The 130,019-nt window shown below is 42.6% G+C and overlaps 7 protein-coding genes across 19 annotated transcripts; 6 read left to right on the top strand and 1 right to left on the bottom strand.

The window, feature by feature from the left end:
- Positions 1 to 2,064: 2,064 nt before the first annotated feature.
- Positions 2,065 to 30,078, top strand: LOC148124922 (sodium/potassium-transporting ATPase subunit gamma-like). 3 transcript variants are annotated; one of them, XR_015744815.1, is made up of 7 exons: positions 2,065 to 2,451; positions 23,282 to 23,314; positions 23,919 to 23,993; positions 24,449 to 24,482; positions 25,303 to 25,337; positions 28,556 to 28,665; positions 28,885 to 30,078. XR_015744815.1 is itself a non-coding variant. In XM_087939921.1 (6 exons), exons 1-6 carry the CDS (start codon positions 2,427 to 2,429, stop codon positions 28,573 to 28,575), a joined length of 222 nt encoding a protein of 73 aa, XP_087796047.1. In that variant the 5' UTR covers positions 2,067 to 2,426; the 3' UTR covers positions 28,576 to 30,078. The 3 variants fall into 3 exon arrangements, 2 of the variants coding, with proteins under 2 accessions (XP_087796047.1, XP_087796048.1); XM_087939921.1 differs by having other exon boundaries at positions 2,067 to 2,451; positions 28,556 to 30,078; XM_087939922.1 differs by lacking the exon at positions 2,065 to 2,451 and adding an exon at positions 4,113 to 4,331 and having other exon boundaries at positions 28,556 to 30,078.
- An 8,255-nt stretch (positions 30,079 to 38,333) lies between these two features.
- Positions 38,334 to 46,893, top strand: LOC113448175 (uncharacterized). Of its 2 annotated transcripts, none has more exons than XM_026718769.2 (10): positions 38,334 to 38,604; positions 40,598 to 40,655; positions 42,839 to 42,925; positions 43,634 to 43,702; positions 44,026 to 44,094; positions 44,267 to 44,314; positions 44,546 to 44,584; positions 45,677 to 45,751; positions 46,454 to 46,502; positions 46,647 to 46,893. In XM_026718769.2, exons 1-10 carry the CDS (start codon positions 38,557 to 38,559, stop codon positions 46,669 to 46,671), a joined length of 567 nt encoding a protein of 188 aa, XP_026574554.1. In that variant the 5' UTR covers positions 38,334 to 38,556; the 3' UTR covers positions 46,672 to 46,893. The 2 variants fall into 2 exon arrangements, with proteins under 2 accessions (XP_026574554.1, XP_026574555.1); XM_026718770.2 differs by having other exon boundaries at positions 38,464 to 38,604; positions 44,270 to 44,314.
- Positions 46,894 to 48,924: 2,031 nt separating this feature from the next.
- On the top strand, positions 48,925 to 57,947 carry LOC113448172 (membrane-spanning 4-domains subfamily A member 4A-like). Of its 5 annotated transcripts, none has more exons than XM_026718762.2 (7): positions 48,925 to 49,353; positions 50,149 to 50,307; positions 51,363 to 51,482; positions 53,619 to 53,675; positions 54,619 to 54,777; positions 55,856 to 55,975; positions 57,089 to 57,947. In XM_026718762.2, exons 2-7 carry the CDS (start codon positions 50,200 to 50,202, stop codon positions 57,173 to 57,175), a joined length of 651 nt encoding a protein of 216 aa, XP_026574547.1. In that variant the 5' UTR covers positions 48,925 to 49,353; positions 50,149 to 50,199; the 3' UTR covers positions 57,176 to 57,947. The 5 variants fall into 5 exon arrangements, with proteins under 5 accessions (XP_026574547.1, XP_026574548.1, XP_087796044.1 ...); XM_026718763.2 differs by having other exon boundaries at positions 49,185 to 49,723; XM_087939916.1 differs by lacking the exon at positions 48,925 to 49,353 and adding an exon at positions 49,425 to 49,735.
- Positions 57,948 to 62,020: 4,073 nt separating this feature from the next.
- LOC113448174 (membrane-spanning 4-domains subfamily A member 4A-like) lies at positions 62,021 to 74,144 on the top strand. Its single transcript, XM_026718766.2, has 7 exons — positions 62,021 to 62,322; positions 64,799 to 64,957; positions 66,722 to 66,838; positions 68,284 to 68,340; positions 70,218 to 70,379; positions 71,581 to 71,700; positions 73,191 to 74,144. The coding sequence occupies exons 2-7, from the start codon at positions 64,850 to 64,852 to the stop codon at positions 73,269 to 73,271; spliced, it is 645 nt and encodes a 214-aa protein (XP_026574551.1). The 5' UTR covers positions 62,021 to 62,322; positions 64,799 to 64,849; the 3' UTR covers positions 73,272 to 74,144.
- A 216-nt stretch (positions 74,145 to 74,360) lies between these two features.
- On the top strand, positions 74,361 to 87,779 carry LOC113448173 (membrane-spanning 4-domains subfamily A member 15-like). 3 transcript variants are annotated; one of them, XM_026718764.2, is made up of 7 exons: positions 74,361 to 76,065; positions 78,767 to 78,936; positions 80,634 to 80,750; positions 82,199 to 82,255; positions 83,323 to 83,481; positions 84,429 to 84,548; positions 86,082 to 87,779. In XM_026718764.2, exons 2-7 carry the CDS (start codon positions 78,826 to 78,828, stop codon positions 86,166 to 86,168), a joined length of 651 nt encoding a protein of 216 aa, XP_026574549.2. In that variant the 5' UTR covers positions 74,361 to 76,065; positions 78,767 to 78,825; the 3' UTR covers positions 86,169 to 87,779. The 3 variants fall into 3 exon arrangements, with proteins under 3 accessions (XP_026574549.2, XP_087796041.1, XP_087796040.1); XM_087939915.1 differs by having other exon boundaries at positions 74,361 to 76,109; positions 78,776 to 78,936; XM_087939914.1 differs by having other exon boundaries at positions 74,361 to 76,109.
- Positions 87,780 to 88,782: 1,003 nt separating this feature from the next.
- Positions 88,783 to 97,718, bottom strand: LOC113448171 (sushi, nidogen and EGF-like domain-containing protein 1). The gene is made up of 7 exons (XM_026718761.2): positions 97,605 to 97,718; positions 96,322 to 96,357; positions 93,350 to 93,480; positions 92,150 to 92,431; positions 90,885 to 91,022; positions 89,294 to 89,470; positions 88,783 to 88,948 (listed from the first exon to the last, which is right to left on the bottom strand). The coding sequence occupies exons 1-6, from the start codon at positions 97,639 to 97,641 to the stop codon at positions 89,294 to 89,296; spliced, it is 801 nt and encodes a 266-aa protein (XP_026574546.1). The 5' UTR covers positions 97,642 to 97,718; the 3' UTR covers positions 88,783 to 88,948.
- A 3,720-nt stretch (positions 97,719 to 101,438) lies between these two features.
- Positions 101,439 to 129,791, top strand: LOC113448169 (IgGFc-binding protein-like). Of its 4 annotated transcripts, XR_015744813.1 has the most exons (12): positions 104,075 to 104,161; positions 104,597 to 104,647; positions 105,995 to 107,233; positions 109,363 to 109,988; positions 111,839 to 112,403; positions 114,071 to 114,666; positions 116,011 to 116,575; positions 117,515 to 117,711; positions 119,441 to 119,824; positions 123,262 to 123,545; positions 125,609 to 127,469; positions 129,371 to 129,791. XR_015744813.1 is itself a non-coding variant. In XM_087939912.1 (11 exons), the coding sequence occupies exons 1-10, from the start codon at positions 101,630 to 101,632 to the stop codon at positions 123,538 to 123,540; spliced, it is 4,509 nt and encodes a 1,502-aa protein (XP_087796038.1). In that variant the 5' UTR covers positions 101,439 to 101,629; the 3' UTR covers positions 123,541 to 123,545; positions 124,175 to 124,515. The 4 variants fall into 4 exon arrangements, 3 of the variants coding, with proteins under 3 accessions (XP_087796038.1, XP_087796039.1, XP_087796037.1); XM_087939912.1 differs by lacking the exons at positions 104,075 to 104,161; positions 125,609 to 127,469; positions 129,371 to 129,791 and adding exons at positions 101,439 to 101,636; positions 124,175 to 124,515; XM_087939913.1 differs by lacking the exons at positions 125,609 to 127,469; positions 129,371 to 129,791 and adding an exon at positions 124,175 to 124,515.
- The last annotated feature ends 228 nt before the right edge of the window (positions 129,792 to 130,019 follow it).

Below are 130,019 nucleotides of genomic sequence, written 5' to 3'. Positions count from 1 at the left end.
AAAGCTGCAAGGTGACAAAATGGGCCAAAATTCCCTTTAGCCAATGTTTCGCTTAACAACATACATTTTGGGCTCCGTTGTGGTCATAAGTCGAGGACTACCTGTAAATGTGCTTCATGCAGAACAGTGTTTATTCAACCCTTGGCAACTTTAAAATGTACGGACTTCAACTCCCAGAATTCCAGAGCCAGCCTATAGGATGCTGTATAGGTCAGGGGTCTCCAACGTTGGCAACTTTAAGCCTGGAGGACTTCAACTCCCAGAATTCCACAGCCAGCTTATAGGATATTGCAGATGAGTATCTTTTACTGCTTGTGTTTTCCTGGCAATGATGTTGGCTGACTTGGGTTGGGGAAAATGGCTGTGTGTGTTCGCACTACAGTTTTACCCGGGTCAGCTCAAGACTTAGCAGCTGCAAAGCCCACCAAATTCAGTTTAAGCTTGGCTAGAGGATTGTTTATGTGGTGACAGCCTATCTCTTTAAGGCTCTGTGTATTGTGTGGAGCCAGAAAACCATTAACAGAGATTAACAGAGTTGGAAGGGATCTTGTAGGGTCATCTAGTCCAACCCCCACCCCCATTCTGCCCAAGCAGGAAACCCTAGACCATTTCTGACAAATGGCAGCGCAATCTCTTCAATCATTCAGTTGTCCAGCTTATAACCTGTCTGTTCTGCTCTGCAGCTGCTGAAGTTTTTGCCATTCCTTGAGCACCACGGGTGCTTCTGAATAGCCCTGCCATTGTTTAGTGCAGGAGTCAGCAACCCGCAGCTCTGGAGCCACATGTGGCTCTTTCATCCCTCTGTTGCGGCTCCGTTTGCTCAAAATATGCATTGCAACTGCCAATGTGCGACATCCACCAGCAAGCGATTTATTGAGCTTTTCAACACCCCCTTCTCCCCCCGTAGGCTAACCATGGATAAATCCAAGAAAAGTTTCAGAAGAAAGCAGAATCTTTAATTCAACTATATACGCTAGATTTGTGGCCGCTTAGGAAATAGTCAGTCACGGGAAGGGTTTTGTGGCTTCCGGTGTTTTCTTTTCTGTGGGAAATGGGTCCAAATGGTTCTTTGAGTGTTTAAGGTTGCCGATCCCTGGTCTAACGGAACGTCTGACTAAATGGAGGTTAGGAGCAATTTGGGAGAACAAGACACATTAACGAAAAGACAATCTTGCAGATCACTTTAGTCCATTCATTGCACAAAGCAGCCTTTGCTGTGTGAACCCAATTTAACGTTTGGTAAAAGCATCCCTCATTGTTTCTTGCACAGACCAAGATTTAAAAGCCAGGGTTGGTTGGTAAATAGCAATTCAATCCATACGGCTTCCATCTTCTATTAAGGGTCAAATACATTTTAATTGGGGGGGGGGGAGAGAGAAAATCCTATTTTTATAAAAGAACAAATCTAGGAAGCCTAAAAAAACAGCCATAGTCAGGCATGGGAAGGGTTTTGTGACTCCCAGTGGTTTTTTGGGGGGGTCCAAATGGCTCTTTGACTGTTTTTAAGGTTGCCGACCCCTGGTTTAGTGCTAAACCTGCCCCATTATTGGCAGATACTGCATAGGTGCAAGGAAGCGAAAAATGTACCCCAAAGTGCCAGGCGTTGAAAAGGTTGCGAACAAAAGATGCCCCCCCCCCACCATCTGCTGGATGTCGTAGCCCCAATACATCAAGAGGGCTTTCCTGGTTGGGCAAAGGGGTTTCCAGAATGACGAAAGTCAGCAGCGAGCTTACATCGCCAGAGCCGCTGAGTAGGGGGTAGACTGTTCCTGTGCAGGGAGGCTCGGGCTATCCTCACCCCCACCCCCCCACAGCTTTTCTGGAGCCAGGTGCCCCGCAGCGTTTCCCATCAGAAATGGTGGTGGTGGGGGGTTGGACTAGATGACCTACAAGGTCCCTTCCAACTCTGATGATCCGGATCTATCCCGATTTACTGCGGAGCAAGCGGGGTGTGTGTGTGAGGGGGTGGGGAATAAAACCCAGAGGGGTCCTTGGGAAGCAAGACACCCCCCCCACACACACACCCCGACTTCTCCCACCGGGCGCCTTCTGCGCCAAGGGGGATGCTTTGCATTCTGGAGAAGCGGCGAGATCAGAGGCCAAAAGGTCTGAGATTGGCTGCTGCCCGCACCCCCGTGGGAGACGGCCCACCTCTCTCCGTTTCCACTGGTCCTTCCCTTCCCACGTGAAGCGGTGCGAGAGAGAGAGAGAGAGAGACCGAGAGACGCGGGCGGCGGCGGCGGAGGTGGAGGGGGCGCGCGCTGGGAAAGGAAAGGAAAGCCACCCCCAGCCAATCCCGCAATCTTCGCTCCCGCCTTATTTCCTCGCCCGCCCAGCCTGGCCGCGCCGCAGTCGCTCCTTTGCTCCGGATCAAGCCTCCTCGGGAGTTGCCGCCTCGCCAGCGTCCCACCGCCCGCCCCCCCACCATGATCACCCCGCCGCCGCATCAGGGTGAGCCGCCCCCGCTTCCCCCCTCCGCTCCGTGGGGAGGCAGGCAGGCAAAGGAGGGGACGAGGGGTGAGGACGGGACGGGACACCGGGCTTCCCTGGAGGGGGAGGACATCCCCCACCAAGCTCCGCCCGGCCAGCCATCCCTTGCGGGGGTCTAGTGGGGAGAGGAGAACGGGGGTGGGGGCGGGGGGCTGGAGCTTTCTTTATTTTGCGGGGGGGTGGGGGGTGGGAAGAAGAGAAATTCGGATCACTCAACACCCGCATTATAGGCGTGGAATCCGGGGTGGAGGGGAAGAAGTGAAGTGGCATTTCGACATCTCTGCGGGGTTAATCCGGGGCAAGGCGGGCGCTTTTTTTTTTTTTTCTTCCTTCGAATGGCCCGAATGACGCTTCGCGCCGCTGCTCCGAAGCCACTCCGGAGCGGGGCTGGCCAATAGCGCGATTTTTTTCTCTCTCCAATTTGGGTGGGTGGGTTTTGTTGGTGGGTTTTGTTGGTTTGAAGGCTGCCCTTTGCACGCTAATCCCACCCGCTTGTAGTTTTTTTTTCCTTCCCTCCAATTCTTTAATTTGGCTCCCCCCCCCCCTTCTTTTCCCGCAACTTTGCAGGGTTTGGGGTTTGTTTTTTTTTAGTATAAAATCACTGCAACTTTCCCCTTGGCATGGTGGGAACCATCTCTTTTTGGGACCGAGGGGCGGCTTTGGCAGAACTGGCTGAGGCGTGGTTTGCCTACCGTGGCTCACCCGAATTGCCTCGGGGCGTGGATCCGCGGTGGTGCAGTGGGGTTACCTCACCCCCCCACCCCTCCGCAGGATTGGTTTGCGTGGAGCTCTGTGCTGGACACGGGTCTGCTGGGGTGGAGGAGGGGGGAAGGGAGGTGCCTTCCCCAAGCAAAAATAAGCATCCCCTGGGACAGCTGGGTTTTTTTGCTCACTGGTTTAATTCTTTTGCAGCTTAGCCCCTGGCTTGTCAGATGATGGTTCCATGGTTTTAGGTAGGGAACAGACCATGGGTTTCCTTCAAAAACTGGGTTACGGATGTTGTGGGCATGCAGACAGGTTGTGTGCAGACAAGCAGGGCTTATGCAGTGGGCCACTGGCAGGTGCGGCTAGTGTTTGTGCATATGTTTGTGTGTGTGTCTGCGTGTGCAAATACATATAACTACTTGTTTTTTTTAAAAAAAATCTGAGGATGCTTAGCTGTTTGTTTGCTCACAGGTAGCTGCGGCTGAGGCAGGCGTGCAATGGTAGCTTTCACCTTCCTCTGGCATCTCCAGGGAATCTCTGCAGGCAATTGAGGTTGCTGAATGTGTTTGCAGGCACTTGGCCGGTTCACTGCAGAACTGAGCAGCCGGAAGTCATTTCTTCTGCAGCTGCCATTTGACTGACAAGCCCAGGGAGACTGCCAAGAGAAGAGGCTGGAGGTGGAGGGAGGAGATGGGGAGGTGGACACCTTGATGGCCCTTGGTTTGCCCAAAGAGGAAATGCCCCCACCTGTTTGGGCAAGGATTGGGGCAGAGCCAGGGATGTGGAGATCGGCCTTTGTCTGTGTGGCCTGCTCACAAGCACCAAAGGTGTGGTTACGGCTTTTTGTTGTGTGTGGTGTGTGTGTGTGTGTGTGAGAGAGAGAGAGAGAGAGAGAGAGAATGAGGGTTGAAGAGACCAGAAGCAGTGGTTAGCTGACGTGGTACAGAGATGAGCTAGGCACCGATGTGGAATGTGCATAGGGCAGTATGCACAGAGATGGATTCCCAGCAGATCTCTTAGGAATCTTAGGCACGATGGGCTGAACTGACCGGCTCAAGGATAAGATCAGAAAAAGGCAATGTCATTAAAGCAAACTGCAAACACAGGCTGCTGAGACATGTTTCTACCACAGTTAGGTAAGGAAAGGCTTTGCGATGAGCAATGATTAGAATGCAGTATTGCAGGCTAATTCTGCCAACCGCCAACAGTTCGATCCTGACTGGCTCAAGGTTGACTCAGCCCTCATTCCTTCCGAGGTTGGTAAAATGAGGACCCAGATGGTTGGGGGCAATAGGCTGACTCTATAAACCGCTTAGAGCTAGTGCTGTAAAGTATTATGAAGCGGTATATAAGTCTAAGGCAGGGGTCTTCAGACTTGACAGCTTCAAGACGTGTGGACTTCAACTCCCAGAATTCCTCCTCCAGTCAGGTTAGCTCAGGAATTCTGGGAGTTGAAGTCCACAAGTCTTAAACTTGCCAAGTTTGAAGCCCCTTGGCCTAAGGGCTATGGCTATGGCTGTATTCTGCACCGATCAATACGCTTGTCTGTACCTGCAGAATTTCAGGGCGAGGAGAAAACTAACCGCTGGCTGAGGGAGCTGCAAGCTGCCATGCTGTGACATCCAAATCAAGGAATCCCCTTTTGCAAGCTAGGAGGCCACCCACAAAATGGAAACCCAATCTGTGATGCCTGAGTTGTGGTGCCCACATTAATGAATGGAAGGTTGTTGTTTTTTTTGCTGCTCTTTCTACTGGGAAAGCTGAACAGGGCCAGAAAAACCAAAGCTGGCAAATGGCTCGGAATTGCAGATGAAGGTAGGTGGGTGGGTGAGTAGGTGGGGCCCTAGGCGATGAAAACTGCGATTGGCTGGACCTCCCACGTCTCATCCAACCAAACTCTTACCCGTTCCTCTTCAGATCTGGTGCACTTGTATCTGTGTGCATCGAACGTGCTGTTTGCATGCCGTCTGTGAATGGTGTTATTGCTGGCTTGTGTTTTCATTGAGTGGGTGATTGTGAAAGAATGAAGTCTGTGCTTCTTTCTGTGTATGTGTGTCAGTTTATAGGGCTTGCTGGCGTATTTTGGGGCAGGTCCAGCAGCTTTCCCAGGTTCTCTGGAGAGGTAGAGGGATACCTGCTAAGCATCTGCGTTCATTGTTTTATCTCATAAGGGAGACATTGCAGGAGAACGTAAAGACAATGATCTCCTGTGCTTGTTTCTGTCCTGAAGATACCACACGTCACTTGAATGAGTCTCGGTGAGATGGCTGAATGCTTGATATCGTTGGGAGAAGACTTAATTCTCAGGTAGCCTTTGGTCTGAGATGGAAAGTATCAGTGATTGCATTCTCAAAATAGGCTATCTGATGTGGTTCACCAGCAGCCAGTGCAGACGGAAGAGGTATCAGACAGTGAGGATGAAAGGGAACAGATAACAGATAATCAGAGTTGGAAGGGACCTTGTAGGTCATCTAGTCCAACCCCCCGCCCAAGCAGGAGATCCTACACCATTTCTGACAAATGGCAGTCCAATCTCTTCTTGAAAGTCTCAAGTGATGAAGCTCCCACGACTTCCGAGGGCAAGCTGTTCCATTGGTTGATTGTTTTCACTGTCAGAAAGTTCCTCTTTATTTCCAGATTAAATCTCTCCTTGTTCAGTTTCCATCCATTATTCCTTGTCTGGCTTACAGGTGCTTTAGAAAACAGCTTGACCCCTTCCTCCCTGTGGCAGCCCCTCAAATATTGGAAGACCGCTATTGGAAGGTCCTTCTCTTCACCAGACTAGCCAAGCCCAGTTCCTGCAACCATTTGTTGTATGTTTTAGCCTCCAGTCCCCTAATCATCCTGGTTGCTCTTCTCTGTACTCTTTCTAGAGTCTCAACATCTTTTTTATAATATGGTGATGCAGTACTGGATTGCTAAGGCTTTATAGAGTGGTATTAGTACCTCCCTTGATCTTGATTGTATCCCTCTCTTAATACAACTTAGGATTGCATTAGCTTTTTTGGCTGCTGCTGCACACTGCTGGCTCATATTTAGCTGGTTGTCCACTAAGACTCCAAGATCCCTCTCACAGTTACTGCTATTGGAACCAGTCAGGGAGTCTGGCGAGGACTCGGATGAGGGTCCTGCATCCGATGCAGAGATGGGGCCAGGACCATCTAGGAGTGGGGTGCTGCCTTCTCAGCCTTCGGTGTCTGGCAGCAGTGGGGCAGAGGACCCAGTGGAGCCTGTTCCCAGTAAACATATGCACAGAGCTGCTAGAAGGCGAGAGCAGCTGAAACAAAAGGGGCGACTTGGGAGTAAGGCTGGGAGGTGATCGCCCCTCCCATAAGGGATAAAAGTCAGACCTCAATGATGAAAAACTTTGCAGGAAGCAAAGCAGTTCAGTAATTTTCAAGTCCTTCTTGAAGTTCTGTGTATTCTGGTCATTTGGGGGTTGGTTTGGTTTATGTTAGCCTTAATTGGACTTCTGTTTTGGGTAGCATTCTACAGCACTGAAAAGCGTGCTTTTATCTGGAGGAATTGTGTCTGATGAGTTTTGGCTGGGAATGCAAGTAATTCCCAGCGTTGCATTAAAATAGGTATTATTTTTAAAATAAGTTTGTGTTTTATTAAGTTTGATGAAGCCTGGGTCAGAACACTATCCTATTACAACGACCTGCTTGTTTTTATTTATTTATTTATTAATCAAATTGCCAACTTCCCCCATAGGGTACCCAATAAATAAAGCAGCCTATATACAGTATAACAGATAAAAATCTAAAACCCACAATTCTTTGTTTGCTGCACAAACCTATATCTTCTGCTTTGCAAACTATAGTTAATGGCATAGTTTGTTGTAGGAATCCAGATAGTTGTGGTCTGTTCAAGAATCTGTAGGTTACATTAGGGGCTTAGTATCTGACCCCAGCCAATGTCTTTAATGAATTTCCATTCTTCATTTTTCCTCAATTTTAGCCAAATCATGTACCCCGCCCCCCAAGTCTTTAAAAATAAGTTATGGCTGTATCCATCTAACATGTTTAAGTAGGTCAATTGCAAACTAACAATTGCATTCACAAAGCAAGTAAGGTGGATTAGAGTTGACTTTCATTTGTTTCGTGGTAGCTTAGGGTTGATATAGTGTAAATCATTTGGTTAGTTTGTACTGAACAAACCAGGACAACGGGCTAATTCAATAACCAGGATCTATCAGAAGAGTGAATAGGATTATTTTTTCATCCCCACAATTCATATTTCAGGCATTATCTATGAGTATATATGTGCATATTTTTTCCAAGTGATGCATGCTTTATGGAGGATATTGGGATTGTGTGAACACCTTCTACCCTCACACTCACAAATTCACTAATTACTTGTTTGTAGGGCCATTGAATTTAACAGACTAATAGCAATAGCACTCTTAGACTTATATACAGCTTCATAGTGCTTTACAGCCCCCTCTAAGCACTTTACGGAGTCAGCACATTGCCCCCAACAATCTGGATCCTCATATTACCGACCACGGAAGGATGAAAGATTGAGTCAACCTTGAGCTGGTCAGGATCGAACTCCTGGCAGTGAGTAGTGAGTTAGCCTGCAAAATTGCATTCTAATCACTGCACCACCAAGGCTCTCTATGAAGGGTCTGCTATCTTTGGCCTGTGTGATTCACACTGGAAGGACTTTGGAACTCATCTCTTCTGCTATGGGAGCCATGGCCAGGCCCCAGTTGTATCAGAAGTCTTGATTGATTGATTAATTGATTGATTGAATTTTCATGCTGCCCTCTCGCTAAAAGGTTTAATGACCAACTAGGACACTAGTCCCAGAGTGGATAAGTTGCAAGAAATTGACAGAAATGTGGCTACATTCGCATTCAACTTGACTCCAGTGTTAACCTACTTTCTGGTTCGTATGGTACAATCCATCCATCCATCCATAAACTAGCCAAATTGTTTCGCATCATATAGCAAGCCCAACCATAGAAATGTCTTCCTAGGACAAACTAACCAAGCTTGCTATATATTGTAAGCTGGTATCCACTCGTTTTTAACTAACCTGGCTGAACATCACCAGTTTATATGTCCATGATATGTAATCCATATTTTGTTTTCTAAAATGAAAAGGCAGCCAGTGCTGTTTTGAACTGCTGCCTGATCAGCCAATAAGGCCATGTTTCTCAACCTTGGTATCTTGAAGATATGTGGACTTCAATTCCCAGAATTCTGAGAATCAACAGTCATGTACAAACAGGATGTACGAACTAATACAGAATGTCAGGCCAGGTAATTCTAATCCTCTACCTTGATTTCAGCCATAGAGAACTGCTACTTTCTGGCATCATGGCTATTTCATACATTATGTAAACCTGGTTTAGAATCAAACTGCAGGATTGCAGAACCTGGTTTCTGAAATAACCCATTTTCGAGGCAGGAATGTTCACTAAATCATCTCTTAAGCAAAAGCTGAGGCCTGAAGAAACCTAACCAAGGTCAGCCTTAACCAAACTTCATAGATTGTGTGAGTGCATTTGCAGTCCAGTAACATTTGTAAATGATGAGCCCCGTTTTAGAAAACAAAAAGGAATATTTAGTCTTTCTTTCCTTCAAGTAGCGGTTAAATTGAAATGCCAAATGCTTCTTTTAAAACAAAAATAAATCAATGGAAAAAAGAAGGTTAAGTGTTTTCTTCCAACCTTTCAGTACAGCAAATGGGAGGAAGAAGCTAATTTCTTCCACTTCTTTATTGACAGGTTCTCCAAAGTTTCAGACAAGCTATTCCTTCTAGCAACCAATCTTGTGATGTTCATTCTGCAGTGCTCTAGGCATGGTGGCCTTCAGACAGTTTGAGAGACATATGTCCACGCTGTGCGTGTCTGATGTGATGTGAGCAAAGGCCTGGAGGATACAGTCAAAAATGTCGGAAGTGGCAACCGCAGTGGTGTGATCAAAACCCTGCCTGTGTTTTTGGAGACGCACATAAAAAAAAACACCAGAGTTTTGATGGCACCGTCAATTGACACTTCATTACCATATTCTGGGAACAGCTCTGGATGTGAGAATTACAACTCCACACTCTTTCCACACATCCACGGAACATAGTTTCTTGTGCTATAGGGTGCTTGGCTTTTGTGATTAGGGAGTTACCTTTTCTTTACTCCTTTTATGAGCCGCGGTGGTGCAGTGGTTAGAATGCAGTACTGCAGGCTACTTTTGCTGACTGACTGCTGCTAGCAGTTCGGCAGCTTGATTCTGACTGGCTCAAGGTTGACTCAGCCTTCCATGCTTCCGAAGTTGGTAAAATGAGGAGCCAAATGGTTGCTGGGGGCAAAATGCTGACTCTGTAAATCACTTAAAGAAAGCTGTAAAGCACTGTGAAGTGGCATATAAGTCTAAGTGCTATTGCTATGAGTTGCAATACCTGATGCTGATGTAGCAATAGGACTAGCACTTAGATTTATATAGCGCAGGGCTTTGCAGCCCTCTCTAAGCAATTTACAGAGTCAGCTTATTGCCTTCAACAATCTGGGTCCTCATTTGACCCACCTCGGAAGGATGGAAGGCTGAGTCAACCTTGAGCCTGCTGAGATTCGAACTCCCAAATTGCAGGCAGCCGGCAGTCAGCAGAAGTAGCCTTCAGTACTGCTGTCTAACCACTGCGCCATCATGGCTCATGTACGCACATTGCCAGGCATGTTCTTGGGTCACAAAAATTAAAGTAGCCATGCCAGTGTGAAAGGTGTTATGCCCTGACATCCCTACACATTATCTTTCTCAGATTCTTGTACGCACAATGGACCAATTTCTGTAATTCCTTATTGCTAAAATAAACCCTAAATACTGGTAGTCCTTCACTTACAACAGTTCATTGTTCAAAGTTACAATGGCACTGAGAAAAAGTGACTTATGACCATTTTTCACACTTACAGCCACTGCAGCATCCACATGGTCCCATGATCAACATTCAGATGCTTAGCGTCTGGTTCATATTTATGACAGTTGCAGTGTCCTGGGTCATATGATCATCTTTTGCGACCCTCTGACAAGCACAGTCAATAAGGAAGCCAGATTCTTGCTATTGTGTGGTCTTCCAGGCTTTCACATTGTGGTTTGTGCAACAGGGAAACAATTTACAGTGAATCTCGGGCGGTTGCTGAAACTAAAGGTGCTCCTCAACCTCTGACCACAATTGGGGCCATAATTTCTGTTGCTAAGCATGGTGGTTGTTAAGTGAGCCACACCTGATTTTAAGCCCTTTTGGGTTGTTAAAGGAGCCGTTGCAGTTTTTCAGTGAATCATGTCGTTAAGCGAGTCCAGCTTCTCCTATCGACTTTGTTTGTTGGAAGGCAGCTGGGAAGGTTGCAAATAGTGATCACATGACCCCAGGAGAGTGCAACTGTCAGAAGTACATGCCAGTTGCCAAGTGCCTAGATTTTGATCATGTGACTGAGGACGATGAGGCAGTAGTAAGTGTGAGGATTGATCCTAAGTCACTATTTTTCACTGCCGTTGTAATTTAGAATGATTGGTAAACAAATAGTTGTAAGTACAGATGGGACTATCTGTATCACAACAGAGAAATGTATTGATCAAGGATTCAAGTTGTTGTCTGACCTAGCTCTTCGTCTCTTGTTCATGAGCTCTTCGGATGCTTGCAGTCAAAGTGGAAGTAAGTGTGTCAGGATTCTGGCAGTTACCCCCATTTAAATCATGAATCTCAAGCCAAACTTCCAAAACTTAAAAAGGATTTATTGGGAGTTAACATGCTGGCATTGCCTGGGTGTCGCTGACTCTGAGACACATCATTCATTGTCACCTTTGACCCTGGTTTTCTCCCCACCCCCTGGGTGTATCATAATTCATATTCTCCAATGGGACTCATCCATAGCCAAGAGTCATCAATCATGCTGTCCAGTTAGAATTTTGTGCAGCAGAAACTTCAGTCACCTAGTTACTATCTTTGAAAACATTTATGGAATGCACTTTCGGTTTGCAAGCTGCTGCACTGCTCACCCCTCCTTTTCTGTTGGCAACTCTAAAAAAACCATAGAAATATTTTATGAGTTGACAACGTGTATGTTACCAATACCAAAGTATTGTTTAGTACCTATTTAGTTATATTTGTGTATACCATAATAAAATGGTCCTAGTTTTTTTATTGCCAAATTTATTTTTATGATCATGGACTAGTCACATTACTAATCATTTTCCAGCCTGCTCAAAAGTTTCCTGTAATGCTGTTGTAAGGAATAATATTAATTGCTTACAATATCTACCTTTAATGTAATTGATAATCTTCATGTCATTTCTTTTTTTAAAAATAATTTTTATTAATGTTCTATTAATTACATTTCTTAGTGCTTACTAGACATTGTGTTGTCTGGATATTTAATTTGCTTATCAATACAAATGCCATTCTTACTCTCCACCCATTTTTTCCAATCACTGGTAAAATATGTTCCAAGTTTGATAATATTCTGTGTCTTCTTTCTGTTTGATTTTCAATGTAAGTCTGTCCATTTCTGCACAGTCTCTAGTATCTTCTTAATTATCTCTTCATCTTGCAGTGTTTCCTCACCTTCATGTTATTTCTGAAATCATTTCAGAAACCTAAATATTGCCAGAACTATGGATGAAATCAAATTTCATCTATGTATGACAGTCAGGAATTCAAATGTGTTTGTTGTGAAGTTCAGCTAATCCGTGCTTTTGCGTCATGGCAGGACAACTGTTATTTGTCAGCATTGGGATATTAAACATTCTTATCAAATCAATTTATTATTTGTATATTTTTCTCTTTTTCTTCTGTTCGGTGATGTCCAATTCTTAGAGGCTGCATAAAGAAGTCCCTGTAGGTTTTTTGGGCAAGCTTTTTCAGAAGTGATTTGCCATCGCCTACTTCCTAGGGCGGAGAGGCAGTGAGTGGCCCAAGATCACTTAGCTGCCTTCTTGCCTAAAGTGGAACTCACCGTTCCCACTAGCTCAGAAATTGGCTCTCATTTGTACCTTTAAAAAACTTAAAATCCTCACTTATTGAAAATTAGGAAGGTTTGTGTAAGCAAATTCAGATGAAGAAGAAGTGGGAATAATTCAGCATAAAGTCCCTTCAACACACCAAGTTATTTCATTCTTAATCTGGACCCAGCTCATTCTGAAGTAGGGCAATCCTGCTTCTGAGCAATCCATCACAGGGGCTAAATTTGAATATGAACTAAGAACTAATGGGCTTTCAATAACAAAAAACAAAGGGAATTATTAAGGGAATTAATGGATAACAGACAATCAGAGTTGGAAGGGACCTTGTAGGTCATCCAGTCCAACCCCCCGCCACACAAGCGGGAGAACCTACACCATTTCTGACAAATGGCAGTCCAATCTCTTCTTGAAGGTCTCAAGAGATGGCGCTCCCACAACTTCTGAGGGCAACTTCTGTTCCATTGGCTGATTGTTCTCACTGTCAGAAGTTTCCCCTTATTTCCAGGTTGAATCTCTTCTTGTTCAGTTTCCATCCATTATTCCTTGTCTGGCCTACAGGCACTTTAGAAAATAGCTTGATCCCCCTCCTCTCTGTGGCAGCCCCTCAAATATTGGAAAACTGCTATCATGTCTCCCCTGGTCCTTCTCTTCACTAGACTAGCCAAGCCCAGTTCCTGTAACCATTCTTCATATGTTTTAGCCTCTAGTCCCCTAATCATCCTGGTTGCTCTCCTCTGCACTCTTTCTAGAGTCTCAACATCTTTTTTATAATGTGGTGACCAAAACTGGATGCAGTACTGTAGATGTGGCCTTACTATGGCTTTATAGAGTGGTATTAGTACTTCCCTTGATCTTGATTGTATCCCTCTGTTAATACAATTTAGGATTGCATTAGCTTTTTTGGCTGCTGCTGCACACTGCTGGCTCATATTTAATAGGGAATTAACTTTTGTGAAAGGTAAAGGTTCCCCTCACACATATGTGCTAGACGTTTCCATCTCTAGGGGGCGATACTCATCTCCATTACAAAGCCGAAAAGCCAGCATTGTCTGAAGACGTCTCCGTGGTCATGTGGCCGGCATGACTAAATGCCCGAAGGCGCACGGAACACTATTTTTCTACTTGGTGTCATCATTCCAGCAAACCTCCATTCCAGTCAGTAACTCTGAGATAAGCATATCTCAAAAGTCCCTTTATTAGAATAGCATCTGGCACATCTGTGGAATCACAAATCTAAAAGTTTTTTCGGGCTTCCCACAATTTCCCAAACTATGAATCCATCCCTCCTTGGTCATCATCACATCACATGGCCCAATCACGATCCATCCAAAATTTAAGATCCTTATTTCATCCTGCGCCATACTCAATGACCTTGGACTAACAAAAGAATTTTATTTTGTCTACTTAGAACTACTTAATTGAAATCACCCCCCTCCCACTTTCTCAGGCTATGTGGCAGCGTGGAATATGGCTTCCAAATCTGACACTTGCATTTTTTTTTACATGCTTTTGAACTGCTAGGCTGGCAGAAGCTGGGACAAGTAACAGGAGCTCACTCGGTTACACAGCGCTAGGGATTCGAACTGCCCACCTTTTTCTCATCAACAAGCTCAGCGTCTTAGCCATTGAGTCACCGTGTCCCTCTTCTTAGGTGAAGCCAAATCATTTCAAATGGTATACAGGTAGTCCTTGACTCATAACCATTTATTTAGTGATTGCTCGAAGTTACAACAACACTGAAAAAAGTGATGCATGGCTGTTTTTCACAGTTTTGACAGCCGCAGGGTCACATGATCAAAATCCAGCTGCTTGGCAAACTAGTTCATACTTATGACAGTTGTAGTGACCCGGGGTTATATGATTATCTTTTGTGACTTCCCCACAAGCAAAGTCAATGGGAAAGCCAGATTCATTTAAGGACCATGTCACTAACTTAAAACAAATTCAGGGTTTCATTTAACAGCTGTGGCAAGGAAGTTCGTAAAATGGAGCAAAACTCACTTAACAACTGTCTTGCTTAGCAATGGAAGTTTGGAGCTCAATAGTGGTCAACAGTCAAGGACTACCTGTTCTGTTATAGTTATAAGAGACAGCCACATCTCTCTTGGTACCTATAAGCAGGTGTTACCCTTGAGAGTTGTTTTATCCCCAAGAGAAAACTGTCTGAAGTTGTTGTCAGTTTCAAGACATGCAATTTCTGATTACAAACATCCCCAGCTGCCTTGTAATCGACCAGCCAGCATACCAACCACAGAAAAAAAAGAAAAAACAAACCCATCAACAACTTTTTCGTTTTCATTCCAAGGTCTTCTGAAGGGCTGGCCTGGAGCCACCTCTCCCAAATCCAGAGTTAGAGCCCTTCTTGCGAACCTGGTTCACACCTGGCAAAAGTGTGAAGGGTGTCGCAGCATATATTTTTTTCCCCTTGAGAGGCAGAGAGGATAGAACGGCAGCCGACACGCTGTGGCATCCGGGAGAAATGAAATTCAGGGGCGGATAATGTTGCCAGGCTTCCCTGCCCGGGCTTTTAGCAGCAAATAAATAAATAAATTGAATACTTGTCTCTGGGAAATGCCACTCCCTTTCCTTCTTTTCTCTCTCTCTCTCTTTCTCTCTCTCTCCTGCTGCATCAGTCTGTCTGCAGAGTATCTCTCTGGCTGCCTTCCAGTCCCTCCTTGTTTGGAAAGCTCTGTTAGGGAAAATGTCAGTGGTGGGATTCACATTTTTTTTTTTACTACTGGTTCTGTGGGAGAGGTTTGGTGGTCAGGACATGGCTTGGTAGTCATGGCAGGGGAAGGATACTGCAAAATCCCCTCCCCTCCCCAGCCCACTAACCTGCTTTCCAGCTCCCTTCTCCTGTGCAGGGCAACCAAAGGAGACCCAGCCAATCAGCTGGGACTCAATGGGAGGCGGAGAATAGATGGGGTTGGCGGGGGCCAGTCGGAGGTGGTATTCCAAACGACTCAAAATTTCCGCTACTGGTTCTCTGAGCTACTTAAAATTTCCGCTACTGGTTCTCTGAACTACTCAAAATTTCCGCTACTGGTTCTCTGAGCTACTCAAAATTTCCGCTACTGGTTCTCTGAACTACTTAAAATTTCTGCTACTGGTTCTCTGAACTACTCAAAATTTCGCTACTGGTTCTCTGAACTACTCAAAATTTCCGCTACTGGTTCTCTGAACTACTCAAAATTTCCGCTACTGGTTCTCTGAGCTACTCAAAATTTCGCTACTGGTTCTCTGAACTACTCAAAATTTCCACTACTGGTTCTCTGAACTACTCAAATTTCCACTACCAGTTCTCCAGAACTGGTCAGAACCGGCTGAATATCACCTTTGAAGAACTTGTCCCGTACCAAAGTCCCAGCTGACTCCTGGAGAAGCCAGACCACAGATGACAGGAAGGGAAAAACAGGCAGGTCTCCAGATGTTCCAAACAGAGCACATCTCAAAGACAACAGTTGAGATTTGGGAGGGGCGGGGAGGCTGACCAAAGACCAAGGTGGGATAAAACGGAGAGGGAATTGATGTATGGTGATTAGAAGGAGTAGGATCCTAAACTGGGGTGGAATTTTCTGTAAACCGTTCGTCTTGGGGCCAGCTCTGGGAAGAACTTGAGTCTTCTGCTTTCTCCTGACCTGCGTACTCCTTAACTCTGGCAGCGGATTTAAGGCGCTGAGCCTGCTTATGCAGTATCCCGTCTCCATGGCAACCCCCCCATCCTCTGCATTGGAGTTTGCATTATTCAACTGCAGTCCCAGCAGCTGCAGTTTGCCCTCAATCTTGCCTTTAGCACTTGGAGGTTTCTCCCGACTTCTTACTTATCAATTATTCATTCATCAGAGTCATAGAGCCGGACCCTCTCACGAAAAGTGGGTGGCAGACAATAGTTATGTAGGCTGCAGTTAGGTTTGGAGGCGGATTCTCTCTCTCTCTCTCTCTCTCTCTCTCGTTCTCTCTCTCTCTCTCTCTCGTTCTCTCTCTCTCTCGTTCTCTCACTCTCTCTCATTCTCTCTCTCTCTTGTTCTCTCTCTCTCTCTCTCTCTCGTTCTCTCTCTCTCGCTCTCTCTCTCTCTCTCGTTCTCTTTCTCTCTCTCTCTTCTCTCTCGTTCTCTCTCTCTCTCTCTCTCTCTCATGAAGCAAAGGCAGCAAGACTTGGGTGGGGTTGAAATGAGAGGGGGTTGAGGGCAAGCCAACTTCCTAGTTTTCTTTGCAAGAACAGTAAACCAGCATTGGTAATGTTTCTAAAGCGTGTGATGGAGGATGCAGGTTGACGTGTTTAAGAGATGGGGTGGCTGGAAGGGGTTGGACTCGATGATCTTGGAGATCCCTTCCAACCTGGACATTCCTTGGTTGCCTGATTCTGTGAAAGGAGTCTGAAGAGGGTTGTAAGGTTCCCAGATCAACCCGACCCAAAGAAAGGATGCTGTGTGGGCAAATTGTTGCTTATAATCATGGCTACGGGTGAAGATTTCCCCTAGTTTGAGCAAAAGATGTGGGAAAGCTGCCTCTGCTGTGAGATGCAAGAATTCCAAGAAGGAGAAGAATTTTAGCGGTTCGGCCTGAAATTTGGATTATGTTTGAAATGTTATGAATGGGGCAAGGACAACCCTGGTGGTGAGAAGGCAGACGGAAAGCCCTTGGAGGCAAGGCTAGACATCTTGGCCCCAAATGCCTTTGATAAATCTCAAGAATGTTCTTTTCTGTGCCCTTATAGGGATGGAAGAAAAATGTTGGCAAAATACGTAAAAAGCTATAGGAGTTCCGAGGAAAAGGGTGGTTGATGAAGCTGGTTACAAAAAATAGGTTACAAGGAATAGGATGGAATTGGAGAACAGGAGAATTAGAGAAGGGCTGCTGAATTCATTGATCCCAATGAATTTTGGGATTCCCCCCACCCCACTTCCCCATTGGAAGGACATTCAGCCAAGGAAGAAAATCATCCTGACTTTCCCATTAACAGGCAGGCATGTAGAAAACAAGCTATCCAACCCAGTGAGTTTACAGATGGCTAAAAGATGCTATGGTTATTATGTCTGTGTAACCCATCAAGCGAGGACAATTAAAGGCCTAGCAGCTGCATGGACATACCAAACTATATTTGGATAGTTAGAAGGGTGGGGAATAGGAAGAGGAGGAAGGGGCTAGCATAGGATTCACTTTATGGTGTAATCTCAGAAAATGAGTTAATTCAAAAAATAGGTTAATTGCATGGTGAGGGTGCAAGTCATTATGTTATATGCCCCAATGGATACAGATGTCAAAAGATGATTTTTAGATTAGAAATATTTATAGAACTCTCTGGTTTCCTTTTCTCAGCTTGGCTGCTTTGAAGTGCATTACATAAAGATCGTGGGAAGCAGATTTGGGTGAAAAGGGCACCAAAATAAGATTTTTGTGTTTTGAGATAGAGCAATGGCTCAAATGAGGAAAATGGATGGACGGAGAGAAAGAGAGAAAGAGAGAGAGAGCTATGATAGATAGGTAGGTAGGTAGGTAGGTAGTCATGCCCCTGTCGGAGTCTGAATCCGAGAAGGAAGATGAACAGCTGACAGGGAGTGGGAGTGTGGCTCCGTTGGCTGTGGAGGAAACTGGGGAAGGGCAAAGCCCAGCTAGTTAGAGCAGGGGAGAGATAGAACAAGGGAGAGGGAGTTCAGAGGAAAACCGAAGCCCACCCCCTCTTTATCCTAGGGCATGCAGGGAAGAACGGAGAAGAGAGCAATGTGGGTTGTGTGCCTTACGGGGGAGGAAAGGGCCCTGATTCCCTTCATTAGCCACACCTGGGAAGAGAGTTTAAAAGAGATGCACGCTGAGTGTGGCAGCTGCTGGGAGCAAATGTGTTTATCTTGTGTTGACTTTAGTTATCTGTGTTCCTGGCATCTTCCCAACTGTGTTGAGTTATTACTGTGCCTTCATGTCTGGAATTCTTGCTCCTGTCCTGCTGGACTAATTACCTCATTTTGCCTTGACTGGACTTATAGTTACAGTTTTTGTTGACCATGTTTTGGCTTAATTCTCTGCAGCCAAAGGCTGTTCCTGGGAGAGTTCTTCTCCAGCCCAGAAGGTAACCAGGACATTGGGGGCAAAGTTGGAGCAAATAAAGGAGTCCTACTTATTATTTGACTGTGTTGCCTTTGTGCCACGGCCCGGATCATCACATAGTGATAGATAGATAGATAGATAGATAGATAGATAGATAGATAGATAGATAGATAGATAGATAGATAGATGGATAGATGTAGATAGGCAGACAGACAGATAGACAGGTACAGACAGGCAGACAGATAGACAGGTAGATGATAGAAAGATATTAAATTGGACTCTGTGAGTGACTTTGAGCCACTCGTTTGCTTCCAGCTCAGTATGCTCACAGGATTGCTATGAGTATTAAATTAGGAGAGATTCCCCATGCATAAATTTTCCTAATAAATACTAAATAAATGTGATTTCTTTATTTGGAGTATAGCATGTTTATAATGACCCAGTTGCTGCTTGTTAACCTGGATTTAGGGTTAGGCATGTTATCTGAACCTAGTCAGTGTGATGGGAATCCAGCACATTGTAGATCATTCAGCCAGCTGTGATTTATACAGACTATGGGTTAGCAGATGATGCAGTAACCTGCCACTAGCTATGATTAAAGTCAAAAAACAGAAAGGGATGTTATGATGTTGTGGCACATGCTCAGCACTTTTGAATTTGCATTGTTATACACAAGTGCATAAGGGATGAAATGGGCATCGTGAAGTTGCAATGAGCATTTTGTCACACACACACACACACACACACACACACACACCAATATCCCAGTTTCTGTTTTCTTTCCATTGCTGCTTCTGGGCACAGATTCCAGGCAAGCAAATCCAATGGACATTTCTGGGCACATTCTCCTGTGCAAGATGTCCAGTTTTCTCCTTTCCTTTTCTCTCATGGCGAGGGAGTTGAAACTTTTGGATCTTGTACACTGGAGAGAAAAAACTTATCCTCTTCCTTCTGCTTCAACACTAGGTCAGAACCTCTCTATTATCTGTCCTTTTCTCTGGTTGCTTACAGCAACCCAGTTTAAGTCAGTTTAGGTAAACTGTCCTGTGTGAATGCTGCCACGTTATTATGGCTGCTATCTAGACTGTCTCCCCTTCCTCCCAGATGCTCCTGGCTGGTCCTACATTTAGACAGGAGTGGGATATTAGATGACCAATACCATTAAGGGGGTGTCAAATGGCCAAACCATTAACTTTTTGCTTTCTTACTGTGTAAAAGAGGCAGCATTTGTATGCTCAAATGATAACATGCTTAGAAACAAAAAGGCCTTCTTAACATTGGCACCTCATCTAGAGAGCACCCTTTCCCCAGAGGCCAAACAGGTGCCAACCTAATTTTATTTTGACCCTGGGAGGTTTATTTGTTCAGGATTTGGTTCTCAGTAGCAATAGCTCGAAGCTGGATATTTCATTCAGCGAACGGTTTTAAATCCAGGACTGTCTGTACTGCGTCGATCAAAGCTCACAGACCTTCCAATTTAATTCTGTTCTCATTTTAAGTTCAGTTCCAGGATGTTCTAATTGGGTTTTCAGATGCTAGTTCTTGGAAGCCAGGCTGGCAGTCTGCAAAGCATGCAAAGGTGGCCATGTTGAAGAACCCCGAGGAGGGGGATTTCTATGTAAATGCTGTCCCCTCTCATTCACAACCGCCGGCAATAGAAAAAGATGGTTTTGTTCTTTGGTTGCATAGTGCAAGTAGAGTTAAAACTGCAGAAAATCTCGAATGTAAAGATGACTGAAGTGGGATGTCCCGAGTTAAGCAGAAATATTCTGCAGTGCAAGATTTTCTCAAAAGTCCCATTTCTGTAGGATGTTGGCCAACAGCTTCTAACTTCATTGCAGATATCCAAAAGAGGATTTCATTGGCTGGCCTCAACCAGCAAGTCACTTACAAATGACTTTTTAAGACCATGCTAAGAGGAAAAATACAACCTTCAACGAGATGAAAACTAGAGATGAAAACTGTCTAAGCTTACCCACAGCCACTCAATTTTTAACCGACTTAGTTAAATAGTAATAACACTTAGAGTTATAGGCCTCTCCGTTGTGCTATGCAGCACTCTCTGAGTGGTTTACAGAGTCAGCCTATTGCCCCCAACAATCTGGGTCCTCATTTTACTGACCTCAGAAGGATGGAAGCCTGAGTCATCTTTGAGTGAACTTGTTAGGATCAAACTCCAGGCTGTGGGCAGAGTTAGCCTGTGATACTGCATTCTAACCAGGGGTGGGATTCAAATTTTTAACAACCGGTTCTGTGGGCGTAGCTTAGGTGGTGGGCATGGCTTGGTAGTCATGTTATTGGCTGGGTGGGGCCAACTCAATATCACTCACATCGAGGCACACATCTCCTCGCCTGGCCTCTCATGACTGTGAGGATGTTGCAACAGTCGTAAGTGTGAAAAACATTTATAAGTCACTTGTTTCAGTGCCATTGTAACTTTGAATGGTCACTCCACACAAGCAAAGTACCAGTAAAGGAGGGGAAAAACCTCCAGAGACGTTCCAGAGACAGGAAGTCTAGTCCTGCCAAGAATGTAATAAGGGTTAATGAAGAGGCATTTTCTGTAAGCAACACCAGAATGTTTCCTTCCTGCCTTCCTTACAGGATTAGGCCAGTAATTTCTTCTAACAACCAGTTCTCCCAACTGCTTAGAATGTTAACAACCGGTTCTAGCGAATAGGTGTGAACTGGTAGAATCCCACCCCTGATTCTAACTACTGTGCCACCACAGATCTTTTAAAATCTATTGGGACCCAGTTTGATGTTAATGGTTAAGGCATAAACTAAAATCCAGGAAATCATGAATTCTAGTCAGTGGTGGGATTCAATTTTTTTTTTTTACTACTGGTTCTGTGGCCGTGGCTTGATGGGCATGGTGTGACTTGGTGGGCGTGGTGTGCCTTGGGCCTGGCAGGGGAATGATACTGTAAAATCCCCCTTCCCGCTCTACCCCACTAACCTGATTTCCAGCTCCGTTCTCCTGTGCAGGACAACCAAAGAAGACCCAGCCGATCAGCTGGGACTCAGGAGGCAGAGAATAGATGGGAGCAGGGCCAGTCAGAGGTGGTATTGGCCGGTTCTCTGAACTACTCAACATTTCCACTACTGGTTCTCCAGAACTGATCAGAACCTGCTGAATATCACCTCTGATTGTAGTCCTGTGTAAACATGAAGCTAGCTGGGTAACCTTGGGCCAGTTAGTTTCTCTCTTAACCCTAGGAAGGAGGCAATGGCAGATCAGTTCTGAAATCTTTTCAAGAAAACTGCTGGGATTTGTCTGAACAGTCATCAGGAGTCAAGACTGACTGGCAGGTATACACACACATACACAAAGTTAAATCTACCAGGCCAAGCCATTGTATTTCAGTAGCTGTTGTACATCCACACAAGAAAGCATTGCCAATATCAAGCCAAAAGTAGAGCAGAGAGCTACCAGCAGCTTTAGATCTTTTAAAGATAATCATGTATCTTTTGACTGGAGTGGTGTGGTGGCCTAGAGGTGAAGCTTTTCCCTCACAATCAAGAGGCTGTGAGTTCGATCCTAGGTAGAGGCAGATATTTCTCTCTCTCTCGGCACACTGAGAATATATCTAAACAAAACTCCATATTGGTGACCAGAAGGGCATCTGGCCATTAAAACTGATAACTTCATTCAATTGCCCAGACTTGTGGGATAGTTTAAAGAAGGCAATGATGTCTCTTTTGACTAGATATTGATTGGATCCTTGTATGGATGCAACAACAACTATTAAAACATAGAATAGCAATACTGTGTTTTCTTAATGTAAGTTTAGCGTTTAAAACAATATTTTTCAACCTTAGCCACTTGAAGATGTGTAGACTTAAGTTCCTCAGATTCCTCAGCCAGTTTAATGTATTGTGTTAATCCACTCTGATGAAATTAGAGAACTTAATGTTTAAACATTGTACAGTAGTTTCATATTTGGATGGATAACTAACATACCTGGGCTTCAACAGGTTGTTTGAAAACCTAGGATTGATTGGCATGGTTTGCAAATCTTGATTAATTTGAATCTTGAGAAGATTTTATAGCACTGGCCTGGTGTTCTTAATTAGCTTCTAATTCAATGATCAGCATGAATCTAGCAGAGGGGCCAATTCAGTAAATTAGTCAAAATTGTTATATGAACTTGTTCATTGTACAGCCTTAATATTCTGGGGGAATGGAGAACTGCAGCAAGCAGCCCTGCCTTTATTTATTTGTTAAACAAATTTATATTAGCTGCCTGATTCATGTGACACACACATCTCATACACACAAGAGGTTAAACCTATTTTAGGACTTACAGTTCAGCCTTTTATGTTCCCACTTCGATGTGGTGAGAAAATTGCTGTTGATTTTTGACAATCATAGTCAGACGTTTAGTCCATGAGCCTCCTAAATTCAACAATACTGTTGATCCAGTCAGAGGCTCCACTGTGAAATCTTGTTTAGCTCCTTTGATCAAATGGGACTAACTTAAGGTGCATGGCAGAAGTGTTAAAAGAATTTGTTGCATTGTTTTATGTATTGTTTTCGGAAATTTATTTATTTATCAAATGGCCACCCATCTTATGAGAATATGTAAGACTACTGAATATCTAATGCAGCCTCTTGTGTTGTGTTTGCTCATTCTTTTGTGTAGAGAGTAGCCAGGTTGTCCAGTCGGGAGGGTAATGGAGCATTGCTGATAGATGAATGGATTGAATGATGAGTTTAAATATTGCAATAGTGTTCCCATAAGGGCAGAGCTGCGATTTGGATCTGTTGACAGGTTTGAATTATGTGCTTTGTTTACTTCTGGGAATCAAGAAAATTGATGAGATATGAGAAACTAATGAATCCAACCAGATATGATTAACTCCACTGCCACCTAGCTACTTACCAATGGTATGGCACTATCCACGCAAAGCAAGTGAATGAACCCAGAAAAATGGGGTTTAAAACAAAGTTTTTAACAAAATATAAGGAATGAATGACTTTACCCAATCAACACTCAACCAAAACAAAGCAATTGAAATAAAATATTCAGTGGCTTTGCCTGGTCACTATATTTTGACTCTCTGCTCTCTTTACTCCTCAGAGACCAGCCAACCCGTCGACCCCTTCAGTTATGGTGAGTGGTGTTAATTGAAAGGTTGCAGATATTGGTCTATATGGGTGGAAGGAGATTTGAAGTTTCTTTCTTCAAGAAATGAAGAAATGTGGTATGGCTTGAGGTGATGGGTGGGCAATCCAGGACATTCCTGATATGAATATTCTGGAATAGTCACGAACATCTGACTTTTTTCTATTGTTTACATTTTGTCAGTGCTTAATAAACATCGTGTTGTCTGGGTTATTTTATTTGCAGATTACAGTACAGATTACATTCTTATTCTCCACCCCTTTTTTCTAATCACTGGTAGAATAAGTTCCATGTTTGATAATATTCTGTATCTTCTTTCTGTTCAATCTTCAATATAAGTCTGCCCATTTCTGCACAATCCAGTATTTTCCCGATTATCTCTTCGTTTCGTGGTATTTCTTCATTTTTCCAAGATTGTGCAAATATGATCCTCGCTGCAGTTAATGCATGCAATATCAAATATATATTTTGTTTCTCAATTTTTTCTGGTGTTATACCTAATTTAAAATCAGGTCAGCTTTAAAATCTACACGTTGTCCTATCATCTTTTCACAAACATCTGACTTTTGAATCTCCCTATTTTCCCTTACAGACTATGATACATTGCGCTTGGTGGGGATGATCCTGGCCTCCATCATGTTTGTGGTGGGAATCTTGATAGCACTGAGTGAGTCGCCTCTTTTTGATGCCTGCATTTTTTTATGCATGCTTGGATCTGACTTTGTTTGGCCCCTAGAAATCCCATCCTGGGTTCTTCTCTTATTTCCTAACTTCTGGATTTCTTGGAAAAATACCTTACTTGGTATATATACATATGGGTGTGTTCATGGGTACTGTTTGCACACTTATTACTGAAATACAAAAACATTGCCCAATGCAACTTGGAAGTCCCTTTCTTTTGTGTTTCTTATTAAAAGAATGCAAATGGAAAAACTAATCTTTTGCTCACTTTTTTTGCACTCTAAGCCTTCTGCTGCCCCTTCTTCCTCCCTGAATTCTGAAGATATGAGTGCACATGCCGCTGTCCACACACCCTATTTATATTCCCCATCCTGGATCTCCTAATTGCATTACCTGAGCCTTGTTTCTTCCTGTCTCACTTTACCCCTTTCTCTTTTGCAGGTAAAAAATTCAAATGCAAAAAATCAGATCCTGGGTAGGTTCTTTCTTTCTTTCTTTCTTTCTTTCTTTCTTTCTTTCTTTCTTTCTTTCTTTCTTTCTTTCTTCCTTCCTTCCTTCCTTCCTTCCTTCCTTCCTTCCTTCCTTCCTTCCTTCCTTCCTCCCTCCTTTCCTTTCCTTCCTTCATCTTTTCCTCCCTCCCTCCCTCCCTTCCTTTCCCTTCCTTCCTTTCCTTCCCTTCCTCCTTCCCTTCCCTTTTCTTTCTTTTCCTTCCTTCCTTCCTTCCTTCCTTCCTTCCTTCCTTCCTTCCTTCCTTCCTTCCTTCCTTCCTTCCTTCCTTCCTTCCTTCCTCCTCCCTCCCTCCTTTCCTTTCCTTCCTTCCTCTTTTCCTCCCTCCCTCCCTCCCTCCCTTCCTTTCCTTCCCTTCCTCCTTCCTTTCTTTCTTTTTCCTTCCTTCCTTCCTTCCTTCCTTCCTTCCTTCCTCCCTCCCTCCCTCCCTCCCTCCCTCCCTCCTTTCCTTTCCTTCCTTCCTCTTTTCCTTCCTCCCTCCCTTTCTTTCCCTTCCCTTCCTTTCCTTCCCTTCCTCCTTCCCTTCCTTTTCTTTCTTCCTTCCTTCCTTCCTTTCCTTCCTTCCTTCCCTTCCTTCTTCCTTCCTTCCTTCCTTCCTTCCTTCCTTCCTTCCTTCCTTCCCCTCTTCCTCCTCCCTCCCTCCCTCCCTCCCTCCCTCCTCCCTCCTTCCTTCCTTCCTTCCTTCCTTCCTTCCTTCCTTCCTTCCTCAACACAGTTCTGATATCCCTGAAATACTCTTCGCTTGGCCTATCTTGACTGATTCCCTTTGTGTTTCTTCTCTTCTGCAGACTGTCAGATCCCAGGGCAACAGGCAAGAGTCCCAGTAAGTGTTGCAACGTTGGGGGAGAGGAAGGCCCAGGAAAAGGGCCCCCCTCAGTGTGGCATGCTTGTATATCTCTGCATAATTTTAGCTGGGGTTGTGTTAACATTGCATGTTTAGCAGAACTAACCACGGGGGTAAGCATTCACACAGCACACCAGTTTTAGCATCATACAGAAATGCTGAAGCTGTAACCTAATTAAATGTGTTGAGTGGGCATAAACTAGTACAGGGGTCTGCAACCTGTGGCTCTGGAGCAGCATGCGGCTCTTTTGGCCCTCTGCTGTGGCTCCCTGATGGCTGATCCCACCACTGGCTGGCCTGAGAAGGTAAGGGTGGGGGGTGGAGACTTGCTGCATATTCCAGAGCAGGAGATGACTGGATGGGACTGAGTGACATCAAGTTGGCCACGGCCACCCAGTCACACTGGTTGTTAAATTACTGGCTCCCGGGGTTTTCTTTCCTGTGGGAAACAGGTCCAAATGGCTCTTTGAGTGTTTAAGGTTGCAGACCCTTTGCACTTGTAAATGAGCACATGTTTTATGGTTGCAACCATAGGTCGTAACAATGCAACACGGAATAAATACAGAAGAGTAAAGTAAAGTAATAAAGGGTTTTAGATACAAAGCGGTGAAACCAGGACTAGGTTGAGGAATGGGAAATAAAATTCTGAATTCAGATGGCAACAAATCAAAAGTGGCAAACTTGATTACTAACCGTTGGAAGCACCCCTGCAAGAAGATAATGCAACTGTTTGAAATCAAAACTGTTCGTTTCATTTGTCATCAATAATTTTGTCATAATCTCTTTATAAATGGGGCGGTGGAGGATGTAGTGAATAATGTTCTCCACTCTTGATTGGCACCACAAGGACAAAGATGATCTTCAACATGATGCTCACAAAATTCCTGTTGAAGATTTGCTAAAGCCATAGTCTGCAAGTAATTCTCAACTTATGACCACAATGGTTCCCCCAAATTTCTGTTGCTAAGCAAATTGTGTCCACATTTATTACCTTTTCTTTTTTGCCCTGGTTGTTAAGCAAATTGTTCCAATTAAATGACTCACATAGTCTTTAAGTGATTCAGAATTCCCCCATTGACTGCTTCTTGGAAGCTGGCTTGGAAGCTTGCAAATAGCAATTAGAAGAAGGTGCAACCATTGTAAATATATGCCAGCTGCCCAAATGCTGTGATGGTTGTTAAGTGCGGTCATAAGTCACATTTTCAGAGCTAAATGGTCACTAAATGATTGGTTATAAGTTGAAGACTACCTTTAGGGCACTAGTAATATTAACCAGTTATTGGGAGTGGTTTCCATGTCTTACAGTGATGAAACCAAGGTGAACATTGGTATGTCTGCCTGTACTCGCACCATTATATGATATCCCTTTTTAAAAATAAATTCTGGCAGTTTCTCTATTCCAAAAGCTTGCGTTCCCCAACATAGAACAAATACTCACTTTTTACTTGGGTGGGATTTTTTATTTTTTTTACTCCTTAATAATTTCTGCTTAAAAATCACCCAGGGATCCTACCATTAATCAGCCTTTAATCAGACTAGGTTGGGCATTCATGTTAATGTAAGGTTATCTGTTTATCATTCACTAAACTTTCTTCTTGCGGAGAAAGTCAGCCACTGCCTGGAGCTCCCACACCTGAAGTCACTTCTCCACCCACCTGGGGTTACCATGGAGCTTTTTTGACGTTTTCAGGAGAGCTGAAGACTCTATGGAGATGCCGTGGCAACAGATAGCACTGTTCCTTGGGGAGCGGAGAAGCCCTTGGGGACGAGAGTTGTTTGCCAAGGCTTTTGAAGGGCAGGGCGTCTTTGTTTCTGCTTAAAAGATGAGAGGTTTTGGGGAGCAGGAAAGATGGGATGGGATAAGGTACAGAAAAGAACCAGGGGGATAGAACTTTTACCATGTACCCCAAGTCTAGATCATATGCATGAGATGGGCATCAACATAATATGCAACAATTAAAGTTACGTGCATGAACTTGAGTTACATGTATGAGTCAGCAGTCAGTGCAGTACAGCAGGCTATTTCTGCTGACTGCCAGCTGCCTTCAATTTGGCAGTTCGATTCCCACCAGGCTCAAGGTTGACTCAGCCTTCCTTCCATCCTTCCGAGGTGGGTCAAATGAGGACCCAGATTGTTGGGGGCAATAGGCTGACTCTGTAAATCGCTTAGAGGGGGGGTGCAAAGCCCTGTGAAGCGGTATAAAAGTCTAAATGCTGTTGCTAGGAGATGGACAGCGATGAATAAAAATAATTGAAAGGAAAGGAAAAGGACCCTGATTGGGAGAATTTAAAAAGATTCCATTTTTCTGTGGGTTCCCCTGCCCAGTTGATGTTTAACCAAATTTTATTCTTCTGAACTTCAATTCTCTTTCCCACTTTCTCTGAATTTTTTCTCTTTAGAGGGCCCTCCCCAAACTCCCCCCCCCCCACCAGGTTTTCACATAGAGGTAGTCCTCAACTTATGATCGCAATTGGGCCTAGAATTTCTGTGGTTGAGCAGGGGGGGGGGGCGTTGTTAAGTAAGTTACGCTGAGTTTTAGGAACTGAATTTTGATCTCATGATGACCCTGGGGGATGCTGCCACGGTTGTGAGTGCAAGGACTGCTTGTCAGGCATTTTTTTCAGTGCCGTTGTGACTTTGAAAGGCCAGTAAACAAATGCTTGTACGCAGGGGTGGGCTGCTATCGATTCACACCGGTTCGCGTGAACCGGATGCAAATTTTACATCCGGTTCACCGAACTGGTAGTTGCAACAACTGGCTGCCCCCCCCCACCCTGCCCACCCACCCCCACCCACCCCCAGGAGTCTCCACGTGGCCCGTTTTGGATCCCAGGTAAGTGCAGGGCCCATGCAGAGCTTTGGGAAAGGCAAAAAATAGGCCTCCCGGAGGCTCCGGAAGGCCAGAAATGGGCTTGTTTGTGGCTTCCAGAGAGCCTCTGGAGCCCAGGGAGGCCATTTTCGCCCTCCTGGAGGTCCGAAGAAAGCCCAGGGAGGGCAAAAACGCCCCCCCCCACTATGGTTCAGGAAGCCGGCTAGGACACGCCCACCATGGCCACGCCCAACCAGTAACCAGGCAGGGAACCCGTTGCTACATTTTTTTGAAGCCCACCTCTGCTTGTTACGAACCTCCTATATTTACTATACCTTAAATGCTCATATTCCTCACTTTATCCCTCCCCCTCTTTCTCTTCCCCAGCTCCACCTGGCACCGTGTAGGCACCGTCCTGAAGATGTCCTGCTCCCGAGTGGCTGATGACAAACTGCGCCTGGGACTTTTCCCCGGAGACCTTGGCACTGACTGCCTGGGTGGGGAAGGGTCTCTCCTGTCTAACCTCAAGGAGGGAGGGGCACTTTTATAACCAGTTAGTTCTTGTGCTTCCATTGCATGATGGGAGCAGGCCACCCGGGTGGGGTTGGGGCACGGCGCAGGCCACGGGGTGATGCAGCCCATTTGCCAGGCGGTGTCAGCTGACCTCCGACTACTGGGGGCTGGTTCTTATAATTCCCCCCCCCTCTCTTACACAGGGTCCCATTAAAATGCAATAATGCTGCCTGCTGCTGCTGCTGCTGCTGCTCTCTGGGAAAACAAATCACCAAAATGCTTCCTTGCCGCCGGGCATAATATAACCCTCCATTGCTGTTGCTGCTGCTGCTACCGCTGCTGCTTTGCTGTCTGAGCCTCTTGCTGTGCTGTGAATGCCGTTAGCCACAAAGTGAGGTGGCATAGTCCAAAGAGCCCCACCCCCTTGCCTTGTGGGAAACTAGCCCTTTCTTGGAGTGGGGGCCCACTGTAATGGATTCCATCCCTTCTTATGGATCAGACTCCTAGAACTAAGATATAATGTTACTGCTGACCACTAGAGGGCGGCAAAGTGAAGAGTTTTCCTATAGCTTGTTGCTGCCATCTAGTGGTACAGTAAGGGTTTGCACTATGCAGGCCTGATCTAGTACTGCAATGACGCATGATGAGCAATCGAGCTAGGGAAGAATTGTTAGAAAGGGAAGGGTTGCTTTCTTGTCAAACGGTCCTCTTTTGCCAAGGGACACTGACCCCAGCTTCTCCATGCAGTACCATCCACATCTCCATGTCGCGTTCACACATGGAGAAAAAAATTGATCAATTAATAAAAATCATGATGGTTTTTTTTTTAAAACGAATCTCTTGACTTGGTGATTTATTTATTTTTACTCTGAAGAGTTCACTATTCCTTAAATCCCATTTCCAGACTCTTGGGATGATGGTGAAGAAACCGTGCTTGGTCCTTCTTAGCTTCCCTCATCTTACTTGTGGTGCCTGGGTCTTACTTAAGGTTGTAATTCTGCTATATTTACATTATTTGCAAACCTGATTTTTATGAGAGGGGAGACGTGAAGCAATGTAGCTTATACTACTGTTGTGTGGAGAAATTGGAGCTCTTAAAATGCAGAATCCTTTTTCAGATATTATTCAGAATATTTTTTCTAACATTTAGCTATAAGAAGGCAGAACAAATGTCACATAAATAAAATCAAAATAGAATGCTTCAAAACTCTATAAAACGGTGATTGGATGCTTCAAACCTCACATCACATTATAAACTCGAATCTAATGTGCCGTGAAAAACAACTGTCCTTTCTTCATTCAGCTTGTCTTTTTTTATTTTTCCTTCCTGCATTTGCCTGGTTTTTATTTGTGACCCAATCGCACTACAGGAAATAAAGAACAAAGAGTGGGTAATATACAGTCAATTGTGTGTGTAATTTTCGGTGATGATAAAAGAAAAAAAAAAGATGAAAGTCCCCAATAGTGTGTGTCATTTCTCAACCAGATTGCTTGTTTTTCTGAAAGATAGGTTGCAATGCAATAATAGTATTTTGTCCTAGGGTGGGCCACATTTTTTATACTGCCTTCATGAGGAGGGGAGGGTCATGGTTTATTTATATATTGGAATTTTATCCCAACTTTATTACTGTATAAATAACTAAAGACAGCCAACATACATAATACTTCATCTTATTTTCCTCACAACAACAACTCTGTGAAGTGGTTTGGGCTGAGAGAGTTAGTAGCTGAAAGTCACCTAGCGGCTTTTGCTCCTAAGGCAGAACTAGAACTCACTGTCTCCTGGTGATTGGCTCAAGGTCACCCAATCGGCTTTCCTGTCTGAGGCGGGAACTAGAACTCACAGTCTCCTGGTTTCTGGGCCAGCCACCTTAACTAACACATAAAATTTGCTGTACAGGTTGGTGCCATGCCATCTTGCATGGATGGAGACAAGGTTTGAAATGGGGAATTTAGCTCTGTTTTAACGGATATGGGACTCTTGGGGTACATGGTTGCTTTTGTGTTTGTTTTAAAAGGGAAGGAAACTATCTCCATACTACAGCTGTAGTAAGGAGATTGACCAGACATCCGGTATAATAAGTAATAAGTATAATAATATAATAAGTAAAACAAATACAATAGGCAAACATCAGAAAACTTTTAATTTGAAATTTAAAAGTGAAGTCTTCACACAGATCTACATTTGATCTACTTCTTCATTTGGACATCGATGACATGGATTTCAATGAGTCTAAGGATTTTCATGCCCAGTTTTCTTTCTTTCCTTGCTATGTAACTTTTCTCTTTAAATGGTACCCAATAAATCATTAAAGTACAAAATTATTTAGCTTAAGTTAGTATTCAGGCTTTCTTGTTCCTTCTTTTCTCTCGTCCTTTTTGTTTTCTTTTTGTATTATGCCTTTTCGATTTTAAGCTTTTAAATAAGGATTATCTCACGTCCCGAACTCATTGTGCAATATAAGCCTTGGGGAATAAGATGCTCAGACTAAATTAACTAAACTTCCTCAAGCAGGTGCCCTTCAGGTGTATAGAGCTACAAATCTTATAACACCTGCAGCCAGACCAATGGGAGGAACAGCACAACACACCTGTCAATTTAAAGAAAGCTGCTGAATTTAATAAAATGGCCATTAGAACTGGATACAGTGAAGGGAGGCTGAGGAACCATAAATCCTTGTCACTCTAAATTTAATGCTGCTACATTTGGTGAAGTATTATTCCAAACTATTTCTTACTACAGTACTACAAAGTAAAGTCTACAGTTAAGTTCCAAAAGTAGATCACTTAAGGTGGGAGCTCCTTTGTGAAGCTCAAGTTACAACTGGGAGATTTATTGCTAGTTTTATTTATGTACTTGTATCTCACCTTTATTGTTTTTACAAATAACTCAAGGTGGGCAAACATATCCAGCACACCTTCTTTCTCCTATTTTCCCCACAACAACAATAACCCTGTGAGGTGGGTTGGGCTGAAAGAGAGAGAGTGACTTGCCCAAAGTCTGGCTTTCATGACTAAGGCAGGACTTGAACTCACAGCCTCCAGCTTTTTAGCCTGGTGCCTTAACTACTAGACCAGGGGTGTCAAACTCATTTTCATTGAGGGCCGCGTCAGGGTTGTGTATGACCCTGGGAGGGCCAGGGAGCATTCCCGGGGTGGGCGTGGCCAGCTTGATGTCACTCATGTTGGGTGCGCCAGTGGTGGCCTGAGGACTCTGCCAGTGAAAACGTACTCCTGAGTTCCGTTTCCAGCTGCGACGGCCTCCTGCAACCCTGTGCCGGCGAAAACGGAGCTTGGGAGAGCTGCCTGCGGCCCTCACAAGCTCCATTTTCATTGGCAGAGGCACCGCAGGCCAGTCTGCTGTTTCCAGGGTGGCCCCGCGGGCTAGATCTAAGCACCCCGCAGGCCAAATCCAGGCCCCTGGCCTTGAGCTTGACACCCCTGTGTTAGAGCAAACTGGCCCTTGGGTGACGGAAGGCGAGGGACAGATCGCATTAGGGGCTTGACTTGAAATTAGGATGTGAAATGATCAATCAAAGAATTCCTCCTTGACAATATATAGGTAGTCCTTGACTTAGGACCAATGTTTTCATTTCTAAGCAAGGCAGTTGTTCAATAAGTCATGCCTGATTTTTACAACATTTTTTTTTAACCACAGTTAAGCGAATCATTGCCACTCTTAAATGAATTATGTGGTTGTTTATCAAATCTCCTTCTCAGAAGCCAGCTGGAAAGGTTGCAAATGACCACAGGATGCTGCAATTATCTTAAATACATGCTGATTGGCAAACACCTTAATTTCAATCAGGTGACTAGGAATGCAGTGGCAGTTGTAAGTGCAAGGACCAGTTGTATGTTGTTGTTATTTTCCCAATATGGTTGTAACTTCAGTCTCTAAACAAATGGTTATAAGTCAAGGGTTATCAAGGGATCATCATATTCCTACTTCACAGAAGCCCTTTTCTAGGAGATTGAGTCTATCATCTGCACCTCTGTAACTGTCTGGTTTGGTTCTGCAACCCAACAGGACAGACACAGACTCCAGAGAGTAATTAGGACTGCAGAAAAAAACAATTACTACCAACCTGCCTTCAATTGAGGACCTGTATACTGCATGAATCAAAAAGAGGGCTGTGAAAATATTTACACACCCCTCACATCCCAGACATAAACTGTTTCAACTCCTACCCTCAAAATGACACTATAGAGCACTGCACACCAGAACAACTAGACACAAGAACAGTTTTTTCGCTAATGCCATCACTCTGCTAAACAAATAGTTCCCTCAACACTGTCCAACTATTTACAAAGTCTGCACTACTATTAATCTTCTCATCACTCCTTATCACCCACCCCCTCCCACTTGTGACTGTGTGACTAACTTTGTCACTTGTATCCTTACGATCTATATGGACTGTTTCCTAGTATGATTTGATTGCTTATTGTACCCTATGACTATTATTAAGTGTTGTACCTGATGATTCTTGACTCTTGATGAATGTATCTTTTCTTTTATGTAAACTGAGAGCATTTGCACCAAGATTGTGTGTCCAACCACACTTGGCCAATAAAGAATTCTATCTTCTATCTATCTAAAAGTGTCCAATTCGGACTGCAAACCTCTGGATGGCCTCTAAATGGAAGAAGACAAAAGGAAAAAACCAAATATAGCCTGCAACTTACAGCCACAATTGAGTCCCAAATGTATGTTGCTAAGTGAGACATTTGTTAAGTGAGTTTTGCTCCATTTTACCACTTTTCTTGCCACATTTGTTAAGTGAATAGCTGTCATTGTTACGTTAGTTGTTCAGGGAATCTGACTTCCCCATTGACTGCTTGTCAGAAGGTCACAAAAGGGGATCACAAGACCTGAGACACTGTAACCATCATAAATATGAGACAGTTGTAAAGCATTTGAATCTAAACCACGTGACCATGGGGATACTGCAATGGCCAGAAGTGTGAAAAATGGTCACAAATCACTTTTTTTCAGTGCCATTGTAACTGAACTGAAAAGCTTTGCTGGCTGAGGAATTCTGGGAGTTGAAGTCCACAAGTCTTAAAGTTGCCATGGTTGGAGACCCCTGGTCCAAAGGGTCGCAGCTGGGGCGAAGCCTAGAGAAGGCGGCATTACGCACTCACACTCAAACACAGATGTGCAGACCGACTCCCTGCCTTCAATCGCCCTCACCTGGGCGGTCGCAGACCACCTGCCCATGATGAGCCACTTCCCGCCCAGCGCTCTCGGACCACCTCCTGGTGCTCTTCTCCACACCCATCTCGGCTGTGATTGGCTGCTTTGGAAACTCGTCCCTCGGATTGGCTGAGCGGCCTCTCCCACCCACTCCCTCCGAAGGGCGGGAACACTTTAAAAAGGCAGCGGGCTGCTCAGGCTGAGGTAAAAGTGTGAGTGTGTTGCAGAAGTGGTCGCTTCTCTTGTTTCTCGAAAGAGAAGATGCTGCGGACGTGGGGAGAGCTTAATAAGAAATAATAAATAATCTCTCCCGATTGCGGGTCTGCAGCCAAAGACTTTGTGCCTTTGTGCTCTGAAGTAATTCTAGCTGAGTCTCTTATTCATTGTGGGATATGGAGGAGAGCTAATTAAAGCCTATTCTCAGCGAGTAAAGATAGTACCTGTGGTAATTTTAAACATGGCGTATATTCTTGGGAGTAAAATGCCAGTGGGTGGCTGAGGTAATATCTGAAAGGTGTCTAATTTAAAGGGCTCCAATACCACAGCTTCACCTATGGTGAGTTACCTCAGTCCCACAAAGTGGTTTCCCTCAGGGAATAAGGCAAACTTCTGGCTCCAGAATACCTTTAGCCAAGGGTCAAGTTTTTAGGAGTAAAATATTGGTGGAAGCTGAGGTAATCTCAGCCTTGTCCTGTTAAAAAAAAGGACCAAACCACCACAGGTGATTTAGAAATAGCTTGTAGGAGAAGGAAGCTGAAGCAATTTTAGCCAGGTGGGCTAAACTACAGCAGGTGAATAAGTTAAAATTGGCTTAAATGCAAAATTGTTTCAGTCTCTAGTTGACCTTACTTTTTTGAATAAAGTCAACTCTTTGGGACCAGAAGAAATTTTAGCCAAGGTTCAACTTCTTAAACAAAACATGTAGAGGACCAACTGTTTCAAGTAACTAAAGGCAAAAGTTAACTAAAATTAAATTTAAGTTCTTAGAGGTAATCTCAGCCATGTCCTATTGAAAGGACCAAACCACCACAGGAAAGTCAGAATTAAAAAAAAAAAGATTTAAAGGTAAATTTACCTCAGGAGCTGACCTTGCTTTTAGGAATAAAGTGAATTCTTGGGACCTGAGATAATTTTATTCAAAGCTCAAGTTCTTGAATTCCTTGGTCAAATAAAGTATTAGCCAAATGAAACATTCTATTCTAAAGAAGCAAAGCACGTAGAGGACTAGCAACTTCAAGTAAAGGCAAAAGTTAACTAAAACTAGTTCAGGTCCAGGAGTTTACCTTGTTTTCAGAAATAAAGGCAATTCTTGGGACCTGGGATAATTCTAGCCAAGGCTCAAGTTCTTAAGGTAAAATATTGGCTGATATAATCTCAGCCATGTCCTGTTAAAAGGACCAAACCACCCAAACATATCAGATTTAAAAATAGTTTTAAAGGAAAAATTGCCTCAGAAGCTGACCACGGCCCGAAATAAAATGAATTCTTGGGGCCTGAAGTAATTTTAGGTTCAAATTCTTTGGAAAAAAAAAGTCCTTGTGTCTAAAATCACACTTGCCCAATAAAGCCTATACTCTACTTTCCCCTCCCCTAATCCAGTTCAATCTAATCTACACTAAACTAAAAAAAGCAAAAGATGTAGAACTAGCACTAGCTACTTGAGCCTAAGGCAAAAGTTAACTAAAATTACTTCAAGTCCAGGAGCTGGCTTTGCTCACAGGTATAAAGCCAATTCTTGGGACCTGAGGTAATTCTAGCCAAAGCTCAAGTCCTTAAAAGAAACAAAACATGTAGAGGATTAGCTACTTAAAGGAACTAGTGGCAAAAGTTACCTAAAATTGCATCAGATCCAGGAACTGACCTGACTTTCTTGCAGGAAAGCAAGCTCTCAGGACCTGAGGCAATTTTAGGGATGCTTTTCGGTTCCTGGAGAGTAAGAGAAACTCCTGGGACTGGAGGTCATATCTTTGGGAACATAACCCGCAGTCTGAGGTATTCTCAAGGACAGTGGTCCCCAACCTTTTTTGTACCAGGGACCAGTTTCACGATTATTCATTCTTTGAGGCCAGGTACAAAATGATCCACGGACCGGTACCGGCATCAGCACGCACGACCAAGGCAAGGCGAGCCGAGCGATCGGCCAGCCAGCCGTCCCCCGCTTCTCCCCGCCACCTTCAACTCCTCCTTTGTACCTTCTCGCGGTCGACGGGCTTTTCGGGCTCTTTCTTAATTTCCTCCTGAGTAATGCGAGACTCCACTGCCATCGGGACGGCTCTTCGTTTGAAGCCGCCCCCCCCCCCTCTTCGATGAAACTAAGGTGCGAGGATTCCTTCAGCACCCAAACGCCGCTTTCCAACCGACGACCGACAAGCTCACCCGGAAGCACTTTCTCAAGCGCCGCCGAAACAAGATGGCGGCGCCCAAACTTTCATTCTTTGCGGCCCGGTACAAAATGATCCACGGACCGGTACTGGTTGGGGACCTCTGCTCAAGGATACAACATTCCCATTCATTGTATCTTGTTTCTTTCACTCATAGAAAGAGTGAAAGTAAATGCCTCTTGGTAAAATTGATGAATTTGGTTTTCTAGTTTCTGAACATCAGGTGGTCATTTGGTGCCTTTTTTAAATTTTATTTCAAAGGCACTCTACATGAAATGAATTGCAACTGACAAGCAGACAAAGACATCAAAGGTAAGTCAGTTTCATTAACTTTCCAATGCTTGTATTTAGCCAACAAGCCTGACAGGTACTTTTGGCAACAGTGGTTTACTACTGCAGAAACCTTTGGGCCTCGCTAAAACTTATCCTACACAGAATAAAAACACACACAAAGTAATTATGGTAAAAAAAAGTAGGCATAAATGTAACAAGGGTGTCTGGCCCATCCCTCAGCAAGGATGCTGGCTGGCATTTAGTTGTCCTGCACTATGAATCAGCCTGGATTAAGTCTCCCTGGCTGCATCGGCCATGATCAATCCACCAAGGGAGGATGGGGGAACCAGTGGCAAGGGTGGAGTGCTGGCAGAGGACCAGCTGTGAATGAATAGCCAAGCTAGATTGGCTGCAATTGCGGTGGGGGTTGAAGTGGGTGCGAAAATGTTGCCACCATCAATTGTCCCTTTCCTGGCATTTACTTGCAGGTTGAAAGATCAGCAGAGGGCGCAATGGCACAACAAGACGGGTGAAGTGCCTTGTGCTGGGATATGGATGAGAGCTCCTATTAAAACATCCTTTCGAGGAGAGGGAAGCAGTTAGCCTCATAATCCATTACTGTGCTGCCAATGGATATTGCACTGATAGCTATAAATAGATGTGTTTTGCTATTCACAGATACACCAGGAAATTGGAGAGACTGGAGGCATTTTTGTGTGTGCTGTTTTGTTTTAAAATGATGGATTTAAAAACATTTTGTTTTCCACTCTTGTTTTTTCTACCAAACAATCTGATTAAGAGTTTGGAAGGTGTTGTGACATGCAGGTTGTCTTAGTAAAGATATTGTCCAATTGTTGATTCATTCTAGACTTGCTGCTGTACAAGAATTTTTGATTACCACGAGCAGATCTGGAACAGATTCAAAAACATTGTCATCCATAACACACAAGCAATTAATGACAGGTGCTGCCATGTTTCAGTGGCCACTAACCATGAGATAGTTTCAAAAGACTGTATTAATGGCCAAAGTAATGGTATTTAAATGCAGACAAGGTCTGCAGGAGATAAATAACCTCTTTCATAGCCCAAATAGGATATGCAAAAATACATGCACCATCTGCTTCAGGTTGAAGGCCACACCAGTCAGGACAAGGCCATAGGTGATTTCTAAAACAAAACTAAACTCCATTAAATTTATATTAATAAAATATAGTTCTGATCAATATTCCCCTTGGGTAGCCAGAATTTGGATGCCCTTGATTAAAACATCTTAAAGCGCTCCCTTGGTGAGTCTGGACCCACCTGCTTTGAAGCACTACACCTGTGAATTGGATGCAGCATTATACTTTCCATCTTCTTTCCAACAAAGCTTTTCATGCCCATTTTGGAAAAAGGCAAGAATTGGCATTATAATACGGTCTTGAAAACATAGATTTCTCTGTACTCTTCAGACCTGATCAAGAGCCTTGTCTGATTATTTTGTTGCTGCCATGGGAGTGGGATTTTAAATTACAGATTTTTAATTGTTGCTGCATGTGAGTTGGGAGACTGTATAAATCTCTTAAGTACCACTTGGTTGTTCTGATCATCAGTTTAGTTGGTTTAGGTTGCCCCGCCAACCTGCTCATTGAAAAGAGTTTTCTCAGTGTTCTTTCTCTACAACACAGTGCTCAACATTTTGTAGCCATCAATGTTGGGGAAGAACCAGGCCACTTTTCTTCCACTCGCTCAGCCTTGCAGAGAAAGAGTGAAGAAAAACCAGGTTGCCTTTGTTCTTCTCTGATGAACAGCCTGAGATTGGGTTACTGTGAATTGTCCTGAACAGAGAACGCTTGTATTTCCGGCCAAGGCACTGGTCCCTTCTGAAAGGCACATACTGTACATGTATGCTGCTGGTCTTTGTATATACATACCCCACACACTTAGAAATGTCGGAGCACGTGTCTTGTGACTCACGCACCCACTCTCCGGGGCCAGGAAGTGGCAAGAAGAGGAAATGATTGGTGCGGCCTTTCGTTCCCTTCCAGATGCTCGACATGCCACACTCCAAGGGCTGTGAAGCAGCCGTCATGAAGGTGAGTGACCCCTATTCCCAGTTTCCTTTCTAACAATAACTACCACTCTCCGTCTTTCGGTTTCCTGCCTCTGGAACAATGTGTTAGCTGGGAAATTCCTTGCTGGAAGTTAACTCTTTGAGTTGAAGAACCTGACTCTGGGTAAAAGAGGTGGGGGGTGGTAGTGGCAGTGAATGAAAACCACATGTTCCACCGAGAAAGGCATGGGAAGAGATGGAAAATCAGCGGTAAGCAGAAAAGCAGGGTTGTAAACCAGAAGGCAGACAGAAAAGCACAGAGAGATTCGTTTCTCCCCACTTTTTTTGTTAGCCCTGAAATGCCTTTTTCACCATCTTCGGTTTGTTCGCAGGAAGTTTTTCTCATACAATAGACGAGAACTTTATGTTATAGTTAATGATGGGTGGAGAGAGCATAATGGTTCAGCCGTAACGGCAGATTCCGAAACTTTAGGCTTCAGGGTTAGAGGAATTTCAAACTTTCGAACTTCTGCCGGTGCTCTATGTATGTATTTGTGTGCATGTTTGTGTATACACAATCGAGAAAGCAAGTATGAGCCGAGAAAAGTCATTTGCCTTCTCAATTACAAAGCTAAAAGCCAGGAAGGGGATAGTTAATTTCAGGGATGTGTAGGCTACAGTAGATTGGCAGGAATCCCGTAGAAGAGGGATCCAAATCCACCCAGCCTTATGTTGCAAAAGTGAGAGGCCACACTAGGTTTCTGTCAACCCCAACGGTCTTTTGTGACGAGGACTTTGGCTGGCTGACAACTCCAAACAGCCTTTGCAGATAGCAGCACTATGGCGTGCACGTTTTTAGGAGTTTTTCTCCAACAAACTACAATATCTTCAGCTGTCTCAGTGAAAGAAGGATCTGTTCCGCTGGGTGGAAATATCAGTATTTTTCCAGCTCTGGAGGCTTGGATCTACGTGGAACTATGAACTTCGTCAAAGCTTTGGAACAAACCAGAATATGCCCGTTACGTTGTGAAGCAGTCACTTAAGACAGAACAACGCAACATGTAGGGTAGGAATTTTGTGAGTGTGTGAGTATAAGTGTATAAATGTGTCTCCAAACCTGTTCTATTGCTTTCCAAATGTCAGATTTATGTGATCAGGCATTAAGTTTTGTTTGTGTTAGCACACTGCAATACAGTGCTAAAAAAGGAGGGAGGAAATATTTGAATTATCTATATTCTGATAGGAAAATATTTTCTCTCATCCATGTGAGTCTATTTATGGGTTTTGATGAACTTCTAGATTAAGATGTTTTTGTTAAAGAACTATAATTTTCAAGGGTTTCTTCATTTTTTTCATTGATGAGTGCCACGTTGGTGAGCATTCAGAAACAATTAGAACAGAAATGCCACTTTTAAGTTTTTTTTATTTGTTGGCTTAAAGGATGACTTTGAGTTTTTAAAAGACTGCTATTTAAATAGATGTTGAGAATTAGATTCTGTTGGTTCATTACAGAAATACACGATCCAGTTTTTGATTTCAGTTATTCATATTGGAATTAATAAATGTGGACAGGGAAAATAGGTTGATTGCATATTGTTTAATCCAAGCTAATTTTTAAAATGACCAGCATGTTAATAGAATATGGACCCATTCTGAAAATCTGGAAAACTTTCATAATGAAAAAAAAATGTAACTTGCTTTAAACACATAAATATCTGCAGATGAGGAACAAGACAGTGTTTTTCCACCACTCTAAAACCAATTAACATTCTGCATCTCAGCATCTGCTATTCTGAATTTGGACAAACTAAAATATATGACTCCCATAAATTATCTCTAGTGAATCCTGTACTAAGGCAATTGCCTACTCTGTGGTATAAGTGAGATCTGTACTTGGTTTATAAATTTAACATGTCCCATGTTGGTTTTGATGATAAATCTTTCTGGATTGATTATGTTGTGATTCAGGGGTGGAATCATGGGACAGAGTTAGAAAATACATCACAGTTGTTTCATAATTCTGTTTTTTCCTCTAGTTCATTTTTTTTGCCCTACTTGCCCTCGCGCATTTCACAACTCCTGTGGTTGCCCAAGGTAAGATGCTATTTTTGACATGGGTCTTGATATGCTATCTGATGCCTGGGAATCTTTCAGGGTTACAGGAAAACCTAGCAACTTAAAGCTTAGAATTTGAGAGGAAGATCACCTGGGTGATCCAAAGATCAGTTATTTATACTTTCTAAAGCCATTTTATCTGCACCCTGGCAGGACTGACAAAATATCAAGCAGAGTATGGTTCTCCTATCCCCCACAATGTAAGAAAAAGATCCCATAGTATATTTTTCAAGAGTTTCCCACCATCCAGTCAGAGCTGAAGAAGCTTCTTGGATGAGAAGCAAAACATCTTCAAAGAAAAACCAGAAAGTCCAGTTTCCGCTTGAAAAAGCACCTTTGGGACAACCATGACCTGGATGACTGAGAATCTCCATAGACATCCCATTGTATAATTTTGCATCTCTTATCTGGAGTGTTTGCTTACTAGCACTATGACGACAATTCCGTCCATATCTGTTCAGCTGTCTTATATTTATCAGAGATTCTAAAATATATTTTTATTTAATTGTAGTACAGGGCTTTTTTGTTGTGCTTTTCTTAAATTTATAGAGGAACACTTACCTGGAAGTTACCCACTGATTTATCCTTGTTCTTAGTCAATGTAATTTGCAACCAGCATGGGAAATTTTTGATAAACGTTTATGTAATTTATAAAGATGCACCCAAATAAATCAAGACAGGGAGAGGAACAAGGAAGAAAACTATGCAGGGACCCCCTTTTATCATTTCCTGTTTTCCTTTTTCCTTCAGTGCCCACAAGAGGTGGGAAAGAAGACATTTGGAGATTTCAAATAAAAAATATTGTGATTAATTTTTCTGTTAAGATGAAAATTAATTCTCTTTAAATAAGCCGAAACATATGCTAGCATTTTCCACATTTCTTTTTTAAAAGAATCTATAGTGACAATTTCACACTTTTTCTGCATGCGTTGCAAAGCCGAGAACCAGGTTGTCTTTCTAAAAATTATTTTTAAATATTTGCAAACTGCTGGCAGAAAGAAAGGTGAGGAAATGTAGCCAATTGGCATCCTAAACGTACTACAAAGGAGAAGAAGGGAGTTTGGGACATGTTATGGAGGAAGAATGACTATCCTGGCATCAAATAATTGACCAACATTACAACCAACCTTGAGCCCAAAATTTCTGTTACTAAACAAGATAGTTGTTAAGTAAGTTTGCCCCATTTTATAACCTTTCTTGCCACAGTTGTTAAGTGAATCATGGCAGTTGTTAAGTTAATAACATGGTTGTTAAGTGAATCTGGCTTCCCTGTTGACTTTGCTTGTCGGAAAGTCGTGAAAGGGGACCACGTGACTCTGGGACACTGTGACCGTCATAAATATGAGTCAGGGGCCTGAATTTTGATCACGTGACCATGGGGGTGCTGCAATGGTTGGGTGAAAAATGGTCATAAGTCAGTTTGTTCAGTTCTTTTGTAACTTTGAACAGCACCAAATGAATAGTTGTAAGTTGAGGACTGCCCATACTTCCTTCTACTTCTGGAGTTCAGACCTGATTGCAATTATCTCTGTAGTGAAGTAGCTCACTCACATACAAACAGGAGGCAACAGCAGCGTTGTAGAAAAATCCAACATCTGCAAAATCCCAGCTTCTGAAACCATTTTGGGAGAGGGGACAGAGCTTTGTGGGGGACCTTCCGAAAAGGACTGGACATGACCCCTGACAGCAGAATGTTCACGTGATATCTGGGTGGAAAACAGGGAACAACTAGTGGAATGTTACGTAGAATTCTAATTCCTGCACTCTATACTTCAATCTCACTTGTTACTCCTCCCTTTCCAGATGTGGTCCAAATTTGAGACCTGTTACTCCACGTTGACCTCCAGCTTTGTTTATACATACTGAATTTCTGTTTGTAGTTTCCACTCCTTGGCTTTTGGACTACAGCAGGAATGTCCAACCTTGGCAACTTTAAGACTTGTGGGTTTCAACTCCCAGAATTTCTGGGAGCTGAAGTCCACATGTCTGGAGTTGAAGTCTATATGTCTTAAAAGTTGACAAGGTTGAAAACATTGCTCAAGGGTGTGGTAAGAATAAAATGGGAAGTTGCACTGTCCTGAGCAATTGGGAATAAAGATTGAAGATACAGACAAAAGAGTCAGACAGAAAAGGGATATTAAGCTGTCTCCATCTTGATTCAGTTTCAGAAAGTCCAACTTTGATAGTTCAGAAGGAAGAAGATGCCAAAGGATTTCAAACCACAACAGAATTTTTTCTGAGTACTGTTGGTGAGTCTTTTGCCAAAATAGCTGGCAATAGCCAATCTTATTCAACTAAGCTAGCATTTGTGTACTAATTAAGTATATATTTCCCATCCCTAGATAATTTTGCTTCTCTGAAGTTGTATTTTGAGAAGAGAACTAATTGGTGGGACAAAAGGGCTGATTTCCCTAGGATGCTGCTTCAAAATCTTGCTGAAGTTAAATGAGTTAAACAACAACATGATAGAGAGCCAGTTTAGTATAGTGGTTAAGGCAGCAGCCTAGAAACTGGGAGACTGTGAGTTCTAGGCCTCCTTTAGGCATGCAGCTAATTGGGTGACATGGGCCAATACCTCCCTCTCATCCCTAAGAAGCAAGCAATGGCAAACCAATTTCAGCAAACTCAGTTTCCCCATTGCACTGTTGATGTTATCTAGCCTGGTAATAAAATGCAGGTGAGAAAAAAACGTTTTAGGGAACACTGGGAACCAAACATTGCAACCCAGAGCTATAGTCTTTACTATTCAGTCTTTAAAATGATCACTGGGTCACTTGTATTCATTAAAAAAAAACCCTCCTTATTTATGAACTTGTAATCTCTTAACTCGGGGTAGAGTTGGGGCAACTGGATGGAACTGACGTTTAACCATCAGTTGAAATGTAACCTTAGGGTTTGAGAGAAATTCGTCTGTTTAATATATTTTTCCTTCTCCATGCTTTGTTTTTCTATGACAGGGATGTTAACAAATGAAAGTCACAATCCAGAAAATTTAACCTTTCTGCAAGAGAATGTATCAACAAGTGGTATGTAATTGTGGACATTGTTATATGTTTAGTGTACGTAGTTCATTTGTTCCTATTGGCAGTTGTTGTCATTCAATCAAACCAGTCAAAGAGAACAGTTTTGATTGATGTCCAAACCGAGCATAAGACTTAAGCCACAATTTGTGAGCTGACATAAAACCATATTTGAACGTTGGAATTAAGGTTAAGGATTTCCTTTCTCTGCTTAATGCTTAGTTGAAGAATCTGTAGAGACTGATTATAAAAAAAACATCAAGTGGATAGGGAAAATCCACAAAGTAACAATTCTTTTCTAATGGCACTCTTTTCTTGACTTGTTATAGAAGTGACAACACCAGCTGAAGTGACAGTGGCTCTCAGCACAAGCATTGTGCAATCCAAGAACACTCCAGGTGAGGTCACAACTGTGAGTCCAAAGAACACAAAGAATTTTGAAATAAATTCTAAAATGCCCTGAAAATCAGACCAAAAAAAGTCTGTGAAACCTCTTTCGCAGAGGAACAGAACTTTCAAGGATGATTTTCTTGGCATAGTAAAATTTTCCTCCGGCATTATCTTTTCCAGAAGATTCCACACCTCAGCTACCATCTGTTGACCAAGAAAAGAGAAGAGGTATTTCTTTAATTATTTATGAAAGATTTAAAGATTTCTAAATTGTTTGCCATGCTGGGCAAACTGTTCCAAGATGACAGACTCTTATCAACATTAATGAAGATCTACAGTAACACATTAACATCTACTGAACAATAAAATCTACAATCTTAACTCAAGTAAGTGCTGAAAAATATGTTTTTCAATTCTGAAAAATTTCCACATCAATGTGCTTTCCTCTTCTTTCCATAGATGCTGAGATGAAAGAATATCGTGATATTTTCACTTATGGTGAGTTTCAAACTGGGTTAAACAAAGGAAAAACGTTGAAAGGAGATTTCCAAACTCCTGTGATCCTGTAAAAAAATGGTTTGAGGGAGAAAATACTAAAATAAAATGTATAAGTTACTATCAATGTGTGAAATTAAGCATTTTATAGAATATCTGGGAAATCTATCGAATTCCAAAAATGGGACATCAAAGTATGAAACACTTTATATTTCCCACATATCCTAGGCACTCTTTTCAATGCCAGGAGGCAAACTGGCAAAGTATAAAATACTCCCACTAAAATGCCATGCTAACCTTTCTTGTTGCAACGAGTAAGCCAATACTGGTCTTTTTCTCTTGTTTCTTTCAGTAAGAAAGTCCTGTACTTTATTCTGCATTTCTTCGTTCATTTTCATATTTTTTTTCAATAAAGAGTTTAGATTAGGGTTAGGATTTTCATAAGTCTCTTTTCATACTTTATTTAAATACTGTAGTTCTTGTCATTCCTCATAATGCCTAGGTACTATATACAGTACGTCTAGGGAAAGTATATAGCATATTAAAAATAACACAGACATTTCATACTTTGCCTAAAGATGTTACACATTTTATAGATTTTCTAGGCATTCTATATACTGTGCCACCTTTTCATAGATTACTGGTAACATATACATATGTTGGGATGAGGCACCTGAGGTTTCTCCAAATATTGATGGCCAACAGAGAGAGATCCTGGCACTCGTTTGACAACAGTGGAAGGCTCACCAGTTCTCTGATGCCCATTTATCCAATGGTTATATTTATACCACTTGCTAAAACCTGATATGCTGGAAACTTAGTGGCTACATCCACACAATTTGTTAAGCTTGGTCAGTGGGTTTTTAAAAAAAAATCATTTGAGGGTATTTTGGTAGCTTTGCATGTTGTGCAAACCCATCTTATATGGTTTGTTCATGATTCAAAATACTAGCTAAAGTCAGGAAAAATGAATGATTTGAGAAGCAGGTTAGATGCAGTGCCTTCCCGTCAAACTTCAATAGATGCTCTTGAAATGTTGTCTCTTTTCAGTTCCAGATATTCCAGACTATTGACTTTTCTCTGTTTGCCTTGCAGATTATTATTCCTTGCGCAAATGGGGTTTAGTAGCTGCTGCCATCCTATTCATCTTGGGCATTCTCATTCTCACTTGTAAGCCTGAGAGACTGGAATGAATGAATGAATTGTATCTTATTAACTGAGGGTGGAAAGAGAATGATGGAACAAAAGAACAGAACCATGTTTCCTGTCATTGCCTTACAACACTAGTTTAGTTTTAACGATTATAGTTAACGTTAATCAGTTCATTACACTGGTTTTGTATTAGCTTTCTCAGCAATATTATCTGCATAACTGAAAATGCTAGAATACAGCATCACACCATTAATATCACCATTTGAAATCAGAAGTACTTCAGAAAAAAAAAAGGCAACGCTTAGGTGGGAACATTTAGCTTTGCTATCGATTTGTACGGCTGCCTGTCCATTCCATTCCAAAGAAAATCCGGATGGTGAATTTCAAATCGAAAGAGTTACATATTATTTAATGTTCAGGAAAGGCCTCTGGGAAGCACGTGGTTTAGGGCACTGTTTTCCACCATGATTCCAATGCCTTGATGGGTTCAAAGGTGCTACGTAGGCTGCCGTTTGTTTTTACCATAAGGCAAACTCTAGGGCAAAATAGTGATAGTGGGGAGGTTCTGGCATTTCAGGTACGCTCAGCCACAATGCAAGCACCTCAGTGTATCCAAGCATTAGTGTAAGAAGCAGCTGACATGCCATCTCTTCCCATTTGGTTCTGAACTTTAGGAAAGAGCATTCCTCAAATACTTCGTTTGCTTCCTTTTCTCTTCAGGTGGTAAACTTGGGAAATTTCCACGATGCCGAGGGAATAAGCGGGCAAGGTAAACCTACAACTGTGTTGCCTACTCTATCCCCTTATCTTTGTGCACTTGATCGCATGAAAAACGGAACGGAGGAATAAAACTGTGCTTGAGAAACATGTCTGATTCTCACGCGTGACCAACTCTGATTTCTTATGTTTACAGAACATACGCTGTGTCTCTTGCTTGAAACGTCTTTGCCTGAAGCCTCTGAAGACTGCACTGAGAATGCTTTGGCGCCACCAGGGGGCATCGTTTCTTATGATGAAAAAAATGTTTGGTCTCCCAAAACGATTTTCCTGCTATCCATCCTTTCCATTTGTGCTTATTATGATCCTACAACATAAGTCCATTTTTAGTGCCCTCTCCCTAAATTATCTTTTTGTTACATTAAACTAGTTCCTTGGCACAACCACAAGGCCTGGAAATTCATTGTTCCTTTCTCCGCCTGCCTGAGGCCAGGGCAATGTGAATAATGACTATTGTTCTTGGTTGCTTAGCAAAACTTGTCCATCCAAATTCTCTGCCAAGAAATCTCAAGTTCTGTTCTCTCAATAGATTTTTGGTGTGGTTTGTTTCCTGACATTGACTCTGTGCTGTCTTTGGCTTGATGTGGGTGTGGGTTATATTTACATACCCTCATTCTGAAAGAAGCTATGTTAGCAAAGCTGTTATCACTGGGATCTGGAAGTTGTCAAATTGGATTCAGAAAAGAAGGGAGGAGGTGGTTTTATAAAAAAAAAGTTCTCTGGGTTAACATACATTAAACCATAATCTGGTCTATTTGACTTTGGTTCCTCATAATGGGTGGATTCCGCCTTCGTAGTTTGTAATTCATCGTGAACAACCCCAGCTAATATCTCTTCCCATAATGCCAAGGGACATTCAGCTTATCGCATTACAGTCTTCAGGGGCAAAGTTGGCCATGAATAACATAACTCGTATAATCAATGACAAAAGTGTTGCTCAATGATGTTGAAGGACCAAATAATTTATATTGCATAAAATGGGAAAGCAGCAGCAACAAATAAAACAAATGATATATTTATGGTTGATGCAGTTTGTATTTAATGATATTTGCCGTTGACAGAATCCAGACCTTATCTAGTATGGCTAGTCCCATCTTAGGCACAAAGCCATATGGATGGCCTGGGGCCAGTGTTTGTCTCTCTCTCTCTCTGTCTGTCTCTCTCCTCCTCCTCCTTCTTCTCTCTCTCTCTCACACACACACAGAGAAGGTCCCAGTACTAATACTTCGTTAAAACTAATTTTTATTGTTAGATGCATATATTTTATTTCATGTTGCTTTGAGGGTTAGTCTATCGAGTGGTAAGCACCATGACTGTGATGCAAAACCTTTTCAAGATTATGGCTAGAGTTTGTACCCAGCTTCACTTCAAAACAATTTAAAAGAAACAAAATTCCAAAACTCAAGCAGAGTATCACCCTACAGATTGATCATACGTTGTAGGCCAGTGTTTTTCAAACTTGGAAACTTTAAGACCTGTAGACTTCAACTTCTAGAATTCCCCAGTCATCCATATTGAAGTCCACACATCTTAAAATTGCCAAGGCTGAAAAACGTTAACGTTAAGTCATACAACTATCCTTAAAAATAACAAGCATTTTCTTGAAATGTTGCTTCTGAACTGTTGAGATAAACTGAAGTTTGCTTTTTTTTTTTTTTGAGGTGGAAATTACAGAAGTGATCCTGGGGAATCTTCTTAGGGGAGTTAACCAAAGCCATAGGAAATGAAAATTCTAGATGATTTTATTTCTAATACAGCTGTATGATTGTGCCTGTATTTTCTTGAATATTTTAAAAATACTTGTGCAAGGGTGGAACTACAAATATCCATCCATCTCAAACATAAAACAAAACCAGCCCAAGCCTGCCTCACATATGTCTGGAAAGAAATGTTTAGGAAAGTATAAACAGAACTTAATATGACTTTTCAAAATGAAAAGTTCCCTGCTAAAAGCATGGGAACAACAACAATAAAAAAAGCGAAAACATAAAAGAAAAGACCTTGGAAGATTTTAAACAGAAGGTGGCAGCAGAAATGTTCTTGTAGCTTTTTGAGTTTCTAAATTAAAAAGATGTCCAACCAGGCTGCTTTTAGAATTTGGGCTTTTTAAGTTAGAGTTCCATCATTTCCTGAACTTTGAAAAAAACCAACCAAAAAAAAGGGGTTGACCTCCACAAAGAAAGCACGGCACAGGGAGAATAGAGGCAAAGTGCGTTTTTACATAATTATATGTTTCCCCCATTTCTTCCCCCCCATCCATGCATCAAAAAAATTCCAGAGGGAAATTGTTTCTCATGCCAAAAAGGTACAATGTTTGGACAAGCCTGCTGAATAGTTCTTTATTAACAGACATCATTTTGCAACCACAAAGGAAAGTGTTAAGGAAAAAGTGAATAATTTTACATTCCAGTTTTATTCTAGTAAAATAACTGGTGTAGGTTGAACTTCTGGTCTCTTACAGAGATGATGACTGTAAGGTAGGTAGGTAGGTAGGTAGGTAGATGGCACAAGTGGGCTTGACTCTTGATGCATAGGCATAACAGGCAACAATCCGCAGGTCTTCCCAGGATATTCTTAGGGTCCCCTTGATGCCATCCATCCATCCACCTTATCCCTTGTCTTCCTGTTTCCATCCACCTTGCGAAGTTTTTTCTAGTTCGTTATCCGTTTGCATTACAACACAAAGTGAGGTAATCACCAGGAAGCAGAAAAGCTTCGGAGGCCCCGAAGAGCTCTGGGTTTGTAAACACCTCCTTTCCGACGGGCCTCGAGGAAAGGCTGAGCCCCGCGGTCGAGCAGCGGCCGGGCCGGACGAGAAGACGGAACGTCGCCGAGCCCAGCGGGTCAGCCTCAGTCCCGAGGGCGGGGGCGGGTGCGGGAGGCAGGGCGGCCAACTCGCTCCTCTCCGTCCTTCCGGAGTCGCGGAGGCGGCAGTCGGTGGGCAGGGAAAGGGGCAGCCACGCGGGGGACGGCAGCGCGAAGAGGCGCGCCAGTTCTGGATGCCGCTTCTGCGCTTCCTTCTGCGGCGGCTCTTTGGATTGGGGCCGCTTCTCTCCCGCTCCCCGTAAAGAATCTCGTCTCCCGGTTTCCCACGACCCGCGCTGGCAGCTGAGCGATGGCTCGACGCGTGCTCGGGGCGGTACATTGTGGGTTTCCGGGGTGGCTCTTGAGGTTTGAACCCACAACCTTCCTTCGGACGATGGACTTAATCCCGTACGTTTTAAGGTGGCTTCGGGTTTGTTGGTTTGGTTTTGCTTTTTTTGCCGGGGAGGCGGCTTTGGCACCTGCGTGTTTCCAGCCCCGTTGGTGGCACGGATGTGCACCAACAGCATGTGAATTAAGTAACTTTCGTTAAGCGTGTTGCATGCAAGAAAGGTCCCGTAAAGGGTGGATTGGGGAGGTTCCGCTTCTTCGAAATGCTGATGTCAGAGGTGAAAGAAACTCTTGGGAAGTTGCTAAAGGTCACCTAGCAGCTTTGGAAGCCTCTTGCATGGTGATACAGTACTGCAAACTGCATTCTTCGTGCAGCACTTAAATATTGAGGAATGGGGAATTAAAAGTAGGGGATGGTTTCTTTTATACGTTCTCTGTTTCTCCCCCCCCCACCACCTTCCTTCCTTCCTTTCTATGGTCTCCAGTATTGCTGACTTGGCCAGCTTCAAGGAGCCTCCATTCTTGAAAAGCCCAGCATGGATTCTCCTGTGGTCCTAGATAAAGACTCCCAGTTTTCCTCCCTTGAGCCTGATGATCCGGTCCCAGTAAAGAAGTTTTATCAGGGTGAACCTGTGGCCCTGGGGGTGAGTACGAAGATGAGTGATGGGAATGATGGTTTGCCTCCTTTCAAATGACCCTGGGAAATCTAAGTGTGGTCACAGCTGTCCCCATCCTTGCAGGGCAGTTAAATCAGAGGAACAGACATTCCTGTTTAGTTTAGTCTGTGAATGTCTTGCCGTTCTGCAAGGTTGGGAAACATGGATGGTCTTCCAGAGGCGAATAAGTGACTCGCAACAGCTGCAGTGAGTGGGACCAGTCCTGGAGGATGCTGGGAGTTGTATTTCTGGAGTGCCACCCATGCTCATTCCTGCCAAGGGCAAGAAAGCAATTAGGCAAAAGATTAGAGAGAGACAGAATGAGCTGATTTGTATGATGCAGGACTCCAACCACTAGAGATAACAGTTGCATTCCTCCGACTTGCTGAAGTTACAAATTGGCTTTTTCCAGAACTAGCTTTGTGCCTTTCCTTCAGGCACAAAGTATATGTTAAAATTCAGTATATGCAGACCGTGATTGAATCATCACTGAGCATGACTGAGTTTGAAATAGAATTGGATACAATGATGAACATGTAATTGCTAAAGTGTAAAAAGATTGAAATTTGAAACAGAAAAGAATGAGTGAAAGAATATTATAAACTGTGCTATGTATGGATTGAACATAAAAATATCTATGCCTGATGAGTCCCAACAAGGAGGAAAGTGACTGCATAGTCATAGTGACTCCTTCTGGCCAGTAGCTAAGATAAAATGAGGAAAGAAATAGGTTTGGCAGAGATTGGTGAACATTAGTGATCCAAGCCAATGGCCAATACCAACAGATGCTGGGAGTTATAGTTCAGGGACATCTTGAGTATTGTTGGGTTTCCACACTGTGGGAAGGTCATATCTGCAGGTGAATGGCCTTTATAGTTAGATATCCCATTTTAAAATCTTGTATCGTTTTATTAAAGTTTTGGGAAGTGATGGGATAAAATGTAATCAGGCTTTGGCCTGTCTCTCTGTCCTCCTGCTCTACTTGTGGTATGTGACTTGAAAGCGATGACTAAAATCAAAATTATTACTTTCTCTATTTGCAGATTACACAGATATTAATAGGAATCATAGGAATAGTTTTTGGGATCCTGTTCAACTTTATTGATAATGGTGATTCTACTTACTTCCTGCTTATAAAGATACCCTATTGGGGTGGAATCTTGGTAATTTTCCCTGCTTATAAAAATACTCTATTGGGGTGGAATCTTGGTAATTTTACATGATCATGTATTGAAACAATTCAACACAATAACTCAGGATCCAGATGTTGAACTGCACATCATAGCAACCTGGTCTTTGCTGAAGGATGCGTGGAGCTATAGTTTAGCCACTTCTGGTTTCTCCAAATCTTTTTACAAACTTTACTTCAGAAAAAGGATTGCTCGGCTAGTTCCATTTTTGTCTTATGTCCGGTCTCCAAATTTCTAAAAACCTCCGAATTAAGAGATTATACAAATAGAAGTAATCTCCTTGGCTCCTATTGTATAGCTAGTTCTTACTTACCAACCAACCACCACATTCAGTGACTTTGTTGTCACTGCACCTCGTACAGTGAAATTAAATACCATCTTCAGTGTACATTATAACTATAAACAACAAAGCACAAACTCACCTCCTTCGCATTCTATACCTTGAATTGAAAACCCCTGGATATTGCATTAATACTGCACTATAGAGTAGAATTCAATAGAATGCCCTGGGATAGAAGCTGTTTTTCAGCCTATTTGTCCTTGTTTTTATTGTCCTGTACCACCTGCCAGATGGTAATAGTTTTAAAAAAAGGGTGCCCAGGATGAGATGGATCTTTAAGGATGTTTTGAACTTTCTTAAGGCAGCGGGAGCTATAAAACTTTTCCAAGAGGGGAGAGGGCAACCCATGATCTTCTGGGCAATGATGTTAATCCTCTGGAGCACTGTCCTACCTGCCACTGTGCAATTGGCAAACCAGACACAGGTGCAGTAAGTTGAAATACTCTCTTTAGTGCACGGTAGACTGTTTGAAGTTGTGCCACTGAACAAAGGGGACTGATGACCAGTCCTCAATCTTGTGGCCATTGCAGAGCCCCCTCCCCAATTGTCATAGAATCATGTCTCAAACACTCAACAACTGGTCTGCATTATCCCGTGACACATGATTGCCATTTGTTACTTTCACAGTCTGCTTCTGATGAGCAAAGTCAATGGGAAAGCCAGCAGGAAATTGAAAGTCATGGGAACCATGAGCTTGAGTGTAGCTGTTTGCAGCATCTGGAGACCTTTGGGTTTTTTTATCATAGAGACAGGGGAAAAATATTGCTGAACATTAGTGCTATGCTGTGTTGTACAAAAGTTCTATGAATGTAGCTCCTGCCTGCAGTGCCTTAAAGCAGCTGCATCTTCAACTGGAGTAGGGAAAATTGATTGAGGTTCAGCACAAAAAATGTCAGTGCTTAATGACCAGTGGACAGTAGCAATAGCTTCTAGGCTTACATACCGCTTTACAGTGCTTTTACAGCTTTTCTCTAAGCGGTTTACAGAGTCAGCCTATTGCCCCCAACCATCTGGGTCCTCATTTTACTGACCTCAGAAGGATGGAAGGAAGTCAAGCTTTTACAGCTTTTCTCTAAGCGGTTTACAGAGTCAGCCTATTGCCCCCAACCATCTGGGTCCTCATTTTACTGACCTCAGAAGGATGGAAGGAAGTCAACCTTCAGCCTGGTGAGATTTGAACTGCCAAATTGCAGGCAGTCGGCAGAAGGAGCTTGCAGTACTGCACTCGAATCCCTACACCACCGTGGCTCATTGTAAGGAGCAAATTAAGGAGGGAGAGAGATTATAGGAGTCAAACCTAAAGCTGCCCTAACCAAGGCCATTTTCTGGGCTTCAGTGTTGCCACACTGGAGCTGAGGCATAGGGAGGAGGGAATAGAGATAGATGGGGTTTGTAGCCAAAACAAAATACTTTCCCCTGGGAACCAAGGACATTCACACAAGTGGTCGGTGAGGGGTGGAATGATGTAACCAAGCAACGGGAAGACACGCTGATTGGACCATGTGACTGACTGACTGGGGAAGAGAGAAAACTTTTACTTTTAACTTGGTGAAAACCGCCGGAACCTTTAGGGTCAGTTTTTACTAGCCCGTGCTAATATGATATATCCAATAAAACAGTTCTTTGAGGAATTTACCTGCCTTGAGTTCTATCTGTTATGGGTGTATTACTTAGAACCCTGACAATCAGCTTGTGATGGAACAGAGAAGTTTGCAAATCTGATCCTCTGGGGATGGAGCCATGTTGATTTGCTTTTTCTTGTCTTTCAGCACATTATTTCTGGATCCTTAACTGTGGCAGCTGCTCGGAATCCCAAGATCCCTCTGGTAATTAACCTATGGGAGACAAATGAAGGCCATGGCTTTAAAAGCCTCTTATCTGAAGAGTTGCAACCCACTGGTGGATTTCTGATGTTCCTGTATCATTAACATCCAAGCAAGCATCATGATAGTTGTGGCTTCTTGTTCAAGAGTCTCTCTCCCGAATTCCTTTTTAGGAAGCTTCAGGTCTTTTGCAAATCTCTTTTTTTGCCACTTTATGGCAAATATGTTCTGTGTCTCCGTCTCTGATTGAATATTCCATGGAAGTAAATATCTAGAAGCTGTCTCTCTCTTCCTCCACAGTGGTCAGGTGGAGGGTCTGGTATGCAAATGTGTGTCCAAATAGCACCACTGGAAAGATATACAAAGGAGTTGAGCCATTCTTACATGGGTGTAGAGCAGGGGTCAGCAACCTGTGGCTCTGGAGCCGCACGTGGCTCTTTCATCCCTCTGCTGCGGCTCCCTGTCTCTCAAAATATGCATCATGATTGTCAATGTTTGATACCCGCCGGCATGCGATTTATTGAGCTTTTTGACCCCCAGTAGGCTAACCATGGATAAATCCAAGAAAAGAAAAGTTTCAGAAGAAAACAGAATCTTTAATTCAACTATACGTGTTAATTTTGTGGCCACTCAGGAAATAGTCACGGGAAGGGTTTTGTGGCTCCCAGTGCTTTCTTTTCTGTGGGAAACGGGTCCAAATGGCTGAGTGTTTAAGGTTGCCGACCCCTGGTATAGAAGTTATCAGCCTCACCTTTTCTGGCTAAAGCAAATCCAAAACTGAAAGTCATCTGAACTCTTCCGCTCTTTGAGCCATTGGAGAAATTTGGATTGCAATATAGTCACTTTGTGTGTTTGTGCTTGTGTTTATTATTATTATTATTATTATTATTATTATTATTATTATTATTATTATTATTATTATTATTATTATATTGGTCCCTCCTAGGTGAAAGGTATGCTGGCAATGAATGCAATAAGTGCCATTACAGCTGGCCTTGGGATCGTATTCCTGTTTTTCTCAGTCAGCCCCTTGCTTCCATTTGATTTTGGCAACAACTGCAACTATCATCGTTACGACACTAAGGAAAAATGTGATGAAATCCAGGTGTGCCTTTTTATATGTTTGTTGTGACCTTCCACAGAATCCCATCAGTTTCAACAGGACCAGAGAAGAAGGAGGAGGGAGCTCATGGTGTTCTCTAGGTGGAGGCATAACATTTTGGAGTTTGTGGTGTCAAAAATCAATCCCAAAGAGATTTAGCCATAGAAAGGAATGGCAGGAATATTGCCTTTTAGAGGTTGTCTCTTCTGGGAGGTTTTCCCTCCCAATCCTTTCAAAGCAACTGCAACCAGCACATCTGCAGGGCATAACCAAGAATTCAAGGTGGCAACAGTAAGAGAGCAATTCATGTTTTGCCAGCATTTTATATGCGCATTAAAAAAAAAACTAGCTGGAGCTTTGACTCCATTGTTGAGGCTGGCCTTTGACTGTTTTTGACCATTTTTTTTTAAACTAGGTTGCATTTTTTGCTTGTTGTGCTCAAATTAGATATCCCACCTTGACTATGTACCCAGAAGATATTTCTGAGTCTCACAAGCTAGACCAGACTAGGAATCAATTCTGCAGGAAGGGTATAACTATTTGTATAGAAACTGGCTGTAACAAAAGAACAGCAATAGCACTTAGACTTATATGCTGCTTCACAGTGCTTTCCATCCCTTTCTAAGCAGTTTACAGATTCAGCCTATGGCCCCCAACAATTTTGGGTCCTCATTTTACCCACCTCGGAAGGATGGAAGGCTGAGTCAACCTTAAGCCTGGTGGGATTTGAATTGCCAAATTGAAGTCAGCCGGCAGTCAGCAGAAGTAGCCTGCAGTACTGCACTCTAAGCACTGCACCACCGAGGCTCAATCAGAATCTTACAAGTCTGATTGGCCTGCCCCTCTTCCCTCTGTATACTGCAGTGAATTAGGGAGGTGCCTGCAGAGGCACTTTTAAACAGCATTTCATTGCTCTCAATTTTTTTTTTTAAAAAAGCTTCATCCCCCTTTTTGCCCAGACAAGACAGAACTCTGCATACAGTATCTCATCCAGGTCATCTTCCTTACTCTACAATTGGAGATATTTGTGCCTATCTGCATGTACAAAAACGGATACATTACTTTTCTCTTTCATTGGTAGAATATCGGTAAGGGAATATTGATTTTTCTTATTGTGTTGGCTATCCTGGAGTTTTGCATCTCCATCACGCTTGCGTCTTTTGGCTGTAAGATTCTTTGCCGAGACCCCTTCACTGAAACGGTAAGATTCCAAAGGAAGATAATTAGTTAATTAAAGGGATTCAGAAATATGGCTTTTTGATACTTTGTTGAATAACATGGAATAGTAGGGTTTGGGCAGTTAATGGTAGAATATAATAATCATAGTAGTAGTGAAAGAGTAGCCAATCAACATACAATTCTAGTTTACATGATATACAAAGTGTGCTATAGAACGAAGTAATCACTGGGCTTCACATATCCATTCATTCATTCAATCATTCATTCATTCATTCATCCCCATCTATTATTATTTACAAATAACTCAAGGAAGCAAGTATATCCAACACACCTTTCTTCTCCTGTTACCCAATAACAAGTGTTGACTACCCCAAAGTCAGCCAGCTAGCTTTCATGGCTAAGATGAGACTTGAACTCACGGCCTTCCATTTTCTAGCCAAGTGCTTGACCATTGGACCAAACTGGCACCGTACTATGTTGCAAATCAAGGATTCTGAATCCTAGGGGATAGATTCTCATATTGTAATAAACCTAAAGAAAATAAACCAACCTAGAAACCTCAGTGAGCCTAGCTTTCATCTCTACTTAGCAGGGGAGGAGGAGGTAAGGTTCCCCCTGCCCAATTAAGTGCCACCACCTCATCTACAAATGATACAGATAGCACTTCAAGGTGAATTTCAAAAATTGCTTTGGAATGTATAGGAACTTGAACCTAGTGGCTGTGTTGAAGTCCTTAAGGCATCTGGATCTTTTTCTGGGACTTGGGAGGTAGTTCCAGACATGCAAAACAGAAAAGGACGCAGCTGCTTTAAAGAGAGACAGAGCTATCTTTATGCTCCAGTGAAAACCCAAATTCCCCTTCATAATGGAATCCAACTGCTTTTGTTCAAATAACGGCAGCTAGAAGTAGTCAGTAGACTGTTGCAAAGCTGTTGGAAAGCTGAGGACCTCTAATCTGTGAGCTATGGAATGAGAAATATATGGATAAAAACTTAATTGTATTTATTTGTTTTATTTATTAAATATACATGCCATCCTCTCACTATCCAGAGTGACTCTGCATGCCTTGACGGTGCAATAAAAATAGAAGTACAAAAACAAATGGCCTTAAAAACCCCATTTCTCATTTCTTTAGGTTGTGGTTGTTTATCAGAATGTGACACCTTCCAGTGCTGAACAACATCCACCCTTCAACTGCAAACAGACAGCAATTCACCCCTGAATTCATTTTCTTTCATCGCAGCTCTTCCAGAATGCATTGGCCACCCACAGATGGAAGCCTTAAATGTTTTAAAGGAATTGCACAGAACTTTTTAATCAGTGGAACATAAAGGATTGAATAGACTAAGCCAGAAGTGTCAAACTCGATTTCATTGAGGGCTGCACCAGGGTTGTATTTGAACTCAGGGCATGGCCAGGGGCCATGGCAACTCAACATATATTTCACGAGAAGAGTTCTCCACTCCTCTACTCGTTGCAGAATATCTTATGCCACCAGACTTGAAATACTAGACCTAGAAAACCTAAAACTACGCTGCCCTCGGTCCGATCTAAATATAGGATATAAAAGCATACATTGCAATGTCCTACCTGTCAATGAATACTTCAGCTTCAACCATAACAATACAAGAGCAAACAATAGATACAAACTCAAGGTTAACCGTACCAAACTTGATTGCAGGAAATACGACTTCAGCAACAGAGTGGTCAATGTCTGGAATACTCTCTACCTGACTCTGTGGTTTCTTTCCCAAACCCCAAAAACTTTAACCTTAGACTGTCTACTATTGACCTCACCCCTTTCCTAAGAGGCCTGTAGGGAGCATGCATAAGCACACCAACGTGCCTACCGTCCCTGTCCTATTGTTTCTTTTTTAAATTTTTCTTATACGTATCCATTTCATGTATTCATAACTATGTTTATACTTATACCTGTTATCTTGTAAGCCATTGACAAACCAAATAATTAATAAACAAACAAACAAACAAACAAACATCACTCATTGAGGCTCTGTTTTCGGCCATGATGGCTTTTTGCAGCCATGCTCCGTTTTTGCTGGCAGAGGCACCACGGCCAGTCCTTCGCTATTTCCAGGGTGGGCCTGCTGGCCAGATCTAAGCACCCCGAGGGCTAGAGGTGGACTGCAGGCCTTGAGTTTGACACCCATCCATAAGAGAACTTGAGTACATGAATGTTCTTCATTACTGGCTGAAATATCACTTGTGAACTTGCTGGCATTTTGTACCAAATTATGATTGCTGTTGGAAAATAGGCAGCTGGCTGGGTTTACACAACATGTTGTCTGTAAATTCTAATTTCTAGATCACACCAGCTGTGTCCCAGAGCAGGCTAAATCAAACGCCACCTCAACAGGGCTTAGCAAAAGGTTGTGTGTGCTCACAAAAGAACCTTACCAGGTCCAAATCCAGCTGTGTCCATACAGCAACTGGTTAATTTTAACCTGGGTTCATTTGTTTTTACTGTATCTACTTCATAGTTCAATGCATTCCACTTAGGGATTAGGTACACTTTTGAATTCAGTAGGGCTCCAGAACCATAAAACTTTTTTGCCAAGGATGCAGAAATCCTTTCCCATCACCTTCATCTTTTTTTAAAAAAAGCAGTATTTTCTAGTGTAGCCTGTAGTTGAGAAAGGAAATGAAGCTTATTGTGAGAAATCATCCAATGTAACACATTCCAGAAGTGGATCTCTGGAATGGAAAGGTGTCCAGGGGAACTGCTCAAATAGAAAACCAGGCAGCCATATGACAGGTAATTCTTGACTTATAACTATAACTTATAACTATAAAAGCCCAACATTTCTGTTGCTAAGTGAGACATTTGTTAAATGAGTTTTGCTCCATTGTATGACCTTTCTTGCCACATTTGTTAAGTGAATCATTGCAGTTGCTAAATTAGTAACATAGAATAGAATAGAATAGAATATTGGCCATGTGTGATTGGACACATAAGCAATTTGTCTTGGTGAAAATACTCTCAGTGTACATAAAAGAAAAGATACATTCGTCAAGAGTCGAGAATCATAAGGTACTTAATGATAGTCATAGGGTACAAAAGCAATCAAATCATACTAGGAAACAGTCAATATAAATCCTATATATAAACTTGCCCCATGCACCTCGCCTGGCCACCAAGCTGCTTCTTTCCACCTCTTTCTTCTGCTTTTGCCTGCACGCAAAGGAAAGCAGCAAAGGTCTTTCTTTCTCTCTCCCCAAACCACCAGAAATGAGTCTTTGGAACCCTGCAAAGCATCCTGCTCCAAGAGGCTGCGCCGGCAAAGACTGATTTCTGGTGGAGTTTGGGGGAGAGAAAGAAAGACTTCTGCTGCTTCTGCTGCTTTCCTTGCATGAAGCTAAAAGTCTTTCTCTTTTTCTCCCTATGAGAATGGAGCTGGAGACAATATCCTGCAATCCCAAATAAAGAACGTTTGATTGGTAGAAAAATGGGATGGGGAATTTTCCTGCAGACTTTTTGGGGGATTTTCCCAGGGTCTTTGGTCCACGGGGTTTAAAATTATGAATTTGGTGGTTCCTGGGGTCCAAAAGGTTGGCGACCCCTGGATTATTAGGTAGGAATCAGCTTTACTGTACTTCTCTGCCATAATTCCCAATAAGAACATCTCAGGTTTATAGTTTATTTTTAGCCCTGTCATTTCCTCTAGCCACAGCCAAATTTTATACCAGAACTCCTGAGCCTTTTTACAGGACCACCATACATGGTAATATGTGCCCCGTTCTTTCAGACATTTCTAACAATTAGGTGATTGGTTTCTGTACATTTTGGCCAATCTTGCTGGTGGGAGATGCCACCTATAAAATATCTTATACAAGTTTTCCTTGTATGATGTGGCTAATGTTATTAATCCAGGTAAGTGCTGCTGCCTGATAGCATAATTCCCATTCTGGAAGTCCGAATCCCGCTCTTTTTTCAAAAGCATCCTCAAAACAATGCTATAGAGCACTGCACACCAGAACAACTAGATACAAGGACAGTTTTTTCTCCGAAAGCCATCACTCTGCTAAACAAATAATTCCCTCAACACTATCCAACTATTTACAAAGTCTGCATTACTATTACTATTAATCTCTCATAACTCCTTATCACCCATCCCCTCCCACTTGTGACTGTATGACTGGAACTTTGTCGCTTGTACCCTCACGATTTGTATTGACTGTTTCCTAGTATGATTTGATTGTTTATTTGTACCCTGTGACTATTATTAAGTCTTGTACCTGATGATTCTTGATAAATGTATCTTTTCTTTTTATGCATACTGAGAGCACATGCATCAAGACAAATTCCTTGTGTGTCTAATTACACTTAGCCAATAAAGAATTCATTCATTCATTCATTCATTCATTCATTCATTCATAAAGTCTTGGAATGTCAAAAGTAGTCCAAAAGATTCTAAGTGGGACAATGGAGAGGCAGATGTGTGGCAGGAACATGAAAAGGCATTTCCCCCAGGGCAGGGATGTCAAACCTGAACAAGACACTGCCATTTGTATCACTGTTGTTCTTAGAAGCATTTCTTCTTTAAAAATCTCTCTTTTTAAATTCTTCAACTCACCCAGTCAATTCTCCCTTCTGCTTTTTTAAAGGGGAAGTGGGAATAACATAACTGGTTTCTGCCTAAATTTTTTTCTTTAAGCAGGAAATCCTGTATTCTTTGTCACGCAAAGTTACCAAATAACAGTATACACACACAGAAAAATCAGAATTTCTTGTTCTCTGAAACGATTGGCAAACTTTTAGATTGAGAGCTGGGAAAGAGGTCAGGCAAGATGGAGATTCTTCTTGAAGTCTCTGAAGCTGGGGGAAAAAACTTGATAAAGTTTCCCTCTGTCTGGACAACAAAATCTGTACTGTTTCTGACCGTTTGAGCAGCCACGTGCACATTTGTGACCCGCTGGAAGTCATTTTGCAGGGCTCTGGCAGTGCTCCTCCTGTCCCTCCTTGCACAAAGGCGGAGGTAGCGGTTCTGATGCTGGGTTGTTGCCCTCCTACGGCCTCCTCCACGTCTCCTGATGTACTGGCCTGTCTCCTGGTAGCGCCTCCATGCTCTGGACACTACGCTGACAGACACAGCAAATCTTCTTGCCACAGCTTGCATTGATGTGCCATCCGGGATGAGCTGCACTACCTGAGCCACGTGTGTGGGTTGTAGAATCCGTCTCATGCTACCACTAGAGTGACAGCACCGCCAGCATTCAAAAGTGACCAAACCATCAGCCAGAAAGCATAGGAACTGAGAAGTGGTCTGTGGTCACTACCTGCAGAACCACTCCTTTACTGGGGATGTCTTGCTAACTGCCTATGCTTTCCACCTGTTGTCTATTCCATTTGTACAACAGTATGTGAAATTGATTGTCAATCAGTGTTGCTACCTAAGTGGACAGTTTGATTTCACAGAAGTGTGATTGACTTGGAGTTACATTGTGTTGTTTAAGTGTTCCCTTTATTTTTTTGAGGCAGTGTATATCTATCTATCTATCTATCTATCTATCTATCTATCTATCTATCTATCTATCTATCATCGATCATCGATCATCATCTTTCTTTCTTTCTTTCTTTCTTTCTTTCTTTCTTTCTTTCTTTCTTTCTTTCTTTCTTTCTTTCTTTCTATCTATCTATCATCTATCTATCTATCTATCTATCTGGTCAGCTCATCCTTTTATTTGCTTAGCTGTACTCAGGAGGAAATGCTCACTTTCTGACAAATTTGTACAAGGACCACTCTGCCCCCAGACATTCAAAGGAGAGGAAGCTGGAAAACAAGTCTCATTAAAAAAAAAATCAGATCAGACGTAATTGCTTGGGATACCTTAGGCCAAGGGTCTTCACACTTGAGAGCTTTAAGACTTGTGGATTTCAACTCCCAGAATTCCTGAGCTAACATGACTGGAGGAGGAATTCTGGGAGTTGAAGTCCACAAGTCTTAAAGCTCTCAAGTGTGAAGACCCTTGACCTAAGGTTTTTCTCTCTTTTAAAGATTTGTTCTGACATTTTTTGATTACACGCTACAAAGTCCGGCTCCCCTACCGCTCCCTTGTTCTTGACAGCAAACCAAAGTTTGGAAGGCTTAAAAAAGATCCCGAGATGCTGGAATGCGTCAGGAGCTGCAAAGATCAGGCTCATGCGAGGCACGCTATTCCCTGAAACGCTCTAAGGGGGAAGCGGAAAAGGGTTTTCGAAGAAGAGAAGAGGAAGAATTAGAGAGACCTCTTTGAACTTGGCGTTGGAGAAAAATCCGCGCTGCTTCCTCGCAACCGATGAGCCGCTCGCCCGACTCTAAGAAAGAAGAAGGGAGCCCGGGACGCTACTCTTAGACGCTACTCTCCGGCTGGGTGAGTTCCCTTGTCCTTTCCCGGGCGGTTGTCGGGCAAAAGCTGGGAGAACTATAGGTTGGAGCGGGCCAAGCCCAGAGGGAACCAATGGGTCAACCTCAACCGGTTCGCTCCCCTTCTCCCTTCTCCTAGACTAGACTGCGCGGGTGGCTTGTTCACGCTTAGCCCACCCGATCCTAAACCTGGCGGCTGAATCCAGGCAAGGGAGTAACTTTCGTTAAGTTTTTCAGACGAACGCTTCCCCCTCCCCTCCAGCTTAGAATCTGCGCGTTTCAAACCAGCCCCCTTGGTTTTTGGTTCAATGGATTCTGCTGCGCCCTGAAAGCAAACGAATTAAGTGACGGGGTTGAATGCGTTGCGCGCATCGAATAAAGCTCTTCAGAGCGCCAACTCTGTCCGCAGGCGGCGGAGGGCTGGTGGGAAGATCCGGATTTTGGGGAGATTCAGCATCTGAAGTATTGGTGTCCAAGGTGGAGAAAGTCTTTGGGGAGTTGCTAAAAAAGGGGAGCAAACTGCGTTTAGGAGGGGGAGCGAAATAAAACTTGGATACCGGCTGGGCTGCGGCATACTTGACCCAATGAATTGTTGGACTCTCTGCTTACTATTAGCATGAATTTGGCACCCATAGTAAGACTGACATCTTAGCCTATTTCTTCTCCATTACCATTGGTCGCACAGTCAGTGGTGTTGTTTAATTCTTTATTGGCCAGGTGTGATTGGACCCATAAGGAATTTGTCTTTGGTGCATATGTTCTCTCAGTGTACATAAAGAAAAAAATAAAATACTTCCATCAAGAGTCATAAGATACAACACTTAGTGATAGTCATAGGTTACTAATAAGCAATCAAATCATACTAGGAAACGAATAAAACAATATGAATTGTAAAGATACAAGCAACACAGTTATAGTCATAAGTGGGAAGAGAGAGGTACTAGGAAGGATGAAAAGAATAGATTTACAGTCTTAGTAAAACATTTGACAGTGTTGTGGGAATTAGTTGTTTAGCAGATTGGTGGCATTCAAATTTAGCATTTTTATGCACCTATCAAATCCTTCCCAAAGATCTGATAAGCAGATGTTGTTGTTATTTGAAGGTATCAAGGCTATATAGAACCTGTTCCAGGTAAAGCTGTTTTTTTCTAGGTTTCCTAGATTTGTTTTTTTGTTTTTTTAATGAAAATAGGGCTCTCTTCCCCCCTATTAAAATGTGTTTGGCCCTTAATAGAAGATGGAAGCCGTATGAATTGAATTGCTATTTACCAACCAACCCTGGCTTTTAAATCTTGGTCTGTGCAAGAAACAGTGAGGGATGCTTTTACCAAACGTTAAATTGGGTTCAAACAGCAAAGGCTGCTTTGTGCAATGAATGGACTAAAGTGATCTGCAAGATTGTCTTTTCGTTAATGTGCCTTGTTCTCCCAAATTGCTCCTAACCTCCATTTAGTTAGGCGTTCCGTTAGACCAGGGATCGGCAACCTAAAACTCTCAAAGAGCCATTTGGACCCGTTTCCCACAGAAAAGAAAACACCAGAAGCCACAAAACCCTTCCCGTGACTGACTAACCCTTCTCCCGAGAGGCCACAAATCAAGTGTATATAGTTGAATTAAAGATTCTGCTTTCTTCTGAAACATTTCTTTCCTTGGATTTATCCATGGTTAGCCTACCAGGGGGTCGAAAAGCTCAATAAATCGCATCCCAGTGGGTGTCGCACATTGGCAGTTGCGGTGTATATTTTGAGAGACAGGGAGCCACAGCAGAGGGATGAAAGAGCCACATGTGGCTCCAGAGCCTTGGGTTGCTGACCCCTGAGTGAGACACAGTCTCTATAGAGCTTCTGAAACGAAAGATGATTTGTCTAATCTTGTTGGAGGTTCAGACATGAACCGTTGTCTTGTCAGATCGAATTTGGGTCAGTCACTGGGACCACAGATTTGCTCTTCCGAGCTTTCAGACCATGCTTGGACCCCATCTTGTCATTGTTCTTGTCGTATAATGGAAGATCTTCTCTTTGCTTTTCTCCCAAAGACATGAGATTATCCCTGCAGGCAAAATTCCCAGAATAATTTTATTTTCACCCTAGGAAAATGTAACTACTAAGCAGTGGTAGGATTCACATTTCTTTACTACTGGTTCTGTAGGCGTGGCTTGGTGGGCGTGGCAGGGGAAGGATACTGTAAAATCTCCAGTCAGAGGTGGTATTTGCCAGTTCTCCGAACTACTCAAAATTTCCGCTACCAGTTCTCCAAAACTGGTCGGAACCTGCTGACTGCCATCTCTGCCGCTAAGCTCCCATCTGCGGCTCTAAGGACCTGCAATTTAAGGGTAAATTTAAGCGTAAAAGGTGCTGTAAAGTGGATTCCTTAGAAGCTTCCTCTGATGCAGAACCTAACTACTGAGGAATGGGAAATGAAAAGATGGGCATCGTGTCTTTTCTACATTCTCTCTCTTTTCCCTTCCTTTCTATGGTCCCCAGCATTGTTGGATTTGCTGGCCTAAAGGAGCCGCCCTTCTTGCAAAGCCCAGCATGGATTCTTCTCAAGTCGTGGGCCCAGGGTCCCTGTCTTCCACCACTCAGACTGATCTTCCAGTCCCACTGAAGAAGTTTTATCAGGGTGAACCTCTGGCCCTGGGGGTGAGTATGGAGGAAAATGGAATGAGGGTTCCTCATGTTTTGGAAATTCCCAGGTCCCCCATTCTGCTGCAATAGGACCATGAAGACTCTTCGTTAAGTATATATGACAATTTTTCATCCATTTGTTTTATTGGCCAAGAGTGGTGTGGGGCCTAGAGGTGGAGCTCTCGCCTCACAATCAGGAGGCTGTGAGTTCGATCCTAGGTACAGGCAAATATTTCTCTCTCTGGGCACACAGAGAATATATCTGCTGAACAAAACTCCACATTGGTGACAATAAGGGCATCCGGCCATTAAAATGCTGTGCTAGCTCCATTCAGTTGTCCAGAATCCACCCCACAAGGGATTATGGGGTCATTAAATGAAGATGATTTGTTTTATTGGCCAGCTAATGTAACATCTAAGAACAATATAATAATAGCAATAGCACTTCGACTTATATACCACTTTACAGTGCTTTTACAGACCTCCCTAAGTGGTTTACAGAGTCACCCTATTGCCTCCAACAATCTGGGTCCTCATTTTACCCACCTTGGAAGGATGGAAGGCTGAGTCAACCTTGAACCCGGTGAGAATTGAACTGCCAAATTGCAGTCAGCTGGCAGTCAGCAGAAGTAGCCTGCAGTACTGCACTCTAACCACTGTGACACAGAGGGTCTTATAACCCACTCCCGCTTAAGGGAAATTGGCATGAGGCCTAGAAAAAAAATCATTTTCTTAGTTTTTAATCATCCTTTTTCAAAATCTTTACTATATATATGGATTGAACATAAAGATGCTTATGCCTGATGAGTGCCAACAAGGATGAAATTGATTGTGTAGTTGAAATTGATTGTGTGCCAGTTGCTAAGATGACTTGAAGAAAGAAATAGATTCTCCAGAGGCTGGTGAACAATAGTGATCTAAACCAGGGGTCTCCAACCTTGGCAACTTTAAGACTTGTGGACTTCAACTCCCAGAATTCCTCAGCCAGCAAAGCAAAACTGAGGAATTCTGGGAATTGAAGTTCACAAGTCTTAAAGTTGTCATGGTTGGAGACCCTTGCTCTAAACCAGTGCCAAGAGATGCTGGGAGTTGTAGTTCAGTGACATTCAGAGTTTGGTTGGTTCCCCACTCCCGACTATCACTGATCTTGTGATTTGTTGTGGCCTGCCGGCGGCTGACAGAGGTGGCAGCAGAATTGGACACTAACGAGGAAGTTGGGGAGGAACCTGGGCTGGGTCTGGAGACAGAGGAAGATCCAGAGGAGGGCGCTGCATCAGAGGCAGAGATGAGGCCAGGGCAGGCTGGCAGTCAGCAGCTGCCTTCAGACTCAGACAGCAGTGATGCGGGGGAGCTTCTGTGCAGAGCTAGCAAAAGACAAGAACAATTGAGAAAGCAGGGTTGATTCAGGCCTAAGGCCACACCTCGGAGATGATTGGCTCCTCCCATAGGACATAAAAGAGGAGCGAATGGGACATGAGCTTTTGCAGGAAGCAATTAGTTCCTCTGGTTGGTTCAAGCTGAAAAGTCCTGTTTGACTTTGTGTCAGGTTTGGCTTTGCTCTGCATCTGGCAATTAGTTCTCTGGCCGTATTCCAAGTGCGATAATGTGGGTGTTTATCAACACTCTCCTGAAAGACTGTTTGTGAATCCTGGCCAGTGGTGAATGAATGTAATTCACAGCTGTAGAAATAAAAGAGGTTTTGCCGAGATTAAGATTGTGTTCTATGCTTTCTAAGGAAGCCTAGGTCAGAACCTGATTTCTTTCTCTTTCTCTTTCCAGATCACACAGATATTCATAGGAATCATAGGAATTATTTTTGGGATCCTGCTCAATGTAATTGAAGGTCATTTATTTGTCTATAGTCAGATAATGATGCCTTATTGGAGTGGAATCTTGGTAAGTTTACATAATGGTGTATTAAAAAAAAGCCAACAGGACAACCAGGGATATCCCGGTGCATATCATAGCAGCCTCAAGACAAACTGGCCTTAGCTGAAGGGTGCTATAGCTTAGCAGCTTGGCTAGCTTCATGTTGGGGCTTATGTTTGTTCTCCAAATTTCAGAAAACTGCTGAACTAAGAGATTACAAACGTTAATGAAAGCAATTTCCTTGGCTCTCTTTCCTCATTCCCAGCTCATTCAGCAATTCTTCCAAATTACAATATGGGGGACAGACCAGTTTTCAAACTTCTGGCCATCATAATCATTCCGAAGGTCCCCATATTATCATTCCAAAGGTCCCCATGATCATGATTTGTTTGTTTGGCACCTGGTGTGCATTTTACAATGGCTGTAGGATCCTGTGGTCAGGAGATCTCAATTTGCACAGTCAGCTTCTGACATATTAAGTCAATGGGGAAGTCAGCAGGAGGTTGAAAGTCACATTCATGTGAATTTGTGCTTCAAATGACGTATTTGATTTGCTTCGTTACTGCAGTTGGACGTCTCTCGGTATCAGTCAGCACTGTCACGTCACATAATACTTAATAACTGCACCAAGTTGCCCATCTCAATTTTGGCGGGTCAGGACTGCCCATATAATCATTCTGAGTATTAGTTGCCATTGATGGCTACACTTCCTAGTGGTTTCATTCAACTCGAATCCTGAGTCTGAGAGTTGTTCACAGCATCTGGAGAGCTGTGTCCTATCTTGCCATAACAAAATGGGGAAATGCTGAATGCTAGCGTAGGGCTACACAAAATGCCTCTGGTTGTAGTAGCTCCTTTCTTTAGTGGCTTTTCATGTTACAGATTAACGGAAAGGACCTTGAAAGTCACCTAGTCCAACCCCCCCCAACCCAAGCAGAAGACCTTACACCATTTTGGACAAATCTCTCTTGAAAGTCCAGTCGCTTCTTGAAAGCCTCCAGTGATGAAGTTCCCACAACTTTCAAAGGCAACTTCTGTTCCATTGGTTGATTGTTCTCACTGTCTGGAAATTTCTCCTTATTTCCAGGTTGAATCTCCCCTTGTTCAGTTGCCATCCATTATTCCTTGTCTGACCTTTGGGTCCTTGGAAAACAGCTTGATCCCTTCCTCCTCTCTGTGGCAGCCCCTCAAACATTGGAAGGTGCTCTCATGTCTCCCCTGGTCCTTCTCTTCATTAGACTAGCCATACCGAGTACTTGCAATCATTCTTCATATGTTTTAGCCTCCATCTTAAAACAGCTACATCTTCAGCTAGAATATGGAGTGTTGATTGAGATTCAGCACAATAGATAATCAAAGAACCATAAGCAGTGACAGTAGGCAACTATTTAAGGTGGGAGAGAGATTCTGGGTTTATATTGTTCTCGGGGGATAGAGCCATAGTGGTTCACTTGCTTTTCCTTCTCTCCCAGTACATCATCTCTGGATCCTTAGCGGTGGCAGCTGCTCGGAATCCCAAGATCCCTCTGGTAACTAACCCATTTGACATATGTGAATGACATGTCTTCCTCAGAAATCCTCCATTTCTGGGATCCTGGCATGATCTCCACCCTCTTCAGAAAAGGTTGAAAAAGCATCTCACCTGAAGCTCTGGACTGCTGCAACCCATCGGGTGGTGGCCAAACAGGAGCTTGGAGGATTTCTGATGTTCCTGGATCACAAACATCAAATGGAACATCACGATGACTCTGTCTTGTTGTTTAAGAGCCTCTCCACTCCAAATTCTTGTCCTGAGTTCCCTTTTTGGAACCCTCCAGGTGTTTTGCAGGGTCATTTTATGCCAGCTTTTGGCAAAGAGGTGGTTTTGCCTCCATCTCTGATTGAATATTCTGATTGGATGAGGCTGTAAGGACTTGGCTTTCCTGTCTCCTCAAAAAAGCAGAACTCTTCAAACAGTCATCATTCAAAAGGAACTTTTATTGTGAGAAAGTGATAGCAAGGAAAGCAAGGCAGGATCTGAACTTCCTGCTCAAAAACCCATTAGATTAAATGTTGCAGAAAACCCCTCCCCTGTGTCCAGTCTGAGGTGAGACATGCGAACTTATTGTGAGAACTCGAGCTGAGAAGGTGATAAGTTGTTCTCAGGTGAGCTGAAACAAAACAGATGGCCCCAGGCTAATCCCTCCCCCTCCTATTCCCAAGCAGGTACATCAAAGTGACAGGAAGACCAGGTACATGAACAAGGTTGTAAAAGAGCATCCAAGACTCCCTGCCCCTCCAGAATAGCAGCCTCCCGATTGGGATCTTAGGGGCCTGGCAGAGGCAGTTGCTTCCATGGAAGGAAACCCCTTGAACCTCTTCCTCCATGCTAGTCGGTCTGGCATGCAAATGAGACTCTCCAAATTACACTACTCAAGAAGAGAAAGAAGGAATTCAGGCATTCCTGAGAGAGTAGAGCATAGGTGTCAAACTCAATTTCATTGAGGGCTGCATCAGAGTTGTGTTTGACCTCAGAGGCTGGGTGGACGTGGCTGGGGTGGGAGTGGCCAGCTTGACATCACTTGTGTCGGAGGCACCCTTCCCAGGCTCCGTTTTCGGCTGTGACAACCACCTGCAGTTCTCTGCCAGCAAAAATGGTGTTCAGGAGGGCCACACTGCAGGAGGCCATTGCAGTCGAAAATGGAATCTGGGAGGACCACACACAGCCCTCCCAAACTCAGTTTTCGCTGGCAGAGGCACTGTGGGCTGGTCCTTCGCTGTTTCCAGGTTGGCCGCATGGGCGAGATCTAAGCACCCCATGAGCTGGATTTGGCCCACAGGCTGAGTGAGGATTCAGATGAGGGGACAGGACCATTAGGGAGTGGACTGCTGCCTTCAGAGATTGCGAGGGTTGGCAACAGTGATGAGGAGATTCCTGAGGAGCCTGTGCCAAGTGCGTGTGTGTGCAGGATTGCTCGTAGGAAAGAGCAGCTACAACAGCAAGGGCAACTTGAGAGTAAGGCTGCAAGGTAATGGCCCCTCCTTCAAGAAGATAAAAGCCAGCTGTGAAAAGAAAGTTCTTTGCAGAAGGCAAAGACGTTTTGAAACCCCAGCCTCGTGGACATTCCAGTATCCTGAGTTTGATTTGAAGATTGTTGTATTGCAGATTATTTCTTGTCTGTTATGGCAAGTCTCGCACAGTTTGGCAAGGCTTGTGATTATTACAGCTAATTATTTTGCATTACAAGGTTTCTGTTCCCTTTGGGTTGTGTTTGATTTGTTGGAAAAGGGCGTGGGTCAGAACAGGTATAGAGAGTAAAAGTCTTACCTTTTCTGTTTAAAACAAATTCAGAACCCAAAGCCAGCTGAATCTCTTGGCTTGTGTGCCTATTTTTATATGTTGATTAATTTATTTTATCTCTCCTAGGTGCAAGGCACACTGGCAATGAATGTGATAAGTGCCATAACAGCTGGTATTGGCATCATATTCCTGAGTTTCACAATCTCATTTTCTAGATATCATTTTATGTACCTTTGCTATCAATTTGGAAATGAATCTGAGGAAACGTCATGTCATAATGACACTATCGTAAGTCTGTGACTTTCCAGAGTTCCTCTAAAAAGTTGGCTTCAGTAGGGCAGAGAAGGCAATTGGCGACCTCTAGCTGGAGATGCAAATCTTGGGAGGATGTGGTGGGGTCAAAAATAGATCTCAAACAGAGTTTTAACCAGGGAATCGAGGGGCAGAAAGGTTGCCTTGGGGTTTCAAGGGTTTGGCCTGCTCTAATTTTCTTTCCCCCAGTCTTTTCAAAACAGCTTCAAGAATAGTATTTTCAAGGCATGGCCAAGATTTAAAATGGCAGCTGTATCAGTGCAGCCAAAGTTCTGCCGGGTTTTTATGCAGGGCATAGGAAAATGTGGCCAGAGTTTGAATTGCACTGTTGACACGGGCATTTTACTTTTTTGACCAAATGTTAACTTGTTTTGTTCCACAAAAGTGAGGTTTGAAGTTTTTGTTGTGTAGACTGTGACCAAACTAGATGGTTGGAACCAGTCCCACCTTGACTAGGTGCTAGCTATGCTACCCAAGAGGTATTAGTCAGTCCCATCAGGTACGACAAACCAAGAAACCATCTCTGCAGGAAGATAAAGATAAAAGTTTCCCCTCGCACATATGTGCTAATCGTTTCTGGCTCTAGGGGGCAGTGCTTATCTCTGTAACAAAACCGAAGCGCCAGCATTGTCAGAAGACGTCTCCGTGGTTATGTGCATGACTAAATGCCGAAGGCGCACGGAACGCTGTTCCCTTCCCACCAAAGGGGTCCCTATTTTTCTACTTGCATTTTTTACGTCCTTTCAAACTGCTAGGTTGGCAGAAGCTGGGAAAAGTCACAGGAGCTCACTCTGTTATACAGTGCTAAGGATTTGAACCTCTGAACTGCCAACCGACAAGCTCAGCGTCTTAAGCCACTGAGCCACCACATCCCTTCTGCAGGAAAGCGACTACTCATTTCATTGAAATGGCTGTAATAATAGAATCTTGCAATGTTGATTGGGCTGACCCCTTTCTTATATCGCACTCAGTTAGGAAGGTGTTGGCCTGAGATACGTTTTAAATATTATCTCACTGCTCTTGACTTTAAAAAACGAAACTTCATCCTCCTTTTTGCCCAGGCAAGGCAGAGCCTGCATATCTAATTTAGGTCATTTCCCTTACTCTAGAATTGAGGATAAATATGCCTATCTCTATTTATAAAAATGGATCCGCTACTTTTCTGCTTCATTCATAGTACATCATTGAAGGAATTCTGGCTGTTCTTATTGTGTTCACCATCCTGGAGTTTTGCATCGCCATCTCGCTTGCCTCTTTTGGCTGTAAGATGCTTTGCCGAGACACCTTCTCTGAAACGGTAAGTTTCCAACGGAAGAAGGTTAGTGAATCAAAGGAAAGAGATTCAGAAACATGGCTTGCCAATCCACTTAGGTTCTAGTAGTTCATACATTGTACTAAGTGTGCTGTAAAGAAACAAAACAATAATTTGGCTTCACACATTATGCTATGTTGCAATTCCTGAGTTATAAATAGAGGTGGTTGGTTCTCATACTGTGATAAACCTAAAGGAAACAAACCACCTTACACATCTCAGTGAGCCCAACCTTCATCTTTAATTGTCAGAGGAGGAGGAAATGTTTTCACCATCAATTAAGACTTGCTCAGAGTTGCCTTGAACTGCAAAATGGGCAGCAAATGAATTTGATAATAATAATTTTTAAAAATTGACAATAAGTATCACCTAATCTACACACAGTCCAGGCAACACTTTGGGTAGAATCCCGAAAATGTGTGAGTGTATATAGAGCAATTCTTTCTGGGACTTGGGAAGCAGCACCAGCCATGCAAAAACAGAAAAGGATGCAGCTGCTTTAAAGCAGGGGTCACCAACCTTTTGGACCTCAGGGACCACCAAACTCATAATTTTAAATCCTGAGGACCACTAATATGTTTAATTGACGGTGGTTTGCTGGCATTTTCCCAGGGTCCCTGCAGAAAGCAGCAGAGACCATGGGAAAGTCCCCCCAAAAGTCTGCAGGAAAATTCCCTACCCCGTTTTCCTACTGATTGATCTTCTTTATTTGGGATTGCAGGATACCGTTTCCAGCTCTGTTCTCGGGAAAAAGAGAGAGATACTTCTGGCTTCATGCAAGGAAAGCAGCAGAAGCAGCAGAAGTCTTTCTTTCTCTCCCCGAAACTTCACCAGAAATGAGTCTTTGTGAGACTTGTCGCGCTGGCACAGCCTCTTGGAGCAGGATGCCTTGCAGGGTCCCAAAGACTGATTTCTGTAGGAGTTTGGGGGAGAGAAAGAAAGACTTTTGCTGCTTTCCTTGTGTGCAGCCAAAAGCAGAAGCAGAAAGAAGCAGCCCAGTGGCCAGGCAAAGCGCGTGGGGTGCATGGGGCAAGTTCCCCCCCCTGCCCTTTCCCCCCTCCCCTCACTACCTCGTGTTGTTCGCAATGCAAGCGATGCAAGCCTTGTGTTTCTGTGAGCCATGTGGGTACTGCAGCCTTGTGTTCCCATGCAGCCTGAATTAATTGCTTTGGGGGGTGATTTGCGGGTGACATTTCTCTGCAGACCATCACAATTTTCTCACGGACCACCAGTGGTTCCCGGCCCACTGGTTGGCGACCCCTGCTTTAAAGAGAAGCAGTGATGTCTTTATGCTCCAGTGAGAATCCAGATTCCTCTTGGGAATGGAATCAAAAGTGCCTCAAGTCCTTATCTGAAATAAGGAGAGACAGAAGCATTCAACAGACTGTTGGTTAGCTGAGAATTTCTATTCTGAGCTAAAGAATGAGAAATGCAGGCAAACAAGTGGCTTAAAATCTCATTATATATTTCTTTAGGTTGTGGTCATTTATCAGAATGCGACTCCTGCCAATGCTGAACATCCATCCATCGACGTCAAACAGCCAGAATTCCCCTGAGTTGCTTTCCCTTCATGGCAGCTATTCTGGACTGTATCGGCTCCTGCAAAATTAAAGCCTTAAAGCTTTTTAAGGAATTGCATGGAACTTTTTACTCAATGGAATATAAAAATCTTTATTGGGCTAAGTAAAGCATGATGTAAAAGGTCTTGAGAATGTGAATGTTCTTTGTTGCTGATTATAATATTTCTGTATGGGATGGTTGGCACCTGTACCAAGTTATGTGTTGCTGTTGGAAAATGCAGAGTCGGTGGGTTTATGGAACATGTTACGGATAAACTACACTTTTCACATCATAATGGTTGTGTCGAGGCGAGGTCCAAAACTTACTTCAACTAGAGCTTAGCCTAATGTTTTTTGCACCCAGTTACATTCAGGCAACAAATTATGCTTGTGTGAAACCATCTAAGGCTCGTAACACATTCCAGAAATCGATTTGTGGGATGTAACAGGTGTCCCTGGGAATCGTTCCCATAAAAGGCTCAGCAACCATATAATCCCATGAAAATGGAAGAGCCAAATTTATAGCCATAATTTACATTTTTAAGCCAATTGGTTGAGCGATTAAAATACCCGGCTAGAAACTGTGGAGACTGTGAGTTCTAGTCCCACCTTGTAAAGAAAAGCCAGCTGGGTGACTTTGAGTCTCTTGGCCCAACTCACTTTGTTGTTGTGGGGAAAACAGGAAGAGGAAGGAATATCAGCTGTGTTCGCTGCCTTAAATTATTTATAAAGACAATAAAGATAGAATATACATCAGAAGACAAACTTGTTTCCTGCCACTCAACTTTCCATCAGGCCGCCTTTTGCCAATTAAACTTTTCTCATTATTTGAGACATGACTGCACCCAAGACTAATAAACTTGCTGAACATTTGGCTTGCTGTTTTTAATTTTCTTTAAATGCCACAGAAATAAGGAGGATTGTAGGGGGTCTCATTGTTTGGGATGCTCTGCTTTCTCTCCCCTCCCTCTCCCCCTCTCTCATTTTGCTTCCTCCTCTTCTTTCTTTCTTTCTTTCTTTCTTTCTTTCTTTCTTTCTTTCTTTCTTTCTTTCTTCTTTCTTTTTCTTTCTTTCTTTCTTCTACTTCTTTAAATGTATTTACTTAGAAGCAATCAGAATGTCAACAGCTACAACTTTTTTTTCCTTTCCTTTTGTTCTTTTTGCAATTACAGAGTGTTGTTTAGTTAAAAGAACATTATTTTCTGAAGCACACAACTCAAGATGAATAATACACATGAATATACACATGACTATATACATAATACACTGCTGTGCTCCAACAAGCACCGTGCCAAACCTCCATGCCAATGTACAATCCCCATTCTATACTAGGCAACATGAGTGGCCAGGAGATACCACAAGTCTACCATGAGTCGATGAGTCCCAACAATGGATGAAACTTCTCCTGCTGTCTAGTAGTTAAGTGTGCTAACCTGGGGCGTGGCACAAAGGCAACACAGTCAGATAATCAGTAGGAGTCCCTTTATTAGCTCCAACTTTGCCTCCAATGTCCTGGTTACCTTCTGGCTGGAGAAAAACTCTCCCAGGAACAGCCTTGGGCTGCAGAGAATCAAGTCCAAAACATGGTCAACAAAAACTGAAACTATAAGTCCAATCAAGCCAAAATAAGGTAATTAGTTTGGCAGGGCAGGAGCAAGAATCCCAGATGTAAAGGAACGGCAATAACTCAACACAGTTGGGAAGACGCCAGGAACACCGATAAGTCAACACAAGATAAACTCACGTTTGTTCCCAGCAGTTGTAGCACTCAGCATGCATTTCTTTTAAATATCACCAGGCTTGAAATGTTGGGCTTGGACAACCTTGAACTACATCGCCTGCAGTTGGACTTAAGCGTCGAACACAAAATTATCTGCTACAATGTCCTACCAGTCAATGACTACTTCAGCTTCAACTGCAACAATACAAGAGCACACAAGAGATTGATTGCAGAAAGTACGACTTCAGCAACAGAGTGCTCAATGCCTGGAATGCACTACCTGAAACTATCCACGATTGACCTCACCCCATTCCTAAGAGGTCTGTAAGAAGCATGCATAAGTGCACCATCGTGCCTACTGCCCCTGTCCTATTGTCCCCATTTATTCATACTTATTTCGTGTATTCTTACTCATGTTTATACTTACACCTTTTTTATACTTGCTTATACTTATACCTCTTGTAGGCGATTGACAAATCAAATAAAAAAATAAGTCTGACAAAGGGTCGTAAGTCCCCTTTTTCCAGCCCCATTGTAACTTCAAACAGTCACTAAGATGAACCGTTGTAAGTTGAGGACTGCCTGTATACAGAATCATTCTGCCCCCAGACATTCAAAGGGGAAGAAGCAAGAAAGGTCTCCATTTAAACCAAAAAATTCAAATCAGATCCTATTGTTTGGGATGCTCTCTCTCTCTCTCTTCTCTCTCTCTTCCTGCTTTGCAGCAAAGTTTGGAAGGCTTTCAAAGAGATCCAGACACCGCGATGCGCCCCTAGACCCGAAGCCAGCCAGCCATGATGTTCCCTGCAACGGAGGTCCAAGTTGGACTCTCGTAAGAAGCAGAGAGGAACAATACCGGCTCTTTTGAACCTGGCGATGGAGACAAACTCCGGGCCCGTGCTTCCTCGCAGCACAGATCGCTGGCCCGACTCTCACGGGAGAAGAAAGGGAAGGAGGCGCAAACAAAAGCCCGCCTTTCCATGACATTCAGCCGGTGTAATCACCTCCTCCTTCCCGGGCGGGCCTCGGGCAACGCTCAACTCCGCTGTTAAGCAACGGCTGGGCCGGACTGTAAGATGGGGCGAAGCCGAGCCGAGCTTAGCTGGAGCGGAAGGGTCAGCTTCACTCCGAAGGGCAGGGAGGGTGGGAGGGAGGGAAGGCGGCCGCCTCGTTGTTGTTACTGTGCTGTTGTTGTTAAGTAGTGTTGTTGTTGTTGTTGTTGTTGTTCTTCTTCTTCTTCTTCTTCTTCTTCTTCTTCTTCTTCTTCTTCTTCTTCTTCTTCTTCTTCTCTTCCTTCCTCCTTCCTCCTTTCTTCCCCTTCCCCCTTCCTTCTTTTTCCTGTTTCCTTCCTTCCTCCTCCTTCCTTTGGGACCCGCTGGAGGCGGTAGTCGGTGGGCAGGGAGAGAAAGAGGCTCGCCGGGCGGCTAGAGATCGCAAGGAGACGCCGGTTCTGGATCTACTTCTTGCGCTTCTTTCGGCCAGATCCGAGCGGCGCGCGTCCTTGCGCGGAGGGGCGCTTCTGGAGCGCGCCGTCTCGTTGTAGAGAAGCCCGTTTCCTGGTTCTCGCACCTCGGCGGCTGAGCGACGGCCCGACCCGCACTTGGGGCGGTGGAGGGCGGGGCTGTTCGGGTTTCACCTGCGGCTGCAGCTGCATTCGGGCGATGTTCTCAATCTGTCGAGTGTTGAGATGGATTATTCTGATTCCGATTCTGATTTTGCCTCGGGGCGTTTCCGGCTCCACCGCTGGCGCGCGATTCAGACGTGCTACGCAAAGCAGGTGGATTAAGTAAGGGCGTGGGGTGTGTTGCGTCAATCCCGTTGAGGTCCCACGAATTGCCAAACTGTCGCGGAGGGTGGATTGAGGAAGTTCAGGCTCTGAAGTTTTGGTGTCTAAGGTGGAGAAGCTCCCGGGGATCTAGATACAAATGAACAGAGTTGGATAACCTTGTAGGTCATCTAGTCCAACCCCCCCCCCTCCGCCCGAGCAGGAGACCCTACACCACATCTGACAGATGGCAGCCCAGTCTCTTCTTGAGAGCTTCCATTGATGAAGCTCCCACAGCTTCCGAAGGCAACTTCTGTTCCATGATCGCTCTCCCCGTCAGAAAGCTTCTCCTTATTTCTAGGTTGAATCTCTCCTTATTCAGTTTCTGTCCATTATTCCTTGTTTGGCCTTCAGGTGCTTTGGAAAATAGCTTGACCCACTCCTCAGCCTTGGGAAGTCTCTTAGAGGATGAGGATGATGTTTTCATTGATCTCAAAGTTATCTACTGTTGCATCTCGGTTGGCACACATCCTTGAGATAAAGCTGGCTGTGACGGGGCATTCTTTATCTGACACGCTGAATGGTTGGACTCTCTCCATAGCATTAGTATGAATTTGGCATGAATTTGGTAGTAAGACTGGTATCTTAGCTTATTCCTTCTCCATGTTATTGTTGTTGCTTGTTATCATTATCACGATTATCATCGCACAGTCAGTCAGATGTTCAGACTGGGTTGGGCATTTTTGTCTACCTATTCAATCCTTACCAAGGACCTGGGATAAGCAGATCAGGATGTTTGATGGTGTTAACAGATATCATCGCAGGATAGAAGCTGTTCTAAGTAAAACTGCCTTCTGCAATTGACTGATGGTGAAATTATAAATTGTCAAAGTGGCGCTCCAATTATTTTGGGATTGCACCCAAGGCATCTATGACTATTGGTACTACCCTTGCTAGCCTTTGCCACGGCTGTTCTATTTCTATGTCTTTGTATTTTGTTACCTTTTCCGGTTCTTTCTCATCTATTCTGCTGTCTCCAGGCACTGCCACATCCACTATCCAGACTTTTTTTATCTTTCTTATCGACAATTGTTAAGTCTGGAGTGTTATGTGGAGGTGCCTGTCTGTTTGAATTCTAACATCCCAGAGCAATTTAACTTCTTCATGTTCTATGATTTTCTTTATTTTTATAGTCTCACCAGTTCCCGCTTACAGGCAAATGGTATTTCTTGCAGATCTTCCAATGGCCCATTGTTGCTACTTTGTCATGCCACTGCTTGTAGTCAGTCTTTTATTATTATTATTACTACTAATACGATTATTGTTGTTGTTGTCATTGTCATTGTTATCGTCATCATTATCTTTTATTCATTAAACATGAAATTCAGTCAACTGAACATTTAAAAATATATCACAAATAAGTATCACAAAATTTACTGGCGCTGATGGTTGATACAGGTTGCTGGCATCCTAGGTATCAACCAAGTATCTTCTTAAAATGTATGATGTTCCAAGTAGTGCAGTTTTATTATTATTAACATGCTCTGATGCTAAGGAGTTCTTCTCCCCCTCCCCACCTGAAAAGAAATCTGTTCCAAAAGCAAATCACAAGCAGAGGAGAGGCGTTTTTGTTTCAGTTCCACAGCACCAAGCAGCTTTTGTACAAAACAGTTGAGCTAAGCCACACCCAGGCTCCTTGCTGTCTTCTTCTTGCTCACACAGCAAATACTGCTTCAGTTTCCAGCCAGCTCTTAACTCTTTCACACACTGACAGGACGCTAGCCAGATGAATACCAATGGAGGCTGATAGGCAGAGGCAGAATTTCACCCCCTTATTTTCCTTCCTGCTAGTTAAGGATAAAAGATACTGTAAAGTGCATTCTTTTCAAGCTTCCTGGTGCAGGACCTAACTATTGAGAAACGGGAAATTAATAATGGGGATCGTATGTTTTATATTTTGTAAGACTCTCTATTTTCTTACCCTCTCTTTTTCCCTTCCTTTCTAAGGTTCCCCAGCCCTGCTGACTTTGATGGCCTAAAGGACTTCCCTTCTTGCATAGTCCAGCATGGATGCTCCGCCTGTGGTCATGACTGCAGGTTCTCTTTCCTACATCACTCAGACTGATTTTCCAGTCCCGCTGAAAAAGTTTTATCGGGGTGAACCACTGGCACTGGGGGTGAGTATGGAGATGATAGCTTCTCTCTTTCTGAGGATCCTATGGTCCCCGATTCTGTTGCAATAGGAGCACGAGGATTCTTTGTTTGGGTACATATGAAAATTCTTGAACCATTTGTCATTCTGACCAGCCAATGTAACATCTGAAAACTATATAACCCTCTTCCCCTTAAGGCAGGAGTCTTCAAACTTGAGAGCTTTAAGAACTTGTGGACTTCAACTCCCAGAATTCCTCCTCCAGTCATGTTAGCTCAGGAATTCTGGGAGTTGAGGTCCACAAGCCTTGAGGGAAGGTGATCTTGAGGCTAGTAGCACGAGGAAAAATAAAAATAAAAAATAAAATAAAAATAACACCAAAATCCCTTCTCTTTATACTTATCTTTCTTTTTTAAATAGTGCTTAGACCTATATGCCGTTTCATAGGGCTTTACAGCTTTCTCTAAGAGGTTTACAGCTTATTTCCCCCAACAATCTAGGTCCTCATTTTATCGACCTGGGAAGGATGGAAGGCTGAGTCCACCTTGAGCTGGTCAGAATCGAACTGCTGGAGTTAGCAGTGAATTAGCTTGCAGTACCTCATTGTAACCACTGCACCACCATGGCATATGCGTATAGAACAGAACAGAATAGAATAGAATGCAGAATAGAATAGAATAGAATAGAATAGAATAGAATAGAATGGAATGGAATGGAATGGAACGGCATGGCATAGCCATGGAATAGAATGCAGAATAGAATAGAATAGAATGTAGAATAGAATAGAATAGAATGTAGAATAGAATAGAATAGAACAGAATTCAGAATAGAATAGAATTCTTTATTGGCCAAGTGCTATTGGACCCACAAGGAATTTGTCTTTGGTGCATATGCTGTCTTAGTGTACATAAAGAAAAAATAAAATACATTCATCAAGAATCATAAGATACAACACTTAATGATAGTCATAGGTTACTAATAAGCAATCAAATTATACTAGGAAATAAATAAAACAATATAAATTGTAAAGCTACAAGCAACACGGTTATAGTCATAAGTGGGAAGAGAGAGGTACTAGGAAGGATGAGAAGTATAATAGTAATACAGTAAATAATTTGACAGTGTTGTGGGAATTAGTTGTTTAGCAGAGTGATGGCATTCGGGGAAAAACTGCCCTTGTGTCTAGTAGTTCTGGTCTGCAGTGCCCTATAGCATCGTTTTGAGGGTAGAAGTTGAAACGATTTATGTCCAGGATGTACACATACACATACAAGAAAGGCTTGAACACAAGAATGCTTGGTAAGTCCCAGCAAGGATGAAATCGATTGTGTAGTGCCTCCTACTGGCCAATAGCTAAAATGACATGAAAAATAAGTTCTCCAGAGGTTATTGAACAATATAGTAGTGATAAAAGCAGTTTCCAGTGCCGAGAGATGCTGGAAGTTGTAGTTCAGCAACATCTGGGGTTCTGTTGGTTCCCTAGTCCTGAATATCACTGGTCGTGGGAAGGTTGTAGCAGCTGCAGGTGAATTGCATGTATAATTAGATATTCTATTTTAAAATATTGTATTATTTTACTAACAAAGTTTTTTTGGGGGGAGGGGAAAGGATGTAAAATTTATATAGGCTTTGGCGTGCATCCTGTTTCCCTCCTGCTCTGTTGCTCTGGTTTGTGGTGAGTTGGAAGTAAAGGTGGTGTTTTTTTTTTCTTCCTCTTTGCAGATCACACAGATATTCATAGGAATCATACAAATTATCTTTGGGATGCTGATCAACATAATTAATGGACATGATATTATCTACCTTATTGTATGGATGCCCTATTGGAGTGGAATCTTGGTAATTTTACACCAGGGTTGTCAAAATCAATTTCATTGAGGGCGGCATCAGGGCTATGGTTGACCTTGGGGGGGCTGGGTGGGTGTGGCCAATTGGGTGGGCGTGGCCAGCTTGATGCCACTTACTGGGGTGGCTGACTTACTGGGTGGGCATGGTCGACTGGGTGGCCGTGGCCAGCTGGACACCACTCCCCAAACTGCTGGAATGTCTCTTTTTGTTTTAGTTTTTTTTAAAATTTACTTTATTGTCATTGCACCTTGTACAACAAAATTAAATACCATCTTCAGTGTATATTATGACTATGAAAATAAACACAAACACACATCCTTTGCATTCTATACAATTGAATTGAAAACCCCTGATATTGCATTAATATTGCACTATACAATAGAATTCAATAGAGCTACTGCCCTGGGATAGAAGCTGTTTTTCAGCCTATTTGTCCTTGTTTTTATTATTCTGTACTGTCTGCCAGATGGTAATAGTTCAAAAAAAAAGAGTTCCCAGGATGAGATGGATCTTTGAGAATGTTTTGAGCTTTCTTAAGGCAGCGGGAGCTATAAAGCTCTTCCAAAGAGGGGAGAGGGCAACCCATGATCCTCTGGGCAATGATGTTAACCCGCTGGAGTACTTTCCTATCTGCCACTGTGCAATTGGCAAACCATACAGAGGTGCAGTAACACCTTAGTAAGACCACACCTAGAGTACTGCATCCAGTTTGGGTCACCAGACTATTAAAAAGGTGTTGAGACTCTAGAAAAAGTACAGAGAAGAGCAACCAGGATGATTAGGGGACTGGAGACTAAAACATATGAAGAACAGTTACAAGAACTGGGCATGGCTAGTCTAGTGAAGAGAAGGACCAGGGGAGACATGATAGCTGTCTTCCACTATTTGAGGGGCTGCCACAGAGAGGAAGGGGTCAAGCTATTTTCCAAGGCACCTGAAGGCCAGACAAGGAATAATGGATGGAAACTGAACAAGGAGATATTCAACTTGGAAATAAGGAGAAACTTTCCGACAGTGAGAACAATCAAACAATGGAACAGAAGTTGCCTTCAGAAGTTGTGGGAGCTTCATCACTGGAAGCTTTCAAGAAGAGACTAGACTGCCATCTGTCAGAAATGGTGTAGGGTCTCCTGCTTGAGTGGGATGTGTGTATTGGACTAGATAATCTACAAGGTCCCTTCCAACTCTGTTGAACTGTTAAATCTGTTAGTGCTGTGTTGCACAAAAAAATCAGTGAACATAACCCCTGGCTGTGACACCTTAAAGCAGCTGCATCTTCAACTAGAAGTTGGGTTTCAACAGAAAAGATGACCAGAGAACAGTAGGCAGTGACAAGAGGCATCAGTTTAAGGTGGAAAAGAGATTGTGGGTTTATACTGTAAATCCAGTTCTCTGGGGATAGAGCCATACTGGTTCACTTTCTTTTCTTTTCCTTCCAGTACATCATCTCCGGATCCTTAGCTGTGGCAGCTGCTTGGAATCCCCGGATGCCTCTGGTAACTAATCCATTGGAGCAAAAACGAAGACCGTGGGTTAATCAGAAACCGTCCACCTGGGAGATCCCAGCAATGAAAGATTGAGAAAGCCTCTCCTTTGTAGCCATGGAGACAGGGGTGGGATTCTACCAGTTTGGACCGGTTCGGGCGAACTGGATGTTAAATTTGTATCTGGTTCACTGAACCGATATTTCCACTGACCGACTGGCCCTGCCCGTCCAGCCCCTCCCTTCCCAGGAGTCTCCACGTGGCCCATTTTCGATGCAGGTAAGTGCAGGGTCCGTGCAGAGGATCTGGGAGGGGGGCAGAAATGGCCCTATTGGAAGTACCAGAAGTCGCAAAATGGGCCTGTTTCCAGCTTCCAGAGAGCCTCCAGAGCCCAGGGGAGGCCATTTTCGCCCTCCTAGAGGCCCGAGGGAAGCCTCCGGACCCTTGGGAAGGTGAAAAACGGCCCTCCCAGAAGTTCTGGTAGGCCACACCCACCATGGCCACGCCCACACAGCAACTGGGCAGCGAACCGGTGGCTGGGATTTTTGAATCCCACCCCTGCATGGAGAGATGCAATCCATTGGGTTACCAATCAGGAGCTTGGTGAATTTCGGATGTTCCTGGATCACTAACATCCAAGGGAGCATCACGATGGTTGTGATGTCTTGTTTAAAAAGAGCCTCTCCCCTGAATACCCTTTTTGGGAAACTTCAGGTCTTTCTGAAATCTCTTTTTTGCCCGATTTTAGCAAAGAGGTGCTGTGTCTCCATCTCTGGTGGAATATTCTGATGGAAACAAATGCTTGAGGCTGTCTCTCTTCCCAATGGCTAATCTGCCATGCCAAAGGGGTCTGCATTCAAGCTGTGCTACTTGAGAGGAGCAAGAAGGCTCAACATTGAGCCACTCTTGCGAGGGGTTAAAGGACACCAACCTCACCTTTTCTGGCTAAAGCAAACCCAAAGTTGACATGCTTCTGTTCCCATCATTGTCCGAGAAATCTCAGTTGCGCCATAGCCGGCCTGTGCGTGCGTGTGTGTGTCTTTGCGTGTATGTTTATTAATTTATTTTGTGTCCCCTAGGTGCAAAGCATGGTGGCCATGAATGTGTTAAGTACTGTAGCAGCTGGTTTGGGCCTAGCATCCCTGTTTGCCACCTTCGGTATGCCCTATCTATTCAATTTGTCTACGCACTGCTATAATTTTGAAAAAGAAATTCAGAAAAAGTGTAATGCAATCCAGGTACGCCCTTTTATATAATAAGCATGTGACCTTCCCAAATTCATCTGCAAGAAGTTTGTTTCAACAGGGCAGAGAAGGAAAAAGAAGTTAATAGTGTCCTCTAATGGGGCATGGATCTCTTTGGAAGGGATCTAAATATATCCCCAAACTCCCAAATAGAGTTTTAATCATGGAAAGGTTATTAACATGGGATTTCTAGAATTTGGGTATTTTTCTTTCCAAAGCATATACACCAGGGCTGCCCCCAGGGATGGCCACAATTTCAAGGTGCCAGCTGTAACCGTGTAGTCAAAAGTTTTGCTGGATATTTAGGTGTGGCACAGGGGAAAAAAAGCCTGGCCCCAAATAGTCTGACTGGGCTGCGCAGTTGCTTGGGCTAATTCCAGATGTTATCTCATTGCTTGGAATGCCAAGATGCCTCTGATAATTAATCCATTGGAGAGAAAAAATGAAGGCCACGGCCATAGCATTCCAAATGTTAGTTCATTGCCCCCAATATCTATGGGGCTGCCAGAAAGAAGAGGGGTGTCAACCTATTTTCCAGAGCACCAGAAGGCAGGATGAAAAGCAATAGATGGAGGGAAGCAACCTAGAACTTAAGAGAAATTTCCTAACAGTGAGAACAATTAATCAGTGGAATGATTTGCCTCCAGAAATAGTAAATGCTCCAACACTGGAAGTTTTAAAGAAGAGATTGGATAACCAATTTGTCTGAAATGGGATAGGGTTTCCTGCCTGAGCAGGGGTTGGGCTAGAAGATCTCCAAGTTCCCTTCCAACTCTTACTCTGTTTCTGTTTTGGACTCAAAAATACTTCATTCCCCTTATGACCTAGGCAATAGATCCACCCTATCACATCCGATCACCTTCCTTACTCTAGAACTGGAGATAAATATGCCTGGCTGTGTGTATAAAAATGGATATGTTACTTTTCTGCTTCATTGATAGGATATCGGCATGGGAATACTGATTATTCTTACTCTGTTCACCACCCTGGAGTTTTGCATCACCATCTCAGTTGCGTCTTTTGGATGTAAGATGCTTTGCCGCGATACCTTCTCTGAAAAAGTAAGATTTCCAAAGGAAGATGGGTAGTCCACCAAGGGAAATGAATTGAGACACATGGATTTCTGATATTTATTCAATATGGAATAGTCTGATTGGAAGGCATTATTATGTTGGATAGGATCACACCTCTTTCTTGCTGCCTCTCTTCAGGCTAGTTTTCATATACAATGGTAACTCAGTATTCAGCATTAATTGATTTCAGGAGGTGCGATAGGTACTAAAAAGGATAAATCCTAAACCAACTCGTGACTTATAACCCTTTGTTTTGACTGGGAAAAACTTTCTGTCTGTCCCTTTTCATATGTCAGTAACCTTCCCAGTATGGCTGACTTCCTGTCCATCATCTATTGTTGTCCCCCTCCTTTTGCAGTGATCTTCCCAGCATGGCCGACTTCCTGTCCATCCTCTGTGATTGTCCCCTTCCTTTTGCAGTGATCTTCCCAGCATGGCTGACTTCCTGTCCGCCTTCTGTGGTTGTCCCCCTCCTTTTACAGCAACCTTCCCAGCATGGTCCACTTCCTGTCTGTTCTCTGCAGCTCTGCCTCTCTTATCACAGTGCATCAAGTATTAAACAAACATTGAGTACTGGGACGACATTTCCAGGTCAAAATGTGTCAAATACCAAATTCAACAAGTTTTGAAGCAGCCGAGTACTGAGATACGGCCACTAAGCACTCTGCTCCATTCAGTTGCCCAGACTCCACCTCACAAGGGATTATGGGGGTTGTTAAAAGAGATAATGATGACGATGATTAATTTTACAGATCTGGTGTTTTACATGTGAAACATAGACACCGAATTGTATTATAAATAAAATAAAATAAAATAAAATAAAAGCATTGGGTATACTATGGCTTCAGGCTAAGGGGTGCCATTGGCAACAAAGGTGAAAGATTGCTGCAAAAGTTTGCCAAGATGGGGTGAATTCACATGTTGTACTAGGTGGACACAAAAGAATAATTTGGCTTCACTCATACACTGTGTTGAAAATCTAGATTATAAATGGTAGTGGATAGATTCTCATATTGCGATAAACCTAAAGGAAACAAACCACCTTATGAATCTCAGCTCAGATTCCAGCTGGTTGGCAGAAGACAATATAAGGTTCTTACCACCCAAGGAGTGCCTAATCTGTACATGGTCCACCTAGCGCTTCAGACTGAATTCCCAAAAAGATACTTCTAAATGTGTGACAGCTTGAACCCAGTAACTCTGTTAATGTCTTTAAAGCAGTTGCATCTTTTTCTGGGATTTTGGAGGGAGCCCTAACCACGCAAAACAGAAAAGGATTCAGCTGCTTTAAAGAGAGACAGTGCTATCTTTATGCTCCAATAAAGATCACGATTCCTCTTGGGAATCAAAGTGCTATAGAGAGTCTTATATTGGAAACAGAGAGAATCAGTCAAAAGGCTGTTGGAAAGCTGAGGAATTCTGTTCTGAGCTGTGGAATGAGAATAATTGCACACACACACACACACACACACACACACATACACACAAATGGTCCTAAAGTTTTATTGCTTGTTTCTTTAGGTTGTGGTCATTTATCAGAATGTGTCTCCTGCCAGTGCTGAACAAGATCCTCCCCTCGACTGCAAACAGACAGCAATTCAACCCTGAACTGCTTTTCTTTCATTGCAACTCTTCTACATCTTGAAGCCTTTTTTAAAAAAAGGAATTGCACAGAAGTTTTTAATCAGTGGAACATAAAGGCTTTTTGATGGACTAAGCAAAAAGCACCACGTGCAAAAGATCATATGAATGTTCTTTGTTGCTGTTTAAAATATCTCTTTATTAGCCGATCGGCACTTTGCACCAAGTTATGGTTTATGGTTTGCTGTTGGAAATATATATATCGACTTATGACCACAATTGAGCCCAAAATTTGTCTTGCTAAGTGAGGCATTTGTCAAGTAAATTTTGCTCCATTTTACAACCTCTCTTGCCCTGGTTCTTAAATGAATCACTGCAGTGGTTAAATTAGTAACACAGTCGTTAAGTGAATCTGGCTTCTCTGTTGACTTTGCTTGTTAAGAAGGTCACAAAAGTTGACCCCAGGACATTGCAACCATCATAGATGTGAACTAGTTGCCAAGCATCCAAATTCTGATCATGAGATGCTGCAACGGTTATAAGTATGAAAAATTGTCATTTTTTTTCCAGGGCTGTTGTAACTTCGAATGGTCACTAAATGACTTGGCTGGGTTTACACAATGTGTTATGGATAACTATAATTTCTGCATTACAATGGTTGTGTCACAGATTAAGGCGAAGCGCAAAGCTCACCTCAAGGGAGTTTAGCCAAAAAAACATTTTTTTTTGGCGCCCAGCTGCATTCATACAACAAATTATGCTGGTTGTGTGAAACCAGCTAATCCTTGCAACACATTCCAGAAATTGATATGCAGGCGATAACAGGAATTGTTTTTTTAAAAAAAGGCTCAGCAGCCAATCCCAGGAAAACTAAACAACCACATTTGTAAAAAGGTAAAGATAGAGGTTCCCCTCGCGCATACGTGCTAGTCGTTTCCAGCTCTAGGTGGTGGTGCTCATCTCCGTTACAAAGCCGAAGAGCCAGCGCTGTCCGAAGACGTCTCTGTGGTCATGTGGCTGGCATGACTAAACACCAAAGGTGCATGGAATGCTGTTACCTTCCGCCCAAAGGGGTCCCTATTTTTCTACTTGCATTTTTTACATGCTTTTAAACTGCTAGGTTGGCAGAAGCTGGGACAAGTAATGGGAGCTGACTCTGTTACGTGACGCTAGGGATTCAAACTGCCGAACTGCTGACCTTTCTGATCGACAAGCTCAGCACCTTAGCCACTGAGCCACTGCGTCCCTTCCAATCAAATCTTCATCCATAATTTAAATTTATAGCCAGTTTGATCTAGGGGTTAAGGTGCCAAGCTAGAAACCAGGATAATGTGAGTTCTAGTCTCACCCTATGAAGGAAAACAGGAGGGAGAAGGAGTATTAGGTATATTTTCTGCCTTATTTATAAAAATAATGAAGACGGGATATAAATGCATACCTTGGAAGATAAATTTGCTCCCTGCCACTCGATTTTATATCAGGCCTCCTTCTGCCAGTCTAGCTTATCTTACACTTTATTTTAGACGTGCACACTTCCAGACCGTCTAATAAAGGGCAGAATTTTTTGCATCTTGCTAAAACGTTTATTTTATCTGAATTCTATGGAAATAAATATGATTGTAATGGTCTGGTAATTGATGCCTGATTCTCTTTTCAAAAGCATCCTTTCTTTAAAAAAAAAAAATCTTGGAATGTCAAAAGTGCTGCAATAAATTCTCAGTGGGTCAAAGGAGAGGCAGATATGTCGTGGGAACAGGAAAAGGCATCACTCTTATAGGGACATCAAGTGATTCCCAGGCCGCATAATGCAGAGTTAAATGAACTCAAACTGCTCAATGGTGTCGTTGCAATTAAATGTGGTCAGCTAGAAACCAGGAGAGAGTGAGTTGTAGAAAGCAATGGTGAACCACCTCTGAAATGGTTGGCCAAGAAAGTATCATAGATTTGTCCAGGTAATCCAGATTCAAAACACCACAACAAAAAATGGTTAGAATTGTGGTAAACTTGGTAATGCTGATTTGGGGTTGACTCAGTTGCTCCTAAGTTGTGGGTGGCAGAGGGAATGGCATTGAGGTAGAGGAGGAACAGTCACTATCAAAACAACTGTTAGCTAAAAGAGGACCAAATCCAGGGCAGAAGTAAATATTTCAGACAAGACCTCCCTAGTTTTATGAAGACAAAGGGAGAGAAGAGGAAAACATTCAGGCTTGTTAGATTGTTGCTAAGGTTTTACAACAAAAGTACTGATCTACATGACATTGGATTGCTAGCCTGATCTTTCTTGAAAGGGCTAAGATATGCCTGTTCTCATTGCCTAAAGCAACCTTGGCAAATTTAAGAGCCACAGATGGGGAATTCTGGGAGTTGAAGTCCACAAATCTTAAAATTGCCAAGATTGGACACCTCTGGCATAAAGAATTAAATAGTCAAGGTGTATGGAGATATTGGTATGGATGTCCACATCACATTTTCCATCCTCTGGGATATTACATCTGCACCCATCTCCCATGAAGGAAAACAACCTTATCATTCCCCTTAAAAGCATCACACACATACTCTCTTTATATATGCAGAGATTGACGTATTCACACATAACCATCATGCATTTCTTTTCTGCACACATCACTGGACACACCGCCAATCTGAGTGCAATCATTTATTGCTAAATCTACAGTCAATGGAAGCTCCAGAAAATTTTTCATGTTTGAAGAGAGTAGCAGAGGGATTTAAGCAAGATTGCAGATGCTGTTCAACTTATCCCAGGCTAGCATGGAGAAGCAGATAGTCTGTGTTGGAAGCGGTTTCACCTGATGAAAAGAGATAACAGCAAAATAAGCCAGGGACTATGGATCTATTTACATTATTTACATATCTATCATCATCTTCTTTCAATGAGCCCATAATCCCTTGGCAACTGAATGGAGCTAGCAGAGTGTTTTAATGGCCAGATGCCCTTCCTGTCACCAATGCAGAGGTTTGTTCAGCAGATATATTCTCAGTATGCCCAGAGAGAGAAATATCTGCCTCTACCTAGAATTGAACTCACAACCTCCTGATTGTGAGGCAAATGCTCCACCTCTAGGCCACCACAGCACTCCAATTATTTACATATCTATCCTACTAGCAAATAAAAGAGAAGGTCTGGCACTTACTTATTCATCCAAGCAATCACTTGCTGGTGTGGGAACTCCGATAATTGACTTATCCACTTGAAACAGCCAGCGACCTTGTTCATCAACATTGCTAGTCTTCTGAATATTGAGAATTGCATCCGTTCGGGAACCAGGGATGTTGTAGTAATTTTCTTTGTCCCCACTGTCAAAGCCAGCCTGGTGAAGAGGTAGAGAAGGGGAAAGAATGACCTCTTTTCTAATTAACGCCCCAACAAACTTTCTCATTGGATTGCCAACCGGCGTATCAACCATATAATGCAGCTTCTCAAAAGGGCGGATCTATTTTGAGATGGGTTAATGAGAACAATGAATTGTCAACCCTGAAGTTGGGTGAACGGTGACCATTTTTCTGTGGTAGCTGTTCTCTAGGGAGTTTTCTTCTCACAGCTTCAGGGCCAGGGTGGGTGGGTGAGGAGATGTAGAGAGAGTTGGGATGTTGCAGCCAAAATAAAATTATTTCCACCCCGGGAATCAAGGATGTTGGTGCAGGTATTTGAAAGGTGGAGACTGAGATCACCTAGCAACCGGACTGAGTGCTGATTCGACCATGTGACTGATGACTCTGGGAGGGAAGTGACAAAGTTTGACTTTTAATGGGGGGGGGGTAAAACTGGCGGGAACCTACAGCCCGTATTCAACCAAGAAATTGCCAATTTTATATGTTCCAATAAAATGTTCTTTGAAGAATATGCCTGCCTCAGAGTTCTTATTAAATGGGATGTATTACTTGGATGAGAATAAGAAGGAAGGACTCCCTGGAGAAGAGCCGTAATGCTGGGAAGGATTGAGGGCAATAGAAGAAGAAAGGGATGACAGAGAAGGAGGTGGCTGGATGGAGTCACAGAAGCAGTTGGCGTGAGCTGAAATGGATTCCAGAAGAGGGTAGAGGATAGGAAGGCCTGGAGGAATGTTTTCCATGGAGTCGCAATGGGTCGGACACAACTTCGCAACTAACAGCAACAAATTACTTGGAACCTTGACATCTATCATCGAAGGGAATTGTTCCATTCTACCCTGCTTTGGTTAGGCTTCTTCTGAGAGACTGTGTCCAATTCTGGACACTGTGCAGGTAGTCCTTGACATACAACAGTTTAGTGACCGAAGTTGTAACACTATTGAAACAAGAAACTTATAACCATTTTTGGCACTTCTGACCCTTGTAGCATACCCACGATCATGTGATTTACATTTGGATGCTTGACAATGGGTTCATGTTTATGACGGTTGCAGCATCCCGGGATCATGGGATCACTTTTGTGACGGTCTGATAAGCAATAATCGATGGGGAAACCAGATCCACTTAGCAACCATGTGTTACTAATTTAACCACTGCAGTGATTCACTTAACAAATGGGGCAAGAAAAGTGGTAAAATGGGACAAAACTCACTTAATACATTTCTCACTTAGCAACATAAATTCTGGGCTCCATCATGGTCGTAAGTCAAGGACTACTTGTAATCTAATAAGAACCTGTAATAAACTGAAGCAAGTTCAGAGAAGAGCTACCAAGATGATGAAGGAGACCAACCCCGTGTTTCTGGTTGCACCTTCAAGCTATCCCAAAGCTACCTGAGCGGGAGTTCCTCCAAGTCCTGTATAGATATCTCCATCATTTCCAGTTCCAGTGGTCCACTGTATATCAGCATAGTTCAGCATGATGAAGGATATTTCTCCATCTGTGGCCAAGACAGCTTGAAAAGTGTTGACCTGCAACAAAAAGGGAAAAAAATTGTATTTTAAGGCCTGGCTATCCCTGCTTAGCAAAGTTGTTTCTAAATCAGAGCTCTCCAACCTTGGCAACTTTAAGACTTGTGAACTTCAATTCCCAGAATTCAACTCCCAGGCTTAAAGACTTGTGGACGTCACCCAGCAAAGCTGACTGAGGAATTCTAGGAGCTGAAGTCCACAAGTTTTAAAGTTGCCAAGGTTGGAGACCCCTGTTCTAAAAGAAAGTCATCTTGGAGTTGAATTCAAGTCCTAGTGATTTACCTGAACATATATCCCTGCTGTTCTCTTGATCCCATTGCTACGCTATCCAACGTCCAGTCACGTCCATGTACTAAGCAGAGTTACTTACTTCGACAGATAATCCTTGACTTAACCGATGCTGGTTTAATGAGAGTTTGAAGTTATGGTGGCCTCAGAGAAAGTGATTTACAACCTGTCCTTGAGTTTATGACCATCGTACAGCCTCTTTGGTCATGCAATCACAATTTGGACACTTGGCAACCGGCTTGCATTTAAGGTGGTTGTAGCATCTTGTCATCATGTGATTGCAATTTGCCACCTTCCCAGCTGGCTTCCAACAAAGTCAATCTGGGAATCTGGATTCACTTAACAACCATGTAATTCACTTAATGACAGTGATAAAAAGGGTAGTAAATTGGATCTGGTTAAGCGATGAATCCCTTTATAGCTGGATCAACTTACAATAGAAAGTCTGCTTCCAATGGTGGTTGTAAGTCGAGACTTAACTCTGATAGATTTTCCACATCAGCAAAGTTGGCTATACATTTTTTTGCAGGATGATAGAGGTGCTATCTGGTGGCAACATTGAACATTGCAATATTGCACATTGAGGATTATATAGATGCGGTCCACTATCGGTCCTTGGAGATGGACTTGCCTAAGTGTTGGACTTTCATCTCTACCTCCATGGCTCTTGGACTGAGAGGGAAAGACTGACCCAAAGTCATCCAGTGAGTTTCTGTGACAGGTGGGTGAAGCTGTAGTTCAGCACTTTTACCTCTACACTACATTTACTTGCAGTAAATAAGCAGCTGCCACTGGAGGAGGAAGAAAGCTCTAGACTGGCATTACTATGGGAGGCCTACCTTGTCTGAAGCAGATCCATAGTAGCCTACTTTATACCAGGTGGCAATAAACATCCACACGGGTGTGAAAGAAACATCAGCACGGTACCGACTGAGGTCTGCAGCAAACCGACTAAGCAGCACTGAATCTTCGGTCTGTCTCCAGAAGATGCTCCCACTGACTCTATTGTCAACATCAGCCCAAAATGGAGCAACAAAGGGTATCCCTTCTTTCAGAGGGAAAGCAGATGGAGTGTATTCTGAGACATACATTCCAAAAGAGACAACCCCATTGTTATTGACCTGGAGGAATATAAAACAAGGTGGTAAGCCATGTTCACCTGACATTCTCAATATTATTATGAAATTAGGCAATTTTCTAGAATCTTAAAAGACATAAACTAAGTAATCTGGGTTAACAGGATGCTATCTCTCTCCTACACACACACACTATCTATCTATCCACACAACTCTCTCTCTCTCTCCATCCATCATCTATCTATCTATCTATCTATCTATCTATCTATCTATCTATCTATCTATCTATCTATCTATCTATCTATCTATCTATCTATCTAATCTGTCTGTCTATCTCTCTATCTTTATCTCCATCTCCATCTCCATCCATCCATCCATCTATCTACACACACAAACACACACACACACACCCTCCCCAAAGTTAATTGGATCGTTAGCAAACGAGGAGAACAGGTTGCAATAGTCCCCATTGTTCCTCAACAGAAATCATGAAACTAATGTAAGTTAATATCAGAGAAGAGGAACCTGTGGATCTCAAGAAGCTGTAAAATTTTATTTCCCAGCACCCCCACTTTTGGTTGGACCTATTGGGACTTGGAGGTCAACACTGGGAGCCCCATAACTCCTCACACTGATTTTTACTGTTCTCATGATAGGGTTTCTGAATGTATTTAGATGACTGTAGATAGTTCATATCTCACCCATTCATTCTTATTAGTGGGCAAATATTAGTCGTGACTCTTATCTCTCTAGGATGCTGTTTTAGAAATGAAAGCCATGGGGAGTTTGGTCATCCTCAACTACCTCTACAAATGCCACATCTTGCTTCTCCAGAGAGGTATAAAGAAATTATGCATTGAGCCATATTGAGAGTTAGGGGATGGGTGGACAACCTGAGTTGAGTACCCATTTCTTAGTTTCTATAAAGAAATATGAGGTTTATATCTGGCAGGTATTACATACAAAAAGGGAGTTGTAATTTTTGCCATAGAAGGAGAATGGCTTCTTGATGGTGATCTCTGGAGAATTCCCATCATCAGCTACCGGGTTTTCTGAGTCACCTTGGGTTTTTCCATAAGGATAGAGCAATGATGCTAGAATAAATGAGAATATCATAGTTTACAAAAGCAGTTATGTTCAGACCTTGGCATTTCTCCTCCCCCTCCAAACAGCTATCTAGAACATCAATTTCTACAGATGTTGCTCATTCCAAATTCCCTTCCTGCCTCCACTTGGGTTGGATACTGTTCTTCACTATACATTCAGGCCAGAAACATATTACCAAGAGAGATCAGAGCAGCCAAAAGAAGCTACTCTGAAAAGTTAAGGAATCGATTGTCAACAAATAAACTAGCAAACATATGGAAAACTCTTAAAAACATCACTGGCTATAGCAAACCTCCTTCCCAGGCAGAAGGAAATTAGCAACTGACCTGAATGTGTTTTACTGCAGGTTTGAAAGCCACCTATCTCCACAACCCCCATCACAAACACACCAACAACAGACCAAGTCTCCTATAACTGACCCCAACCCATTGGGTTCACAACCTCTGGTGATCACAGAAAAAGAAGTGCAAGATCTATTACACAAACAGAAGCCAGGAAAAGCACCAGGGCCAGGCAAGATAACTCCTTCTTGCTTAAAAGTCTGTGCTGACCAATTGGCCCGAATCTTCACCCGAATCTTCAATAGATCACTCGAGATGTGCTATGTTCCTTCCTGCTTCAAATGCTCTACCATCATCCCAGTGCCAAAGAAGCCCTCCATCAAGGAACTGAATGACTACAGACCAGTTGCTCTAACATCTGTAGTTATGAAAATCTTTGAAAGGCTTGTGCTGTCCTACCTGAAAACCATCATGGATCCGCTGTTAGATCCCATGCAGTTTGCATGCTGAGCAAATAGATCGACAGATGATGCTGTTAATGTGGCTTTACACTACATCCTACAACACCTTGAATCTCCAAATACCTACACAAGGATCCTCTTTGTAGACTTCAGTTCAGCATTCAATACCATCATTCCAGACATTCTTCAAATGAAACTAAACCAGCTAGCGGTACCTGAACACACTTGTAAGTGGATCATAAGCTTCCTAACAGACAGGAAGCAGCAGGTGAAGCTAGGCAGAATCACATCTGATACCTGTACAATTAGCACAGGGGACCCCCCAAGGCTGTGTGCTTTCTCCACTTCTCTTCTCCCTATATACCAATGACTGCATTTCAAACGATCCATCTGTTAAAATACAGAAGTTTGCAGATGATACAACAGCGATTGGTCTCATTCGAGACAACAATGAATCTACATACAGACGGGAGGTTGTACAACTTGCCTCATGGTTAAACCGGAAAAATCTGGAACTGAGTACACTCAAAACCATAAAAATGGTGGTAGACTTTAGGAGAAAATCTCCCATATTACCACCTCTTACATTACTAGACAACACAGTATCAACAGAAGAGACCTTCAAATTTCTCGGTTCTATCATATCATAAGACCTAAAATGGACACCTAACATCAAAAACGTCATCAAATAAGTACAACAAAGAATGTTCTTACTGCGCCATCACAGAAAGCTCAAACTGCCCAAGGAGCTGCTGATCCAGTTCCACAGATGAATGATTGAGTCTGTCATCTGCACCTCTATAACTGTCTGGTTTGGTTCTTCAACCCAACAGGACAGACACAGACTTCAGAGAGTAATTAGGGCTGCAGAAAAAACAATTACTACCAACCTGCCTTCAATTGAGGACCTATATACAAGTCAATAAGAGGGCTGTGAAAATATTTACATATCCTTCACATGCCGGACATAAATTGTTTCAACTCCTATCCTTAAAAGGACGCTATAGAGCATCGCACACCAGAACAACTAGACACAAGGACAGTTTTTTCCCGAATGCCATCACTCTACTAAATAAATAATTCCCTCAACACTGTCCAACTATTTACAAAGTCAGCACTACTATTACTGTTAATCTTCTCATCACTCCTTATCACCCATCCCCTCCCACTTGTGACTGTATGACTGTAACTTTGTCACTTGTATCCTTATGATTTATATTGACTGTTTCCTAGTATAATTTAATTGCTTATTGTACCCTATGACTATTATTAAGTGTTGTACCTGATGATTCTTGTCTCTTGATGAATGTATCTTTTCCTTTATGTACACTGAAAACATTTGCACCAAGACAAATTCCTTGTGTGTCCAATCACACTTGGCCAATAAAGAATTCTATTCTATTCTTCAAAAACCCATCTTTGGTTTGGGAATTTTTCAACTGCTAACCTAACTTTTAGCAGATTGTCCAGCTGATGGCCTACCGGGTAGTATCTAACCACTGATTTCTATTCATGAATGGTAGCACATGGTTGCTCTTGGGAAGAACTCTGGTGATTTGAAAGTTTAATTTGGGGAATGACCAATAGGGGCCAGTAGAAATTTGTTATTAGTATAAGAGCAGTAGGTCTCTAACATTTTGCACTGAATATTCTATGATTTTCATATATTTTTTTTCTTGAATTTTAAAGATTGATTACCAATGTTCAACTGCAATTTCATCTGAGTTCTTCTTACATAGGTACTGATGGCATCCATGGGAGTTTAGAATTTTGCCAGTTGATCCCATCACAATAAAACGGACTATGATCATAAAGAAATTTGTACATGCACTCAAGATAAGTGTGAGAAGAATTCTCTTGAGACCTTGCCATCCAGTACAGGTGGTTTAGGAAGAAACACCTGGAGAACATAATGGGGGCAAGGTTGATCTGGAATGTGGGAGATTATTTTTGGATCATGAAGCTAACTGTGATCCTTGTCCTAGGATCAACCTCCACCATTCTACTTTCATATTGTCTCAGCATAGCATTGTCTTTGGCCCTAGAAAATGACTTAGTCAGGTTGATGGATTCAACTAAAACTTACTCTTTGGATTTGCAGCCAGACAAGGCAATGCTGATCCTAAAAAAAGAAAAAGAAACAAAAATGCAATCAGATCTGGAGTGTTTTTATTCATATACGTAAACCCAGATACATGCAAACATGCCTTATTCAATACATTTCATTAACATGAGAATGAACATAACTGAAAACCACTTTGATTCAAAAGTAGAAGATAGGAACACAGGTACATTTTTCAGAAGTCTAACAATCTGTTGTGCAATGTCAAAGGAGGAAGTCAAGACACAGAAAGTGGGATATTTTCAGATGAGCTTGCACATTTTTGACACGAGACATAATCTTCTTAATCTTTTGGACATAACCTTCTTAAAAAGGATAGGGCTTGTGCTGCTGAGTAGTACTTTCTGTAACGCTCCCATAATCAGAAAGGAGCACCATCAAGTCCACCCATCTTCCATAGCTATGTTCTGATCTCTGCTAAAACCTCCTTTAGTCACCCAAACCTAAAACAGCATCCTTCAGCTTTCCTTCTCCAGGTGCCCTCCAAGACATATTACCATCCCACAAATTAGTAGCCACCAGGGCCAAGCAATGGCTGGCAAATCTCCAAGCTATCTAGAAAATGCCAGAATGGAAGTTTATTCTGTTATGACATTATATGGATTGTTGAAGATGATCATAGTATTTTACAACTTAGGCTGAGTGTTAGCATGTGGTTGTTTTCATTCCATTGCGCTTCATAGTATTAAAACTTTAAAACAATATAAAGTCTTCCATTCACTTATTAAGGTGGTTAGTCCAATTAAAAACATGTTCTTATTTTTATTAACAATATTATACAGTTATCATTTTAGCCCTTCTTCTTGTAGGTTAAAAAAAATCACTTAGGAACTCTCGGGACTGAACTGAGATGCTCTCATTTTAAATATCTAGCTTTGATGACCATATAATACGACGATGAACTGCCCTATACACATTGGTGGGATTCAGCCAGTTCGCACAACTTCGGGAGAACTGGTTGTTAACTTTCTGAGCAATTTGGTGAACTGGTTGTTGGAAGAAATCATTAGGGCAGAGAACCAGCTATTAAATTATTTGAATCCCACCACTGCCTATACAGTAGGCATTGGTAGACAGACTGAAGTTTTAACACATTTAAATGCTTTTTACTTCTAGTAGATAGCATAGTGGACCACTATTATACAAAACTGATCTGAAATCTAACTTCCTTTTTGGGAATTGAAATTAGGCTCAATTTGCCATTTGCAGGGAAAAAAGCAACTCTGACTTTTAAGACCTTCACTTACCCGCTACTAATAGTAGGAACATACAAAAGCTCTCCATCTTATTCCGTTTTTCTTTGATTGAATGTCTGCAAAGTTGTTGCAGTGACTTGTGATGCTTCTGTTTTCTTGTATGGTAAGAAAAAGTCAAAGTGTGTTGTGCATATATACATATCTATCTATCTATATATATATCTCCACACACAAAGACACACATATGCATCTACCGCACCTAAGTTTACAAAGGCAACAAACTTCACAAAGGAAAGGGACCTTAACCAAACAAAAATGGTCTGGAACATGTCAACCCGTTGTTTGCATTTCCCCATCTTTTGTGAGAAGCAGCCAACACTAGAACTGATGGGCAGACTAGCTTCCTGGGTTGAGTCAGAGCAGAAAGAAGAAATGTCCACGGTTATTAAATATTGAAAACAAACTTAGCATTCATCTTGTTCCAAGTATTGTTGGGCCCTGAATGCCACAAGAAAGTGCAGTGAACCCAGTGATCAGTCTCAAAAGGTTAACTAGGGTCAGACCTGACTTAATCCTTGAATGGAAGGCCACCAGAAAGTCCTAGGATTACAGGCTAAAGGGCAGGGGGACATATAGGCTACTTTAGGAAACGTCTCATTCCAATGGGATAGACTTGCCCCACTTCTCCTGGCAAAAGGGGCATGCTGTGGACCCCATTGGCTAAGGAAATTTGGCTGGCAGGGTACCGGTGGAGAGCTTTTTCTGCTGTGGCCCCCATCCTTTGGAACATCATGCCAGTCAAGATGAGAGTCCATAACCTTCTGAAAGGGCCTGAAAACCTGGCTCTGCTGATTGGGTAGTGGCCCTGGTGGGGCTGTCCCACTCTGGAACTGATTGGTGGACTAAGAAGCAGAGGTGGGCTGCTGGGGGATTTGCAGGGGTTCAGGAGAGACCCGAGCTAAGATTCTGGGCAGTTTGGAGAACCTTCAAATCCCACTCTTGGTGGCCCCGCCCACCCCGCCCCTCCAAAGAGCCCCCATGTGGCCCATTTTGGATGCAGGTAAGTGCAGGGCCCATGTAGAGACTCGGGGAGGGTGAAAAATAGGCCTCCCGGAAGTTCAGGAAGGTTAGAAATGGGCCTGTTTCCAGATTCCAGAGAGCCTCCGGAGCCCAGGGAGGCTACTTTCACCCTTCCAGAGGCTCGAAGAAAGCCTCCGGAGCTTGGGGAGGGCAAAAACGCACACACACACACCCCGCCGTGATGCAGGAGGCTGACTAGGCCACGCCCACCATGGCCACGTTCACCCAGCAACCGGGCAGAGAACTCATTGCTAAACGTTTGGAAGCCCACCCCTGCTGAGAAGAATCCCACCTCCATCCCACTTGTGTATTGGTTTCTTATCTACAGTAGTTTTCTGTTAACTTTTCATGTTCAATGTTTTCACATTCTAATTGCTTTATGTTGCTGTTTTATGATGATGTGATCTGCCCAGAGTTGTTCAACAGTGGGACGGGCAGCAGAAAAATTTAATAAATAAATAATTACATAAAACAGAGGAGGGCAAAGGCAACCCACTTCTGCACATTTCCATGAATCTTTTCCCAGTGGGCAATTCTGAAAGTGTGGAGAAAAGACAAGCTGAATTATAGAGAAACAGAGGAGCAGAGATATTGTGTGTGTGTGTGTGTGAGAGAGAGAGAGAGAGAGAGAGACAATAAAAGATCAAACCTACACAAGAATCCATAAATGAAGCAGCGGGATTAGGTAATCATGAGATACCAGATCTTCCAACTACAAAATATAATCCATATGCAATTATTATTGATCTGTAAATGTGGTGATGTAAAGACATTATAGGCTGAGTTCTCAACTTGGTATTTTTATCTGCTTTTTTTTAAACCCTACAGTTAATCCTCTGCATTTGTTTTACAGGAAAAGTAAACTTGCCTTCTTTCTTTATAAATGAAAAGGGAGACTGTTTGGCATTTTGCTGGTTGACAGACATCTATCAGTAATGAAATATTTGCTTTACTGTCTGATTTGATGCCAAATTCCTGTCTTTATCTTCAGGCCAATGGATTATTTCTGTAATCTGAGAGATATGAATTTGAATCCTTTTCCCATGAATATAATAACGATTAGTAATTATTAATGTATAGATAAAATGGGTTCACCAACATTGAGGAACAACCTAGAACTAAGGAGAAATTTTTTGACTTCTTCTTGTTGTGCCATATCTGTCATTGGACGATGGTGATCATGTTGGCGATTATGTTGGTGATTCTATTTGCCACATGAAAAATTCCAAACCAGTCCCTTCTGATTTTGGAACTATAATGTTCTTCTTCTGCCTGGATCTCGTTTGCCTTCAATCTTTCCCTGGAGGATTAAGTGAAGGGTGCCATATGTTTCCAGGTGTTGCATCACCTGTCCGAAACAGTCTAACTTTCGCTTTTTTATGGTTTTGATTATTTCTCTTGGGCTTTTCCAGACAGCTAAACTTCCTGACAGGGGAACAATTAACCATCGGAACAGCTTGTCTCCAGAACTTGTGGGTGCTCTATCACCGGAGGTTTTTAAGAAGAGATTGGACAGCCATTTGTCTGACATGACATAGGGATTCCTGCCTGGGCAGTGAGCTGGATTAGATTAAAAGACCTCCAAGTAAAAGTGGAGTGGGGGGGTGGGGAGAAATGATAATGGGAGTTGCAATCCAAGAACATCCAGAGGACTTCTCTATTGCCTCTGCACCTTAAAGTTCAAGGTTACAGAGCTTCTTCATTGCAAAACTAGAGACTTCATCATTGGCCGGCTGGTTGTGCTCCTATAGCGGGGAAAAAAGGGTGGGGAGATAGAAGGGGCCATTTTTGGAAAGTCAGGATTTCTCATTGAGCAATATTGTTCTCCCACCTCTGTAGTAGTTCTTTCCTACTCTAGCAAATGAAACCTTGCAATCAAAGTTTGGGCTCAACCAGATTTCTTTCTATAGGTTTGCAATGAAATTACTTCTGGAAGCATCCCCGCCAATAATGCCTTCTCTAGCCCCATGCACCCACCATGGGATAAATTTGAACACTTGGGAATGACTTGAGAGTCGAACATACTTTGGATCATATTGCATTCTGATGCACAACAGATACCCAAATAAATTGAGTGTCAGCAAAAGAGAAAGACGGCCAGACAGAGTAAGGTAAATTGCTCAAGGGTTGCCTTGTGAAAGAGCTGACATGCTGAGCCAGCGAGATGCATAAATAACTAGAAATTGAAGGCTGTTATTAGCATCTGGGTGAAATTGTGCTTAAATGAGGTGAGGGAAATGGATATAAAATCCAGCCTGGGATTTCAGTGGGGAGAAGTGAGAGAAAATATGTGCCTCTCATATATTAATTTGATCTGGCCATTCGAATCTGTGGTTACAAATCTCCAAGCATCCACAGAACCAATTGCACAGTTTCCTAATAATGCAACTATCTTCTGACATACTTCTCTAAAACGGCACAGGGCAACTACATGGAACCTAAAGGGAAATCATTTCTCTCAAAGAAATTGCACATTGTTCCTTTAGCCAATATCCTTTTAACAGAACGATGTAAACACTGAATGGAGCAACAGGCCAACAGGATGTAATGCCTCTGACAAAATCTGTCCAAAAAAAAAGGAGCTGAAATTCAAATAAATCCCATTTTGCTGGCAACATGCACACATTGCAAAATCCCTCACCATCAACCCAGGCCAAAAAATAAAAAGTTCCTTTATCTATCCCTTCTTCCATCTACAAAGGAATTTGCAATGGCAAGAAACCTCATTTTTTTTTTTAAAAAAAATGTCCTGGGTTTAGCTGTGGAACTAAGTGTAAAGTTTACAAGGGGTTGATTTTCCAGTTAACATTTGGGCAGCCAGCTTTTCGACTGCTCTTGGAAAACCCACCCAGGGCCGTCTTTTAAAACAACGGCAATGATTTTTTGAAGGTAGAAGACAGTCTGTGGGGTAAGCATAACTTAGCTGGGGCAAAGTTTCAAGAAATAATATGCCTATTTCTGGAGCTTCTCTGCTCTGAGATACATTGGTCATTTCCATGAAAGGTATGTATGTACGCAGGGGTGGGCTTCACAAATTTCAGCAAAGGGTTCTCTGCCCGGTTGCTGGGTGGGTGTGGCCATGATGGGCGTGGCCTAGTTGGCCTCCTGCACCACGGTGGGGGCAGGGCGTTTTTACTCTCCCCGGGCTCCGGAGACATTTCTCAAGCCTCCGGGAGGACAAAAATGACCTCACCAGAAATGGGCCCATTTCCGGCCTTCCCGAATTTCTGGGAGGCCCATTTTTCACCCTCCCTGAATCTTTGCACATGCCCTGCACTTACCTGCATCCAAAACGGGGCGCGTGGGGACTCCTGGGAGGGGTGGGCGGGGCCAGCCAGGAGTGGGATTTGGGGGTTCTCCAAACTGTACAGAACCTTAGCTAGGGGCTCTCCCAAACCCCTGCGAACCCCCAGCAGCCCCATTCCTGGATGTCTGCATTTTCTCCATACATCTGAATGGGAAATAATCCTTGCAAACCCCGTCAGGGTAAAACCCAGGCAGAGAAAAGGTAGCAGGTTGCACCAGAAACCCCATTATTTACCCGAATTTGGGGTGCTATGCAACGTCATCACCCCTGACCTGTGCAGGAGCTGGAATAAAGGATGGGAGCTCAACCCTGCCTCACAGCAGCACTTGGGTCTCAAATGTGGGCTTGCTAACCTTCAGCCCAGTGTTCTAACCACTCGAGCCACCATACTCTGTGGGTTGAAAATCCTTATAATCCAATCTGCAATTGGGAATTCTTATCTTAAGGGCTACAATTGCAGAAAGAGCGAGAAAGACACAGTGCTTTTTTTTTTTTTTTTGGCAGATATTTATATTGCACTCCTGGGTGATCAAGGATGTTTGGGAAAAGCTAACATTCTGTACTTCTCTGGAAGAAGAGCCTTTAAGACAAATCTGCTTCCAGTAAGTACAGCCAGAAGGGAAACTCCTGAATATAAGTGAAAAATTCCTTTGTAACCCTTTTTCATTTCAAAGCAATCATAGATGATTAAAGTACTGTAAATAGTGGTAAACAATATGAGGTTACCAAGGAGAGCTGATGCTTCAAGGGCAAACAAGATTCCTGGCACTTTCTTATCATAACAAAGTAGTTACATAAACAAACTTCCTTATAGTGTATAATTAAAACGTAGAGGTCTACTTATTAAAAAATATAAAAAATAACTTCTCATCTTTATCCCTTATGGCTAAATAATTGCCTATGTAGTTGGCTTTGAAACTGTATTGCACATGTGTTGAATCGTAACTACTTGCAACCGACATATAACTGGGTTCTTGGCCCCCTGAGGCTAGATCCAGTGACCCACTACAGAATAGATGGGGCCAGGGCCAGTCAAAGGAGGTGTTTGCTGGTTCTCCAAACTATTCAAATTTTCTTCTACTAGTTCTCCAGAACTGGTCAGAACCTGCTGAATATACCACCTCTGCTCTGGAGGCTTTCCTCAAACCTCTGGGAAGGCGAAAACGGCCTCCCCGGGCTCCGGAGGCTCTCTGGAAGCCAGAAACAGGCCCATTTCCACTTTAATTATACACTATAAGGAAGTTTGTTTATGTAGCTACTTTATTATGATAAGAAAGTTCCAGGAATCTTGCTTGCCCTTGAAGCATCAGCTCTCCTTGGTAACCTCATATTGTTTACCACTATTTACAGTAGTTTAATCATTTATGATTGCTTTGACCCAGCTGATTGGCTGGGTCTCCTTTTGTTGCCCTGCACAGGAGAATGGAGCTGGAAAGCAGGTTAGTGAAAGCAGGGGAGGGAATGGGGATTTTACAGTAGCCTTTCCCCTGCCATGCCTAGCAAGCCAACGTCCACAGAACCAATAGTAAAATTTTTTTAATCCCACCACTGCTCCAGAGCCTGGGGAGGGTAAAAACATGCCCCCCCCCGTGTGGCCACACCCACTCAGCAACCAGGCAGAGAACCCTTTGCTAAAATTTTTGGAGCCCACCCTGCCCTGGCTGCTGCCGCCGCTGATCTCAGCCAGAAAGTTTGCGTAACGCTGTTGTGAGACAAATCCTGCACAGGGCTTTGGCAAGAGCTTGCTTATTTAGCAATAAAAACCACCCAGCATTTTTAAGCCCTTTTAAAATGGCTCCTTTACCCAAAAGTCAAACACTGAGAAGTGTCATCTGCAGGCCTTTCAGCCTCACAAGGGACACCCTACACTCCTCCAAAAAAACGGGTTAGATAACCTTGTTATCCAAGTTTGGATGGATGAATCAACCGTACAAAGTCCACATAAATATATCTTGTGCTGATTAACGATGGCAATAAATTTGACTCGATCACTTCTGGTATTTTTCTCCTCCCCTACTAGTAAGTGCAGCCTTTTGGGTCTCTTCATTTGTCTGGCAGCAACCTTAGTGGCTGTTTTCCTTTTGACCTTCTGGGTGTTTCCCCTCCCATTTCTGTGAACGCTGCTCCCTATAAAAGAGGAAACAGCAGTAGGGTGGATGAGGGTGAGCCAAGAACTCCTCTTCTTTCCTCAAACCCAGAGAAATCCCCTCAATTGTGGAAGGTAAGAGTTGTGGCAGGCTTTTGTCCCGTGCATTTATATTCTCCATCATGCAACACGTAGCTTGTATCTGTACGATGGGATGATGGAACTTCCTCTTTCAACAGGTAGTTAATCCACTGTTCTATTCCCCCCTTTTGAAGAATAAACTGGTATTCTTCTCTCGCATCTTGTCAAACAGGTTTCATTAGATTATTTAGCTATACCCAAATAAAGGCTAATGAGTTTCCTTAAACTGAAATAATGGCTATTTTCAGTCGCATAAGGAAACAGGCTGAGTGCCATGGCCCACAGCGTATTGAGCCAGACAATGGACCTGGTGCATGGAGAGAATTTTTTTGCTTTGTTTTCTTGCTGGGGGGTTAACCTTTTTTGTCTTAACAGTATAGTTTATATCCTACTTAACATTTCTTCTTATATTCCTTTTGTGTCCTGTAGCTATGGGGCTGCTATCACTGCTACTCCTTTCATCCTTAATGCTGCAAAATGGTGAGTAAACACCAACCCAATGGAGGAAGCTCATTCCCAAATCCCAGGCCAGCCCATCCATGTCTGTCTGTTTTGTTTGTCTGTCTTCTCTTTCTCTCACAGCCTAACCCATGATAGCCAATGTGTCATTGTGCGGTGATCCAGACTTTAAATGAACCATAGTTGGCTAGACTTACCCAATATATGAAAGCCCACGATAAGGTATTAGACCAGGATTGGAGAGATCCTAAAAAGTTATTGTGTGATCTTGGATCTCTCTCTCTCTTGCTTCCCCCACCCAACTCCCTGATAGAGTTGTGGTCATTGGGTGATCTTAGACATCCATCTTTGTCTGTCTGTCTGTCTGTCTGTCTGTCTGTCTGTCTGTCTGTCTCTATCTATCTATCTATCTATCTATCTATCTATCTATCTATCTATCTATCTAATCTATCTATCTATCATCATCCTATATCATCTATCTATATCTATCTAATCTATATCTATCTATCTATCTAATCTATCATCTCTATCATCCTCATCCTCATCTCTCTCTATCCTATCTCTCTCACTATCTTATCTGTCCTATCCTATCTATCTATATCTATCTATCTATCTATCTATCTATCTATCTATCTATCTATCATCTATATCATCTATCTATATCTAATCTATATCTACCTAATCTATCTCTATCATCCTCATCCTCATCTCTCTCTAACCTATCTATCTATCTATCTATCTATCTATCTATCTATCTATCTATCTATCTATCTATCATCTATCTCTATCTACCATCCTCCTCCTCATCTCTCTATCTATCTCTCTCACTATCTTATCTGTCCTATCTATCTATCTATCTATCTATCTATCTATCTATCTATCTATCTATCTATCTATCATCTATCATCTATCCTATCATCTACCTAATCTATCTCTATCATCCTCATCTCTCTCTATCCTATCCTATCCTATCCTATCCTATCCTATCCTATCTATCTATTATGTACACAACACTCTCCCTCCCCCTCCCTCCCTCCCTCCCTCCCTCCCCCACCTCTCTTTTTCTCCTCCTGGCCCCCAAATATTACAGAATTGTTCTTGTGGGAAACACTATGCACTGCCTTGAGTTCCTGAAGTGAAAGTACGAAAAATGTAAGAAATAATAAAATAAATTAAACTTGTAAATGCTATCTCTTCAACAGTGACAAGGAAAGTGAAACATAAACTATTGGCGCCTTTCAATTTGGCCCAGAGCCCTTTCCCAAATGTGTTCCCTTCTCTCCCCCTTCTACTTTCTTCTTTCTTGGGGTATTTTATTGTTATTCTTTCCTGACTGCAGTTTTCCACACCTTTGTATCCTTTTCACAGGCCAAGGGTTTTCAAGCTCCCAGGGAAAGCAATTCATCACGGCCTTCATGGAGAATTTTGAGACCAACAGGCCTTCTGAAACAAGCTTGAAGCTATTTCTTGTGGGCCATGGCAATGACACCAGGGTCTCCGTGACAGTGACCAAGTCTTCTTCCCGCCAGGTTTACTCTGTTTCAGGAGGTGAAACAGTGCCCGTGGATCTCCCCGTGAGTTTGGAAATGAAACGCAGTGGCATTTTTGCCCATTCCATTGTGATTGAGGCTGAGCATGACATTTCAGTGGTCTCATTTAACCGAAAATTGTATTCCATTGCAAGCATGACCCTCTACCCGGTCCATGAACTTGGCGATACCTATTATGTCGTCACACCTCCAGGCACCATTACAGACAGTTACAAGAAAGAATTGGCTGTCATAGCTTGGAAGACTCCTACCCAAGTCACCATTGAACCGCAAGGCAAAATCATCTTCAAGAGACAGTCATACGTGACAGGGAGTACCCTCACGGTAAGCCTCAAACCTTTCGAAGTTCTTCAGTTGCAAAGTGCGGAAGACTTGTCTGGCACCAGGATCCAGTCCTCGGCTCCCGTGGCAGTCTTGAGTGGCCATGTCTGCGTTCAGGAAAATTATTACTGCGATCACGTCGCGGAGCAACTTCTGCCTGTCTCCAAGTGGGGCCAGACCTTCATCGTTCCTCCGGTGCCTCTGCAGACTGGTTTCGATATTATCTATGTGGTGGCTTGTCAAAACACACGTGTTGTTTATCAGTCAGGACAGGACAAAGGCTTTCAAGATATGGTGCCAGGAGAAATCGCCCGGTTACCGCTCCAGTTGTCTCAAGCACTTTACATCTCTGCCGATGCTGGAATCCAGGTGACTTATTTTTTCACGGGGATCAAGATCGGGAACATAGGATACGATCCCTTTCTCATCAACATCCCCGATGTCACCAGTTATGGCCTGGCCTATCGAATTGATGGTCTCAGAAAGTTTGACAACCATGTCCTTCTCATAGCAAAAAGCTCCGAAATCGCTACCTGGGATAAATCTGTGGTGGCAGGCATTCAATGGCAATTGGTCCCTGGCTCAGAGTATTCCTGGGGAGAATATAATTGGAAAGCTGATCTCAACCAACGTTCACTTTTCCTGGAGAATCCTCAAACTGCCTTCGGGGTGTTGGCCTACGGAAACAAGAATTATGAAGGCTACGGTTTTGCTCCATCAGCTTTTGGCACGCTCGGTAAAGAAATTGCCCTTTGTATAATAGTCAGGACTATGCCTCGTATTCTAAGATTCTCTCATAATTATTTCTTTTGATTTAGAAGAATCTCACATATGATTGCTAATGCTGTGTTAATGAACCTACCCTCTAATTTCCTCTAGGTTTTTTCCCCCGGGCCTTTGCATTTTATTTGTGGTTGTAGCTTTCTTTAACGTTATTTGAGGTTGGTTTCTTTTCCTCGCAGCCATTTTGCAGTTTCCCTGGATTCCCTGATCTGGAAAAAGCCTCAGAGAGGATCTTTCAATTTTATTTATTTTAAAAAGACCCTTATTTATTACGTAGACATATGTAACAGAAAAAGAAGTAAAAGGGGAAAAAAAAAAGCAAGTTATAAACAAAGAAGAACTTTACAAGCATTGTAACATTTAACTCCCTCCTTCGCAAAGTGTGGTTGTAAGTTGAGGTCTACCTTATATCGATTTGTCCAGAAAGTCACAAAAACTTCAGTTTAAACTCCTTTTTGTTTTAGTAGAGGAAGCAAAACTGGTTGGAATAGTCATCTGGCACGCGTTGCTCATTGTGAAATTTGTTTTAAGTATTTATGTGTCATACTGCAAAAGTGACAGGGATTTGTAGATCTCCCAGCAGGGGGGGAAAATTGACCAAATCAACAAAAGTTGAAATCATTTCCCGAAAGTCAAATACAGCTTTCAGCACATGCAAGCCCATTTCTCAAGCTGTACCACATCATTGTGAAAAAAAGTATTTACTTATTAAACACACACACACACACACACACACACACACACACACACACACACACACAGGCATGGCTGTGCTTTCAGAATGATTCTGTAGCAAAGAACAAATGTTTACAATCTTCACTGGTGTTATCAGTTTACTTTTCAGCCTACGCACAAAGACCAAAGCTTTGCCAAGATCATAGCTTAGTTCCTTAACCCCGTCTCAAGGCTGGACATTTCTAGCTTACTGTGGGAGAACAGGAATGGTTTGGAGGAATGTGTGAGATTGCAATGGGCTGGGCAGCTGGAATTGGATCCTATACTTGGCAGGCCTTGGGTTTTGTGCCTTTTCCACTTGACACGTGGGATATTTTCTTATTTTGTCACTTGTTCAGTGGCGGTACAAGTAATTGAGCCCCGCACTACGTCACTGAGCAAAGTTAAGAGGTATGGACTTCAACTCCCACAATTCCTCAGTCAACGTGCCGGCTGGGGAATTCTGGGAATTGAAATCCACACATCTTAAAATTGCTGATGTTGAGAAACAGCACATTAAGGCAAAACGGTGTGGGAAAACACCACCAAGTGGAGGGCCGATTTGAATCACAGTTCCTAAATATTTTTGTACTTGTGTCAATGCTCCCACATAATTTTAAAAATTATGGACTCCAGGACTGGAGGAAGAGCCAGTTTTCCATCATCTTCTGAAACTCCAGTTGAGTTGGGGGCCATCCAGTTCCCTGAAGGGAAGTTATTCCATACAGCCAGCACCAGAATAAGGTCCAGTTTATGTGGAATCTGACTAGCCAATTGCAAATGAATGCTATCCATATAGAATAGAATAGAATATTTTATTGGCCAAGTGTGATTGGACACACAAAGAATTTGTCTGGGTGCAAATGCTCTCAGTATACATAAAAGAAAAGTTACATTCATCAGGAGTTGAGAATCATCAGGTACAACACTTAATGATAGTCATAGGGTACAAATAAGCAATCAAATCATACTAGGAAATGGTCAATATAAATCGTAAAGATACGAGTGACAAAGTTACAGTCATGCAGTCACAAGTGGGAGGGGATGGGTGATAAGGAGTGATGAGAAGATTAACAGTAATAATAGTGCAGACTTTGTAAATAGTTGGACGGTGTTGAGGGAATTATTTGTTTAGCAGAATGATGGCTTTCGGGAAAAAACTGTTCTTGTGTCTAGTTGTTCTGGTGTGCAGTGCTCTATAGCGTCGATTTGAGGGAAGAGTTGAAATAGTTTATGTCCGGGATGTGAAGGGTATGTAAATATTTTCACAGCCCTCTAATATGTGTTTTTCTTCCCAAGGAAAGTTACCTTGCTATCCCTAAGGTTGCTGAGATTTCCTTTGCCTCTTTTGATCATTGTTTTGCTTAGCTCCAGTTCCAGACCAGGTTCCTATCCCATTGACCTGTCCCGAGAACAGCCACTATCTATCCTGCGGAAATGCCTGCCCAGCAACGTGTTCTGACCGAACTGCTCCATCCAGATGTGAAAATACCTGTGCAGAAGTCTGCCAATGTGACGAAGGCTACCTCTTCAGTGGAGAGAAATGTGTTCCCAGGGAGAGTTGCAACTGCACTTACAAAGGTGTGACCTACAGAGCAGGAGAGGAGTTTTGGGCTGACGAAAACTGCCAGTCCCGTTGCAGGTGTGATAACAGATTAGGCAGAACCGTGTGTGAGAAGTCTTCTTGCAAAGCCAAGACAAAATGCATTGTGGTGAATGGTGTTCGTGGCTGTCACGCCACTACCTACAGTACCTGTATTGCATCAGGGAATCTACATTACCTTTCCTTTGATGGAACCAAATACGATTTTGTGGGAAGCTGTGTGTATCAGATGGTGGGTGTCTGCTCCAAAAACCCAGCCCTCACCCCGTTTTTGGTCACGGTGGAGAACAACAACCGAGGCTATAAGTCCGTGTCTTTTACCAAAGCGGTGACCTTGGAGGTCTACAACATGACCATCACCCTGAGCAAAAGTGCCCCAGGTCGGATTGAGGTACGGTGGTTGAACATTGGAGAAGCATGGGGGAAGTGTAAATTTGGTAATTAGGACCACTTAAAATACTCTATAGAAGCACACCCAGTCTTTTGCATGCAATTCTCATTTTCCTATATAACGAGACTGTCAGGGTTCCAACAGATGCCCTAATTAATTCATGAGCCTCAAGCCAAGTTTCAAAAGAAATCCAATTATTTATTAGGAGCAACATATCGGCACTTTCCCAGTTGCAGTTGCCTCTGTCCTACGTAATTTACTGTCCACCTATGACCCTGTTTCCTCCCTCCTCCCACGTTGTGTCATAAATCACATTCTCCAACAGAGCACTTTCACGGGCTGTAAAAAATACACCTCTCTGGCTGGCTCTGGTAACCTGGGATACCATGTGGAGAAAGGCATGCCTGGAATGTGCTGCTGGTCATAGCAACCAAACTGCTCCATCAGATCTCCCCCACTCTTTCTTATGGCAACTTGAGAGCAAGCCAGGAATGCTTTACGAGTTAACAGATACTTGGGAGGATTTTTAGAGTAGAGCTCAAGAAAGTGCTATAGGTTTACTTTGCAAAATGGAGAGAAATATTACCACAGATAGGGACTTTTTTTGTTTCTATGGGGTGGGGGGGAAGTTGAACCCTGCAAACCATTCACTAATGTTCTTCTGTTGCAGAAGGTACTTATGAAAGCGACACCCAATCCTGCTTCCTCTAAATTCTGTAACAAAAAAATGCACATAAAAGTGATTTATAAAGCTGTATTTTATGCAGAATATGTCATCTTTTTGTTTGATGATTCCAAACAAAAAAGAAAGGAAAGAATACTAAGTGAGGAGTCCTTGCTGCTGTCTGAGCTTGGTTGTTTTCTTGTAGATGTTCCTCAGTGATAGCTGTTGACTAGTTTGGGTAATGAAACATCTGGAAGAAAACAACCAGGCTCAGAGAGCATCAAGAACCCCTCATTTCAACCTTGAGCTTCAAGTATTTTCATTTATTAGCATGTTAAGTACTAATGAAATAGTTTTTATGTGGCCAAATTAAAAGTTTACTTGGGATTCATTCATTCATTTATTTATTCATTCATTCATTCAATCATGTGAGCCAAGGTGGCACAGTGGTTAGAGTGCAGTACCGCAGGCTACTTCTGCTGACTGCCAGCTGACTACAATTTAGCAGTTCAAATCCCACCAGGCTCAAGGTTGACTCAGCCTTCCATCCTTCCGAGGAGGGTAAAATGAAGACCAAGATTGTTGGGGGCAATAGGCTGACTTTGTAAACCACTTAGAGAGGGCTGTAAAGCACTATAAAGCGGTATATAAGTCTAAATGCTATTGCTATCAGGGCCTCCACTTCTGTATCCTTGTACCAGAAGGCAACTTTAATGAAGGAGACAACCCTGCAGATAGTATACAACCATGTCAGAGAAATCTGCTGATGCTAGGCTTGGTCCGATACAGAGCATAGTAAACAGTTATCAAAATCCTACAAGCATTCAGCAAAAGATCAATCCTGGTTGTAGAGAGTAATATCTGACAGTTTTCATACCATAAGGAATCTGTTTCTCTATTGTAGTAGAACAAAGGTGAGCAAAACCTAGAAGGCAATTCATAAATTCTGCATTGGTTCCCCAGCTAATCTTTAGTCATTTCCACTATAGCAACTTTAAAGCATTTTCTTGAGGCATCCAATTCTCATTGAATCAATATAAAAGGCTTTATATCACTTAAGTGATGGTTGGGTGATGCCATAAAGACATTGTAAGTCCCTAGTGAATGCAATGGCTTAAATCACCTTAGGATCCCATTTTCTGAATTTGCTAAACCCCCTGGATGCTGTCTCTTGTTTGTCTTTTAGGCCAATGGCGTTTTAGTGGATTTACCCTTTTCTTATGAAAATAAGCTAACTGTCTCCCAGAGTGGGGTCTATACCACCATCAGAATTGATTTTGATATAACAGTCACTTTTGACTGGGACAGCCACACCAGGGTTGTCCTTCCCAGTACGTATGCCAATTCAGTCTGTGGACTCTGTGGCAATGCCAACCGGAACCCTCATGATGATTTTGACATGCAGGATGGAAGTCAATCCAGTGATGTAACACAATTTGCAAACAGGTGGAAGGTGAAGGATGTCCCTGGGTGTACTACAGGATGCACCGGTAAATGCCAAAGATGCACTGAGGCTGAGAAACGAACCTACCAAGTTGAACGTTACTGTGGGATCCTCACCAAAAGCAATGGGCCGTTTGCACCATGTCACAGGACAATTAGCCCAACAAAGTTCTTTGAAGATTGTGTCATTGACACCTGCACATACAAGGGACATCCAGGTGTTTTTTGTGGGGCCATCGCTACTTATGCAAGAATCTGCCAAGCTCAAAATATCCAAATTAAGCAGTGGCGATCCAACTCCTTTTGCAGTATGTATAATTTTATGAATTTTTTGGTGTGACAGGGATTTCTGTCTAATTAAGTCTTGGGGTGAATATGCCAATATATATATACTTAATACTGCTCCATGTTTTATTTTTCCAAAGCATGAAACATGAATAGTGGTATATAAGTTACAGGAAGGTAAGAGTCCAACTAACATTCTGTAATCTAGAGAGGCATCTGAAATTGATGAGACTTTAATAATATGAATTCCCTTCTATTTTCCATCAAGTCTCAGGTCTTGGGAGTTATAAATATCCAAACAGGATAATTAACACTATTTAAAACACTGCTATTTAAACATAAAGCAGTTACTGTGTTGCTTAGATTTTCCATTATACTGGGATCTATTTAATAACCAGAACTTTGGAGAACATTTTTCTTTCTCCCCAGTCTTATCTCTCATGTTAAAAACTGGTAAATGGAAATAGCTGGTTATTTGTATATTTTAATGATTTAATTGAAGCACTGAAGCATTTCATCCAAATATCTGAAGAAAGAGCATATTTAATGTTTGGATGCTATGCAAAAATGCCATAGGAAACAGCATTTCTGAAATACATTTCTTTCAGAATTAATGATGAAGAGAAAGCCTTTTTTCCCCTTAGACATTCCCAGTTGATCACATCTTCATCCCATTTGTTCTGTTCCAGACACTTAAGGCTTCAATAGATCAGACAGGAGACGCTGTTCTAAATCTTATTTGAAATAAGCAACACATATTTCTCAGCAAACATTATTAGGATGCAAGGGAGAAATTGTAATTTTTTGCCGTAATTAGTACAGGAAGAGAAGTTCCTTTCATTTACAAGATGGATAGAGAGCTTTCTAAGCACAGAAAAGGCAGTGAGGCAGTAATATTCATCCTGCACATGGATTTGAAGGACTGGATAGATAGTGCTTATAAATAAATACCAATAGAAAGGATCATGAACACACACATAATAGAGGTTTCAAAATCCTTGGAAAATTCATTTATAGGTCCACTTTCCCCATTTGAATATCCATGCACAAGATATAGGGATGGGTGGGTTAGGGAGCCATCTATTTATTCATTGATTTTTATTTGATTATTTATATCCTGCCATTACTGTTTGTACAAATAACTCAAGGCAGCGAACATCTCCACTGCACCTTCCTCCTCTTATTTTCCCAACAACACAACCTTGTGATGGGGATTGGATTGAGAGAGAATGACTGCCACCCAGCCAGCTTTCATAGCTAAGACGGGATCGGTCAAAGTCACCCAGCTGGCTTTCATGGCTAAGTCAGGACTTGAACTCATGGTCTTCTGGTGATTGGCTCAAAGACTCACTCAGCTGGTTTTCAGGCCGAAGGTGGGATTGGAATGCTCAGTCACCTGGTGATTGGCTCAAAGTCACCTAACTGTCTGCCATGGTTAAGCTAGGACTTGAACTCATGGTCTTCTGATGATTGGCTTAAAGTCACCTAGCGGTCTGTCATGGTTAAGGTAGATCTTGAATTCATGGTCTCTTGCTTTCTAACCTGGTAACTTAACCTATTAGTGATGTGCCTCAAAATATTTGGAAACCCATACAGCTGAGCAACACATGGATGGGTCAACATCAGGGCTCCTAAAGTTAATACTTGGAATGCTGTATTGACAATCTATCTCATCATCCATCTTTTTCAGGTTTTTCCTGTCTACCTAATTCCCACTACGAATTATGTGGAAATGGCTGTCCTTCCACTTGTTACGATCTTGCCAATTCCAACTCTTGCGATGCTCCCTGCGTTGAAGGCTGTGTCTGTGACTCTGGATTCGCCCTCAGTGGGGATGAGTGTGTCCCTCTTACTGAGTGTGGCTGTGTCCACGAGGGCAGATACTACAAAAAGGGAGCAGAGTTCTACCCTACAAACACTTGTCAGGAGAAGTGTCGTTGTGTGGATGTCGGTGTTGTTGACTGCCATCAGTTTTCCTGTGGGAGTTATGAGGAGTGCAGGGTGGAGAATGGCATCCAGAACTGTTTCCCTGTCAGTTATGGAACAGTGGTAACATTGGGTGGAAACCATTATGTTACCTTAGATGGGAAGAGTTTTGATTTTGCTGGCTCCGGCTCTTACATCTTAACTCAAATAACTGACAAAGATACTCAAGAAGTCATATTTTCTGTGGTGGTGGAACATGAGAATGCTGATAATGGATCTCCAATTGAAATAACATCAGTTGTTATCAACCTACATGGAAATACTGTTGTCCTGGAGAGAGGAAAGAAATGGCAAGCTAAGGTAAGCGCCTGACGTATTAACATATGATAATATCTCCTTGTGAGCAACTATATGAAAAATAATGTGAACAATAACACTAATTTATCTGTATATAGATACCTTTGGTTAATTTATTTTTTTAGTTTCAATTCCATGCATTTATTTATTTATTTATTTATTTGTTTGTTTGTTTGTTTATTTAACATTGCCTCCTATTCGGCCATGGCGACTCGAGGTGGCTTACACAATGCAAAAGGTGCATCTAAAACAAAAAAATAAAAAATAAAAAGCAATTAAAAGTGACTAAAAGAATCAAATAAATTAGTAAAGTAAAATAGAACAAAATCTTGAAAAAAATAAATAAAAAATCAGCCCCAACTCCCACCCCACCGCCCCGACGACAGAAGATCACACGAGCTATTTGATGGGCTCCATCCCTCTCTGGGTTCCCCAGGCCCGCTGGCAGAACCAGGTCTTCTTCAGTGCCTTTCGGAAGAATGCCAGAGTGGGGGCCATTCTAATCTCTGGGGGAATGATATTCCAGAGAGAGGGAGCCACCACGGATAAGGCCCTTCTTCTGGGTCCCGCCAGGTGTATCTCCCTCGGGGTGGGACCCACAACTCGCTCTGCCTCCTCGCTCTAATGGGTCGGGTAGATGTGACTTTCCTCCTTATTCCTTAAAAACAAAACAAAATAACATTCAATGGATTTATGGCAATGGATGGAAATTAATCAAGGAGAGAAGAACTAAAGAGAAGTTTCCTAAGAGAGCAATTAATTATTGGAATGACTTGCTTCCACAAGTTGTGGGTGCTGGAGATCTTTAGGAAGAGATTGGAAAGCCATTTGTCTGAAATGGTATAGGATTTCCTGCTTGAGTAAGGGGGTTGGACTAGAAGACCTCCAAGGTCCCTTACCAATCTGTTATATATCAGTGTATGATGAAGATGATCCCTTCTGTGCAATTCCAGATCCAAAACTTTTGACATTATGGTTTTTTTCTCTATGTGCTGCAATGGATGCTGATGTTGGGTTTGGGAGAGAATGATTCATACATTACATCAGCGTTTCTCAACCGTGGCAACTTTCAGATATGTGGACTTCAACTCCCAGAATTCATGCCAACTGAGGAATTCTGGGAGATGAAGTCCACACATTTGAAAGTTGCCAAGGTTGAGAAACAGTGCAGTACACTATTGCTAAAAGCTGTATTTTGTGAAAGTTCTGCCTTCTTTGACTGACTTCCATTCCTACGTAGCAATATGTGGCACCTTCTGTTCTATTAATTTCCAGAGGAATCCATGTTAATCTGCCACACAAAATTATAGCAAATTATTCATTCTTTATTCTTGTTTCCTTGTCAAGGTAGAAGATGAGTTTTACAACCTACCATTTAGCAAAGATAATGGAGAACTTCAGATCACTCAAGAAGGGAATAATATTATTCTTCAGAGCTCTGAAGGTTTCAAAGTCATTTATGACACTGCCAACTATGTCGAAGTTTTTGTGCCTAGGCCTTACCAAGAGCGGACAACTGGGCTTGGTGGCAATTTCAACAATAACCTGGAGGATGATTTCATGCTGCCTGATGGAACTCTCACCCCAAATGTAGATGACTTTGGAATCTCATGGGAAGTGCCCACAACTGGGAGCATTTGCTCTAAGAACTGTGTGCACGAGCTCCCTGCTTATGACGAGACCCAAGCATCACAATATAACGATGACAGACACTGTGGACTCCTTACACTTGAGGCAGGCCCATTTAAAGACTGTCATTCCTTTGTGAGCCCTGTAGACTTCTTTCACAACTGCCTGTACGACATGCAGGTTGTCGGCGAGGGATCTCTCTGTCAAAACCTTCAAGCTTACACAGCTAAGTGTCAAGCAGCTGGAGCTAAAATTGGTGACTGGAGAACAGCTGTCTCTTGTCGTAAGTTTACAACGTCATTGGCTTCCCTTATCAAGGGAAATAGTGCAATTTAGCGGTCCCCAATTTCAGTCCCCTCCTCTGGCTGCTCCACAAATCTGGAAAGGTTGGGAAACTGCTGTAATTTGAGCCAGGTTTAAATTAACCTGGTTCCAAGGCTATGGTGACAAGAGAAACAAACTTGACAGAATGCCTCTTCTGGGATACTTTAAGAAACTGCCAGTACAATGGAGATCAATTCCTCAAATCTAATCTCCTTGGTTGATAATCCCCAGACGTTAGAATTATCTTTCTTGCCAGTTTTTCTGGTAAGGGATTCTACTTCTCCTTTTCTGGAGCCCGAGATAAAGCTGAATCCAATGCTATTTTCTTACCCAGTCGGATTACAGACAGGTTGAGAAAAGCAGCATTAAATGTAGACTATATTTCCAAATCCCTTTCCAAACGTTATATTTTGATAAGCCCATTTCAGATTTATTCTGATATCAGTTTCTTTTCTTTTATTGATTTTCTATTAATTACATTTCTTAGTGCTTAATAGACATTGTGCTATCTGGGTATTTAATTTGCTTAACGATACACATTACATTCAATCAAGATCTCCACCCCTTTTTTCCAGCCATTGGTAAAATAGATTCTATGTTTGATCAAATTCTGTATCTTCTTTCTGCTTCATTTTTAATGTCAGTCTGTCCATCTTCTTGATTATTTCTTCATCTTCTGGTGTTTGTTCATTTTTTCCAGCATTGATATCAATTTCTTGTTGACTTTGCATTTGCAATTATTATGTGAGAAAAACTCCATGGCGCACAGTGAACCTGGGTAATCTATTGTGATAGAGGAAAACCTGCTTCTGTGTTGCTAAAGCTTTGTCCTGCTTATATTTTATTCGGTGGCATAAGGAAAACATTTGGCAAACCTTTTCTCCTTTTACCTCTTCAGCTCTTTTCTGTCCAGATAATAGCCACTATGAGACATGCATTAGAGCTTGTGATACCAGCTGTGCCAGTTTCTCTACAGTGCAATGCACTAGGAATTGTTTTGAAGGTTGCCGATGTAATGATGGCTACTTGTTTGATGGGAATGCATGTGTACTTCTGGAAAAGTGTGGCTGTACACATAATGAACTCTACTTGAAGGTAAGCCCAGTCAATTCATTTTGACTCCTGGTGACCACATAGATCTAAGAGAAAGAGTGGCAGAATCTGGCCGGAGGGCTGGGTGGGTGGGATTAAAAGAGGGATCAGCCCGGGGATGGGCTTCAAAAATTTTAGCAAAGGGTTTTTCCTGCCCGGTTTTTGAGTGGGCATGGCCATGGTGGGCATGGCCTAGTCTGCCTCCTGCACCATGGCGGGGAAGGGGATGTTTTTGCCCTCCCTGGCTTTCCTCGAGCCTCTGGGAGGGTGAAAATGGCCTCCCCAGGCTCCGGAGGCTCTCTGGAAGCCAGAAACAGGCCCATTTCCGGCCTTCCTGAACTTCCGGGAGGCCTGTTTTTCACCCTCCCTGAGCCTCTGCGTGGGCCCTGCACTTACCTGCATCCAAAACAGGCCGCGTGGGGATTCCTGGGAGGGGGTGGGGTGGGGTGGGGTGAGTGGGGCCAGCCAGGAATGGGATTTGGGGGGGTTCTCCGAACTGCACAAAGTCTTAGCTAGGGGCTCTACTGAACCCGTGAACCCCCAGCAGCCCTTCCCTGGATCAGCCTTGAATCCCTACATAGCCGTAAGAGAATTAATTCCAACCCCCTTTGAATTCCATTGACCTTTAACAAGCAAATGTTTAACTGTTATTTGAGAAGATTCTTGTGCATAGGGCGTAATTGGATTTTCACATGTGGACCTGATCTTTGAGACCACACAGTAGATTAGGTTTTCTACATGACAACATATCCCTAACACAGTCCTCAAGGTCTTCCAGTACTTATTTAAGGAATCTGTTTAATTTTCTTCCAAGAATGCATCTTACAGTGGACTTGCCCGTGATATTGTATGATGCAAAGCTACTTGCTCTACTGACAGTTTTAGTTCATTAAATTAGTTTTATTAGTTTATAATATAACATACAAAGAGAATACAAAAGCAAATATTAGGGAAATTAGGGAAGAGAAAAGGGAAGTGAATAGTGGGGCAATGAAAGAGAAAACTGGGGAAGGCATTGACTTTCGACTCCTTTGATGCAGTTGAATAAGGCATGTGTCTCAGAGACGGCTAGCTGTGAGGCTTCCGGCACTTAACCCCAGTTAAATCATGAGTCTCGAGCCAAACTTGCAAAACTTCAAAAGGATTTATTGGGAATTAATATGCCTGGCACTGCCTGGGTGTAGCCAACTCTGAGAAACATCATTCATTGTCACCCTTGACCCTGGTTTTCCCGCACCCCCTGGGTGTATCGTAATTCATATTCTCCAATGGGACACATCCATAGCCAAGAGTCATCAATCATGCTCTCCAGTTAGATTTTTGCATGGCAGAAACTTCGGTCGCCTAGTTACTATCTTGGAAAACATTTATGGAATGCACTTTCAGTTTGCAAGCTGTCGCATTGCTCCCTCCCCCCTTTCTGTTGGCAACTCTAAAAAGACCATAGAAATATTTTATGAGTTGACAGCATTAAGATCTACGCTCACCTTTTTACTTTTTTTCATAATAATAGAAACTAGCCATTTCTGTAACAACAAATCTATCTAATCATTAACACCCAAGATCAATGTTTCAGTTTTAGTTCATTAAATTGACATCTTTTCAGTCACTTGGAAAAAGCCCTACGATGTTTATTCATTTAATAAACATAGACACCATTCTGATAAAAGGCATATCTGTGGGTAAATCTAATAACTCCATGTCTTCTGCAACTGGTGGGTTATCCTAATAGGCTGGAGAAAGCATCTTTTCAACCAACTGCACCGGGAAATGGACTTGCCAGGGTCTGGATCAAATCAGCTATGAGGAAACAGCATGCCAGGATGAAGAGATCTGCATTCTCCAAAATGGCGTGCGTGGCTGTGAGCGCAGAGAAGGCCAGTGCAAAATTTCCCGAGAGACCCAACTTGTTTCTTTCGATGGAACTTCAGCAAGATGGAACTTCTGCGGTGGGGTTTATGATGTGTCTTCTGTGTGTGATGAGAGTGACCCCTCCTGGTTCAGGGTATCTGTCAACATCGGAAAGGACTGTGAAGGCAACCTGTCAGGGGTCAAGGCGGCTCATGTTTACTTTGGAGAGGCTGCCATTACTCTGAAAACGGGCAACCGGATATGGGTAAGTGAGAAGGCTGGGAAGAGAATCAAGCAGCTCTTAAGTCAACCAGAAAATTGTGCCCAGCATCCTTGAAAGCTGCTTTCCTTCTCCTCCTTCATCTTCGATCACAAAGTCTGCTAATTAGCTGAAATCTGCCCCACTTCCATGTTTCCAATGTTTGTGTGTTATTCCATTCCTTTGATTGATTTTGTGATTTCTCCAACAACCCTAAAAGAAACATTAGGAAAAAAAATCTACATTCATGATCAACAATATGCATATTTTTGTATGCACATTTCATACTTTTTCAATACCTTGAAAAATATATCCCCCCTCCACACCCAATAAGCATTTCTATGGGCATTTTACGTCAATGATACAGATAATACAGATAATCAGAGTTGGAAGGGATCTTATAGGTCATCTAGTCCAACCTCCCGCCCAAGCGGGAGACCCTACACCATTTCTGACAGAAGGGAGTCCAATCTCTTTTTGAAGGTCTCAAGTGATGGTGCTCGCACAACTTCTGAAGGCAGCTTCTGTTCCATTGGTTGATTGTTCTCACTGTCAGAAATTTCTCCTCATTTCCAGGTTAAATCTCTCCTTAGTCAGTTTCCATCCATTGTTCCTTGTCTGGCCTTCAGGTGCTTTAGAAAATAGCTTGACCCCCTCCTCTCTCTGTGGCAGCCCCTCAAATATTGGAAGACGGCTATCCTGTCTCCCCTGGTCCTTCTCTTTACTAGACTAGCCAAGCCAGTTCCTGTAACCCTTCTTCATATGTTTTAGTCTCCAGTCCCCTAATCATCCTGGTTGCTCTTCTCTGTACTTTTTCTAGAGTCTCAACATCTTTTTTATAATGTGGTGACCAAAACTGGATGCATTACTCTAGGTGTAGTGTGCTAAGGCTTTATAGAGTGGTATTAGTACCTCCCTTGATCTTGATTGTATCTCTCTGTTAATGCAGTTTAGGATTGCATTAACTTTTTGGGCTGCCGCCGCACACTACTGGCTCATCTTTAGCTGGTTGTCCACTAAGACTCCAAGATCCCTCTCACAGTTACTGCTATTGAGCCTGGTTTCACCCAGTCTATATGTGTACTTTTGTACCTTTCCTTGTATGGATTTTTGGGAAAAGAATAATGGGCCTGAGCAAAAGCATTGTTGTTGTCATTCACAATAACAGCTCTAAATTGAATTTCATTCCCATGCAGATAGATCAGACCAGAACAGAACAACAGAGTTGGAAGGAATCTTGGAGGTTTTCTAGTCCACTCCTGTTTGGGATTAATTAAAGACCAGTTTCTTATGATCTTTTCCCTATCCTCAGATCATGGTAACTTTTTATTAGCTTACAGGAGGATGGTCTCTCTCTCTCTCTCTCTCACTCTCTCCCACACACACACACACACACACACACACACACACAAATCACACACAGCTGAGTTTGGGTAGCTCACAACATTAAAAATCATAACTCCCCCAGTGGTAGCAGCAACATAATCAAATCAACCACTTCGTCAATTCCATCTGCAGTTGTCATCCATGGGCCTGCTGAGAAAACCACCAGGGTCTCTTGGAAAAGCAACAAGGTAGGGACCAACCGATCATACCTCCAGTGAAATGATGTTCCATAGAGAAGGCCCTGTTTTTTGATCCCTCCAGATGTACATCCTTAGTAGATGGGATCTATGACATAGATGATTTTCCTGTCCTGGTGTGCCAGGTGGATGTAATAGGAGAGAGGTGATCCTTCAGATAACCTGGGCCTAAGTTAGAGCTGATCATAGCTGACCTTGGTATCTGGTATGTCCTACTCATTTCTCATTACTGTCCATCCCATTCCTACCTTGTCTTCCCCTGAAAATATTAAATTCTGTCTTGGGGCTATCCAAATAATCTAAACTCCTAATTACAGGTAGTCCTCAACTAGCCGATAACCCAGTGTTGCCCGTGTATTTATTTATCCCAATCCTGTATTAGACAAGAAAATCCTGTAGTTGGGACTCACTCTGTTGTACTGTCTCTCGCGCAGCGTCGCAAGTCTTCTATTCCTCTCCTTGTGAGTTTCTTGTCTACGCTGGTGTTTCATTTTTTTATTGCATTTGGCTAATCGCCTGACGTTTCTTTGGAGGACTGAGAGGGAACCCCCTTGTGGAGTACTGTGAAGCCGTTACGATGGCAAGTCCACTGGCCTGTACGGTAGAAGTCATCTTAAGGCACACCCCCTGAGGGGTGTTAGGGGTGTCTTGCCCTCACAATATTTCTTTCCAGAGGGTAAGTCCTCTTTGTACCAAGTTTGGTTGAAATTGCTCAAGGCGTTCCAGAGTTATGCTGGAACATACACACACACACATCTATTTTCATATATATAAAAAGAAAGAAGAAAGATAGAAGATAGATTTGGGCAGCTTCTGATGAATATTGTGTCTATGGATAGTTTTTTTTTTTAGCTCTTCGTAACTTTCAGGATTGCACATGTTATATTCCCTTTGTAAAAAAAATATTCATACACTTCCTTTCTATGTTGAGCAGTGTGCTCTCTAGGTGTCTATCGTATTGACATACAAACATGCAAACATCATCACCGTGTGTGTGTGTGTGTGTGTGTGTGTGTGTGTGTTTATGTTCTCGCAGGTATTTATATGTATGGTATTTAGGTTTCTTCGAGTATTTTCCCATGTCTTAATAGTTGTGCTTTTAAAGTTATAGCAATGTTTCAGCAGAATCTCATCTGCCATCCTCAGGCTTGTGTATTGATTTTTTTTCTTAATCATGTGTGTCAGGCTGCCACAGTAATAATAAATATGATAACAAACAAATATGATAACATCAATCATATTATAACATATATTATCTTCCATTATAGTACCAATTATATAACCGTCAGAAATATTTGCTCATCTGTTTTTTTTTCTCCTATAAACCATATTTCACCTAATTCCACTCTTCTAACCTCAATATCTGTCTTTTAACCATCTATAGCAAAGGTCTCCAAATTTGCCAACTTTAAGACTCCCAGAATTCTGGGAGTTGAAGTCCACAAATCTTAAAAGTTGCCAAGTTTGGGGACCCCAATTTATAGAATAGTTCCCATGTTATGAAATACTCCAAATCTTCTTTTCCTTTAATTTTTAGGATTAACCTATCCATCTCCGCACATTCCAGATTTTTTTTTATTATAATATCGTCTGCAGGTGTTTCTGGGTTTTTCTAACATTGTGCATATGCAGTCCTAGCTGCTGTTAGGATGTGTAGAACCAAATATGTGTTACCCTTATTATAATTTCCTGGAATCATGCCCAACAAAAATGTCTCAGGTTTCAGAACTATTTGTTGTCTTATCATATTTTCCAGCCACGTGTGTATTTTCTTTCAGTATTTTTTGACTTTGCATTCCTGATGGCTTCCTGGCTTTGCTCAGAATGGCTTTTTACGTCCCAATATTTTATGTTTACTAGGTGAATGGACGGTCAGTAAACCTGCCATACAAAATCTCCAAACGTCTGACTTTACGCAAGGAACAGAATGGGATTGTGATTAACCGGGCTTCAGATATACAAGTTCAATTTTCTCCTGATGGTGAGGTAACTGTGAAAGTCAAGGATATTCCTCCAGAGAAGTTATGTGGACCATGTGGGAACTTCAATGGAGACCCCACAGATGACCAGAAATTGCCAAATGGGGAATCTGCAAACGCTGCTGACGCTCTCTATGCTTGGAAGGCCAAGGACTTTTAAAAGTGGTAAGGTATAATCAGTGTGTCAGCTAAAAAAAGGTTGGGAAGATACAAAAAAAGCTTCGACTGAAGCTGCTGAGGAATATAAAAAGCAAGTAGATAAACATAGATCCCTCCAACCACCATTTGAAGCAGGGGACAAAGTGTTTTTGTCAACTAAATATCTCAAATTGAAACTTCCCAGTAGGAAGTTGGGCCCTACATTCTTAGGTCCATTCCCTATATCAAAAATAAAAAATCCAGTCACAGTCCAATTAAGTTTTCTCCGACTATTGGGGAAAATACACCCACTGTTCCATAGTAGTTTACTGAAACCAGCTGTAGAGTCTAATCTAAGGCCCATCCCAACCGCTTCCTCCAAACCTTTGATCATATAGGGTGAGAGACATTATGAAATTAAGACAATTCTTGATTCTAGATTGTACCAAGGGAGGTTACAATATTTGGTATTATGGAAGGGTTACCCTTTGTCAGAGGCTACATGGGTAAAAAGTTGGGATGTACATGCAGATAGATTGGTTAACCAATTCCATAACGAATTCCCTGACAAACCAAAGGGTCCTCTTGGAGGGGGGAGAGGGGGTTAAGGGCATCTCATTAACCCCTGGTTGTGTTTTGTTTATTATCTCTTTTAGGAGGTGAACTTCTCAAGGGGGGACGCCTGGAAGCTATATTCCACGCTGCCACATAGCCTGAGAAAGTGAGAGGGGGCTGATTTAAATTGAGTAGTTCTCAAGCTAAATCAGTAGTAGACAAAATAAAATTCTTTTCTTAGTTCAAGGTTATTAAGTGTGGCACAGCAAAGAAAAAGGATCTTACACTGGGACAGATTAAGATTGGTCCATGTAATGCGATGATGGGAGAAAAGGGGATGGATTGTAGTTTGGGAAATTGTGGGAAGCCGGAAAAAAACGTTTAGATTTGTGATTCCACAGATGTGCCAGATGCTCTTCTAATAAAGGTACTTTTGAGATTATGCTTGTCTCGGAGTTACTGATTGGAATGGAGGTTTGCTAGAATGCTGACACAGTGGTGGGGTTCAAATTTGTTTACTACTGGTTCTGTAGGCATGGCTTGGTGGGCATGGCATGGCTTGGTGGATGTGGCTTGGTGGGCGTGGCAGGGGAAGGATACTGCAAAATCTCCATTCCCTCCTGGCTCCTGGGGGAAAGTTACCACCAGTTCTCCGAACTACTCAAAATTTCCGCTACCGGTTCTCTAGAACTGGTCAGAACCTGCTGAATACCACCTCTGGGTATAATTCAGGCAGCAATCTTGGCTGATTTTTTAAAAAAAATTTTTTTAGCGGGATTGGACTTGCATTGACGATATCAGGAAATCCTAGGATTGTAGGCTAAGGCTAGGATTTAAAAAATTGCACCAGAGGAAGACATTCGCAAACCATTTTTAGAAAGTGGCCAGTTGGTGTTGACTCAAGAGGGACTTTAACTTTTATCCTTTCTAATAAAATAACTGAAAGCAGATTGGGAGGGAGGAGTTTACTATGAAAAATGTGATGTGCAGTTTGCATCTAAATTTACATAAAATAAAATATAGCCTTGGTTCCTGAATTAGTTGAAAGTCAGACTGGGAAGGGTGGAAAGTACTCTTTTCCCCCCAGATCTGCACCACAAGAAGATTAAGTAGGGTAATCAGCCGCCTTCCTTGGTCACACAGATATAATGGATGTATGTGGAATTTGTCAGTTCCCTAGTCAAATTTAAGTTTGCTGCATCTGCTACAGTGAGTTAAATAAGCCATTTCTTAATTAAGTTTCCTAACAGAGCAAAACCTGTTTTTATTTTGTAATGTCTTGTTTAATGAACCTTAAATTAACAGTCATTCAGCCAACAATTAGAAGTACTAATCAAATTAAGTGCTAGTTGCCACTTGATGAATAATGTGCAATAATTATAAGTGGAATAATCGTGCAGCACAAAGTCATCATTTATAGGATTACATCAGTTTTTCAGCTTTGAGTTTTTTTTTTTTACTGTCCTATGAAATTGCTCTACCTTAAAATGTTAGTCTCTGTTCTTAACTTTTTCTGTAATTTTCTGCTATTACAGATAATAGTGTTTGTGCCAAGCAAGCAAGCCAAACCGAAAAGCCAAAATTTACAAGTTATTTAGCCCTCAAAATTTAATTGCTACTTTCCTGGTTCCCTTGTTGAATGTCTTCTCCAATGAGTTTCAACTCAGTGCTGTGGATTGATCTATTAAAGAAGGATCATTACTTCTAAATAGGGCCGTCACCACTGAGGAAATCTTAGCTGGTTGTGAGTTCTAATTGATTTACTTGATTAAGGTGGGGCAATTTAATGGAACTCTCCACCTAAATTTGCATACGAATGATGCAGAAGAAAAAATAAAGCTTTTGGTTTTACATATGCACACTTCCTCACAGACCAGCACAGCTGGTCCACTAACACAGGGGTCGGCAACCTTCAAAGAGCCACAAAGGTCATGACTAGAAATCCCCCATTCAATTCTGGAGATGACCGGAACTCTATGGTTCCCCTACCATAGAGTCTCCTCCTAGTGCGGCATCCTTTTTCCTCTACCTGTCCTAACCAAAAGCCCTATCAATTGTGCAGCCAACTGGTGACAGGGAGCCACAGCAGAGAAATGAAAGGGCCACATGCGGCTCCAGAGCCGCAGGTTGCTGACCTCTGCCCTAACACAACAAAGTTCAGATAGTTGGGTTGGGTTGACATCAGTCTTCATTCTTGATTGGCCATCATGATTTTTAGGGCTATCATCAATTGAGTTCCAAAATCTGTATAAATTTAATGAATTACTAATAAATGTCCACTTACTACTTGATGCCTTGCAGAAATTGGATGAATTATTCCCACTGAGTTTTATTGATGGGTTTATTGATTTTTTTTTTTTTAGAATCGATTTTGCAATTTTGCAAAATAGCCTTGGAACCACTTCAGAAAGAACAGCGTACGGATATTTGCTGCTTTTCTTTTGCTAATGCATTTTAATATCCTAGCAACCAAGGATGAATTTCTAATGACAGAAATTGTAAGATGATAATCTTAAACCATAATAATGTTCAGAATGCAGCAGTGTAATAGCTAGGAAGGGTGAGGGCTGTTAGTGCCATATAATAGCAGTATACTCTGCCAGTCAATGTGCTGATTGCCAATAAATATGCTTCAGAGTTCAGTTCAAAGTGCTGTTTTGTAACTTCTCAAGCTCTTAAGATCTTGGTACTTTTAAAAAAATCTATGCAGGACCACCTGCTTCCTGGAGAACCAACCTGTTTGGTGTGCTCATCCCAGAAGGCCATATCACTCCAATCCAATAAGATCTGAAGAATGAGGGGAAGGACACATTGCATTTCCACCAATATTCCTCTTCTAAGGAACACCATGCTTCTGCAGAACTGGATGGCACCCTCCATTGCATCTTCTGGGAGGACATTCAGATAAAGTTTTTTTTGCGGTAGAATGTTTGCTTTTCAAAGACTTCTAGAAATGATCAGATGGCAGGGTTTATTTTTTCCTTTTTGCTGCAGTAGTGGTATGTTCTTTATTTTATGGATTTTACATATTGTAGACTATTGTGGATGGATATAAATTTGACAGTGTATTAAGTATCACAGTATGAATGAATAAATGGACGAATGATGCCAAACATTGATAAGGCTCTTGTTTTTAAAACAATGTGGCATTCGCTGTAGGCTGTAAGAACAGTGGTCCTATAAAATGGTATCTGAGCAACTTCTGGCTTTCATTGTGTGATGGTTTATTATCTTCTTTGGGGAGTGCTTATCTTATATAGCAATAGCACTTAGACTTTTATGCCGCTTTACAATGCTTTACAGCCCTCTCTAAGAGTCAGCATATTGCTCCCAACAATTTGGGTCCTCATTTTACCCACCTAGGAAGGATGGAAGGCTGAGTCAACCTTGAAGTTGGTGAGATTTGAACTGCCAAATGGCAGGCAGCTGGCAGTCAGCAGAAGTAGGCTGCAGTACTGCACTCTAACCACTGTGCCACCATGGCTCATGTGCTGGGATTATAGGATTTGGGACTCTTCAGGTGATGCTAAACTGCAACTCCTAGCATCTTTTATCATTGACAATATTATCTAAGACTATTGGGAATTGTCATTCAATTATATTTAAGCAGTTCATCTCTATCATAAAATATTCTAGTTAATAAAAAGAGACAAATAAGCCGGGTCCAATTATCATATTTTGAACAGTACGGTTTCTCCTACCTCTCTCGGGAAGTCTGTTAATGCCAGAAAAGCTAGAAAGAAAGAGAAGAAAGCAGCACCTGAGGGCAGGTCAAGAAGCAATGGATGAAAACTAATCAAACAGAGAAGCAACTTAGAACTAAGGAGAAATTTCCTGACAGTTAGAACAATTAACCAGTGGAACAACTTGCCTCCAGAAGTTGTAAATGCTCCAACACTGGAAGTTTTTTAAAAAAGATTGGATAACCATTTGCTTGAAGTGGTGTAGGGTTTCCTGCCTAAGCAGGGGGTTGGACTAGAAGACCTCCAAGGTCCCTTCCAACTCTGCTATTCTATTCTATTCTATTCTATTCTATTCTATTCTATTCTATTCTATTCTATTCTATTCTATTCTATTCTATTCACAGTACGTTGGCTGGATTACAGCAGTGATGAGTACATAGTTGGAAGACTCAAAGACCCAGATTGGAAACATCATCCTCATCCTGGAGAAGATGGTCACGAGATGGCACTGACTTGGTGGCACATAACCAGAATGAAAATGGTAGCAGTGGAGTTGATAACCTAAGCATCACAGGACCCATTTTTAACAAACTGTTAAAAGTGGGCTGGAACATTCTTTAAGGCCTTGGAAGCAGGGTTACATTGGAAGCAATGTAAGGAAATGACTTCCTAATTCACTGGAGTATAAGAAGGAAGGGAAGTGAAGCCCATTCAAACTTGCATCATTCTCTTATCTCTCGACTTACAGCCATTCATTTAGAGAAGGTTCAAAGTTACAATGGCACTGAAAAAAGTGAATTATGACCATTTTTCACACGTACGACCATTGTAGCATCCCCATGGTTATGTGATTAAAATTCAGAAGCGTGGCAACTATGGCTCATATTTATGATGGTTGCTGTATCCCAGAATCATGCAATATCTTTTTTGCAACCTTCTGACAAGTCAAGTCAATGGGGAAACCATATTCACTTAAGAACCATGTGACTAACTTAACTGCAGTGATTTACGTAACCACTGAAGAAAAGTTGCAAAATGGGGCAAAACTCACTTTACAACTGCCTCATTTAGCAATAGTTGGGTTGGGTTCAGCTGTGGTCATAATAGCATTAGCAATAGAACTTAGAGTTATATACCACTTCACAGTGCTTTACAGCTTTCTCTAAGTCGGGGGTGTCAAACACAAGGCCAGTGGGCCATATCCAGCCTGTGATGTGGTTGGATCCAACCCACCGAGCCACCCTGGGAATCATAAGGGGCCAGCCCGCATCACTTCAGCCCGGTCTGCCCAATGCAAAGAGGAAACATGCCAGCAGTTTGAGGAGTGGCATCAAGCTGGCCACACCCACCCAGTCAGCAACGCCCACCCAGTTGACCATGCCCAGTGAGTGGTGTCAAGCTAGCCACGCCCACCCACTTGGCCACACCCATCCAGTCAGCCCCACCCTGGCCAGTGCACCAAGGTTAACCACAGCCCTGATGCAGCCCTCAATGAAATTAAGTTCGACACCCCTGCTCTAAGTGGTTTACAGAGTCAGCCAATTCCCCCCAACAATCTGGGTTCTCATTTTATCCATCTCAGAAGGATGGAAGGCTGAGTCGGCCTTGAACCAGTGAGAATCGAACTGCTGGCAGTTGGCAGAATTAGCCTGCAATACTGCATTGTAACCACTGCGCCACCATGACTCTTAATAAGTAAGGCGAGGACTACCTATAATAGCTTGCTTCAATAAAGCATAGTCTTAATCTCCCTGTGGATGTAATTTTCTAAACTGGTCCATCCATTGGGGTCAATTGAGATCCAGAGATATATTGGTGAAGGTATTTGATTAAGAATGAGGAAACATAAGTTCTATTCCTCCTTCAGACTGTAAATTACCTGGTGGCCTTGGGATACAGGTAGTTCTCAAAGGCCACAATTGAGCTCTAAGGAAGACATTTGTTATGTGTGTTATAAGTGCTAACAGTTCTTGTTTATTTCTGTCAAGGTCATTTCCCTTATTCTCTACATTTCAATATAATTTAAAGAAATAAATGTCTTTTTCAGTTTTTCTTCTGACTCCATTCATCATCATCATCATCATTATTATTATTATTATTATTATTATTATTATTATTATTATTATTATTATTATTATTATTTTGCCATGCAGTCATGACAGGATGTTCAAAAGTTAAGCTTAAGTGTCCTGATAGAGCAGTATATACTATTAGGTCCTGTTTGAGAATTATATTAGGAATCAAGATTAAATGTTCAGATTGT

Source organism: Pseudonaja textilis, chromosome 10 (assembly GCF_049901715.1).
Source record: "Pseudonaja textilis isolate UNSWEBS1 chromosome 10, rPseTex1.2, whole genome shotgun sequence".
NCBI classification, from domain to species: domain Eukaryota; kingdom Metazoa; phylum Chordata; class Lepidosauria; order Squamata; family Elapidae; genus Pseudonaja; species Pseudonaja textilis.
This window is presented reverse-complemented; position numbering and strand designations above follow the sequence as displayed.

Coding starts and splice junctions, on each gene's coding strand:
- LOC148124922 (XM_087939921.1), top strand. CDS start 2,427: ATGATCACCCCGCCGCCGCATCAGG. Junction 23,315..23,918: donor CGTCGACCCCTTCAGTTATG/GTGAGTGGTGTT, acceptor TTTCCCTTACAG/ACTATGATACATTGCGCTTG. Junction 23,994..24,448: donor GGGAATCTTGATAGCACTGA/GTGAGTCGCCTC, acceptor TCTCTTTTGCAG/GTAAAAAATTCAAATGCAAA.
- LOC113448175 (XM_026718769.2), top strand. CDS start 38,557: ATGCTCGACATGCCACACTCCAAGGGCTGTGAAGCAGCCGTCATGAAG. Junction 40,656..42,838: donor AACTCCTGTGGTTGCCCAAG/GTAAGATGCTAT, acceptor ATCTTGATTCAG/TTTCAGAAAGTCCAACTTTG. Junction 44,095..44,266: donor GCAATCCAAGAACACTCCAG/GTGAGGTCACAA, acceptor TATCTTTTCCAG/AAGATTCCACACCTCAGCTA.
- LOC113448172 (XM_026718762.2), top strand. CDS start 50,200: ATGGATTCTCCTGTGGTCCTAGATAAAGACTCCCAGTTTTCCTCCCTT. Junction 51,483..53,618: donor CCTATTGGGGTGGAATCTTG/GTAATTTTCCCT, acceptor CTTGTCTTTCAG/CACATTATTTCTGGATCCTT. Junction 55,976..57,088: donor GAGACCCCTTCACTGAAACG/GTAAGATTCCAA, acceptor TCATTTCTTTAG/GTTGTGGTTGTTTATCAGAA.
- LOC113448174 (XM_026718766.2), top strand. CDS start 64,850: ATGGATTCTTCTCAAGTCGTGGGCCCAGGGTCCCTGTCTTCCACCACT. Junction 68,341..70,217: donor GGAATCCCAAGATCCCTCTG/GTAACTAACCCA, acceptor TATCTCTCCTAG/GTGCAAGGCACACTGGCAAT. Junction 70,380..71,580: donor CATGTCATAATGACACTATC/GTAAGTCTGTGA, acceptor CTTCATTCATAG/TACATCATTGAAGGAATTCT.
- LOC113448173 (XM_026718764.2), top strand. CDS start 78,826: ATGGATGCTCCGCCTGTGGTCATGACTGCAGGTTCTCTTTCCTACATC. Junction 80,751..82,198: donor CCTATTGGAGTGGAATCTTG/GTAATTTTACAC, acceptor TTTTCCTTCCAG/TACATCATCTCCGGATCCTT. Junction 83,482..84,428: donor AAAAGTGTAATGCAATCCAG/GTACGCCCTTTT, acceptor CTTCATTGATAG/GATATCGGCATGGGAATACT.
- LOC113448171 (XM_026718761.2), bottom strand. CDS start 97,641: ATGGAGAGCTTTTGTATGTTCCTACTATTAGTAGCGG. Junction 96,358..97,604: donor GTTCCTACTATTAGTAGCGG/GTAAGTGAAGGT, acceptor TTCTTTTTTTAG/GATCAGCATTGCCTTGTCTG. Junction 89,471..90,884: donor TTGGAGGAACTCCCGCTCAG/GTAGCTTTGGGA, acceptor CCTCTTCACCAG/GCTGGCTTTGACAGTGGGGA.
- LOC113448169 (XM_087939911.1), top strand. CDS start 104,241: ATGATGGAACTTCCTCTTTCAACAG. Junction 104,266..104,596: donor GGAACTTCCTCTTTCAACAG/GTAGTTAATCCA, acceptor TGTGTCCTGTAG/CTATGGGGCTGCTATCACTG. Junction 116,576..117,514: donor GAGAACAGCTGTCTCTTGTC/GTAAGTTTACAA, acceptor TTACCTCTTCAG/CTCTTTTCTGTCCAGATAAT.